The following is a 144,179-nucleotide window of genomic DNA, read 5'->3' as shown; positions in this document are numbered from 1 at the left end:
AGAACCACGTACAGTAATCTAAACAAGGTATTGCTGCCCTAGACCAAGGAACTGTTAACAGATAAGACACAGTTATATGATTAGAATATAGGTTCTATGTGTGCAATTGAACCAGTCAAAAGTACATTGACAATGTAGATTGATTTTAGTTTATTTAATTTACTTTGTAAAAGTATGCTTGACAGAGTAATATAGGTCATTGTTGATACAAACGAGTGTACTCAATCACAATTTGCTCTTTTAAAATATTGAACAAGAGATTTCTCATATATGTATTAACTCAAATATTTCATCACATATTCCGAAAGGTGGAAAAGAAAATCTTATGTGCACATTGCGCCATCACATATTCTGGTACCGTATGCATTCTCTTCAATTCTAGACAAAATAATAGAATAGTGCAAACATTAGAAAAACAAACGAGCAACAGTAGTTTCTGTAAAGCCATTTCTCAGGTGTTGAGATTTGTACTTGATTATCAGAGCAAACAGTGAAATGGGAGAATTTTTATGACTGAAAAGTTTCAATATATATATATATATATATATATATATATATATATATATATATATATTGTTTCACCTGCAATGTCTAATTGGACATTCTACTAATGTCGGCAGTTAGAATGAAGATTCTCATTTTTGGAGCTAAAGAAAATGCAGTTATGACAAAAGGAACTTTTTTTTTATTGCCTCAAGGTCATCCCCAGTGTTAGGCTGGAATGTTTCAAGGTCATCAATCTGGAAAGTTGTTGCATTTCACATGAATAAATAAAACAGTATTAACAACCCCAGCTGTGTTATTACAGACAGACACATGCAAATCTAGAGCACCAACAACATGGAAAGCTGGATCAAATTGCACTCCTCCAGGGAGGGCTGTTTATCTGATCATGAGGTGTGATTGTGCTCAATGTACTGTCACCACCATTGACTTCATATCATAATTTCCTGGTAGCTACTGCAGGAAACTTCATCTGGGCAAAGGCACCTCTTCCCTCCTGTCCAGACTGGTAGCCATCGTTTTGGGACTGCGTGGTCGATTCAGGCCAATCGCGGTCAGCCCTCTGGCTTTGAACAGTTGGTCTGATCCCCAGTGGAGGCAGAGGGGGCAGGGGCAAGTGGCAGGATTGTGCATCACATTGGAATGGGGGTAGAGAGCTGTTGGGGGTAGACCACCCGGCCTGGGGTAGGGGGAGTGAGAGAGTCGCAGGGGATCCAGTGGTCTGAGGGGTGCAGCGAAGGGGCTGGGAATGGAGGGGGCACCTGCCCCCACCCCGAGGTGAGAGTAGAGGTGCAGGGGGAGGTGGGGGAGAAAGGGGTAAGGTAGGCCTGCTGCAGCCTGGCTCACCATAAGGGCACACAGGTTGGGGTCCAGGGGGTGTGGCCAGCTGAGAGAGTGCCGCTGCCTCTTGTCCTTCATTCGCCTGTTTTGGAACCATACCTGGGGTTGGGGAGGAGAGAAAGGATGAGAGGGGAAGGAAGGAGGGACCAACCGAAATGCCCACCTAACCTGGGCTGCTTCACATTTCTCAATGACAAATTACAGTAGACCCACACTATAATACATCACAAATGTGCTTTGTTTAGGTTACATTTAGGTAAGGTTAGACCATCACTGTTAAACTGGTAGTTCGGGAGCCTGAACTGACACTCCCTACTTGGAGCACTCCCAACAGAAGCTGTTGCTAAACTCCCTCATTTATGAAGTCATGCCTTGCATTCCTTGTCATTCATAAAAAAATCCTCAAATAGTTTAGATAAATGTTGTTTATATGCATATTATCACTCTAGTGTTAATCTGCAAAAATATAATTATTCACCTACCTCCTCATGCCTTTTGCACACAATGTATATAGACTATTTTTTTCTCTTATTTTTTTTTCTACTGTGTTATTGACTTGTTAATTGTTTACTCCATGTGTAACTCTGTGTTGTCTGTTCACACTGCTATGCTTTATCTTGGTCAGGTCGCAGTTGTAAATGAGAACTTGTTCTCAACTAGCCTACCTGGTTTAAATAAAGGTGAAATAAAATAAAATTAAAGTGATTAAGTTGGTCAGGGCCCCTGCATAAGGCAGGCTGCGTCGCTGTCAGTATGCCAAGTGTAGGCTTAACTCTAAAAATGAACAAGAAAGAAAGGTAAAAACTCATTTGACATTTAATTAGAATTGCTATGTGTGCAGTAGGGTAAGCTACCTTGATTGTGGTCTCGGGGAGGTTCAGTGCTGTCGCCAGTTCGCATCTCCTCGGTCGAGAAACATAGCTCTCCTTGAGGTATTCTTGCTCCAGGCGGGACAGTTGTTCCCGGGTAAAGGCTGTTCGGTGTCGTCGACTGTGGTCAATCAAATTGACTGAGCTGCGCGGGCATGGCTCATCTCCATGTCCACTGTTTCTATCAACCACTATGGCGACCGGGGTTTCCCTGCCCTCTGCAACTGAAAATACAAACATTGAGAATGAAGTTAAATGAAAAAGAGCAGTTTTGATTTCTTTTTAGAAATTCACGTGCATGTCTGTTGCGAACTGTTTCAATCCAAACTTCCCAATAGAATAGGATAGGCCTATAATCCGAAAAGAATACCAAACAGATGCTATCACGGTCGTTGTTGTCTAGTCGAGATATAACTCCCGTAGCATAATATTTGGCAATGTATTGTCCATGCTTAATTACGCGTACGTTACTAAAGTAGCACGGGCCTAAAAGGGAATAGCCTAAGAACACTTTATCGGTTGGCTTCCACCGCATGTGCAAGCCAAGGCTACAGACAACTAAGATTTGAGAATACTTTAGGGCTACTTACGCATATTGCCGTTTCTTTTCTGATATATGTGTCCTGGCTTCAAGTTTAAACCAAGTTTACTCCTTTATAATTGTTGGCCTAAAATTTAAAAATGTCCCAATGCGTGCGCCACTGTATCATCCAAAATTAATAAAGCTAAAATTGGTGTCTCTCTCCTTGCCTTGTTGACGCACTGTCTGCAGACTCGAGCCAAGTTCGTTTACAGAGAAGGGATGAGTTGTTTTTGTCGCCCGGTTTGAACCCCCCTCCTTTCTCTCCTTCTTTCTGTCTTTTATATCTCCCTGGTCGAGACATCTTTTGCTAATGAGAGACACGGTCTATCCGCCAAGGCGCCGCCTGGGCGCAAGGAGGGAATGAGGTGTTCAATTGTCTTTGGTCTCCGACCAGTCTTTGTACTTTTGTTATGGAGAATTAAGATCGACCTCCCTTTCCTTACTGTCACAGAAGCTTCCCTGTCGAAATAGACCAACCCTCATTGTTCTGTGGCGTTTGATGTTTGTATGTCGGGAAGTCAATCATTAGAACCCTAATGTTCGTAAATTGCGTAAATGTGAGGTACAACCTGCACAAAGGCAGAAAACCCGGCATTTAACATTTTCTCAGATATTGTTGACCGACTTGATACATTTTAGACATATAGTTAGGCATAAATAGTATTTAAAACACCAAGTCATACACTGGTATAATTACACCTATGTAAAGACATGTGGCGATGATGATGTTAATGATTATTGAAACAGAGACATGCTTAAAAACATATTATTGATAGGCTACAGAGTCAAACAGAAATATTAACGTAGCTACATGCATGTAACACATTTGAAAAGAAATATGGTTCCTAAATGTATCAGAGTCCCCCGTTGAAATAGGAGTTGGTACCTATAAAATCAGAGGAAATAGCCTACCATAAGTGCTTACTAATGTGTCAATACAGTTGCACCTAGTGCGCACTTGTAAATGGGGTGCTAGCTGACTGATCAATGGGATCATTGGATTATGTTCCATCAGAACACTTTTACAATGCTTAATCCAGTCCTGATCCCATCGATGATTAAAGAGTGTTAATTCAACTGGCTAGGCCAAGCGTCAAACACTGAGGGGATCGATTATTTATTCCATTGAGCAGATTTGTTAATCATAGACCTAAACGAAATCTAATGTATAGCCGCCTAACTCTCTCATTAATTTGTCACTGTGAGAAGTGAATTGCAGAGATGGCTGAATCGATGCGTCGCCCTCATTCTGGATAGACGATCTAAAATGGAAAAGCATGGGAACGTAATTTTTGTGTAATTGGTGAATAGGAAGTGTTAGTTGTCACACGCTCGCCTCCGGGTAGGCTATAAGACTGGTGGAAGAGCCTCTGCATCTCTTTGTCCCGCTCCCCAACGTATAAACCTTTCCTTGCCCCAATAAACGTTGCCTTGCCCCAGCGGAGTGGTCATGGAAATCGAGACCAGCGGGAGAGTGGAGAGGGGTGGCAGCCTGGGTGCGCAGTAGTCCACCAATCTATCCTATTCCAGACGTAGACAGACGTGCACGTAGTTAGATCGGCGGACATGGCGCTGAAGGATGGCTTAGGCTACTGCTATCACCCAAGTGGATGTTTGTATTGTTATACATAGACTCTTTGATCACAAATGGCCGAGTGGCTCCAAGTTGATTGACAGTTGTCTTCTGTCTAGAGGCAAACCGGGTCAAACCAGGTCCAATGGCGCTTGGAATACAGGGTTAGTATTATGAGGAATCATCGACATGATTGATATCAGCCACTAAACGTCTGCAAAGTGGGAAGTTTGCACATCATCTCTCTACCTAAATATATATATACAATTAACTGACAATCATCCAGGACATTCTGATGGAGCAAATAACCAGAAATCAATCAAAATACTTTACAGAAATGTACTTCACAAAAACTTGGATGTAATTCGAGGTGTGAAACATCGATGTTCTGGACATCTGTATCTTCTCTACCCCAAAATAGACGTTAACCACACACGTCTATCGAGTATTATACAGAGAGACTAACAAATTAAAAACAAAACAGTTTACGCTAAAATGACCTATCTCTGATTTCAATTCAATAGGTCACATGAATGCATTCTACTATTACAGTATATTGGGTAAATATAGGCCTAACCTCTGAACTTCCCATAGTGTATACCCTCCCATGTTTTGGGGGCAGAAAAGGGGTCGTGGGTTTAGGCACTGAGCGCCCCCTTATGATCAGACCACTAACTGCTCACTTTCGGAAGCTTTCATTGAACGAGTGTGCAGAGTACCACCTGTGGGCGCGTCACCGAGTTGAAAATGAACATTTGGATGGAGGAGCATATATACAGCTCTGGGTAAATTAAGACACCACTGCAATATTAACAGTTTCTCTGGTTTTACTATTTATAGGTATGTGTTTGGGTAAAATTAACGTTTTTGTTTTATTCTATAAACTACTGGTAACATTTCTACCACATTCCAAATACAAATATTGTCATTTAGAGTATTTATTTGCAGAAAGTTACATAATAACTAAAAAGATGCCGTGTTGTCAGACCTCGAATAATGCAAAGAAAATAAGTTAATATTCATTTTTAAACCACACAGTAGCAATGTTTTAACTTAGGAAGAGTTCAGAAATCAATATTTGGTGGAATAACTCTGATTTTTAATCATAGCTTTCATGCGTCTTGGCATGCTCTCCACCAGTCTTTCACATTGATGTTGGGTGACTTTGTGCCACTCCTGGCGCAAACATTCAAGCAGCAAATTCAAGCATCATTGTTTGATGGCTTGTGACCATCCATCTTCCTCTTGATCACATTCCAGAGGTTTTCAATCGGGTTCAGGTCTGGAGATTCGGCTGGCCATGACAGGTGTGGCATGGAGCATTGTCCTGGAAGAAAACTTGTCCTGGAAGAAAACTTGCTTCCTTCTCGTCTGACAATGTTCCCCAACTCTGAAGATTTATTTTTCCAGCAGGACAATGCTCCATGCCACACAGCCAGGCCAATCGAGGTGTGGATGGAGGACCACCAGATCAAGTTAAAACATTAGTATTGTGTTGTTTAAAAATGAATATGAACTTATTTTATTTGCATTATTCGAGGTCTGACAACACTGCATCTTTTTTTGTTATTTTGACCAGTTGTCGTTTTCTGCAAATAAATGCTCTAAATGACATTATTTTTATTTGAAATTTGGGAGAAATGTTGCCAGTAGTTTATAAAATAAAACAAAAACGCTAATTTTACCCAAACACATACTTATACATAGTAAAACCAGAGAAACTGTTAATGTTGCAGTGGTCTCTGATTTTTTTCCAGAGATTTCTATAGAGGATGGAGCAATAGGCTAATTCGTAAGGAGGACTGAAATATTAATTTTCCGTTACCAGTTAAAACAATGATAGCTGACCTTTCGTTTCGTAGCGCTCCGATCATTGTTAGAACCTTCTATCTCTAGTAGCGTACGTTTTCATGGTGTGTGCCAACGTGTGGGCAATGATGTGCCCCATATGTGATTTGGAACATTATTATTGGGTAAGCATAATAAGCCGCAGCAATAGGTGGTAGTAATCTCTCTGGGATCTGATCCGTCGTCAGTATTGTGGAATAATTTGAATGGAGAAAGCTGATCCGAGAGCAGCGCTGCTTTTCTTTCTTATCGAACATTCTCTCGACGTGCTTGTTGACCCATAAATAAAGATGCATCTGGTACGATCATATCATAATGCTTAATAGAGGCAGTGTGCACTCCTTGTGACGTGTGTGCATCACGCATGTTTTCACCACGATTAGCCTATCCGCACCTCGTCTTCACTGTAGGTAAGCGTCAAACCATTGGGTGAGGGGGACAAAACACCTGTTATTGAATATTTTGACAAGAAAACACTCAATTGATTTACCCAACATAATTTCAACTTCACTATGTTACATAATGTAGAGGAAAATAAACCTTTGCGCAAAACCATTAACGTCGATAAGATGTACGCCCATTTGGACGCAAAGCGCTCTGTATGTCATCGACTGAAAAATATACAATTTGACAATTGCAGTATAGGCTACCTTATCTATGTGTTTACAAAACCATTTTTTAATATTGATGATGTCATTAGTAACATTAGTACCTTCATTAGTAACAGTGAAATGTGTTTGACATATCGACTCTTGATAACACAGATGCTAAAACCGACCTGTCAGAGATGAAGCAAAAATAAGTAAATAAAAATAACCGATGAATCAGTGGCAGACAAATGGAACCACCGAGGCCTATATTCTGTGCGTGTGAAGCTTATATTTGTTTCTCCAACATAAACAGTACCAGTGTGGGTCCCTCTTGACTGTACACAGACCACATCTGCTTCGGTCTTGACAAAGAGGGCACGGGCCTTTGCCAAACGTCGTTAAATTAACAAACTCCAGTTTCAGTCAAGGGAGAAGAATTGGCATCGGCTCAAGAATTTTGTTCGACTCCCACCGATCTCTACAGGGGTGGATTGGTTTATTTTGGTCTCAAAAAAGAATAGGCGTCGCGTTGAGGCATAATGAAACGCACAGAACAGCTTCAAATGGCAGAGTGGTTCGCTCTCTGGACCAAGATGGCAAACCGAATGTTAACGACTGCAATATGTAAGAAACATGAATACCATCATGGGGTTCCTCAACATGCACGAACGTTTATTTAATTGTTTTATTCTTGGGTGGTGACATGGCTGGTTGGTCCATCATCATTTTAATAAATTACACTTGAAAAACGTAGGCTGACTTAAATGTTCTAAAACGTTAATGAACACAATAAGCCTAGCACTAGTGCTAATAGCCATTTTTGCCTAGACAACAAATGTGCAAATGCATAGTTCTAGCATAACTCACTTGATTCCTGAACTGAAAGAATGTACGTTGAATCATAACCATTTCTTCCATAATATCACATTTCGTGAAATAGTCCCACACACATTATTTAGGCCTACATTTAGGACAGCAAGAGAGGCGGCTACAAAGTTATTTTGTAAATTGGCCTAATTATGAAATTAAATAAATGGTACTGGAATTAGTTTGGTAGGGGAAATCTATCATATAAATCTTCCATCAAATGTTGCAAAAATGAATCAGCTATAGGTCACCTATGCCATATGACTAATTCCATACAACTGTATGATAAGACAGTCACGCACCTTTGTCACTAATATGTAGGCTAATATTAATTTCTGCAACCCATTCCGATTATTTCTAAATTTAGGACATGTTTTGTTTGCTAAAACTAACGAAAACTGTGGCATTAGCCATCATGGGTGGAAAACATTCTGAGAAAGGAGAACTAGAATGAAAAAAAATCAGAAGAAATGACAACTAGATATTTGTTTAAGCCTTATCGTTCACGGGCAGCAATTCAATTGTGATTTTGATCCTCTGACCTGAGACCTGAAACTAAAATTGACAATAAAGGTCGGAGGATCATTCCTTCAACGAATATCGGCCAGGACCTCATTTCCCAGTTGGTTTGTACCTTAACACAATCATGTTATTACAATACATGCCTAATGATAGTAATTTCAACATTTATTAGTAAGCGTAGGCCTATAATTTGACCAAGCATTTTGTTTCTTGTGAGGGGACAAAAGAACCGTGCGTAAATGTTGACGATGAGATTTCTTATGGATAGTGTACTTGTCATCTTAAACGTTCACCTCGTTTTTGATTGATCGAATACGTCGTTCCAGAAATGTTTCCTGTTATATATGCTCCACATTAGTCTACATTGTAACAACCGCCTTGGATTTGAATGTTTAGTTATTGCCCTACCACCGTATCATTGTCAAACCAACCCAGCGCAATCAAACGAATATAGGCTCCTTTTCCCCACTGCTATTAGACAAAGCAGAAGCATAATATTTTACGATTAAAAGTAGAGTATGCATAAATATTATTAAAACATGAAGACTGGAGCATGTACATGCAGTATTCGTTTTCATTGATGGACATTATTGAAGTTCACAAAACTATTAAAAGTGGGCCTACTTGGAAATGCATTCTCTTCATAATAGGGAAACAATTGCTTTTCCCTCGCCAAGATGCTACGTCAGAACACCATTATTGGTCTGCCAAACCCAAAACGTATTTTCTGTGTCACGACCATAGATATTTGGTTATAGTAAAGTTTTGTTCTAGGCACTTTTCGTAACAAATTGCCAAGATGTTCTAGCAACTGAATTTGAGCCTTCCAACTGATAACGTGAACAAATAGGCTACGCCGACACTAAATATCTTCAGCTCAGAGGAGACAGAATGGCTGGTGCGTAACTTGTGCGTAATGGCGCTCATGTAGGCCAATATCGTTTTCAGGTAAGGATCTTGTTACCTTCCTTGGCTCTCGTCTCTGCATCCATTAACTCAGGTTGGTTGAACGACGGCACAGACCGCCATTATAAAACGAAGATGAAAGTGTGTAATGATTCGAGCCGGGGTATTTACTGTGCCCAAGCTGAAACAGAACGCAAGGCACTGCCTGGAACTGCGTGGGAATTCTCCGCCATAAACGCTTTTATTCCTCTAAGTTAATTATCTGGACTGAACTCTAAACGCCAGTCATAATTATCCGACTAGGCTGCCAGTGTCTCGTGCAGCTCGGTCATAATGTTTGTGGTCATTATACATATATATGTCTGTCCGTTACTCAAAACAACATTGAGTTGATTATTCTGTACTTTTACAGGTCAAGCTTAAACTTGGGTTGTGTCGGTGGTGAATCTGTTAGAAATGGGAAACGGAACCACTGAAACGTCCTTATTGATTTCCTAAATAACATATGATCCAGCCTATCCTAATTTAGAACAGCCACCCACGTTTTGGCTTAGTGTTTTAATTTATTTTGCCGTTATGTTGTAGATGACAGAGTAAACGAAGTTACTCACTCATTGCCAAGTAATAACATTCCGTATTCATATTTGTGTCCGTTTCCATCATCATTCTTGAACATGTAAATGCATGAGCCTATATGTAGGTCTACAAAAGGCAGGTCAGGTGCATGGAGGCCTATTTTATATATATATATACATTAATTTTTAAACTTCGATCGATTTCAGAATACTAGTAGATCTATTGTTGAGAATGTCCTGTCGACTTTCAGTTCGAATGGTTTGTTTTTACATTGTCCTTCTCTCGAAATATAAAAAATACGTGATTTAAATTGGCTAGAGGGATAGTCTATATGCGATTGTGTCTTATTTTGCCCAATTTAATCTTTTCGGGGGGATTTATTTTCGGGGATTTATTTTCTAATACACTACTCTGGCTCACCTTTTACTTTTCTGTCTGCAATATCCAGTTATTTTTTTTTATGATTTACTGATGAAGTAATATTTTCATTCTCACTTCATCTGATTTATGCTATTCACAATCTAATTATGTAGGTTGCTATCTGTAATGGTCCATATTTGCCAGTATTTTAGATAAATATCTTCTAAATGAGGGATATTCATGATACAGAAAATGTTAATTGCTATTTGTATTTTTCTGAGAAGTTATCCGAAGTTGCCTTCTGTCTTAAACTATGTACTTAAATATGTTTTATTTCAGTCGTGGCTCAACAGTGCCTGCCTTGTTGCTAGTTGGCTGCAAAATGCCATTATGGTGTCTTATAATTTATGATTGTATCATGTTAGAACAATAGTTGACAGTATATGTAGGCTAAAAGTAAATCCATCAATGTTGTCAATAACTACTGGTCCTTCTGTGGCACAGTTGGTAGAGCATGGCGCTTGTAACGCCAGGGTAGTGGGTTCGATTCCCGCGACCACCCATACGTAGAATGTATGCACACATGACTGTAAGTCTCTTTGGATAAAAGCGTCTGCTAAATGCCATATACAAAGGGCAATTTTGACCACATTACATATCCCGTTGTCATGTTTTCATCCTACCTATATGTCCAGTTTGATGAGACATCATCGCAATAGGTACATTTTTGCCCTTTAAAATGATCAAACTGATGTTTCACTGTGGTGCTACCCTAAAAATGTACAAACTGCAAGGGTACAATTATCTACCTACAACTAATGAAACAAAGGACGTACCTTACAGGGTAAGGGAAAGGGGGATGCCTAGTCAGTTGTACAACTGAATGCATTCAACTGAAATGTGTCTTCCACGTTTAACCCAACCCCTCTGAATCAGAGAGGGCTGCCATAATCGACATCCACTTCTTCACAGATTTTTACCTTGTCGGCTTGGGGATTCAACCCAGCAAACTTTCGGTTACTGGCCCCACTACAGTGATAAGAATTTGTACCCCTTTAAGTACAATTCGGTACCTTTTTTTCTGAGAGTGTAGGGCTCTAATAAATCTGACCCAAATCAGTGAATCCCAATGCCAGCCTCTGATGGAGTACCTATTGTATTTGCCTATACCACTAAGGGGCTAATGGATGGATGCTCACTATGCTTGTGAACCATGTCTTATATCCTCAACATAGTTTATTAAAACATTGTTCGCTCCTACAGACAGTGAGTCACGTGGCTGTGGCTTACTATATAAAGCAGGCAGACAGTCATCGAGACATTCAGTTACTGTTCGATTGAACGTTAGAATAGGCAACATGAGTTACCTAAGTGACTTTGAGCGTCGTATGCTTGGCAATGCCAGGCGCGCCAGTTCCAGTATCACAGAAACAGCCAGCCTCCTGGGCTTTTCACGCATGACAGTGTCTAGGGATTACAGAGAATGGTGCGACAATCAAAAAACACCCAGTCAGCAGCAGTCCTGTGGGCGAAAACAGATTGTTGATGAGAGAAGTTGAAGGAGAATAATGGCAAGAATCCTGCCTAGTGTCAATGGTACAGGCTCGTGTCGGTGGTGTAAGGATGTGGGAAATCTTTTCCCGGCACAACGTTAGGTCCCTTGATACCAACTGAGCAACATTTGAACGCCACACCTTGTAGAATCCATTCCCATAAGAATTTGGGATGTTGTGGTTTCAAAGCGGGGTCCACCCCGGTACAAGATGGGTGTATCTAATAACCTGACCACTGAGTGTACATGTTATTAAGGCCCTAAACCATGGCAAGGAAGGTGCCCAACAAGGCCAATGCAGGCATCCCAGTAAAAACAGTGAATGGTGTACAGTAGAGTAGTGTCGGCTATATTCAGAGACTGCTTACTAAACATCACATGAAAAGGCAACGAACCGTGTCAACATTATGGCCCATCTCCATGACAATCTGTGGGACCCAAGTTATGAATCAGCCGGGTTTTGTGGTTAAGATAATTTACTTTTGTGGATATTCAAGTATTATGTGAAATGTTGTACTGGGAACTAAAGCCTTGGGTGTAACTTACCCAGATAATACTGTGCAGTACATAGATTGTTGAAATGAGCCCCAGCCTCCTGAAAGTCGCCAGATTGCCAGGTCTGTTTTTTGTGGGTTGTGCTTCATGGGCCCACATGGTTTTAGGTGATGCCTTGCACGGACACACACGGACACACGAACAGACACACACGGACACACACGGACACACACACACACATGGACACACACACACACACACACACACACACACACGGACGGACACATGGACGGACACGGGGACACACACACACACACACACACACACACACACACACACACACACACGCACACGATCTAAGGTCAGAGTCCTAACTTTAGATGTGTAACTCTAATTTCCTCCCAACTCTCCCACAGACATCACTGCTGTATAATTTAAATGAGAGACCTAGTTACACATGCATGTTTGTTGGGTTAGGATTCCCTGACAGAGTAAAGGACATCCACTCATATTGAGGGGTCTATCTATGCCTTATCTTAATTCTAAACATGTGCTTTTAGGGTTGTGTCCTGTTCTGTAGTTATGCTTCTTCCTGTACGATCAAAGCTTTTCTGCAAGAAGTTATACTGTGTATTGTCTTTGTTGCAACCATTTCCAGTTAGAATGAGTCTATCTTCTTTAGTGGACAGTTTTTCATCTAGTGGTTTGTTCTTACAGAATGCCATACTAATTACACACCTACTACCATACATCGTATGTTTCCAGTCATAAGTTAACTATATCCACGTGTTATAACAGTTCCATTATAAATAGCAAAGAAGCACTTACATTGGTATGGAACAAGGCCCACGCTGAAATGAACTGACACCACGCTGCAATAACACTCCAGTCAACAGTGATAACCGGACATTCAAATGATCTCTGTTGTGTGTTTATGATTGTCAGAGTTATAAGGTTGGTGCTAATGATCCGTTATGGTTCCCTTCGAAGGAGTAGGATCATTTTCATAACATCTTTATGTGAATACAATGACAGGCTGCCTGTGTGTGATGCATCACATGACCCTTGTTGTTTTCATCATTGTTGATTATGTATCTGAGACAGGGACCATCATTGAGAATACTTTTTTTTGCCTCTGTAACTATTTTTTAAAGTTCTTCACATAGTTCCATATGGTAAAACAATTGGTAAGGGATCTGAAGATTATTCAAACTTTGTATCTAGGGCTAAAGATCAAGAAAGCATGCACTCGTTCACCATCATTCCAACCATTTAATGGCGGCGCATTTGGAAGCAGTTAGAGGCATTTATGTAACCACATAATAGCCACTCTATCTTACTAAGTGTTGTAACACTCCACACTCTTTTCTTTGGTGCTGGCGGACATAAAGGACATTTTGAATAAATAGCCATCATTCTACTTCAATTTCTTATATTTCACGACTTGATTTCATGTTAAACACTGCTAATGTTTACTCACCCAGTTTAACAAGCTCAGTAACAGTAATTAAGTCATTTAGATTTTGTGTTATCATTGTGGCTATGATGATGATGATGAATATGTAGAGTTCTGGTTATTTAGGTTATTAGTAAGTAGCACCAATAATCGTTTTACTTCAGTGCTGATGCATGGATATATTTCTTCAATCTTTTCCCTCAATTTATTCTAGCTACAATTTGGTGATGATACTTGGTTAATACCTTTAGTGGTTTAAAACCTAATCTAGCTACATTAATTACTACAAGAGGCTGCAGTTATAATAGTTCCCATTGTTCTGAGCCTGAAATATAGCCTGACTTCATGTTCATTGAAATGACCTTGGTCTGGTCTGTCAATTGGATCTTTTGACGACTGTTTTGTATTATTAACCACATGCTGCTTAACATTGTGTCAGAAATGAGAGAAACATGGTTGAAGGGTGTTGATTCCAATTAACAGCAAGCGTCAAATGTGATAATATTTTCGATATTATTATTATTTTCGAGTAGTTAATTATGCCACAGATCAAATAAGATTAAACATGCGTTTTTTTGCCTTGCCTAAAACTCAAGATTCGATTTTAAGGATTAAGTATTGACGTTAATGGCAGTTAAGCGTGAACATGAAAGTCACACTTCTCCATGTAGTTCAAGTGAGGATTATGCCAAATCTTTAAACAAACAAATAAAAACATGTATTTTTTTTCACGCATGTCAGACTGTTTAAACCAGCTCTTTGAAATGTAATTTAAAAATTCAACCAAAATCTACTTTCAAAAATATAGATTATTCTACTAATTTACTACACAGGAAAATGTATGTTTGCCTCCCTATTATATTCATTCCTCTATAATGGTCCTTCTGTAGCTCAGTTGGTAGAGCATGGCGCTTGTAACGCCAGGGTAGTGGGTTCGATTCCCGGGACCACCCATACGTAGAATGTATGCACACATGCTTTGGATAAAAGCGTCTGCTAAATGGCATATATTATTATAATGGTGACACAGCATGCAATGTCCATAACTAGACAATGTTTCATGGGCAGAAAAGATCCATATGGTGAAGATATATTTACACGGAAAATAGAAAACAAGGTGAAAATGCCTCGTGTCCAAGAAGTGTAGGATATTACAATACTGCAACCATGTCTGCTGTAAATTTAAAGCATGTTGCGCAAATATTCAGTTCACAAAATGTAGGCCTAGAACACCTTTACAACAATGGACTAGGTTACTTTGATTAGCATGTACTGTGCTCCACGAATCCACTTTAGAAAACATAAATAGCCTACTATTAGGCCATTGAATGTTGTTTTTCAGAAGAAAAATGTATCCGAACGTCTCATTGAGGACTTCTCATTGCGAAGAGTGGCCCCTCTAATAAAACTGTGACTTGACGTGAAACGCCCAACCTGTCCCCTGCACCAAATGGTGGTACTTTAGAGATTGCAAATACTGTACAAGGCAGCTTTAACGTCTGGTTCATATTTGAAGAAACTTAGTATATGGAGAGTATTCGTCGATAATTCACCCAATGAATCGTTAGTGTCTTGTTTTCAGAATGCTGATGCTATATTTATGTCCATTGTTTATGTCCAAAGTGTCGGTATCCAGCATTTTCATCAGGAAGAAAGGCTATAGGCTACGTATCTTCTCAGGGTTGGAAATATTTTAGAATCAAGCCAAACACACAAGGAGGTAAATGTGAGGCCATGGCAACACGCCATCTCTGCCAAGTGCTCAGGGAACAATAGGAAATTACATGACATTTGCAAAGAGTTAGTATGCTGAATAATTGGCATTTATTTGTGTATTAGGAATTATTTGTAGTTTTTAAAATAGTTGTAGCATACATGATCAGACAGTTCTTGGGTGTAAATAAATAAATAGCGGCATGTGTACGCACACAACCATATTGTGTTGGGCTGTTGGCTACTCCTTTCATCACACTTTTAAGTCCTTATCATTCTCAAATGTTGAATATAGAACTCTTAAATTCCAGAGAGCTCTTATATTCCATGATATGTTTTTGGTTTTAATAAATAAATATACATCGGTACACTTTCAAACGCCCAGGGTTGTTACCTTAATATTCATACGCATGTCTGGTATCCACACACAGAAGACAAAAAAAAATGTTACTGAGACCTAATCATGTTTGGTGATGCATTATAACTACGCACGACACGTTCTCCTCAATAACTTTAGTACCTGCATGATATCATACTTATTCCACATTGAAGCCTAATAGTCAAATGTATTATTTCCAAACGGTATAGCCTACTGTATTCACAAGTAACTCATACCAAATAAAGCTAGTTATTGTAAAAACTTTTGTGTTGAATATGTTTTATGGACAAGTCGTTTGAAATGGAATATATTATCGTTTTCAAAGCATTGCTTATACATTTTCTTTTTCCCCCTAGGAAATATTTCACCTGAGTTTATTTGCACGTGTACACCACTATTTCTATTGGTGTCTGTCCCGCGAGGCACTCCCTTTGTCAGTTGCACAATTATGCATAGTTAATATTACTTACAAATCAGTTTTGAAACTTACCATTCCTTATTCCTGGATTTGGGTATAGGAAAATGCCTTTTATTTTCGTGGAGAGCGAGAGAACCGTGAAATGCACCGACCCTTTTGTGAAGTCATTATGAGCCTCGACAACTGGGCAGGAAGTTTGACAATAAGGCTTATTAAGGCATTTCCTGCGTACAGTAGCTCTGTGCGCAAGTACAGCGTGTGCCATTAGGCGAAGGCTTTTTACACCTCAAGGAGCCAAGGCGCGTGGCATCGACGCGGTACGCATGAGACATGACACAGCATAACATAGTGCACAATTATTCAAGAGGAGTCTTATTATACGTTTGGAAACCGTAGCGCCACGATTACATTATTAATACATGATCTTAGAAATCATGTATTAATTGAGCATATATAGGCTAGCCTAGTCACTTGCCCTGTGGTTTGTAGGTCTATCTTTGATTGAAATGAAAGAAAGGTGCTGCTTACAAACGTTATATGCTATTTGTGCGCCTTGTGTGTCTGTGATGATGGCACACAGACAGAGGCAGCCTTGAACTTGAGCATTTGCTCAGGCATGGTCGTTTTGGTCTGGTCGGTGGCGGCCTAAACAGAGCCTTCAGGGAGGGCCAGACTCACTTTAAACTTGGCCTTGACCTTGAGGGCCTATTCTGATCCCTATGTAAAGACTACTGTCTGGGGGTTGTGTGCGTGCGGGGGTGTGTGTGTGTGTGTGGTGAGGGTTGGAATGAGTGAGGGGAGGGGGCTATTGCATTTAAATAATCTGGGTAGAGGCTAAAGATGATAGTCTTTCTACCTATCCCATTTAAACACAATGTACAAATCCTGACTAATGAGAATAATCATACACTAGTTTAGACTATTTTTATTGCTAGAAACATTTTCATTATGGTTATATTGTTTGAAACATTTTCCATATCGCTGGACCTTTTGCGTCTCTCGCTGACGCAGGTCAACTATTAGATGCATAACTGCGCCATTGAGCTGAAATGTACATTTCGATACCTGATAGCAATTCCAGAAGCAGATTCACATGTGTTTTCATAAAACTAGATAACATCAGTCCTACCTTCAAAATGGCAGAGTCGGAGAGGTCAAGGATTTTCCATTGCAGCATAAGGATACATTTCAGATAGAACACCACTTTTACGCACACGCGCATGAGCATTTGCCCACTTATTCAATCTCGCTCAACACATTTGTGAACATGCGATATCTTTGAAAGAGCTATACGAGCAACCAGTAACCATTTACTTATTCATTGTGTTTTCCATGTCGTTCTCTAAAAACTATGTGTAGTACAGATTTTCCGAACATGGCAGAATGAAAGCGTACTTTTCAACCACTTCATTTCAGGTTTGACACGTTTGTGATATAACATGTATTTATTTAGAACCTTTATTTAACTATGCAAGTCAGGTAAGGACAAATTAGTATTTACAATGACTGCCTTCCCCGGCCAAACCCTACCGCGGACAGCGCTGGACCAATTGTGCACCGCCCTATGGGAATCCCAATCACGGCCGGTTGTGATACAGCCTAGAACCGAACCAGGGTCTGTAGTGACGCCTCTAGCACTGAGATGCAGTGACTTAGTCCGCTGCGCCACTCGGGAGCCCCAACACACATACAACATTTACTTTAGACACGTTTAGCTATATCTCGAATAATGACAATAGGCCTGTGCATTTCAGTATAAAATACTTAAATTCATAACTACAGTCATAACCACAGAAATAATGATTTCACAAAGAATATTACTCTGAAGTGCCTCAAAACCCCAATAAATATATTTGAACTTCAGCCGTATTTTAGAAATCTTAAGACCTCCAATCCCGTTCATAAATGATCTTTACGATTCCTTCAATAATATGTTTTTAGCCATGAAACATTGATCATGATATATTAAAAAAGCGCACATAATTTACTATTAAACGTACAAAGAAGTTATTTTATGACCTCCTCCCCCGCCCCACAAAAAAATGTGAAAGGTATGTAATGTTATGTTATGCTTAGAGAATACTTTTATGACAACGATAAACTTTCTTCATGCATTTGGCAAGGACGATTATAAGTCTTTAAATATGTCCATAAAAATTGGGAAATATTCAGCATTTTACATTTAGCTAATTAAATCCGAACCAAAAAGGCAAACGGTGTAACATAATCTGGGTTTTGTGGTAAAATCGACATTAATAGTAATTTTGTGAGAAAGTAAAAAAAAAAAAAAAACATGTCTTAGCAGTGTTCATTTTGAATGACCATTTCTCTATGTGATGCCTATATTATTTTTATGCAATTATTTAAAGAAAAAAAAGAAAACAGTATTTTTCAAAGTAGGTTCCATTATTACTGGACTTTTGATGGAGTGATTGCCAAAGTGATTCATTCCCAGATTATCTGCGCATTCAATAGATGTCATAGGTGACACGTGATGTATGTAACATAGGTAGTAGCCCTTTTCACAGCATTTGATTTAGAATTGCGATAATTGTGATGGCTACATGCTCGTTGGTCTGCTTCCATTGGCCTTTGGAGAGGTAGACGCATGGAGCTCTGGGAAGCTTTATTCACCCTACACATCCAGTACGAAATGCATGTAGAAAGGCTTTTGTACACCCTGTTTATTGTTATGCTGTGCTTCAGAATTGTAGTCAGAGGTTGAATTGTGTTATTCGAGACAGTGTGTGTATGGAAACCGCAGAAAACACAACAATTGGGGAATAGAAAATGACAAAACAATACGCTGAAGAGAATCTCGTGACATTTCTCCAGAGCAATAAAAAATAATGAATTTGACTGACATCCCCAACAAGGGTTTGTTTTATTTATCACGTGGTAAACTTTTCTTCCAATGGCGATGCGCCATTCCATGCCTTGGTCCGTTGCGTCAATACAGCTGTGGATGTAACCTGGTGTCCTACTCTGGACTTTGGTCTTTGAAACAGAATTCTCCGTCCGAATGGTGAGCGTGATATGACCACCTCCTTGGTCCTGAATCCTCGCTGGGCGGACACGGTTATGTTTGTGTATGAAAACAACTTGGATGAGTTAAACAAGAACATGGAGGGTCTGGTTGGTAGCGGCAATTTCGCGGCCAACCAATGCAGGAATCTGATGGCCCACTCCGCTCTGGGGGGCCACCCCTCTAGCTTGGTGCACAGCTCCGGCTACTCCGCGTTGGATGTATCGGGCTCAAGCTCCGGGGAACCAGGCAAACAGTGCACACCATGCCCCGCGGTCCCTCAAGGCTCCTCCACAGGTCCCTTACCCTATGGGTACTTTGGCAACGGCTATTATCCATGCAGAATGGGGCGGGGTTCGCTCAAGTCCTGCACCCAGCCCAGTGCGCTCAGCTACTCTGCGGAAAAATACATGGACACCCCGGTCACGTCTGAAGAATACCCGAGCCGGGCTAAAGAATTCGCGTTTTACCACGGGTACCCAAGCCCCTACCAGTCCATGGCGAGCTACCTGGACGTGTCGGTGGTGCAGACTCTCGGGTCAGGAGAGCCCCGTCACGACACGCTGCTTCCAATGGACAGCTATCAGCCGTGGGCACTGACGAATGGCTGGGGCGGCCAGATGTACTGCTCAAAGGAGCAGAGTCAAGCCGGACACCTTTGGAAATCTGCATTGGCAGGTAAAAACATATGCTCTGAACACTGTCTTAGTACATTATTAGATTACTGTAATGGGACACATTGTGACATTAGTTGGATAGCCTATATAAGGCACATTTCATTCGCGCTTTTTCTAATGCATGATTTCGCAATATAATCACCCTTCATGTTATGCATTATTCGCAAGCCATCGAATATATGATGGTTTTCAATCCCTCATTCTATCACATGTTTGGGCTGAATATTGGATGTTAATAATGTGTCTCTGTATAGGCACGCACGTTTATATGAGCGACCATTTTGGTCGTTGTAGTCTTCCTGGTTTTCTGAGTTTCTGAATACCTCATTGTAGTGTTAATTCATCAATATGTAGGCAGTTATACACTTCCGTTTCCCCCCCAAAAACGCAACGTGGGTTATCCCTTTCAATGAGAAAGACTGAATTATAGAATTAAATGCACATTTTCCAGACTCCAGTTTCTCTTTGTTGTCCATTACAGATGTAGTGGCCCACCAACACGATGGCAACTCCTTTCGTCGTGGTAGAAAGAAAAGAATACCGTACACCAAGATGCAGCTAAAGGAACTGGAAAAAGAGTATGCCGCCAACAAATTCATCACGAAGGATAAGAGGAGAAAGATTTCAACAGGAACCAACTTGTCGGAAAGGCAGATTACGATCTGGTTTCAAAACAGGAGAGTTAAAGAGAAGAAGTTCGTGGCCAAAGTCAAGACCAGTGCGCCGTAGCCAGCCAGGCTTGAGTTAGACGATTTGGATGAGGGACATTGTTTTTGGTGTATGAACAAAAAATGAAGGAAAGAAAACGTCGACGTGGTACTTTTTTTTGGATTGGGATTTGTTTTGCTATTTTGCCTGCGCAATTGCATCTCCAATTCGTCTTTTGAAAATAATAAATAAAACAAGAACCAAGCGCTCTAAAGACAATATTTTAGAGGCCTGTAAATACAGCACTTGCCTGCTTTAATGTAACACTTAAATCTGCTTAACTGTTTAACTCGTGCTATACATGAAGGTATATATAGGCTATATGTTAGGTATGTCAATGTTGTTACTGCTGTAGACTAGGAAACGTATTATGCAATCATATTCCCAATATTTACTGTTTATAACGCTTGTAAAACAGTACTTATAAAAAATATAGCGTAATGCTTAATAAATTGTTTTAATCCCAGTATGTTGTATAAATTAAATGTTACTTCGTGGAATATATGTGTTATATATGTGAATCTGTTTGCAAACCCTGTTTATAGAGGGATAGTTAAAGATAAAAATAGAATAATGACTGGTAGAAGTACACATTGAAATATGGATGGTCTAAGACCAAGAAATGGAGTTCAGAGATTCCAGTGTAATGTAAAGTTATATTCAAACCGTTTATAATATATTTTAAATATGAGTTTTACGCATTAAGTCAGTGATGCATTTGACATATTATGCTCCATCATGAAAGCTGCATCAAAACGTATTTTTTTAAATTCCAACTTTTAAAGTGTCCATACCCTCTACAAATAATCTCGTGCTTTTCATGCCAAAATAAGTATTTCCGGGGTCATGATTTTGGTGATGGGCAAAAGCTACTGTGCCGTTTGTGCCAAATATATTATTTATTAAAAACTGGATGGTGAATGCTGATTGGCTGACAGCCGTGGTATATCAGACTGTATACCACGGGTATGACAACATGTATTTTTACTGTTCTAATTACTTTGGTAACCAGATTATAATAGCAATATGGCACCGCTGGGGTTTATGGTATATGGTCAATATACCACGGCTAAGGACTGTGTCCAGACACTCAGCATTGTGTCGTGCGTAAAAACAGCCCTTAGCCGTGGTATATTGGCCATATACCACACCCGATCGGGCCTTATTGCTTAAATATATTTTGAAAGTTGAAGGCCTGCAAACACAGCCATATTTGAAATGGCTAGCTATGATGTGTTGTATGTTATTACTTAGCCTTACTTGTATCAGCTATTGATGCTCTTTTTACTGCTTCATTTATACTCTTGGAACCTTTGGGCGTTTACGCAGGCCTAGGCCAATAGGCTACTTCAAAATATATATGAATAGTTTAGTTTGTTCATTTGGTAGGCCTATTTAAAATGAGCATAATTACTAGCCGATTCAATACGAAATCAGTCAAATACGGATACAAAGGTTAAACTGACTTCAGATATAGGCCTTTATATGCAAACTAAAACAAATTAAATTAACTTCAAGCGTCAAGAAATTAGTTGCATATTCAATATTGGTTGTTAGTATATATGTCCTGTTCTAGGCGGATACGAGAAATGTTTTGATGTTCAAGAAGAAAACAGAGCATGAGCCAACTGCAGACTTCCTTAATCCGGCCTTGACCTTAAATGTCACTTGGTCCACTTCAGTTGTTCATTTCTCGGATATACAGTAAATCTCACAACGTTAATAATATTTTGTGTCAATATTGTTTGGGGTGGCAGGTAGCCTAGTTGTTAGAGCGTTGTACTAGTAACCGAAAGATCATATCCCCGAGCTGACAAGGTACACATTTGTCGTTATGTCCCTGTTCCTAGGCCTTCATTGAAAATAAGAATTTGTTCTTAACTGACTTGCCTAGTTAAATAAAGGAAGACCTTTTTTTTATGGAAAATACTCTTAAAGTAGCTTCTAGCCTTGGTTCCCCACACATGCTTCCATTCGTGTTGAGAGGACCCCATAGTGGCTATCCTCCTGCGTAACTATGAAATAATATTCGCCAAATGTTCGCTCGTTTGGAAAATACATTTTACGCACTATAATCTGTTTTACAGTCTTTTGAGACGCGATTTACGTATCTGTCCGGTTCCGAACAGTTTAATTGTTGAATAGTGAGCATAGCTAAGGCGCGCTCTGGCTGCACATCATCACCTTTGCATCGTCCTGTTGCTTTCATTTTGCTGGGCTCTGTTTTAAAGTCAGTTGACACACCACATAGGCATGTATTTCTCTCATTGGTGAAATATAGACACTTTTGGGGAATGTTGCCCATGGAAAAATTTAGCAGACTGAAATTTCGGATTAAAGCATATACTACCGACGCATTGATGAAGACCATATACCACAATACCATATTATGTATCATAATATGTGCCATATGGAGCCTTGGCAACGCTGCATAAAGTAATGTAATAATAATACACTACTACTAGCCACATAGTCAGAACAGTGTTCATTTTCAAAATGTAGGTTATTTCAGTTTTTTCACTGTAAAGACGAGCTGAAGCACTAGTCTTACGGTCCAACCTGGATTGGGGACTTTTGTGCTTTGGTATGGATTCTGACAGAATTCGAGAGCAACGACATCAAAGCCCATTCAACACTGTAGATAATGATGCCAGCGCTTCAGGTCGTACATTTCCTTCTGCGGCTTTACTCATAGCGAGAGACGTTTGGAAATCCATCTGAGTTTTTTGGTATTCCAACCCAAACCCACAAATGTTATTATATTATCTTGGTGCTACTCTCAGAACCAGACATCACTTGACGTACGAGACCAAAATAAGAAGATTAAAAACACGTGGAGCTATTAGACCTCATAGGCCCATTTGAACACAGCCTAAGTAAGGCGCTTGTTGTATCACTTTTTTTTTTGCTGACAGAAACAAATGAGCCATAGTGTTCAGCTGTATGTGCCCCGTAGCATTTCTATTCAGGTAAGCCTCAGTAAATAGCAATGCCTGCCATTTGAAACCTTCTTTGTAATGTTGTTATTTCAGTTCCATTGTGTTAAATACAATTTCAAGATGTATTTTCCCCCAGTATATCTAATTAAGTTCGGGCGTTATACTAAATGATTTATAAACATGGCCTATAGCCAATTCATGGCGATTTTGAATGGACCGGTCATTTCTCAGTCCAAGATTTCACGGCATGTGCAGTGCTGCTTTTCAGACCAACACAGCTTAGGCTAGACGTGTCTTGCACCGAACTGTGCTAGGCAATAAATGCAGAACACCATTCCGTCAACCGTTGGTTAACATTGAACTTGACAAAAGCATTCTAACAAACGGCGCGTCTGCTTTGTGTTTACGTTGTGGTTTAATGGGAGTTCCTTCTCCTCCTTTAGAAAACGCACAATGTGAGAGCATCAAGCACGGAAGTAGCTTTCCACCAGCAATACAATAAAGCTGCAATTTTCCCTTAGTTGAAATACCAGACCCTATCATTCATTGTTTTACTCTTGAATAGTACATTGTAATGGGTCGATATTTTATCAATGTATAGGAATATAGCCATTTTCCCATTTCGTATGACCTGCATCCACTTCAAGGACTTTAACGTGCATCTGGGCCTATACCACTCTGGAGTGACGGATGATTGATGCTGTAGTGCCGCAGTACTGACGCAATAGTGTGGTTTTTGTTGTCTTCGCTGTTATCATCATTTTGCTTTTGTCAATTTAAGATCTTCTCATAACTCAAACGCTCCGAGACTTGAGTGTGCTGTATACCCAAATACCAATACAATATTACGGTTTAGGAGTATAGCCTACATTTTTGCTCAAGATTCACCGAGGTGTAAACTTTAAACATAACCATAAAGAATAGCATGTCGTAGCTTTTTGAAGTAGGCGACAGATCTTATCATCACACAACATTCCAACTCTGAAGAAAGTGCCATTTCAAATTGTGACGAATTCTAAACGAATGTATTTTATTACTGCTCCATTAATACTCTTGGAACCCTTGGAAGTTTACGCAGGCCTACGGCCAATAGGCTACTTCAAGATATATATGAATGGTTTAGACAGGATTTTGTTAATTGGTTGACCTATTTAATTTTAAAATTAAAATCTGTCAAATACGGCTACGAAGGTTCAACTGACTTCAGATATAGGCCTTTATATGCAAACTAAAACAATTGAAATTCACCTCAAGCGTCAAGAAGTGAGTTGCAGATTCAATATTGGTTGTTAGAAATGTATGTCCTGCTCTGGGTGGATACGAGGAATGTTTTGATGTTCAAGAAGAAAACGGAGCATGAGGCAAATGCAGACTTCCTTAATCCGTCCTTGACCTTGAGTGTCACGTGCTCACCAGATCAGCAATACCGTTTGTCTCACGCTAATCATTAATATTTATACGGGGAACGGGAGTTTCTATGTCCCTATGAATAGCCTATAGCCACCGTTATGCTAGATCTGATTATCTTCAGTTGTCCATATCTCGGATATACAATGAATCTCACAACGTAAACAATATTATCTGTCAATCTTGTCATGGAAAAGGTTCTCAAAGTAGCTTCTAACCTTGGTTCCCCACACATACTTCCATTCGTGTTGAGAGGACCTAATAGTGGCTATCCTCCTGCGTAACTATGAAATAATATTCTCCGAATGTTCACTCGTTTGGATAAGCAATTTTACGCACTATAATCTGTTTTTACAGTATTTTGAGACGCGATGTACGTATCTGTCCAGTTCCGAACAGTTTAATTGTTGGATAGTGAGCATAGCTAAGGCGCGCTCCGGCTGTATACTACTCTTAACGCCGGTCTAGGTTAGTCAGGGTGTAAAAGGTGCGCCGTTATTCAAAGGCTGTACATCATCACCTTTGCATCGTCCTGTTGCTTTCTTTTTGCTGTGCTCTGTTTTAAGGTCAGTTGACACACCACATAGGCATGTATTTCTCTCGTTGGTGAAATATAGACAATTTTAGGGAATTCTCATAATATAATATATATAATATAATATTAAGTGTGCTTTATATCCAAATACCAATACTATATTAATGTTAGGAGTATAGCCTATATCTTTGCTCAAGATTCAGCGAGGTGTAACAAACCTCATACCTTTAAACATAACCATAAAGAATAGCATGTCGTGGCTTTTTGAAGTAGGCAACCGATCTTATCATCATCACACAGCATTCCAACTCTGGAGAAAGTGCCATTTCAAAGTGTGGCGCTCAAAATGAATTTATGGATAGGACAGGCTATGTCACATATTGGCTATTCATGTATGCTTTAATATCATAGTTAGGTCTACTTTACTTTATTCGATTTATTTGACAGGGACAATGTTTATGTCTGTGAAAATTGACGGGTATTTGGAAGCAAATGTAAAATATATATTTTAATACGCCTATTTTCCAGTTGAGTATTTTTTCTGATAATATGAAATATTGCGATAGGAAAGTTACACAAAGTTAAAAGGAGAACAGCCGTTTAATAATTGTTAACCTATTGAAACGACTTAATTCTATTAAATGTTTTTGGACATGGTAACGTCAGGCCTATTTTAGATTTTAGACATTCGGCCACTCAGGCTAATCTTTTAACCTCCTGAGTGTGCTTTAAAATACTTTTTTTTTTAAACAAGGCAGATTACAAATTATTATGTCAATCTGTCGATGTTAAAATATGAATGTTTTGACAGTGCTTTTGGTGGCTGGCTTGAAGACAAGAAGGAGAGTCCAAGCTACGACCCGAGATGACTTCCATGTCAATATCCCTCCAACTGGTCGTCCCAAGAGCATGCTTCATTTCTAGAATGCCAGACTCTTCTCTCTCAAGTTCACGTCCAGGCCCCCCCAGTTTACTACACTCTCACTTTGCAGACTCCTCCTCCCCCTAGTCTGCATTGCGGACAGTCTTTTGTCACACGGTGGACTTTGCAGTTGAACTTGAGACATCTTGTAAACAATAAGTAGTCTGGCCCTTGTCTGGACAGAGGTGGTCAATGGACCTGAGGCTCAAAAGGTGTCCGCTGCATGCAGGAGGAAGAGGAAATGACTCTACACACCAGGCCTCCAACAATGCACCTAGAAATCGTGATCAGCTCAGTCTGAGCTCCCTGAGCTGCAAGGTGACACATATTCCTACATGGTTTAATAAATTGAGGATAGGACCTGCATTCCCATATAGGAAAAAACGGGGACAATATCAAAATCACTGACGATATTTATATATTTGGGGCGGCAGGTAGCCTAGTGGTTAGAGCCAGTAAGTGAAAGGTTGCTGGGTTGAATCCCCGAGCTGACAAGGTAAAACATCTGTCGTTCTGCCCGTGAACAATTCTGTTAACCCACTGTTCCCCGGCAGGCCGTCATTGTAAATAAGAATTAGTTCTTAACTGACTTGCCTAGTTAAATAAAGGTTAAATAAATAAATATAGAATATTTACAAAGATAAACATTATATATATATATATGTAAGAAGATCATGGATGAAAATCACCACCTAACGACCCGTTTAAAACGGCACAACACGAATAGTCTAGCTAAACTGTAGCTGAGCTAGAATTTACCCAAATGTGTGCTTTAATAAAGAGCCTATAGATTGTACAAACAAGTGATGTTTCTTACAACCACATCAGCTGGTGCCAACACCAGTCCAATAGGGTATGAACTCAACTGCAAATATTTTCTGGCGGTGCACGTGCTAAAGTTTACTGCCCTTACAAGTGGTCAAATGTGCTATTTTGAACAGCTCACAAGAATATGTCTACACCAACTTTTAGGATTGGAATGTCTTCTTTTGTTGCTGAGCAAAATAAATGGTTGGCCTAGCGCTGTGTAGATGCTCAAAAGTTACATACGCCTATCGTTTTCAACAATGTATCTGTTTACCCTATATGTTGCCAACATAGTAGTATTATTATTATTAGGCATGTTAGCTCTGTAATAATTATTTACAAATAAAAACCTAAAAAGCGTAGGGCTATTCTAATGTTTATTGTAGGTCTGTATCTCGAATGAATTATATGAAAGTAACAGTGATTATTGCAACCAATACTATTTAATGTATTTGTTTTATGTACGCCCCCCACATATTCACATGAAGATACTAAACTCCTAGCCAAAGCTGGATACTTACTTACATTACATTTGGAAAGGAGAGTCATTAAGATTCATTGATAAGCCTCTCGTCGTGTTAGGTATGCCATTATTTACCTTCCTTGCATAGTGTCATGCCAAAGGTTGTTGATAGGCCCATACGCCAGCAAAGGTACTTTTTGGATAGACGCATTCAACCAGGCCTAGACTATTATATCTTCAGCTACCGGATATGGCTGAATAAATGGGGCTCTGGGAGACAAAGCTAGGCTACTTACAGGGAAAGAAATGTACAATATTTAAGATGAATAAAGACTATACTGAAAATAATTTGACAGGTAATTATACTAAAGTGTGACAGCATGTACTTGGCCTGCCTTTTGTCCATGCGCTCGGCTACTCAGTGTATATCTTGAATATGGTTAGGGTTGTGCTTTCTTTTCTTATGTCGCCAGGGGATCTGGGAGCAGCGGGAGAGGTGTTGGTGTTGACAAACAGGAACACGAGTTGGAACTCTCGAGCGCGCTAATGATCACCAGCCCACCCCCGCGCAATGGAACCACATCATAGCATCGTTCGGATTGAGAAGAAAAGCTCGCTTACTTAAACCGAGATCAACATAACTTTAAGACTACGCAGTAAAATAACCAATTGTATTGGCATGCAACACACAACTCATCTGTGAGATTTTACAGGGCACTACAATTATGTGGACCTTATAAATCGTTGGTTTAGGAAGAAAGTGTGGCAACGTTTTTCATTGTACTGGGCTAATATTGGTTCCATTATTTTCCCTGTCATTTAAATAATTTACGTACTGACCTCCAGTTTTAGAACCGAGTTATTATGTTATAACTGTTAGCTACATTTGGATGTATTTAGCCCACCAATAATTAATTTCAATAACATTATGCCAATAATGTCAATAATCACATATGGCTTTACAGGTTAACTCATGGCCTACAATTGCAAAAATATTTTTTAACATTTCGTGTATCGGAACCGAATAACACAAATATAGCTATATCTACCATGTTAATTAGGTAATTGTAAGCAACAACCTCCATCTTTCACCTTGACCTGTTGTGTGGAGATTTCCTTAAAGGAACAGTTCACCCAAATTACAAAATTACACGTTGGTTTCCTTACAATTTGACAGCAATCCATGCTTTAGTTTAGTTTCCCTTTCCGGGTGCGAATATTTTAGCATTTGTGGCACAAATCCCATTCAAGTCATGGGACTGATATTAGCATTTAGTTCAAAACGTCTAAAGGTGACTTTGTTGAGCTTCACGAATAATTTGAGATACTTAGGATGATTTGGACATGATATGCAAGAAATGCTCATATCGGTCCCATGACTTGAATGGGATTTGTGCCACGAATTCAAAAACATTAGCATGTGGAAACAGTGCCCAAAAGGGAAACTAAACCGAAGCATGGATTGCTCTCATATACCTTGCCCATTGATTGCTTACAGGGTAAGGAAACCAATGTGTAATTTTGTAATTCGGATAAACTATCCCTTTAACCTTGCTCCATACCTTCCACACGTATTCAAATCTGACTCGGTACATCTGGATGAGTTGTGTAACTAGAATCGTAATGAAAGGCGTGGATGTTTTTAGCAGCCCAGTGCTCTAGCCCGCTGGCATCGCGTGGATGTGGTCCAGATGTGTTGGGCCGCACCAGAGTGCAGAGGTGCCCTACGCGAATCAGCAGCGTGTTAGAGGCCGAGGCCAAATTGACCCTACTCGCATTTTCTGGTTGCCGATTCCATATTTCGATGGCCAGTAAAATGGGAATTTTGTATCATGACGTGGGTGGTTTGTCAACACCTCACGCCAGACTTTGCTCTCCGGGGCGGTGGTGTAGGCATAGCCTATAATGGACAAGTGTCGATGCCAGGTGTTGGAGTGTATCAGCGAAACCGCAGTTCACAAAATATATATATTTATCGTGGTTTTTGAAGGACGTTGTGTATTTTAACGTTTTTCCAAAACAATAACACACAAAATCGTCAATAACCTGTAATTCTGTTAATTCATTCTCTACAGCCATAATTGATCACATTTTTTTTTCGGCAGACAGTAGCTACCAGGGTTATAAACCCTTAAATTAGCCTAAATTGGGATACCAATTGTTGTACAACTTCAGAATTGTGCAGGTTTAAGATATATAGACAACGTTATATTAATGTTGTAACCTGTATGGGTACATATAGCCTAAGTAACAGCTGGTGAACAAAGTAATCGAATGCAATATTTTTGATCCGAATTGTTACATGTTTGATCGACTAATCTATTGCATTCCCATTTGGAGATATGAATCAGGCCTGCTGTGTTTGACCTCTGATACTATTCAAAACGTTTAGTGGTTCTGTGATATAAATTCTAAACGTAATATGCTACAAATGTCTTTATTTCGATAAGTGCGTAAACAAAGAGAGAGAGAGAGAGAGACAGAGAGAGACAGACAGACAGAGAGAGAGAGAGAGAGAGAGAGAGAGAGAGAGAGACTCGCAAATGCAGGCTTCAATATGACCAATCGATTACAATTGGGAGTTGGTGAACTGTTAATACACCTAGCCTGAATGTAGAAAGCGATAGGCCACAGTGAGCAGTAAAATGATAAATGATCAATACCTACTGCACACACAATTCTTATAATGAAACATCTAAGCTACTGAAAGAGCTACTGCCTAAATACTGCAATGCGGGATCTTATGCATCCGTCGGATTGTGCAATTTTCTTTGTCATGCATTAGCATATGCTGTCATGTCAAATACCTCAGATTTAGCTGGAAAACATTTAAATACTGGGCTGTAATTTTGCATTGTAAAAAAAGATTTGCTCTTATTGTCGTATGAAGTATCTCTAGAGGCTTTGATAGCGGTTCAAAGACAATAAGCTGTTTGTTTATGCTATTGCTTTTTAACCAAAACAATAATATGTATTGTATTCCATTCCGATTTTGAGTTTTGCTATTCATCTATGCCTTATCTTTTCAAATCTTGATTAAAATGTATTTGATCCTACGTAAACTATTCGGAACAATTACAAGAGGATCAGATGAAAATGGTAAAAACGTATTTATGTTTGGTCCAAGTTGTTCTTGAGTCGACCTGCCTCGAGCTGAATTTCTCTCTTCCCTGTTCACCTTGTAAAAAGTAATTTCCAACAATAATATCTATCGAAAAAAGTTTACAGCAGGAGCTTTCTTATTTTATGGATGTTTGATTGTCCTTTTATGAAATAGGATTTTGCAATTGAATACTCAAATCATATGGCACATTTTGTGCTCCCAGACACAGAGCTGAGGCCTATATTCTCTGACATTCAACAAGTTATCATTAGCTTCTCGCACGTACCGATTAATCTTCATGAATCACGAATACTTGTTTTGGGACTTCAGTGGTTTCTCTTTTTTTCAGTATGTAAAATTGCAATTTTGTGCTAGCCTTGTTATGAGTTATGATAAAGAAAATAATGTATTGAAATTGTATTCCTATTTGATTAATAGCCTATTTCCCAGTCCCAATTGTTTATACACTTCGAGGCTGCACTATAAACTTGTAGAATATAGTTGTGTTAAAATATGATTGGTACATTTGATATGAATTCGTATGCATAGTCAAAGAGACAGACACTTTTGTGCAACATCCTTCTCTTCAGTAAGTCGGCTCTCTTCTGCCATCTTGCGTCGTTTTGAGTGACATGCAACCAGATAGTTGCATTAAACGTCCACTAGTAGGCGACCCATGAGGTCGGTGGAAGAATTTTCCTTCAATGGAATTGTGCACAGACCGCACTCACAAACCAAATATACAAATCTTTAGATCGGGATTTGACATCAAGTAGAATAAGGAGAGTTACAGAAATGAAACTTTACACAGACAGAAGAGAATTTCTTGGTTTTGTCAGCTTTCACGGTCACTCAAGGTCAAACGAGATCTTGAAGCGAGAGCCTCTGATTAGAGAACGGCCTAGTGTTTTACGATTTCTTTCCAGTGACGACATAGGCAGCTCGTTTTACAGGAAGGCTCTTTATTGAATTGTTCTCGCTCTGATAGGCACCCGGGATATTGAGCGTGTGTTCCCCCATCTTAATTGTCTGTCGGAGGCAACAGAGTCACTGAAATACACAACTATAAAATACTTCACCCTTGTCCAATGATCTAGATTGGCTGTCACCAAATATATATGAATGAAAAATACAACTCAGGAGTTATTGGAAAATACTTCTTCGCATTGTGCAGTTTTGCTTCCATTTTGAGAAGTATGACCTATATGCCTACATGCGTTTTGCATGCTTTTGAATTAATCAACTGGCTTAGTGGTTTAGTCAGTCCTAGAAGTTGGGTATTTATCCATGAATAGATCACGGGTTGCCTATCATCATCTTTACATGTCGATGTTTGATTGCTTACCACTGGTACTGGTAGAGCCTACTGTAGGCCATGTACAGTATACTATACATTATGTAATTCTTCATAATGTTTCATTGATGTTTAAGTGTGATGTACATTTGATGCACAGCGACAACAATCTGCCCAACAGGCTAAACACAGTTTCCATTCAGAATGCAGTTTATTAGATATTGGGCCTTTGTTAAAATGAATACCATGTACATGTAATATACTGCATGCATAACAAGTAGGCAGAGTGGAAACCAAGGGAAATACTTTATGAATATGCTCTTACCCTTGTAAAATGGACTATCCTACCGATCCTTGACTTTGGTGATGTCATTTACAAAATAGCCCCCCAACACTCTACTCAGCAAACTGGATGTAGTCTATCACAGTGCCATCAGTTTTATCACCAAAGCCCCATATACTACCCACCACTGTGACCTCTATGCTGTCACTGGCTGGCCCTCACTACATATCTGTCGCCAAACCCACTGGCTCCAGGTCATCTATAAGTCTTTGCTAGGTAAAGCCACACCTTATCTCAGCTCACTGGTCAAATACATCAGTGCCAACACTTCCTTTGGCCGCCTTTCCTTCCAGTTCTCTGCTGCCAATGACTGGAACGAATTGCAAGAATCTCTGAAGCTGGAGTCTTTTATCTCCCTCTCTAACTTTAAGCATCAGCTGTCAGAGCAGCTTACCGATCACTGTACATGTACACAGCCAAATAGCACACCCAACTGCCTCATCCCCATATTATTACTTACCCTCTTGCTCTTTTGCACCCCAGTATCTCTACTTGCACAACATAATCTGCACAAATATCACTCCAGTATTAATGCTAAGTTGTAATTATTTTTGCCTCAATGGCCTATTTATTTCCTACATCCCTACTCTTCTACATTTGCACACGCTGTACATAGATTCTTTCTATTATTATTTTATTTTGTGTTATTGACTGTACGTTTCTTTATGTGTAACACTGTGTTGTTGTTTTCGTCGCACTGGTATGCTTTATCTTGGCCAGGTCGCAGTTGTAAATGAGAACTTGTTCTCAACTGGCCTAGCTGGTTAAATAAAGGTGAAATATATATTTTTTTATCAGCATGTTTATTTCATCACAGGCTTTTTCAGGCTGAAGTAATTACCAATCAATGTCTCCGTCCTCCTGGATTCCAGAGCGATTGTGAATGATGGTTCATAGTGGAACCATCATTGCATCTTTCTCTCCCAGTGCAGAGGGGCAGACCAGAACAGTACATCTAAGGGCTGTGGACTGATAGAGAGAATGGAACAATGATGGAAAGAGGAAGATTTTTGGATGACATTGAAAGTGCCCTTGATATAATTATGGGTTGAATTGAAAAGCACGTCTATTGTGGTCTGATATATCAACATGTTGGAAGAGAGTCTCTGCACAGGGTGTCATTGTTAAGCAAGATTTTGTCCATATGAATTGGATTAATATGCTAATTGCAAGCAGACCATCCAAATCATAAATGTTTGGGCCAAAAGTGTGCAAACTAGTCAGATCGAAATTTGGTTGTGCATCGGCAGTTTTTGTCTTGATTTCTGAGTCACTGACAGTCACTCAATTAGCCATGTCAGCTTCCAATTTTTACATTGGTAAGTTAGTCTAGCCAGTTATCTAAACTTAATTATAGTACACACCGGGCATGCAGGGCACGTGCCCAAGGGCCCGGACCTCCAGGGTGCCCCATTGATTTTCTAAGTCACTCTCACGCATGGGATAAGTCATGGCAAAATGTGTAGAATTGCAGGAAATTAACTTCAAAACATACATCTTTTCTCTTCTTTCACAGAAAATGTTGCCCGCTTGGAAGGGGGACCCCCCAACCAAATATTGCTTAGGGCCCCAAAAGGCTAGAGCCGGCCCTGGATTGAAGTAGACAAACACATCTGTGATGAGTCTGCTTTTCACATTTGTTCTTGTGTAAAACAATGTTTGGTTGTTAATCTCCATGGACAGTCTGTTTCCTGTGTCCGTCACAGGCCTCATTTATATACAAATGCTGCAGTGAAACTTAAATATCTATATCTGGGCATTTGTGATTAAAGCTAGTATCCTTAGTTGCTACATCCATTTTAGGACTTATAAATTGACAATATATACCCATTGATTCTTGAAGAATACAACTTAAATGCCTCATGAGCTTATTTCAATGGTTGTATCCCATCAGAACCCAAAATGTAAGCTTGTTTTACTCCAATGTTTGTAAACAATATAGATTTAAATAAACACCGTATAGCTTTAAAGCATGTTTAAAACGACCATTTTGATATCATGGATGGTCAGTCCCTTGCATCCATACCTCTGTCTATGAATTTGATAGTGGATACATTTCTCCATGCCTCTATTTATTTCAAAATAGAGGCAGTGTGTTGGCTTTGTTATTGTTTCAATTAAGGATTCTAGCTTTAAAGGGTGCAAAATATATCAGTAATGTCGAATGAAAAGAGAGTAGATTTTCACTGCCCTATTGTTTTCGGGCAGACACCAGTACTTTCCACTGCAAACCTTTGCATACATAAATCAGCTTTTAGTGTTCTTGCACCTTATTTGTGGAAGAATCTTCAAAATGTTCGGACATGTGATGTTCTGGTGCCTCTAGGGCAATTCAGAAAGCTGATTTGAGGACCTTATTACTGAAGAATGTGTTTGTTTTTTATGACCTTGTTTTTCGTTCTGCTTGCATTTTTGTATTTACATTGATTTGTGTATTTTCTGTCATTTCTGTAATTCAGGGCTCATCTGTAAAAGAAACCTTGGTCTCAGTATGACTCCTTGATAAAAATGAAGAGTAAATTCAAATAAATACAGGAGTCAAAGTTAGGCAACACTGTCACCTTCTGGTCATAGTATAGTATTGCACACCGAAGGCAGACGTTATCTCCAACAGTCAACTCAAAGTATTAATGCAAAAGCATAGCTCTTTGCAGATTTTTTTGTCCATATATTCGTGGGATAAATAAGATGGTTTCTACAAAATCTAAAATACTGAGCAATTTTGAAATACATAGCATATTAATTAACGGGAAATACAGAATGAATCCATTGACATTTGAAGGGATAACACATCCCGCAATACAAATTATTTAAAGCATGCTGTTCTGATATCTATTTATAAACATGCAATTACAAAAACATACACAATGAACACCCCACTAATAATAAATGAATAACAATAACAAATAACAATCAATTTACTTGTCTTCTTCTCTCGCCTCTCCTCGTTTTCGAGTTATGATAATAGTAATAATGATAATAATAGTAATACTAATGATAACAATAATAACGATGATCCTTAAAATAACAGACAACAATACTATTATTGTTGTTTTTAAATTGTAATATTTACCACAACAATACAAGTATTAACAATACTAATGTGTAAAGATTGGTGAAATGTAAAAGTAGGCTTACACGCCTGCAGGATATTGAAATATCTGTTTGAAAATAATTAAATGCATAGCACTGTAGTATACAACATAATGTTTTTAATGTGTGAAACGCCCTGCATTACGTACAAGACAATCTGTTCCGTGTTGTTTAGTTCACCCTCTTATTTCAGCTTTTTAAATATAAAATTAGGATTTCATATTGAACGACTCCTCTGCACTTCCAATCATGCGTTAGATGCCAAAATTGTAATCTGCCAGATTGGATTTGTTAAAGTTAACATGTGCCATTCTATTTCTGGTTTACGGCACAGGAAACGTGTAATTGTTAGCAGAACTTGCATGTGGGTTTGTCCATGGCCTTATGTCCCAAAGTCAACCACTTACTGTAGTTCACACTGCGCACAGACGTCCGTTTAACGGGTAATTTTCATTTACATTTGGTTGAGTTGTTAACTAACTCGAATTTATCGTGAAATCAACAAAACATGTTACCATGTCATTGGATTTAGGTTAAAAGTTGGGTGGAAAAAAATGTACATTCCCTTCCATTGATGACTTTTTACAAATCCAATCAGTTTTCCACGTTGATCCAACGTCATCACATTGTTTTAGTTTTTTTTTAAATGACGTGAAACAACGTTGATTCTACCAGTTTTTGCCTAGTGGGTTGTTTCTCTTGTCTTTTTGCAGAGGATGCTAGATCTATTTCCAGATAGTTTCTCAAAAGTGTGCACGGCTGAAGATTTTTACATTATTGAACGTAAACTTTCAGTTCCAATAGCCTCTTTTTTTGTATCAATTGCGCAACTAGTCGTAAATGAAGAAATACCGAGGAGATTCCGAATTTGGAAAAATTGTGAGGTAGGTAAGCACACTGGAAAATATTTTAAACTCCTATTGTCATTATTTGCCATAGCCTGGTCATGGGCCTAGCCTACTAACGTTATGCTATTCGAATTGTTTTCAACCCTAGACGACGAATAGGCTACTGATTTCGTCAACACCAGACAAACAGGTATGTCAATACCTGTGTCGGTAATTTGGCAAAGGCTGGAAAACATTGACTCGTTTTCTATTGAGGAATTTAGATAAAAGCCATGTGAATAGTACATAGCCTATGAATAGCCATTTCTAGTAATGTAGCCCATGCACTCAACTCTATTTGAGGTGCTCGACCTTCCAACCTCAAGGTTAGACTTTCGCGTTGTGCTGATTATTAGATATGCAAAACAGCTCGTTATAATATGGTTTAATTCTACTAATGCACTATTCTACTATTCTCAGCAAGTAATGCACTCACAATTATATTTTAATAAAAAAAACTAGTTTTTATATAGATAATGACTCATGCATGGATTTGTCTTAAAAAAAACAGCATTTGAGAGGAAATATCTGCATAAGATCGATTCCATTACCTTCCAGAGCAGTGGCATAGTATTTAGAGCCTTTCTCAGTTGTAAAACTTTATAGCAATCTGGGGGCTCCTTAGTCATGGATACAGTTAAAGGAGTTTCACCGATTTTCCTCTCAGCAGTTGGAGAGCAATTCTTTGTGATTATGAAAAAGGAATGTTGGGCATATGTAAATTGTCGTGCCTTCGTTGCACAAAACAAGTTGGGGCTTAAATCGTGCTTTGCCTGTAGGATAGTCTTCTATCTGGGCTACATGGCCGTCATTCCAAGTTCCCCAACAAATGTTTAGCCCGCCAGACAAAAAGTAAACAGCCGGGTTAGACTGGTGTTGTCAACGTCAAAACTGTAGTGTCTGGGAAACTATTGGTTTATCTTTTGTAAAGGAAGACACAAATTCGTTTGGTTTAGCATCAAGAGACCTATAGCTTCAATACAATACTGTTTGTCATACGTCAACATCCTCGAAGTCTAGTAAGCCTAGGTTACTTTTTTGAGTGTCGTTTTACTGTAGACTAATACGCCTTTCCATAGCTTATTGTTGTTATTGACTACGTAACTTGCACCATGCCATATGCATCAACGTCCATCCCGCAATGCTACGTGTGCAGTGCAAGTTTAAGCTACATTGAATGATGCAGCGTAGGCCTACTGTAGAGTAGTTAAATGATATAGAATATAAACCATTTAAACATAGGTCTGTCTATACAACTGTAAAAGCATCACATATGTTTGAGGACACATTTTGCAGGCCTATGCAATGCGAACGCGGTAGCAGTAGCAATGGTCGTTCTGCGGCCATTGCAAACGTTTTATACAACCGTTTACATATTTCTCAGTTTAACGTTTTTTCTTTCTTCTAATATAGGACATATTCTCCCCTCAGACACGGTTCTTATGTATTCTTCTGTCGAAGTATTGATCTTAACATGTGTCGGCTAATAGCCTAATATTTATGATAACCTATATAAGTTTGCAATAGTGCTTTTGTTGACCAATGTGCTTTTTTTTTTAGCAAAACGATTACCTCCAACGAATCTATAATGTCTATCAAATGGACAGCCGCAAGGGCCTGTTGGTTGACGAGAAAGAAAACGAGGTGTTACTCGATTGGCTAGTTAGGCTAGTTATGTTTCTTAGCGTGTTTCATGCGTACGAAATATGGTTATCGCACATGGACCTTTTAGTTTTGATCAGTTGTAATCTATACCATTTAGTGAACTGTTTAAGAATTAGGCTACATATTTATGTATTAGTTGCACTTTGTTGCCTGTCCAAAGCTAACATATTGTATTAGTTAGCCTGTAAACGCAGATAATCAAGAGGGTTGTATAAACCTTTAGGCCCTACAAATTCACAATATTATATCTGTATCCAATATACAACGTTTGCATTCAACGTGGCATGAGTCCTTCGATTGATTCAACTGTACAGCGACATCTGGAGGACACAAAGGATTTTTGCTCGGGGAGATTTCCAAACCTTTCTAACTTCCCTTTGTTTTTAGCAACCTCGGTTTGAACTATAACCGTTATATGCATTCAGAAGTATCTGTATTCTCTGTCAATTTTCAGCATGCACAGTTTCCCTCAACTCTTTTTATTTTCATCAAACCTTTCACGTCATTGCTGTAGACTACTCCATTGAGTGGGCCTTGTTGAATGAACACTAGGCATGCCTATTTTAGGATACCTATTTTGCGCATACTTGGGCACCAAAGAGCAGGTATAAGAGACGTACAGATGTTTTTACTTGTTTCTAAATTCAGAATTTACGCACTTGTTTCGAAATGAAACATACCTGCTATGCCAGCTGTTTTCTTTGGCCATATTGCCTAATGCATTACAATTTTGCAGCTCAAAAAAAAAAAAAAAAAAAAAAAAAAAAATATATATATATATATATATATATTATTACAATGTGAGGCTTAATTGCAACCCTGATTATGGGCCATGACATTTACTTTCTTGTAATTTCAAACATGTAATGCTAGATAGCCTATATCGAAAATTATACAGTTCGTTTAAACTTCAGCTCGTTCGTGTGACCACAATAGGCCGATCCTCTACCTAAATATGAAAGACAGTCCTGCGTTAAATTATTGTTTTCATTCCAAATTGAAGTGTCTATAGGTGTGACTGAAATAATACTTTACATAAATAAAGAAAACAATGTCATCATTTTTTAGGAATGTGTGTGACGGGTACTCTTCATTTATTTTTAAAAAATGACAACAATTGTAGATTTCCAATGTGCTGCTAAGAAGGTAAGAACATTATGACTATTTATCTTGTAACTATAGGCCTTAGTTGTTACTATTGTTATCATTATTGTATTATTACTAAACAATACAGCGTTAAAAATACATTTACAAGATGAATGCAGAGTTCATATATATTTTATCCAGAGTTGGAAAAATTCAAGATTGTCTTTAAAGCTGGGGGGTTTATAATTACAAATAATTAACAACGTTTACAGAATATAAATAATCAACAGCAATGACTCATTAGGTTATAAGGAGCCATGGCTAAGGTACTGTATATAACCTGTACTAAAACACAAATAAGTGTGTGATTGTACAAAGTGTGAAGTAATCATCCATTTAAAATAAGATATGTGGTCATAATATTTGTGCGTAAAGTTGTCATATCTGTGCGCAGTGATGTAAGTAGGCTATTGCTAGGCGTGAATTTCAGCTAATAACTATTGTAATGTGTATGACATTGCTGCACATTTCGTCGAATTTATAGGCATAAATCAGACTGATAATTTTGCCATTTTAACAAGGAATTGTAGCCGACACGAAACGCTGCTTAATTTTGACAACAGGTTTGAAGGCTTCAATTCTATAAACTCATTAGTTGAATATGAATATGATCATACAGCTTGGAATAGAGTCAAGCCAGGTGTATATATATTATTAAACCGAGTGAGTGAATTACACATCTGTGTCCAAAATATAATTTAATGCAGATGTTCCATCTAGCAGTGAATAACATGTCAATCTCTGCCATTTTGAAGCCATTTTGAAAAAAACTCCGCTACTTGCATTGACACATTGGCGATATTCATTTCATTTAATTAAAGATGGATAAGATAAGAAATGGATACGAAATCAATTAAACAGGGAGTTCTGGGAATAGGATATTTAGGCACTTGAATCAACCAGCGCCGCAAGGGGAGGAGCCTGCCGGTGAACCCCAGGCTCTATTGGGTCCCCTGCAGGAAGCTGCTCGCCAGACTTTTCGTCAAAATATGTCCTAGCAATGTCATGCTCTGAGAGATTCGTTTTCACGGCGTCCTTGGTTAACTCTTTCGTGGACTGCCGTCCAAAGGAGCCCCCCTCTGTTGACCACCCTCACCAGCACGCAGCCCGCTCTGACCCGGACTGCAGTGTCCAAAATAACTGTGGTTCCGTGCCAAACACGGCCATACCCGAGACAATGAACCAGCACCAGCAGTTGCAGCCGCAAGAAGCAATGGCTCAGCCTCGATACCAATACCACCAGGGAATACTGAACTGGGACGTGCCACATTTGAGCCCGGTCCTGGTGCCGCAGGTCAGTGCGTGCCCTTACAGCGCGTCAAACAGAAAAGACAACTCCTCCTATTTGCTTCTGGAACCTGACAACCACTCAAAACCGACACCGGACGTGTCTGCCTTCACCAGACTAATGTCAGAGATGGGCTCCATGACGGGCGGTTCTGGTCCAATTCAGGGCTACTTCCGCCCGGAGCAGTCATACTCGGGGATCAAAGTCCAGGAGTACAACAACAGCGTGCACAGCTTGCCCACGACCAATCCACCGCGCTCTCCCCACTCAGACTCGCGCCATTTGTGCAACTTGAGCTTCCCGGTGCTGCCATATCCAGACTCTGACTTCAAGCGCGTTATTGATGACTTAGCGCTGGGCAGCAGTGAGTGTCAAGCCCAGAGAAGCGATAGCAGCATCACCCTGGCCAGTCAGACCAACACGGAAGACTTGGTCATAGGTTTACGGCGAGACAAGCCCTCATCAGTCTTACCCGAGGGCGATAAAAGTCCCAGACAGGAGACGCAAGGTGGGTAAATGGAATGAAAAGGAAAAAAGCTCTGAAAGATAGAACGCGACCATGGCAATTGCCACAGGAAAGCGTGATCCGGTCAATCGAGACATGGTGATTTTTACTAAGGCTGTTAAAGGGAAGAGAGAGTAGAGGACAAAGGGAGCCATTCCTCGAAATGTATTTATTGCACGGAACTACCCTCGCCAGACTAAATTGCACTCAATTTTACTGTGCGCTCTTTTGAACATCAAAACAGCGGAAGTCTCCTTTGTGTTTAGGGACAGTTAGCTAGGCGTAGCATACAATTGATTGTGGGCCCAGGTTTATGTGAGAGTTGGCTATAACCGACTGACTCAGTCTCACAATAAAATGTAGGCTAAAGCTAATGCTAGCTTCTATTTGCCTGTTGCGATGCTAGATGCTATAGCTAACATGAATATAGTTTCGTAAAATGAGCACTGAGAGATGCCATAAAATCTCTAATTTAAAAAAGGCATGATATAACACGACCGTTGATCCAAATATTGACATATTTCAACTCAGGTTGTAAAGTCATCACGCATGCCAATATTTGACATTGAGTGTTCAAATATTACGCCATTTTGTTCCAAATAATATTTTTTATGTACAACTATACCATGCTTGCCACTAGTAAATATCGAAATAAGTTGTCCAACGGCATTTGGCATATTATAAATAAATTGTCATTATAGGCCTAGTACAACAGATTAATGGATCAACAATAACCCATTTATTTTATGTGAAATCTTCTGATTTCTATAGCCTAATCAGAATAGAGCTTTGTCACATAATGATTTATTGTGTAGGCTAGCATCATTTATCTTAACAATAGCCAATGCCTCGCTGTTAGGCGACACACTATTCACATCATCTGCTACATTCAGATAGACTACTACTTTTCTTTTTGTCCATTTACAATTTAAACATAGGAAAATATTTAGATTCGTAAAATATTTGATCCAAACATGGGGCCGAGCTTCGTTTTTTGTTTTGACGTATGGGTTTCTAGACAAATGGATTAAACTCCAGTAGGCACGACAATCGTTCAATTCAACACCAGAATTGTGAGACCTATTCCTATACCTCTCCTATGCACGTGTAGTCCTACATATTTCACTTTGTCCTTTTGGTAATAACCTATTCACGCCCAAGTAGAATGTACGTCGTTTTAGCTAAGGCCTACATGATAACAAACCTTGCATTTCAGAGAACTACCAGAGAACTAGCAAACAGTGAATTAGAGGAGAAAATAGAACACAAAACAATAGTACTATCACACACACACGGGAGAGATGCATGTCACGTGACATTATATCCCGTCATAAACTGAAATTATATCAGGTGGGGTAATGCCCGCGAGAGCATTTTAGAAATGTGCACATCCTAAAACAAATAATTCGCGCTCTGCCAGTCTATCACGAAATAAATGTTTTGTCTTGTTTTGACAGAGGACGCAACATTCAAAAAGGATGCGTGCTGTGGATGGCTGTGGGCGAAGGCGGGGAGGAAGAAGCGCTGTCCTTACACCAAATACCAAACCCTGGAGCTGGAAAAGGAGTTCCTCTTCAACATGTATTTGACTCGCGATCGCCGCCTGGAGATCGCTCGCAGTGTCAACCTCACTGACCGTCAAGTCAAAATCTGGTTCCAGAACCGCCGCATGAAGATGAAGAAGATGACACGGGAACACAGAACCAGGGACACGGTCACACATTTCCCCATCTGATTCCCCACAAACATGGTGCGCAGAGACAGGCCTACATGGACATGACTGAGTGCAGGAGCATGGGATGATGCAAAGTCAACAATAGGATGGACCATATACTGAAGGATGTGGAGATAGTGGTTCTGATCGGAAGGATGGGCTGGATGAAAGTGCAAGGATGGGCTGGATGAAAGGGCCATCTATGTCCTATACACTTTGCATGAGGATATGGTGGCTCTTACCGTTACACTTGAGTTTTTCCATGATGGAGAAATGTCGGGAAACGTTTGCTTTCTCCATACCCCTGTCCCGCAACACCCTTCATAAAAGCACTTTATTTGATCATTATTTAAACAACTGTCTTGTCGTTGTTTCTTGATGGCTCAATAGAATGATTGCAACGTTGCTTACTTGGTCTTTTTGCCAGACATAGGCTACGGTCTTGAATCGAAAACTATTGTTTACAGTTCATGCTAGGCTATGGGAAGCCAATTTAAAAGGATTACTTTATTTATGACGTGAGCACTATTTAATTTATTTTCGGACGCAATTGTATTTGTAAGCGCTGAAAAATGTGCACCAATAAGCACAATATTTTGAACTTCAATTTTGTAAAATAGGAAGGATTTAAAACATGATTTATTGTCTATACGGAGTCCTTTTTCAGCTTGACTTGAAACAAAGGATGTGTTTATTACAATAATGAATGATTTGATTATAAAAAAAATACATATTTGTTTCCTAAATGAGAGCATTTGAAATAAAGGTTACGGTTTCGGTGATATAGGGAAACATGCTCCTACTACGCACACGAGCCCTTGACCTTCCAAAAGGCAAGCCTGGGATATAATATATATTTTTGTCTTGTATTATCAATTTCTAAGCTAATATTTGTTTTGATATAGTTTCGCCTATCACTTCTGCTTGAATAAATATTCCCCTGTTCCCATATTTCTTCATTTGCAACTTCGATATGGATAGATAGATGGAGAAAAACATACAGAATATCTTGTTTTGGGAACATCCCATTGCAACAACTTCTAGTTCTAGACACCTATTACCACCTTTAGCCCATTCCTCTTCCGAGGAGCCTACTCCTACCAGGTCATATGAGCTCCAGTAATGTGATTACTCTTCCTGTAGTGATGATTGTAGTTGCTGTAACTATGATTATCAGGCTAGTATTTGTGGTTTGCAGTAGCATAGTTGTATGTTGTAATGTCCTTATCATAACAAGCAATGCCAATGCATACATTAGTTTTATACAAGGTCTATTTTATAACAATTTAATCTGATTTAGGAGTTTAACGTATATAATATACTTTGTCAAGGTTAGCCATCGTGTCCCTTTAACTTCATGTCCATTGTTCACTAGCTGCGTTCAGTGGACACATTTTTTTTGTAGCCTACCTTCTGAATTCAAAATATTATTATAATAATTTTTTTCTTCCAAAAGTCAAGATGCAGATGCCAGAGTTTCCGCTGCTGATTTGCGGGTTGTTAGCCAACAAACAGGACCGTCTTTAACGTCCTCTGGGAACAGTGTAGGCTTACATGCATTCCACATAGAATTCCCTCTTTTTTTTCTTCCAGATTGTTAGAGATTGGTCGAGCTGGAATTATGATCTGGTCTGTGACATTTATAGCCTTTTACCAGATCATCATGATAACCACTGCACGTTTAAAAAAAAAAAAAGTAATAACGTGCGTGTATTTAGTGTGTGCATATGATTATTTAGTCCCCATTGATCCCCTTTGTATCTAGATTTATGGATTCATTCGACGTTTATTGACGTTATCTATCGTTTAATTTTGCATGGACTTTCTCTGATATTGTTTGAATATGAAGATTTGATGGAAAACACATGCCGCAACTTCCCCACACTGGATACTGGCCTTTTGTCTGTTTGCCTTTTGTCTTAAAAGGAAACTGTGTAGCGTCTCCTGCTAGCATCGCCATATTGAAGAGCGCCCGATTTTTACTGACGCCTGTCTGGGGCATCCATTTTTTTATCAGGGGCAATTGACAGGGCATTTATTGTAGACTCAGGAAGTCAGGGTAGCGGATGTGTCACAGGGATTACACTACTGTACTTTTCACTACAATAGTATTGCCTGCTATTGTGGCGAACAAAGAGGTCTTAACGTGCGTTATAGGCCTTTATGTGCATGATTGAAATGGCATGGGCATGCTACTTCCTCTCATATTCTCCATTCCTGCTGTATTGCAGTTTGTATCTTGTCTCGTTTTATAACTGCTGATCACTTTAGCTAGTAGACATGGAATAAAGGCTACATTTAAAAACAAATGCTATCCATATGGCGGAACCAAGAACAACGTTTATGGATTGTCACCCAGGTTTTTACGGTATGGGAACTTGTCCAGTGGCTCAATCAGGTTATCTGAAGGTCTTTGAAGAGAATATGAGACAAAGCTGTTGTGTGATTTAGGTAGTTTCAAGTTGTTGGGCTGGACGCTTATCACAGGAACCTGAAACTACCTGAATTACTCCAGTACTGCACATCAACGCTGGTGCGTAATGGACGAATGCAACAACAACGAGAATGAGCCGTTTCCACATGTCTGCGTACTACCCTCCATTTTGTAAATGCACACTAAAAATGTTTTCAATATTATCTAGAAAAGTTGTTATTGTTGACATGTATTTCACTCCCGAGAGTCAACTTATTGCACATGGGCTTGTGGAGAGTTAAACGGCTAATTTAACCCTTCCCCAAAATACCTGTGCACACTTGGGTGTAATGAACGCTTCTTCTAATATATTAAATACATTGTATGAAGTACAGCACGCCCAGACGCCGTAAATCATCTACATTAAAAACACCAGCACCGGCTCTACCTCATATTCACACCAGCTTGTTTTTACTTTTGCAGGCAATTTAATAGCACATTAACATTTACCGTCTACGAAACATTTTCTCACTTCTATCATGTTTCAACTTTGTAAAACAAGACAAAAATCATTCACAATTTGATTGTTCTAAGTTTCTGCATTGTGATCACGAACTTTTCAATAAACTTCAATGAACAAAAACAAACTCAGAAGCCATACATGCTTTTGATAAATGTGTTTATTTCTTACAGATAAATGTTACAGCATTTCCGTTGAAACCTTCACAAAGTATTCATTACCCTTTTTTATTTATTTATTTATTTCACCTTTATTTAAACCAGGTAGGCAAGTTGAGAACAAGTTCTCATTTACAATTGCGACCTGGCCAAGATAAAGCAAAGCAGTTCGACACATACAACGACACAAAGTTACACATGGAGTAAAACAAACATACAGTCAATAATACAGTATAAACAAGTATATATATACGATGTGAGCAAATGAGGTGAGATAAGGGAGGTAAAGGCAAAAAAAACACATTTTGTTGAATTCAAAATGAATATTTTTTTTATTTTCACCCATCTACACACAATGCCCCATAATCACAAAGTAAAATCATGCTTTTCAAAATTTAAGGCGAATTTATTGAAAATGAAATACAGAAATATCTCATTTACATGACTATTCACACTCCTGAGTCAATATATGTTTAAGATTACAGCTGTGAGTCTGTCTGGGTAAGTCTCTAAGAGTTTTGCACACCTGGATTGTACAATATTTGCACATTATTTATTATTATTATTATTTATTTTTTATTTTTTTTTATTCCTAAAGCTCCATAAAGTTGGTTGTTGATCATTGCTAGACATGTCTTGCCATAGATTTTCAAGGCAATTTAAGTCAAGCCTTGTGTTATAGGTTATTGTCCTGCTGAAAGGTGAATTTGTCTCCCAGTGTTTGTTGGAAAGCAGACTGAACCAGGTTATCCTCTAGGATTTTTCATGTGCTTAGCTCTATTCCATTTATTTTTATTTTGAAAAATTCCCTAGTCTTTGTCGATGATAAGCATACCCATAACATGATGCAGCCACCACTGTGCTTGAAAATATGGAGTGGTACTCAGGACATAAAGTAAATTTTTAGCCACATTTTTCACAGTTTGACTTTAGTCCCTTATTACAAAACGGATGCATGTTTTGGAATATTTGTAATCTGTCATTTAGGTTATTATTGTAGAGTAACTACAATGTTGATCCATCCTTAGTTTTCTCCTATCCTTAAGTGGTTTCCTTCCTCTCCGGCAACTGAATTGGGAACGACGCCTGTATCTTTGTAGTGACTGGGTGTATTGATACACCATCCAAAGTGTAATTAATAATATTCAATGTTTGCTTTTTCTTTTTTAACAAGGTGCCTTTGTTTGTGAGGCATTGGACAGGGTAGCCTAGTGGTTAGAGCATTGGACTAGTAACCGAAAGGTTGCAAGTTCAAACCCCTGAGCTGACAAGGTACAAAATCTGTCGTTCTGCCCTTGAACAGGCAGTGAACCCACTGTTCCTAGGCCGTCATTGAAAATAAGAATTTGTTCTTAACTGACTTGCCTAGTAAAATAAAGGTAAAAAATAAATAAAAAAAACCTCCCTGGTCTTTGTGGTTGAATCTGAGAGACCTTACAGAAAATTGTATGTGTGGGGTACAGAGATGAGGTAGTCATTAAAAAATCATGTTAAACACTATTATTGCCCACAGTGAGTCCATGCAACTTATTATGTGACGTGTTAAGGAAATGTTTACTCCTGAACTTATTTAGGCTTGTCGTAACAAAGGGGTTGAATACTTATTCACTCAAGACATTTCAGCTTTTCATTTAATATTAACTTGTAAACATTTCTAAAAACATAATTCCACTTTGACATTATAGGTTATTGTGTGTAGGCAGGTGACACAACATCTCAATGTAACCATTTTAAATTCAGACTGTAACACAACAAAATGTGTAAAAAGTAAAGGGGTGTGAATACATTCTGAAGGCACTGTACATCTTCATATATAACCCCAGGGTTACCATGAATTTTACCACAGGGATGTCTCTATTGGGAAAATGACAGTAACACGCAAATGGCTGACACACTTTCTCTTGTTTGTTTTGATGATTTCATGTGAAAGAGTACAGACTTTTTGGACTGGTATGAAGAGCGAGGCCCTTAGAGGTGTGTGTGTGAGTTGTGTGTTGTGTGTGTGTTTGAGAGAGAGATCTGTCATCGTGAAACCTAACAACGTAATTAACTTGGTCTGAAGGTTGATTCTTACACGTTCAATGGCAATCAATTTAAAACAGGTTCGCCCCGATCCGCCATTGCATTCTGCATTTCAGTTGGCAAAGAAGCCTATTATTTGCTTCCCCAGAGTTAGATAAACTCATGGATACTATTTTCATTTCTCTGCATCCATTATGAAGGAAGTTAGAGGTAGTTTCGCGAGCCAATGCTAACTAGCGTTAGCGCAATAACTGAAAGTCTATGGTATCGAGTAGCATGCTAGCAGTTACCACATACTTCCAGTCATTGCGCTATTTCGGCTAGTATGCTAGCCGTTACCATAGACTTCCAGTCATTGTGCTAATGCTAGTTAGCAATTGCACTAACACTACTTAGCAACTTCCTTCAGACTGTAAGCAGAGACTCTGGGGAAGTAGATAAAGGGTTTCATTGCCAAAATCCTGAAGTATCCCTTTAAGGCTTATCCAGAGGGGGCTCACAGAAAGATGACAGAGTGTAACACATATTCATGTCAGAACGGTAATTAACAGACATAGTACGTTTGTATGCAGTCATGTCAAACTTCAATGTCTGTAATATTATTTCAGCAGTGTTCACGAAAACATGACCCTTATTTAGACGCTAGCCGAAAAAGCTAAAGGTCAATTCATTTGCATTTCAGCTACAACTTCATGGCACTGTGTTAGATATGTATATATATATATATATATTATCATTATATTTTATCTGATCAGGATAGATAATTCAATGCATACGAATAGCATATGTTATATAGTTTACAGAGAGCAAGCATATGTGTTAACTATTTCCCACATACAATCATGTCTTGATTATTAATATCTTAAAGGCAAAGCACTTGTACTCAACATTCCACAGAAATGTAAGGCTGATTTATTGTGACCAGTTATTGCTCAAATGTGTAGGTTACTGTTTACTGCTTTAGGCTAGCAGCAACCATCACCGAAAGAACTGCAGACTGCATACTATTTAGCATATAGGCTAATATTAGCTGCATGCTATTCTAATGCTGAAGATTCTACTACTTCTACTACTAACATATACAGGCCTGCTGCTGCTACTACTACTACTACTACTTTCTTACAACGCACTGTTATGTAAAATGCATTGTGTTATATTGTGTTATATTTAGTAAATAGCCTATTATAGTTATGTAGTCCCAAGTGCAAGCAGGCTGTCAACAAATAAATTAGGCCTACTTGGAGATGGGGTTGGTAACATAATCATAGTTGACATGAGTTTCCTAATATCCTCATCACTTAAGGAATTAGACTGAGCCCATTATATAGTGGTATTTACAAACTAATATTATTCACATAAGACAGGAGAGCAACAAAATATAATTCATATTATACATCAATATCCCTTCCCTCTTTTTTTGCGGACAAATTAAGCTACATAGCATATAAAGGCATATAGCCAAAGTTAATTAACAACATTTAGGATCAAAAGTTTCTGGATAGAACCAAAAATGATTATATGCTTGCTTCATATATGGCACCCCGTAAGGTTCGATATAGAACCGAAATTGGTTTCATATAGAACCCTTTATGGGATGGAGCCCAATGGTTCTATATGGAAGCTTACGGGGTTCTACATATAATCTTTAGGGGTGCCATATATGAAGCAAGCAATAGAACCCTTTTTGGTTCTATCCGGAACCTTTTTTCTACGAGTGTAGGCTACTTATTGTATTAGCTCTCTTGGACAGAAATCCACCTAAGAGACTTTCTGACTGTCTTTAAACAGTTCTAAAGAACCTGAGCATAATCATAAGATATTTCATTTTTCACGTCACTAGTGTTGCCCATAGCTTTGGAGAGGCGATAGGATAGTTATTGTAACTCTTGGCAATATTAGGTTTCTTATTGAAAAGTGGAGGCCCTTTGTAGTGGGAAGAAATATCCGATGATGAATTACAAGTATAGATGCATGTGTTTGTTTCATGGTTTGTTTTAAATTGATTTAACAATGATGTGTTATCAAACCCTTATTATTGTAACTTTTAGGCCTATCTCCTTACCAATGATTACATTTTGTTACGATAGTTAAGATACAATAGTCTACAACATGTAATTAAACGTTGCTCTTGACATTTAAAAAAAAAACATTTCGTGCGGTTTGCAGATAATGTTTTCAATGTTTACTACTCCAGTGTATCTAATTAAGTTGTTAGCACTTTGCACGGCGGGTATTGGGTGGAGTTCATTAAATTATCAACGCAACATTCAAGCCAGTGGAAGGCTACACGCAATGTTATATAGTGAAAAACATTCAAATCACCTTACAGATTAATCTCATCTACCCAATTCCCTTTCGCATGTTATCGTGCTTTGGAATTAGCCTATATATTTGTTTAACATAACAGCTGCTAGGCTATTTAGTGCTCAATAACTCTGCAGAGTGCAAACACAGCGCAAAGTTTTATCCGCCGTAGGTAATCCTATGTTGCTGTTCTTTTTGCACTTGATATGAGTTGTTCTGAAGCTGAAATGCATTAGTTGCTAGCACGAGTACCAGTGGAAGGCAGAGAGAGAATTGAAGGCCGAGGCCAAAGCTTTGACCCGCTTGAATGTGACAAGTCATGCACAATACCTGGAAAGCTGCCAGAAATACATATGAACCGTTAACTTATGAGTCTTCTTCACTTCCCCCTGTATCAGTAAAATGGTTATCATCCTCTGGGTTTTGGGTTTTAGAATATACTGGTGTAGTCTCACTTCTGCGGTGTTTACTTTTTGTGTCTGAGTGTGAAGTGAACGTTTTTGTCAGTGGCAGGAATGCTACAGCAGAGTCGTTTACGGTCCCCGCCACAGGCGATATATCAAGTCTATAAAAATCAAAGCTGCCTGATGTAGTATTTTATTATAGTATTAAACGACCAAAAAAGTTCAAGTAGTTCCTTCCATAAAGACAGGGGATTGGCACGCAGTAGTGTTTAATGCGCTCGTTAAGAAAAATTACTCTTAATCTTCCAATAAAGCATGAACATAGACATTTCCTACACCAGAGGAAACTCAGACGCAAGTTTAAAGAAAACAAACCAATACAGGTCTAAAAACCTGAAGATTTGAAACATAAAGCGTTATCCGTGATAGACATCTAGAGGCGAACGTGATAGAGAAATAATGGCGCCATAATAGTATTCCGACGTTAGTTTGATTCTGATGATGTATTCATAGGCGTAATATATTGGATAATGCTTATTGTATTCAATGGCCTTGTTCCATGAGACGCGTGCATCAGTTTGATAAAGAAAATAATGTGGTCGCTTATTTTGTCGTCCATTGTTTCCAATATGCATGTATAATGTCGTTGTAATGCATGATTCAACTGGATATTTCTACGACAGCCTACAGATACCCACATATATATGGATGCACTCACATTTAGCATATTGCATAAACAAGACAATTTATTTAGAGAGGAAAATATGTACAGTGCTAGGAGAGGTGCAGCCCCTTGGCGGATTGATTTACGCCCCATTGACGCTTTATCAGGCTCGTGAAAAAAGTCTGACCAATCATTTCGCTCCGAGCGCACAGCCCCAGCAACCTTGCTCTACTTTGTTCGTAGGCTAGTAGAAGGCTAGTAAAAAAGACTTCTGTCCTACATGTTTTCAATTCAATGAACCGTGAATTGTATAATGTCCGAGAATGTCAATTTCTGGAACGCTGAGCAACTATTATGTGGACTCTATAATAAGTCACGAGAGCGAAGATCCGACTTCAGTCAGGTTTTCCAATGTACAGTATTCCAACTCCAGGCAACCGGGGGGACATGGCGAGCATCCCGAATTCCCCTCTTGTAGCTTCCAGCCTAAACCTCCAGTTTTTAGCTCGTCCTGGAGCCCGTTCAGCCCCCATGCCTCCAATGGCTTACCAGCGGTTTACCATCCATACATCCCGACTCAGCCCGTGCCTTCCACGGACACCCGATACATACGCACTTGGCTCGACTGCGCTCCGCGCTCGGAGTCCCTCCCCGGGCAGGGGCAGGTCAAGATGGAGCCGCTACTGGGACACCTCGGGGAACCCCCCAAAATCGGTGGACACGAGTACATTTTGGAATCCTCTTCGGCAAGAGAGATGAATTCCAGCCAGGGCTCCGGATTCGAGGACAATAAGGATATCTGTGAAGGTAGCGAAGACAAAGACGGGCCAGATCAAAGTGAGTTATAAAACGAGGAAGTGAACAGTCTGTAAAGCTTTTAATGCTGTCATAAAACAGGAACAAAGAGATAGCGAGCCATAGAGGCTCACTACCAAATCTGGTCCGTAGTGTGCGTGTAATGTACTATGTATGTTTACGTTATAATTATTATCATACATTTATACATACATTAGGTCAAGGTATGGATGGTGCTCTGTTTTGGAGCTTGCGACATTTCACGTGGGCGGTTTTCTGCGCTGTCCTGCCTTAGTTTTGGGGACCAACTGGTATTGAATATAATTTTACTGCAGTAAGTTTTGGCACACAGTCTCTGAGAACAGGTTATCTGCGCTCAGTTGCACTTTAGTGCAGTTCATATTGTCAGCAGCTTGTTTTATTCCTGTAATAACTGAACAGCACCTCAAGAAAGACGTCCCTCTATTGAACTATGTGCCAAGAGCCTCTCCAGTGCAAAATTAGGGTTTACCAGGGCAAGGACCTCTTAACTCTTGTCAATATTTTAGTGTAAATATCCCCTCTAAAAAACGAGCCTTTGTTTCATTCAAGTCTGATGACAGTAGTCTATTTATAGACATGTAATGTCATTTAGAAGGTGGAGTGTGGGGGATTGGGCTATATGTTCGTTTCTGCAATAATTATTATTTTGGCAAAGAAACCGCATTGACGACATTTTCTGGAAATACAGTTTGATTAATGCCTTTAGGGCTGTTGAGTGGGCAAGAGTCTCTTTTTAACACCAGAAAATACATCTGAAATATTTTCCAAGTGAGACTCACAGTTGTTGTTTTTTACGAGCAGACTCATCTGTCTGAGCTAAATGACATTATGTGGAGGATGTTGGTCACTGCACTCTCGCTTTTCTAGCCATGCCTATGGTTGCCTTGACAGAATCAAATTAATTTTCTCTCCTTTACCAACACGGCCTCATTAGATCAGGCTGGCTATTAATCAGACCTGAAGCCGAGCCGGAGTGGAAACCTATATATTTGTGTTGCTCCACACAGCACAATCTTGTTGAAATAGGCTGTGGGTGCTCGCCCGGTAACGTTTTGGTGCGCCGGGAAACTGAGAAATATATCATACATATGATGCCTAACCTAGATTGGATGGGTCAAGGTTCTGACAGATTGTCATTTTCTAGTAGCATGGACTGGCGGTGGAGACCAACGTTGATTTTAATCCACGAAATGGGTTCACGCACTACGTGAACTCTCTAATGGATGGTGCGCAACATAATTCCCCTTTGTGTTGCCCTGGGCGGCATTCCAGAATAAACTACGGGCAAAGGCAACGAAGTTGGGAATTACACGTCCCTCTTTGTGCTAGCAACGGCTTGTGAGTCAAAAAAAGTGATTTCCACTGAAGTTTATTAAGTTATAAGACCAGCCAACATCACTATTAATTATTGTATGTTGGCTCCCTGGGACAGTTGGGGAAAAACATATAAAATACGATGCAGTCTTAATGTAGAGAAATGCAATAACGAATATCTCTAGGCATATACGAACGGTCAATTTCTCAGACTATTAAGGCAAAATTGCAAAGAGACATGATGGTATAATAACGGTCTGTAGCCATTATGTGTTTCCATCCCAACGTTCGTCACAAAACAGACCATGATCATCCAACGACAATTCCCTCTTAAACGTGCATTGTTGCAGATCATGTCTCGGAGCTCATAAGTATTTAGATGGCACATCTCTATCTCCGAGGTGTATGCCGGCAACGGATAGCTTTACAGGGTTATCAATCATCCCCGAGGAATTATTTCCTTTCATGATAACAATAGGATTGCGTCATAAGATTTAGGACATTGGAGACAGTTGATGTGGTATGAAAGTGCGTGTCTAGGGGCATGGGCCGATTGGATTTCTCTACGTTGGTTACATGTATGTAGCCTAAGAGAAATGGCCATGAGTTTCAATGAGCCCAGATTTTTTTCATCTGTAGGATCCATTGGCCAAAGCTATGACCTTTCACATAGCCGTACGCGTTATGGGATAGCACTGGATGGTTTGTCATGCAGTGACAGGAAAAGCCCCGACTTTGCACGGGATGAATGACACTAGGTGATTATGTACTTGGAGAATGCGAAGCACCACTTTGCGTGTCACAAAGCCCACTTCTACCTCCAGTGCCTCGGAACAGGCATTTGTGTCCACTTGCAGATGCAATCGATCCGATGCCATGCGTGGGATATTTATATCCCCACGGCCTTTTGAGTAATCAAGGTATTCTCAGTTTAAGCTTTTCAAGGCCGTTTGAATGCCATGGTAGCCCAACATGCAGGCTCTACACAGTGATGTTATACCAAAAGCAACTGTGAGGAAATGTAGATGGGCCTACATGAAAATACATAGCATGCATTCCCGAGAAAGCCACCAGAGAGGAAAGGCGTCTCCACGGAGACAGCAAGAATTATTTCCCCTGGAACATTTCCCATAAAAAGGAGATAATCCACTTTCCAAAGCAACCGCATTTCAGGGGGACTGCATTTTTGTTTGGGTTAGGCTCTGTTGCTCACTATAGGTCTCTCATAGTTCCAATGCTTTTGGCTCTGTTGGGGGAGGATAGCTTCTCCTCATAACCATGCTGCGCTTTCTTCACTAATTGCATTCGGCTGAGGCCTGCTAACCAAGCTGAAGGGTGGAGTGCATTGCCATGATTGGAGGTTCTGTCAAAAAAATAAGGAGAATCGTAGTTTACGAGATAACATCACATCCAAGTGTTCCACCCATTTAGAGTGTACTTCTCACAAACAGGGTGATTTTCAAGGTCTAGTGGGGTGAAGGACACGAGTACTTTTTCCATTACCTTTGTGTTTCCCATTTATGACATTGTTATGGTAACATGAAAAGACACCTTATGGTCCAGGAAGTACTTTCATGGTAAACATGTACAGTGAAGGAGAATTGCCTGTCCTCTAAACCCATTTACATTACCAACCAAGGTCACCTTCGGCCTGAGGGGCGGTGAGGAACTACTTTCCTCTCTCCTCTACTCCATTACATTACCGAACACGGTTCCATTTGGAGCAATATGAGCCTTGGCTTTTGATATCACTTTAAACTCAATTATATAACGCATGGGCATGGAAATCTTGTTATTACGCACGCATGTTTGTATTTAGCTATGTTATGAGGCTTGCTAGTCTAGGGCCTATTCTGGTCTGTGTTTGTTAGCCCTTTACTAAAGGTGTCTGTCTGACTTTCCCTTGTAGATGACCCCTCTGCCAACTGGTTGCATGCCCGGTCTTCCCGGAAGAAGCGGTGCCCTTACACGAAATACCAAACCCTCGAGCTCGAGAAAGAGTTCCTCTTCAACATGTACCTCACCCGGGACAGAAGGCACGAGGTAGCGCGCTCCCTGAACTTGACGGAGAGACAAGTCAAAATATGGTTCCAAAACCGACGGATGAAAATGAAGAAAATGAATAAGGACCAACCCAAGGATTAAGAAAAAAAGGGGAGTGCTATTAAAAACACCACCATCACAAAGAATCTGCGTTCTCGTTATTTTTCCCGTAAATAGGCATACATGGACTGTAAATGGTTAAAGTGGGGGTACAGGAAGTTTGTTTTTATTATTTTCCATATCGATGTGAAATATCTTCTGACATTATAGAAGCGCAGACCAATAGAGAAAACCCTTATGGCCCGTTGGTACAGCATGGCGCTTGTGACGCCAGGGTAGATGGTTTGTTTCCCGGGATCACCTGTACATAAAATGTATGCACGCATGACTGTAAGTCGCTTTGGATAAAAGCGTCTGCTAAAATGGCATATATTATACTATACAGTAGAAAGGAGGGTGGATTCACGCAGCTCTTTCTCAAGCACTACTTCGATCACTTCTTTATTGCTTTACGCATGAGACCACCGTTCATCAGGAGAGGCATGGAGGTGCCTAAACGTTGGTTTCATGCGGTCATTAATACATAAGAGAAACGGTTGTAGTCAAAGGTTTTTTTTTGCTCCATTCCTCTGTTCAACTCCACAGATGCGTCTTACGTAATGATGGTGCTGATCTTTCACGAAAAATACATTATTTTTATTTTCCGAGCAGCAGTTCCCCAATTCAGTTCCCCAATGATGTTATATTTTAACTGGATTAATAACCTCGTGTGGCGTCACATCCCCCAGAGCCTCTTTGACTGCGTCGCATTTACCAAAATATCAGGGTTCCAGGTATTTGTTGTAATCCCTTTAAATACTAACTCAACAGGTATATGCACACTCTTATATGTATATCTTTTTTCTACATAATAATTTTACATTCAAGTTCCTTGTACGTAAAAAGTGCGTAATAACCTAATAAGGGTTTCATATGGAAAGGTCTATGACAGGGCTCTCCAACCCTGTTCCTGGAGAGCTTCTCTCCTGTAGGTTTTCACTCCAACCCCAGTTGTAAACTAACCTGATTCAACCAGACATATATTAGAATCAAGTACGCTAGATTAGGGTTGGAGTGAAAAGCTACATGACAGTAGCTTTCCAGGAACAGGGTTGGAGAACCCTGGTCTACGGGGTATTTATCCGTTAACATTTCCTTGAGACCAATGTTACTATTTCGTTGTGTAATTGCTATAAAAAAAGTATTTTAGACTACTTGACGTGGAAATTAATCAGGAATACGTGTTTTCGGGTAGATAGCGCGACATGGTATATTTCATTGAAGTATCTATCATATGCAACAATCTTAGATCACATGCAAGATGGAACCTTGTTCGCGACTGGGATTAATCCTAGTTTTATATAGTTTGGTCTGTCAATATAAGGTCAATATATCCAATGGCCTTGAGCCTACTTGCTTTGATCTAATGACTGTGCAGTCTAACAGTGGGACGTTTTTGAACATTTACGTGGAAATAAAAGGGCCTACAATAACCCGCCCTTTTACGCTCTCTCTCATTTTGATATTTGCCATAAAAAGATGTACTCCCATGCGCTTAAATACAGGATATAACATATGTCGAAGAAAAACAAGCCTACATTTTTCTAAGAATAAAATGTTTACATTGTTAGCGCATGCCTAATTATCATAATGAAATGTAATTTATTTCTTTATGTTTGTGTGTTTTGGAAATGAAAATCTATCTGAAGAAAATGCGCCATGCTATAGCAGTTTTTGGATGATAATATTTCTAATTAATTGTAAATAGGCCTAGGTGAATAACGTCGATTGTTTTTATTGGAATGAGTTGAATATGTTCAAAATTGGTGTTTTGGGAAATGACATCGGAGTTGAATGAGCAGACGTCGTTTTTCCAGTTTTAGATATTGTTTACATGTTCTTGTCCAGAATGTATTGAGCATTAACTGATTTAACCGTGTTGTCAATACAATAAGGAATGATGTACTTATTTGGTGTACATGTATTTTTGTTTGTTTGTTTGTGTGAGTACTTACAACCGTACTGGGAAACTCGTATGATGCATTTTCAGTGAGATATGAAATGGGTGGCGTTTCTGGAGTCACGAGCATGGCTGTCCTTCATTCTGAATATTAAGGAGCAATCAGACCCCATTGTGTCTCCATTAGGCTCGAGTCTCGCATATCCACTGCAGCTTTCATTGCAGACGCCTTCAGGTCATCTCAGTTGAACTCTTAGTTTTTAATAACAACGCTGTAAGGACCGACTCCAGAAACTACTAACCCCCTCTCAGTCTTTTTTTTATATCACATTAATCTCTTGTGTCCCTCATGTAAATTGTATTCAGTCCTGTGTTGTTTATCTGTGAGATAGCACTGCTGATGCTGGATTCGTATTAAAAAAAATAGTTTACATTAGAACAACGTCTCTGCACTTTTTACTGCTGTTGATAACTTTATGGAATTGATATGAGATTAAAATGAAAATAAAACAGTTGTATTTATGACAGCCAATTCATTTTGGACAGTGGGAACGTCTCAAGAGCGCGCGTAATATGGCGCATATGCGCCTTCTCTGCGTGTGAGTGACGACAAAAACAAGTTGGAGGCTTTTCATATTTCCAACTTCACTTCATCTTTTAGGAGGAGCATGTGTTCAAAATATGTCTCGTGCGCAGGAGCATTTGTCTTGAATTGTACTTCAAGGAACGGAGTCAATTTGACCAAGTATGCACATGGTTCCCTGAAGAAGATAGCCCGTGACCCTAATATTCATTAAGATGACTCAATGGCGATGTTTATTTTGACGTTTTCATTTAATAACGTTTATGACAATAAAAGTTTGGGTTATGTGTATTTAAAATGTCCCACTCTGTGTAGAACCTGAGAAGGCGATAGAGAAGGACGTGGAATGAAACCAATCTGCTGTGCTGTACTGTGCGTGGAAAATACCATTCATGGGGCTGCTGTACTGTGCGTGGAAAATACCATTCATGGGGCCTGTGGCACATGACTAGTGAGGTAGGTTATGATTCTAAGGCCCATGTTCGCTTTTTTCCAAAGATGAACGCAAAGAAAACTGTATGATTTTTTTTTTATGGGTCTTTCCAAAAATGGCACGCCCAGCAAATGCTCACCCCTTTGCATAATGAGTCCATATATTATATTGAACTAAAAAGCAGTCTATTCATGAACTTGGATTAAATAGTTTTCTTGCCGTATTTTGGTACAATGTGGTGCATAATGGTACAATTCATACCCTATATCCTCCTGTAACATCCCATAATAAAGAATTATGCTAATGTTTCATCGATTTATTTTTCAGAAATGGAAAATAACAACATGGGCGTGGAACTCTGGAGACTGAATATGGGCTACATGAGGTTGAATGTACAATAACATTGTTGGGTTTTATTCTCTGAATCCCGGCAGCCTATAGTAATTAAAATATGTCTTGAAGTTCGGGCCAACCAGAACTACTGGCTTGCAGATGTGCAACTGAGATATTTAAGTTTTTTTGCGTCGCCAAGCATGTGAATAAAATGCCTATTTCTTGTTAAGTAGCCTAGGGGGTCAGTATTGGTTATTATGGCTCTGTACCACCCAATCCTGGGCCTGTTATGGTATTTTTCAGGAGGAAACAAACAGCTAAAACGATGTGGGCTTTCGTTTGGGGAAGAGGAGATGGGAAAGCCGACTGTCATAAAAGAGAGAAAGAAAATTCAATGCGGTGTGCCGCAATAAAATAATATGACTGCAATAAAACTTAATAGGGTATACCTTTCTGAAGGTTAAGAACTAAACGGCTGTAAAGCAAACACGGGGAGAAGGAAAAGTTTCAAGTCCTCCTTGATAACTGTTTCGAGGTGTCGTGTGGTAGGCCTAATCCACGTTCCTAGACCGGGGATTTACGTTGTTCCTTTGCGATTTTGTCGTTTATTGTTCGCTGCGTTTGTTGTTTTCGGATTCCACTAGGAGTGGGGGGCTTGCGTGGCGAGGTCTGGACTTCCAGATGAACCGCCGGAGTCCAGTGTTCGCGAAGCCTCCCTTTGTTTCATATCCGAGCGCATCCTGGCCGCTCTATAGCAGTGCCATAAAACGCCACAAAAAGATTCTGGCGAGACGTCTGACATAGGGGAACCTTAATCTGTTAACAACCTCGCCCCCAGGCTGGCCATTTTGTGGCAGAACCTTCGATTGTTAGGTCATGGAATAGGTTATAATAGGTGGTCAGAGTGCATCTCTTTCTTTTAAAAACTCTGTTTTCCCATGCTCTCATTTTCAGTTTGCAATTATGTTGTATGAGTGTGCTGGGATTTTGCATACATTCATTGAGTAAAAAGACAAACTCCTAGACAGAGTAAATTCAATTTATCATGGCAATTTTATCAAACACCAGTTTATCAAACCAAATCTGAATTTTACAATAAACATTGCAACCTATTTTTGACAATCATTACCACTCTTGTCAGTACTTGCTACCACTATGAGGCACACCATTAGGGTTCTACTACGACCCTTTTCAGAAGAAATTACCATAATTAAAGGCTACAATTAGGCCCCACAACAGTAACCAGAGATGAACGAATAGTAATTAGCGAAATGTATATTATACTGCCTCTAAGTTGTTTTAACATTTAAACCTCTGCAAGCTACACTTGCAGAGTCATTGAGTGTCTATTCACATTGTTTTATTTTTGTGATCAAGTTTTTATTATTTTGGGGGGGTTATCAGGACAAACAATAAACACAAGCCAACAGAAATTACACAAATACAAATACAAATCCCCCCCCCCTTTATACTACCAAGTGTTGTAGTCCATAAATTAATATTCCCTAATGTTGCACCATGTAGTCCAGAGATCATATGAGTAACTGTGCCAGGAGCACTCTGGGTGCAGAGCATACGGACAGGGGTTGAGTTTATGTTCACCTGGAAAGCTCTTTTGGAGTCGCATAACTCAAATGGGCAAAATGAATAAATAGCTTTGATTTCTAAATCTCTGCAAGCTAGACTTCTCAAATATGTGCACAGAAAATTAATGTTTCTACTAATTTTTGTTGATTATGTTTTTCCATCAACGTTGGCAAAAGTTACGTAAATGATAATTTCCTAACATGAGCTTGACTCCAAGTTCTTAAAATAAATCTTCGGATCATTCTTATTTTCGTTTGAACCATGCACGAGAGAGGTCGTCGAATAGGGTTGAAGCACAATTTTCCCTCGTGTTAACATGTCATTCGTTTTTAGAAATAATTAAAAACTTCACTTGCCATATGATTACAACGTTTCATAAATATTTTAACAATTTCGTGTTTTTTAATTAAAAAACAAACATTATTCAGGTTATTAATTTTATATGATTCATTCAAATTACATGTTTAATTTGTTGTCTGCAAATAATCAAACACAATAACGTATGCCTTCTATTTGGTAGGCAGCTGTTAGAGTAACAACTCAAATGAAACAAATATGTATTATATTCTTTCCAACTATATGTAGGCCCATGTACGCAGCTAATTATTCTTACAAAAATATGTTTTTAGGCTACATATAGAAATGACTCGATTGATAATATGTTATCAATTAAATAGGCCTAGATAACGACACATTTTTTAGCAATATTAATTGAACTAGACGGCATTAGGACTAAGTATAGACAAACATGTCTTCAGAAGAGGAACAGAAGAGGAACAGGTCTTGTGGCCAATATGTTTTCTTATTTCGAAATAAGGCCTATACTTTCACGGTTTAGTTGCGAAATACCGTCATTATGTTGGTTTATGTGTGGTGTTTCTAGAATCATGAACTGGTATCAACTTGAAATCGCTGCGTCACACCTAAAAACGGCCTCTTGGTGGCGATGTTGGTCCACGAAAGAAAGCCTCCGCTGTGTTGTCTGCCTATCCGGAAGTCCTTAGAAAACTCAGACAGGCCACTTTACACCATCTAAACTTGGGCGAAGAGAACCTCTTGCTTTACGTAAGATATTTTGAAGGGCGGCAAGAAGATTAATATAGGCCTATATGTTTCTCCCGTATTAGGGTAAGATTTCAATTTAGGGCTATATATTTGAATAGTCAAACAGAAGCATATTGACAATGATTTGGCTATTTGTTTGCTTCTTCAGAAACGCTATTAGCCTGCAAATAATGTTTTGACCCTAAAGCACATATATAGAGGGCACAGCTCTTCTGAGAGGATTATATAGGCTACTAATCTGTAATAATTGATCTTCTGTTGGTTTAAAGTTGTTGTCCATGACTTTGGGAATAATTAGTAAAATCAACTGAATGTTTTGAAGGTTTTTATGATTTATTGTTATTCGATTACAATATGTTTAACTTTGTAGTACAACTATTATATTCATTGTTCGGATCGAAAAACGCTGTTCATATTTAGGTTTTTTACAATGTAACGAAATATGGAAATAAATGACTCTTGCTGTAAACCGTCATACTAGAAGTAAAATGTCGCTAAATTGGGTAACACTCTACATTGGGAACGCTTTTAGCGCTGTGAAATGTTTGAATTTGCATTAGAACTCCCTGATATGTAAAGGACAACAGTTAATTCAGTGTAGCTAATTCGAAAGTTTGTTATAATTCCAATAGATATCAAATTTATTTGGGTTAGAACCTTTATTATATTATTGTAGTACAATCCTTAACGTCATGAATGCACAAGCTAAGAAGTATGAAAAAAAATGGCAGACAAATTGTCCTACTGTAAGTTGGACATTCACATGACATATGTTTTAAAATTTTCCAAAAACACGGTTAATAATATGTTTTAAAAAATTGCAACTGTTACATTTGACAGTAGCCTAGCAGGGCTAATGCGTGCGTACGCACAATGGGAATCAACAATCTTGAACATATAGACCTATATCTTACATAATATCGGACAACTGCATAAAACAAGAATAACAAAGAGTTATAATTCGTTTGGCTCCTATACTACAATGTCATTGGCCAAAAGTCATACATTGGCCAATACAACCTAACTAAGACGTTATCATAATCTTAATTATCTAGGCTAGTTGTCCTAATATTAGAATTCTGAATAAATGCTTGGCGACACTCCTCCTTGGCTTCATTTTGTAAATGCAAACTACGCTCAGCCTATTTCTCAAACCAATCACGTATAGATAGGCCTATATTCTCTTTAAAACGTATTTTAGTCCCAATCCTAACAATAGTTTCGTTTTTATGAGGTCATTAACGAACACAACCTTCCCTCAAGTTATCCCCTCATTAAGTTATTCCAGAAAATACGTCTTGTGGTTCAAATATCAGCTTCTATAATGACAGTCCGTATGGAAAACACAACTGAAATGACAATTAAATACTTGAATATTTCTGTATCGGTGAAATTGCTCCAAGTGAAGCATTTATGGCTTTGGTCGTGGAACCTCATAAAATCTTAACAGCTTTTTTGATGCTAGGTGTAAACAACAAACAGCCTCAGCGTTTATTGCATTTTATAGTTTGTTAAACCATTTACAACCACTTTCTCCATTATACCACGAGTGTCGCTCCTTTCAGACATCTTCTTTATGAATATCATATTTATAAAAATACTATAATCAAAATGTTAAATCTGACTACCTCGTTTGTTCTCAACATGCCTCAGACGCTGGGTGCCGGGACTTTGACAAGTTGTTTTAGAACTGCAATTACATTTATAGGACTTGTTAAAACTGATACCAATTACATCGTGTACTTTCAGGGCGACTCTGACATTTTCGAAAAAGAGGATCCCACCTCATTATAATTTAGAAATGAATGAGTAGGCTATATGTGCATCCCTTTAGGTTGACTATTAGCTAGGCTAATGCTAAAAATCCATCTCTCCAAGAGAGGTTTTTAGAGTGGGTAAGTTGTGGTGGGTGGGGGGCGCTCTCTATTTGATCTGATGCAAAGCGGCAGATTTCTCATTAACTTACCCGCTTGAATATATTAATGCGCATATTCTCTCCTCCTCTCTCCCTCGACCCCCCTCTCTTCCCCCTAGTCCATTGCTCCCTCTCCCTTTCTCTTTTTCTCTCTTTTTCATTCTCTCACTCCTTCCATATCAGAAGCCCGCAGAGTAGAGCAGTGTCCGTGTGGGATGCGAGAAGCCAATGAGATGAGGACCCGATAATAGATGCAAATTATCGTGAAAAGACACCGCAAAATATGAAACAACTCATTTGCAGCGGAGTAAATCACAGAAAACTGTTTGTAAACTGGCACCTCATACCAGAATTGTGATGCAGGAGCACTTCAGTGGAGACGATTTTATGGAATCGGCATGATTGTGGCTTCGGCTATTTAGATTGGGTGTTTTGAAATACAACATCAGTCCATATATTGCGAACCAGCTTGGGTTCTTTCTTTTTTTTCACCCAATAACTCTTCAATTGCCTTCCTCTCGAGCGCTTGAGTCTTTATAATCACAAACAACAACAAAACCAACAACAACAAAAGATGAGTTCATATTTTGTCAACTCTCTCTTCTCCAAATACAAGAGTGGAGACTCTTTACGTCCCAATTATTACGAGTGCGGGTTCGCGCAGGACCTTGGGAGTAGACCCACAGTAGTGTATGGACCAGGCTCTGGAGCAACTTTCCAACATCCCCCTCAAATCCAGGAATTTTACCACCACGGAGCGTCCACGCTCTCCAGTGCCCCTTACCAACAGAGTCCCTGCGCCGTAACATGCCATGGAGAGCCGGGCAACTTCTACGGGTACGACGCTCTCCAGAGGCAAACCCTTTTTGGACCCCAGGACCCAGATTTGGTCCAGTACAACGACTGCAAGCTAGCCGCTGGTGGTATCGGGGATGAGACGGAGAGCACGGAACAGAGCCCCTCTCCAACGCAGTTATTCCCATGGATGCGACCGCAATGTAAGTCCGAGCTAAAACTGAAACACTGCGCGTGGGTATGCATGAATAGCGGGAAAGGGGTAGAATATTAAACCTCAAACCATTCGCAATTAGGGCCGAGGTGCGTTTCCTGTGTTCAAAAGGAGAGACAACGTGCTTTTATTGTTTTATGGTGTCCAAAACTTTACAGTTTAATGACCCCCGCCATATACAAGGGAGAGGGGTATAAAGAAGAGAGCAAATCTTTTCTCTCCATGTGCGAGCTGGCCCGCAGCTGATTCTCTTACTTCTCACCCAGGTTAAAGTTTTACTACTCTCTTTTACGACTTAAAGTGGTCTCGGGGATTATTTCGCTACAAGGTGGCCATTTCCCACAGGTTAGGCGCTTTATGGCTTCACCCAATGCGTTGAGTAGCCTATGTGTGGTCGTCAGACATGATTTGCTTTGGATTTTATTGAATATCCTATGAATGTGTGGACATTGAACATCCAATCGTTTGAATTGCATTGCAATGCTGATAAATCACTTGGAAGTCAATCTAGGTTTAAGTAACCTCGGATATATATATAAAAAAATGAGTGGATTATATAATTGTCTGTAGGCCTAGACAATAATAATTGCTTATGGGGATATTGGGGATGGAGATAAGGGGATTGCATTTGTGAAATTGTATAGGCTATTCGTTATGTTTTCCTCAAATATGTCCTCTCATTTTGTCAGTAGCTGCCGGACGGAGGCGAGGACGACAGACCTACAGCCGTTACCAGACACTGGAGCTGGAGAAAGAGTTCCTATTCAACCCCTACCTGACCCGCAAGCGGCGAATTGAGGTATCGCACGCCCTGGGACTGACCGAGAGACAGGTCAAAATCTGGTTTCAGAACAGGAGGATGAAATGGAAAAAGGAAAACAACAAGGACAAATTCCCCAGCAGTAAGACAGAGCAGGAAGAGATCGAGAAGGAGAAACGACAGAAGGAGCAGGGCGCGGGGACACACTCGTCCGAGGAAGACTGCGACAAAGCTAAGCAAATGTAAGCTATAGGGAGACTGGGGGGTCGAAATCAGCACCGCGAAAAAGGCAGCGAGCAAGATAAGGGAAGTGGGGCCAGCATGCGGTTTTGTGTCGGAACATGGCAGTCTTTGGCTAGTCATTCCAGGTTTGATTAATTCGAAGGGAAAGTCTCCTGACGGTGACAAAGGACAGGACCATTCACATTGTGGTTGTTTGGAGACAAAACGAAACATTTGAACGGGAAATGAAGCATTTGTACTTTTTATCTGATGTTGGAAATTATTATTGTGTTAAAAATAGAGTCCTTTCATTGTGGAACAATTATCGTGAAAGAAAAACAACATTTATATTGTTAGAATTTTGTCATTAACAATTATCTCGGCAGCTGTATAGTTTTTAAGTTAAATGGTGCACTTTTTACTGTTCTCACTTCTATGTTATGACGACGTGGCGAATAATGAATTCCAACAACATGAAACTGCCTATTTATGCTGTATAGGCTTTCCTATTTTTACACTTGTTCTTCCTTAGTTCGTTTTGATTGATGGTAATTTTGTTGTCTTCCTTATTTGGGTAAGCATGCGCACAGTGCAAAAATGGAGAAGAAAAAAATGAATAAAAATGCAATGGAAATAAAAAAGGATGTCATGTGACCCCTCGTTTAAACAGAATGTGTACTGTAGGCTACTCGTGAATTAGTTTATGGGGACTTGATGATATGCTTTATTGTTCTTCATCACTTTTGTTCTATTGTCTAAACCTGGAAGCGGCGGAAGACAGAGGACACAATAAAGTTTACAAGCGAGAATCTGTGACATCACTGCCGCTTCATTTCCTCTCAAGGTGTGAATCCCAATAGTGCCGGTCACCACACAGACTGACTCAACCAATTAGTAATCTTACCAAAGTACACAAGTGCATTAAAACCTTCAACAAACCAATGAGTATTTATGGCTACTGGGTGCACACTTCTAAAAATGTAGGGATTGACGCATGGTCAGAATTGTGTCGCCCATGTTTATCTCCACGCAAACTTGACATAGATAAGTCCATGGCATGTGGAACCACACTGTAAGGTCTGGCTAAATCATGTCTATTGGCAGTAACAACACCCCCCCCCCTTCAGAAAAAAACGGGATGATATCTGACTTCCCATAACAATCACATTCGTGTTGAGTCTTATTCGAGAGGGGGAAATAAAAAAGGTGCATAAAAGCACCTGTGCGCCAGGTAAATCTTGTCAAACGCTGGGAGAGCGTGGCACTAGGCGACTCGAGACAGCGACTGACCTCCCTGTTCCGTAAAAACAAATGTGCTCGTGTTGTCAAGAGCTTCTCTGTCGTGCTGGAGATGGAAGCTGTGAAAAGAGGGATGCTCTGAAGCAGAAATTCTCCCAGAGAGGGCCGGAGTGGGCTCCACTGGTCCCTGGACATAGTACAGGCATCGTGCGCAGAGACCACAATAACATAGAGAGGAACTTGCTGAGAGATCCCACCACTGACAAGGATAAGTACAATCGATATGGAAACTAATAGGTTTTTCTTATTTGTGTGGTGTCCAACGAGAAGTCGAGGACAATTTAAGATCTGTCTGTATACATTCAGTTGGATATTTGTAAGCATCAGCCCTTTTAATCACTGTGCAACGCGCCGGGTGATTACATAATATATTCTATTGACCATCGATTTGTTTGTGTTCTAGTTAGTTCCTTGATTGGAGGTAGGCCTACCTTTTGGCTTCGAGTGAATAGACTGAAGTATTTTATGTGTATGGTCAGCGGTGCACTATTTTCCACATTAGCTGGGCTTGTAGGAAGCCCTGCTGTTATTGGACGAGTTTGTGTCACATGGCCCTCGTCACGTGGCCCCTGAGGAAAAAGGGGTGATTTTTGGTGTAAATCTAGACTGTAATTCTGTAATATATCACAGTACCTCGTAAAACCGACAGTAAAACCTCCCGGCCTACAAATCACCGGTCAAATTATGAGTTCATTGTATTATGCGAACGCTTTGTTTTCCAAATATCAAGCTGCAAGTTCGGTTATTCCAAGTGGGGTCTTTCCCGAGCAAACTTCTTGCGCCTTTGCGTCCAGTTCACCGGGAGCCAGCAGCTATGTCTCGGGCTCCGGCGGCGCAGGCTTCTCTTCCTCTTCCTCCACACTGTCCGGACTGTACAATAACGCAGGGAACATGCCCACCCAAACCCGCAGCATGTATCCCTCTGCGTACGGGCTGGGCACCGGCTCTCTGAACATGCACTGCTCCCACTTTGAACACCCCAACCTCTCCATGATTTGCTCCGGTGGTGACCCGTCCAAGGTGTCCAGCTGCGGTAAGGCGGAGCAGAGACAGAACGAGGACAGTTTACGGATCTACCCATGGATGAGAACCTCAGGTATGTGAGCTTAAAATGTATGTTTTCAAATGAAGAGGAGGGGAGAAAGGAATGGGGCTTTGCGCCGACCTAATAATTCTCGTAAACGGTCTTATAACAGTGCGGTTGCGAAGTGGCCAGGACTACTTCCTCAACTATGCTTTACGCCGCTTCGCCTGTGCATCTTTTATTGCTATATGACCTCAATAAAACTGTAATTTAAGATATCTGAATATTCATTAGGCGGTATTGTGTTAAAACAGAAACAGAAAGGGCGTTGGATTATTTTACTCCGTTCTCGGGTAGAAAGAAATAGCCTAAACAGGCTAATCCATCGCTTTCTGTTGTTTATGCTGCTTCGATAGGATCTCGTGGTAAGCGCACTACAACACAGCATGATTTCCAGATGCCTGGTCTCTGCCCCGTGCTCGCTGGCTTATAATTATTATCGCATAAATGCCTCCGAGTGTTGCAAACACTAAAAACACTGTGATGCTAATAGTTGGTTAGCTTTTGGTTTGCGATGTTAGGCTGTGTTGTTTTGTTATAGAAACGCCTTTGTCTGACATTCTGAACTGGCTTGTTGAATAGTTTCAGTGGGCCTTACAGCTGCCTACAGCCCACACAACAAACAAGTATGTCTAGTCTGAGAAAATGATGCTTACAAAATAGCAATTCATGTTACGCCAGTGTTTGATTCAGTGTACTGTCAAATAATGTCATGCGTAAAACGTGTGTGTAGATGTGTAAGTGGCTGTGTAGCTGTGGTATGTGTCTCTGCGCGCGCCTGCCTGTGTTTGTGTGGTGTGCGTTGTATGCACTTTAGGAGGCTGAACAACTACACACCATCAACGAACAACCACTTTTAGTGCGCGCGGCTCATGTGAAATAGTGGCTGACAACAATTTTGTCGAATCATTTTCAGTAACCTCTCAAGGCCTTGGCTACTATTACCACAAAATTCCTATCAGTCAATTGTCAATTTAGTGCTCCCTCCTCTTGTTAGCCTCTGGCGTAAAACGTACAACATCATAAATAGTTTTGAAACATACGTCCTCATTAGCAGGGATTTTGACATCTTCTTGCAGACATTCGTTTCCACGCGTTTTCTCATACATTTACGCTCGTCGTGTACGTTGTGTGTAGGCTATGTATGTCCTTGTGTGAAATATGCATACTTAAAAATAAAAAAATCCTAATGGAAGCGTGCTCATGCATGGCTTGTCTGTCTCTCTTTAATTTGGTTATAGGAGCCACCAACTGACTTTGAAAACCTAATTTAGATTTGCAGGTGTCATTTTCTGAGGCTAAGACTATTCATACACAAATAAATATCAAATCAAGACATTGCTCAAATTGACTAGTAGACACACAGTGATGGACCAGCAGGCAGGCAGTCTGTCTCCCTCTCTCTCTCTCACACACACACACACACACACACAGTCTTGTACAGCAGACATTGGGGACACACAATTCACTCCCATTCAAAATCCTATTTTCTCTAATCCCTAACCCTACACCTAACTCTAACCCTAAGCCTAACCTTAACCCTAACTCCTAACCCTTAACATATTTCTAACCTTAACCCTAAGCCACCTAGAAATAGCATTTGACCGCGTGGGGACTAACAAAATGTCCCCAGTTGGTAAATTTTTTGTTTGTTTACTAGTCTTGTGTCGACTAAGATCCTCACAAGAATAGTTACACACACACACTAACACACTCACTCACTCACTCAACATGTTTTTTACTGACATGCTCACCAGCATGGCATGGCCTAGCAATTCACTTATTTAATTTAGATGAAAGGACATAAATAGTTGTTTAACTAGACTATTTGAGTGTGATGTTTGAGCCTACAAAGCATATTTTTCAATGTGAAAGGAAATATATGCTCTGGAAATACACCCACTTCTCCATAACAAATGTAACTTCATAAATAATATCCTCATCAAATGTAGTTTGTAGATAGTCACACGCACGCGCACGCACGCACGCACACACACACACACACACACACACACACACAAACACACATAACACATAACACATACACATACACACACACACAGAGAACCCTCTCTCACACAGACATTAACTTTCAATGTGTTGTAGACTATGCGCGAGCGTACTAGAGGGTCTCTGAGAGCACAATGCTCTCTCTTGTTAAAATTCCTGACAAAACTGCGTTTCACGGAGAATAATTCCAGCCAAGCCGTTTCTCTCTGCTGAAACACAAATCACCATGGGAGAGAAAAATATAATCCATAAGAATATACCCCCTTTCTCTCTCTCTCTCGCTCTCACTCCCTACTTCTCGCTCCCCCCTTCGGCTGGCTCCCTAGACCTCCAAACCTCCTCCTGTCTCATGTCGAGCCAGTTTCAGCCAGAATTGTGACACGTCGCCAGAGAGGAAATGAGAACCAAACCAGTGACCACGGCGTGCAATAAAACCCCACAGTGCTGCAGCTCAGACTCCATTCGATGTCTGCCTTGAGCGGAAACGGGAGGAGACCCGTCCCATTCGCAACGTATGCGGGACTTTTGGAAGTAAACTTGTGTATGTAAACAGGGAGTGATCTTGTTTTGCTCCTCGCCTGTATGCCATCGACGTTTATTCGAGAAGGCCCTTACGTCCAATTACGATAGTGGTCCTGTTGTGTGGGGAAGGGTTGTGTTGTTGTGCACACGAAAACTCCCATTTTATGTTCCAAGGAAATGGAATGTTAGGTATTTTGTGCAAAAGGAAAATGCATGAATATACAGCTGAGCATTTTCAGCTGGATTTTATGGTTTTGTAGCCTACTTCTATTGTATAAGCTAGGCTACCTGTTATGGAATGAACTTGCGTGCCATTTGCTACTATTGGTTTGAATCCTTGCCAAGTGAATGATACTGGGTATCAGTCTATATATTTTTACAGGTAGATGCTATTTCTATTAACTGCATCATTAATGTCAATGAAAAGTAAGTGGCGCTAAGTATAAAGCGATTTGAGATACTTTACAAAAATACAATGTATTATGCACATGATGGAATAGGAAACCTATAGATTACCTAAGCTTGTAATACAAGCATTTAAAGGCCTATAGTATCTCATTACAAATATTCCTTATTTATTCCTATTATTTTATTTTTATTTTCATGAAACGTTGCTGGATTCGAGGCCAAAATGGCACTAAAGATTTGTGGTGGGCCTACAGTCAACGCTATCTGAATGTATCACTTATCAGAAATATAAATAAATTGCAGTGTTTTTTTTACTGATGAAAAAAAACACTGCAATTTATTTATATTTCTGATAAGTGATACTTTTTTAAAACTAGAATTCCATCACAAAATAACAGTGTGGAAATGACTCTCACTTCCTTTCAGGCCTATACATCCGCTTCCCTCTTACTACCCCACGGCTATACCTGCGGGGATTATGAAACTATTTACTGTACACTTAAAATTAGTAGTGGAAACAGCTCGTAAAATGTAACTTTTATGTGTTTATATTTGCTCCGCAAGGCGTGTTTACAACATAGGCCACTATTGAGGTAGCACAACAGATGCAGTACATTTGGCCCAGCTAGATTCAGAAATGTAATTATTTCCAAACTATGACAAAGATTTCCCCCGTTGCTTTTTAACCTCCGAGAAGATAGTAAATAATAACAATATCCTCTCCACAACTAATTCCTCGAATCATATAATCTTCAGAAATATAACATAATTGTTGCATTTATTTCAACGCATATCACAACATTTCCCTCCACAGGACTTTTGCTTTCTATGCACTTTTATCAAAGCTTTGTTATTTAAGTTTTTTTTTTAAACCACAAGGTATAGCCTATAGGCCTACACGTTCAAAAGAACAAACAAACAAAGTCCATCTAGAGCATTCGATGATATTACATTTTTTTTTACTACTTCAGTTTGTTGAGAAAAATTAAATGGGGTTTCCTCTCGATTTCTGTCTGTTCAGTGTTTTCACACAAGCTCTTGCCTCTGTTATTTACAGGTGCAGACAGGAAGCGAGGTCGACAGACGTACACACGTTACCAGACGCTGGAGCTTGAGAAGGAGTTCCACTTCAATCGCTACCTGACTCGCCGAAGACGCATAGAGATCGCTCACGCGCTGTGTCTCACCGAGAGGCAGATCAAAATCTGGTTCCAGAACCGGAGGATGAAGTGGAAGAAGGAGAACAAGACGCCCGGACGGAGCTCCCCTGCAGCCGAACCGCCGGGGGGCGAGGAGGACGAAGATGAAGACGAGTAGCGACGGCGAAAGGACGGTGAAAAGACTAATGGGCACTACATGAGACTGATATTATATTAAAACCGTAGGGGGAAACTGTGTCTCCCCTATTCTTACACTGAGTTAAACATACAATACTACCTACAAGATTAATGATTTATTCATGTAGTCTAAAGCCACGTCTTGTTTTGTTAAAAGTACAGTGAAATTGTATAGATAAAAAAATGACATTGATTTCTAAGCGATACTAAATAAGCTATTGTTGCTTACATGTTGATTTAAATAAATATTATCCCGTTTTCTTTGGCATAGATCTGTAATATTGCAAAACCCTGGTTGGGAAAACTAGCCTGTTTGCGAGAAAAGGGATCGGCTTTGCAGCAGTTATGCAACTCTACGATCAGCCTTGCTATTCTATGTTCATTCTCATCTTGTGATCTTCTGGGTGTATATTTTATGACTTGTTGTAAAGGGCTTTTACCCCTATGTCAATTGATTTGACGTATTTTGTTTTTATTCTCGACATGTAGGCCTACAGTGGACCACGAGATGTAGGAATTTGTATATTTTCGTGTTGTGAGGAACTATTTGTTATTCAATTGCACAAGTGTTCTTTCTGTTCATGCCAATAAAACAAAAAGTAATCAATTGCAAATGATTTTGTTTTGGATTTCTCTTGGGTATGTGCTACATTCCTAAATGCTTGGGCACTATATGTTTGTAGTACATAGACCTATGTGATGGGCGATGGCCTATCGATGAGGCTTAGGCTATTTGTTGAATCAAAAATAATATTCTTATCGAAGATTAAAAAATAAAAAGACAAACGCTAACATGTATGATGGTTCAATTACTCGGTCTACAGGCTACATGTACAGTTGTAGGTGATATATCTTCATTTCATTTCACCAAATAAGCCTGCATTAAGGCTTTTGTTTAACAATTCTTAACATAATTATTTTCGCTAATTATCACATTTTGTTGATAGTAGGCTAGCTTTCCACTGACAGGCTAGTCTGGTCAAACAAATAAATAGGTCCATTCATTTGTAGGCCTTATAGCAAAGTGTTCCAATTTTCATGTAATATTATTTTGATATTATTTTGAATCTGTGTTTATAAAGTCAAGATAGTCTAACCTGTTTTCATTTCTAACGCAGCCCAATGTTTAATATAGATAATAACAGGGATACTTGTATTGCTAAAAACAGCCTATCAGTATCACGATTTCATCATCCTGTTTAGTTGATTGATGCAAGTGTTTGGGTTATTTTGAATATTCCGTTTATTTATATATCTTTTAAGCTAAACTATGAAAGTTAAATCTACCCGTTTGTAGAATTGTTTGCTATAGTCTCTGCCTTGTTTCTGTGCATACAACACTGACCAAAAGAAGGCTTATATTGGGGGTTGTAACTAATGCGTTTATTGCATCAATGAAAGACCGGAAACCACCATCAAAGTAACAAAAAAATCAACACAATGGGAAACAGGCGCTTACGAAAACGTCTGCTCATGTGACAGGATTGCAGGCCCAGCAACAATACCCGTCTTCAGAGTTTAGTCTTTCCTTTTTCATTTTCGTTAATAATCAACATATTTCATTTGCTTATAGGAAGCATCAAATTGCATCGTTTAGCTATTGTATGTTAGACGAAAAAGAAACCTGGATGCAAATCCATTTCATTCTCTTAAGGACCTTCTTAGAAGACATCTTTATGATTTGGGCCTTGGCCACAATGCGTCTTTTTTTATGCCGCAGTGCGAAACATTTTACGCACGCCTTTTTGTAAGCATAGATATTCAGTTGAATGTTGATATTTGAATATTTCCATGGTTGTGTTGTTCCACACGATTCGATTAAACCTTCTTATCAAAGTATCTCCTATTGGACATTTTGGTAGACCGGAATGCTTTGTTTTTTAACTTCAAAGTCTGTTTTTAATGCTATATCGTAGCCGTGCAAGACTTTCTGTTCTGAAAATGGTTTTATTCTGAACATGCACCACCAATACACAGTCAATACATAAAGCTGGTCTCATACAAGCAATATTAAGGCAAATAATATATAACATCTGAACAAAGGCCTCGATAATGCAAAGATCAGCCAACGTAAATGGCTAACATTTATGTGATATGAGTATGCAACGATTCAAGTAAGTAATTGTTTTTGATGTGTTTTTTAAATGTATTTTACGTTTCAACAATGGTCAACGTAAGCCTAGTCTTGTCCTCCCAAGTTCTTGCTATCCATAATATTTACGCATTGTGCCAATAGCACACTGAGACATCCCCTTTCAAACATCTTTGGACAAAATACTAGATATGAAATATCTGAGCAATATCGTTGTATTAATTGCTTATAAGCGCACAAAAACACCCTCATAAGAAACGTTTTATGTCCCACCGATCGGCCTACAACCTCTTTCATGTAAAACGCAAGAGAAATCCTCCCTTTGCTTTTCCTTTTTGAGAGAAAAAAGATGGCGATGGAGGAACCACTACTGCCAAAGCAGTCGTGAAGAAATGCAATAAATTCCTTGTTGTTTTATGAAAATGTACAACTTTGTGATAGAACTTTATGAGTGCCTGGGTCCTGGGATTGGCCGAGGATGGTCATGTGGATGGGTAACCGTGAACATGAACTTTTTATGATTTCCCAAGTGGTTATATTGCAGCAATCCTTTGGACACCGCACCTTTTGTAGCAACACTGTGCTCCTTCAAGGTTCTAGGCTCTTTAATCGCAAGTTTTAAAAAAATAACCTTGTCCCGCGCAGTGTTTACAGAGAAACTGAAAGACCTGCCTCCTCATCCTGCGCTATGCAAATGTGGCCGACTGTGATTGTGATTTCCGCTGCGATGGAGAGAGTGACTGACTGTGAGAGATCTGGACACACCGGAGGTTCTCGTCTCATTTTTCATAACGGGATGCTTCATTCCTGTTGACTAATGTAAATTAAACGGTATGGAGGCGGCCTGTAAAGCCACAGTGGTGACTTCGCGCGCTAATGGCGGTACGGAGCTGGGGCAACAGGAATGCTGTATGGCGAGCTGCGAGACTCGCGGATGCTATCCAAGGATTTAGTGACGGATTATCAACAAAGGTAAGGCGTGCTTGTCTGTCATTACACTCACGCTGTTTCGTTTCACAGAAAGTTTGAAAACAATTATGCAAAACGCAATCATAGCTGCTCTCGCCAATGAAAATATTAACATTTTGAGTGTGCATAAACCTTTAGTAAATATTCAATTATATGATGACTTTGTATAAGATGTCGTCATTCGAAAGTGCTTGTAAATGTTTACCTTGTTATGTGTGCATGACGAATTTGTATTTGGTTCGGAGTCATATTAGAGAAATACATATCGATTTCGATATGCTCATTTGTGGTTGGCTGAGGGTGTTTGTGGTATAAGGATACCCGTGTCCGGGCTGCGAGGGCGAGGTTTGATAGAGCGGCTCATATGCAAATATCATTTCTGATGTACAGTCTTGGGCCACCTCTTACGAGGAATCCTTCATCAAAAAGCACGAGGCTATACAACATTCCTTCGCTCTCATACGACTCCCTAAACCGTGGAAACAAACAAGACGAGGCAAACAACATGCCGTTTTGAGATAGCAGATTATCTTTTGAATGTAGCATTGAGACTGGCCGTCTTTTTTTTTCTAAATCCTCCATTACGCAAGGGCTTGTCAAGTAGTGGTGTAGTGTATCACTTCCAGATCATCGACGCGACGCTTCCAGGTTACTGGACAGTTGGTGCGTCTGTGCGGTGGAGAATGTTATTTTGTATGTGTCTGCGGGGTGATCTCGCCCACTTTTATTGCTTCATTTCCCCTTTCATTCCTCCTTCTGTGCCATCATCTGGTATTTTTTTTGACGCTAGACCCTTAGGTGTCCATTTGTTGTCTCCTCGTCAGTAAAAGTTCCCCCACACCCACCATAAAGGCTGCTTCCGCAGTGCACTTATGATATATGTTTCAGTCTGTCTGTGCCTTAAAACCAAATGTAGCCTACTATAAAAGTGATTTTTAATGTACCACTATAATCATGATCACATAATAGGGCACCACTACTACAACTACCACTAATATATTATACTGACACAAATCATGCAAACCAATCCTCATCCAACGTTATTTTTCCCAATGTATAATCAATGGTGGTATTATTGTTATTATTCGTATATAATGCGTAATTGTGAGTGATTATATTCACTTCTAGCTGTGTATCAAGGGTCTGGCAGTCTGTCTACCTATATATCTATCTGTGTGTCCGTTTGTCTCTGTCTGTCTGTCTGTCTGTCTGCCTACAGTTTATCACAATACTTCTAATATCAAAAGTAATGTTCTTTATCATCTCACTTGAGTATTTGACATCCCAACAAACAACAGAGCAATTCCTTATTCAGAGTTTATTCAGCAGTACTGCAAAATACAAACTAAAATCCAAGAAAACAAATTACATGATAAAAACAAAGAACCACTGAATGATATGGTATTTAATTACAACATGTTATAATATGCATTTACTATGTAAGTATACTTTGTATTGTATGGCATATTGTCAGCAAAATAGGGAGCCGATCTTATAAGTTCGTCCATGCAGATACAATAACTATCAGGAAATAAAGGATAGCAGCCTGGTGCATAAACAGATATCCTATTCCACTTAACGATGATAGAGGCTTTGTTTTGGATTTAATTTCCAAATGTGATAAGCCGCCTTGGCAGTCTTGTAGCTTTGCAGTAATTCCAGTTGATTTGATCTTGCAGTGACGCAGGTCGCTGCAGACTCTGCTCGTTCCTAACTCTTTGGTGCCATCTAGCGTCCATTTTTCCATAATGCCCAAAAGCCTCCGAAATCATGGCCTTCTGTCTGGTGTGTGTGTGTGTGTGTGTGTGTGTGTGTGTGTGTGTGTGTGTGTGTATACAGTTGAAACGTACGTATTTTGCTCCTATGATTGTGCGGAAATGTGTTTGTCGCTAAGTGCGTGAACTGTTGACAAACCGATATGTGATCTTTCCAGTGTTGTTGGTCCCTCTTCTGAACTATTGCGTGTAACAAAGCGGTGAGGCCCTGGCTGGGGCAGGAGATAACAGGAAAGCTGTAAGGGGCGGGTTGGGCTCGGTGGCAGTGAAACGTAAAAGAATGCAGAGGTTGTAAATTCTCGAGCTGCTGTTGCCGCGCTTTGATGTGCCTGGGTTTGGGAGAGATTTGTGGCACACACGCAGAAGCCCAAGCCTTAAGGCTCGATTTCGTGCATCCCCCCCATTTCTCCCACTTGTAAAAAGCCCTTCTCCAAGACGTAAGCGGATGACCGCTTCAAGGTTATTACATTGTGTAGTGAATGGAGCGTGTAGTGGCGGCCGGGTGTTAGAGACAACCTGGATTCACTCAGTGTAACTTTCACTGTTATTACGCGGCTGACTTTAGTTGGTCATTTGGTGTATTAAATTATGTTCTGGTGCTGTGTGCTCTCTCCCCAAGGAAACAACCGTGCTATAAATGTCATCTGGCAATCTGAGGGTCGATACAGTGAGACAGGTTGTGGATAAAGGGTAGGGTGTGTGTGTGTGTGTGTGTGTGTGTGTGTGTGTGTGTGTGTGTGTGTGTGTGTTGGAAGCATACTGGATTTGTCCTTGGTCACTGTTTTCATTTGGTTTAGTGGGGTCGCACACTCAAGGCAGTCATTTGTAAACACCGCAAGACATGTTTTCACACCGTGTGTTTGTGTGTGTGTGGGTACATTAATGCGTTTGCTTGTTGGTGGGTGCATATGCGTGCGCGTGTGTGTGCGCTACATTGAACAGGCTAATTTAGTTTTAATGTCAAATGTAATTTTACAGGTTTATTTACCATCGACTGTTGTATAGCCCGTGATACAACAAACAACACAATAATTTCCATTTGAAAATGAAGTGTGTATTTTACACTAACATACTACAGTAATGACTAATTAGGTCTACAGTAACCCTATATGCAATTCTATGAGACTAACGCTGTGAACTATTTAATGAGTAACCTGCGTTCTAAGCTTTTGGCGGAAGGCTGATCAGGTAAACGGTCTAGTGACTTCACAAGAGTTGAAAGTCCGTGAAGGACTAGTCACTTTCTAGAGAACAATAATACATATGTAAGGAAGGGTCTGCCTTGTATCTCATTAACCAGCACAAGTTATTCACTTGATAGAACACTGTTGTAACAACGCGATTTAAAACCACACCATGCTGCATGGGCCTATATAGGCAACGGTAACAATATTTGCCAATGTTGATATAATAAGTTTGCTCATATTTGATTATAGATCTAAACGTTAAACTATGCATTTCCAAGCTAAACTGTGCGGAAAAGCTTGGTTGTTATAGTCTCCTTTAACTTGTGCCTTATTCACATAGGCAAATCTACTTCCGTTGAATTCGATATTTCCACGCACTTTCATCCATGTAAAGACTTGCAGAATGCCTTGTACAGAACTGGAGTTTCTTCAGAATTCAAGAGTTGTTGTGTATGCAATGACAATTCACAAGACTGGTATATCCTTGGTTGAATATAGTACAATTGACTAAAACGTTGAATATTTAAATCACAGTAATCACTTTCAATAGTTAAAAAGGTTAAAACTAGGATTACTGTTTACGACAACTTTAGCAGAATGGGGCGAACAAGTGTCAAAAGCTTTTCGATAACCGAATAGATTAGGCTACTAGCGTGCGCACTAAACCGTCTGGAAAAGTCTAATTGTTCTACATAATTCTGAATTGTTTATTGTATTATGGTTAGGCTAAGTGCACGTATATAATAAACACTTAAAACAAAATTACAGTCAAGTAAGAGCTTAGCCAGGGGCTTATAACTTCTGTTGAACACCACTTGTTTTCAATTCCAATCGTGTCTGTGAATTTACAAGCCCCGATAAAATCATAAAACACTAAAACACTTTTCCCAGTGAAATAAAACAAGCAACTACAAAACACAGGACACCACAACTCGTTTACAACTTTCTTATATTTTTATGAAAGGCCTACAACATCACCAAGATTACAGATAGGCCAATGAAAAGCTAGAATCAACAAAATAGGCATTTTTACATTATACGCAGTTATTAACTTAGTAGAACACATTAGTGATATGTTTAATCGTGCAAAATATACTTGTGAGTCAATTATCGCCATCAAAAAGCTGCGCGTGAAATACATTTTATTCACAATAGCAAATATAACACACATACTCATATGCATACTAATATACAAATATACAGAACAATGCAGGAAAAGAGCACATACTTACAAATATGCGTATGTCATGCGGAACTCGGGGGGGTCTATGAGGTAGTTCCGTGACACATGACAAAAAGTGACAGGCTTGTGTTTCCTCCCTGGTCTGTATAAACAAATCATCACTTTTTCTCCATACAGTCAGACTCATCTTCGCTGGGATTTCCGGTCATAGTCCATAGATATTGTGTGATTTTAACTGAATTGGTATCCAGTGTGTTGCTTCCCATGCAATTTGTGGACAACTTTTCTGCAGTGCAGTTTTGTCCACAAAGGTTACCAAGTCAGAGAACTTCAGCCGGCTTTACCTTGCTGTTCGTAAAGTTGTCAGGAGACCTGCAACGAGACAAAAAGCTAAATGAGAATTGGTTCAGACATTAAAGTTCGTTTGTACACAACAATAGCCCCATATCATCAGATCATTATGTTAAATTTGCTTAGTTGAGACTGAATGAAATTGACTTATGGTAGTTATTATTCATGAATTATTAACCGAGACTTAGACTGGCACATTTCTCTGTGTACTTTATTAAGAAATGGTCACACAATGGACGTTTTCCGTTCACACAAAACTAAGCCAAACCAAAGGAAGCTCTGTGTCCTGGTTTGAAAGGGAACCAAACTGAAAGTAAAAATACACAGACTGCCGGCGCTTCTAGACAGACAACACTTGTGTGAGGACCGGACTTATTTATGGGACTGGCTAATTTATGATTTTGTAAATGCCATTTGTAAATGAAAAACAGATCCAGACCTGACTTGACTCGTGGTAGAAAAGTCAGTGAAACATTTAAAGCCTTACAACGCGTAATGACCTTCCCAGTCAATAATTCTGAAATAAAAACCGGTGCATGAAATGTGGTCAGGGCAGCATGCATGTAAACACACACTCAGACTAGACAAATGCGGTAATAAGGAACGTGTATGATATCGCAACGTCGGCCTGAGCCGTTCAACAAACATTTATAAAAGCCAGGGCTTTCAAAATATTGTATCATGTTCAACTAATATAGGAGTATTGTTCAGTGAAGGCAACTGTTGTAATACTGAATATTCCAATATATTCCAATAAATCTAATAAACACGTGCATGTTGAAATATACATGAGGTATATTGTCAAATACCCGGATGGAAATCGCTATGAAAATAATGGGGATGATAATGTGCTGTAAGAGGGGAGAAGACATATCTCATCACATATCTACTGTACTGAGCGAATAAATCAGACCTCTAAAAATATAAACACAAAATATTTCAAATGCAAACCCAAACCCCCATTGGTGCGTTTCTATTTGATTTACGTTTTGAAGTCCTTTTTAATGTGGTGATTATTTGAAGGGTTATATTTGTTGTCTTGAGTGAATAGGGTCTTCACTGTATATGGGCTCGCCAAATAACAAATAGAAGGGGGAGAAGTGTCGATGTATTCAATTTACCACTTTAAAATTCCAGTGTGATTCGTATTGTGCAATCTCATTGGAAGGAGAGAAAGGCGAAAGAGAAGCGAGAGAAAAAAAACGCCTGCTCTCTAGTTTGCGCTGGGGTCCCCCGACGCATGCAATCACAGCCCCCCCTCCAGGGTGCTATTTTGCAGGCACTGACGCACGCTATTGGTCAGCGCCTGGTCAGATGGTACGGTTTCCCTCTGTCCCGCACTGGCACATCGCCACCCAGCGCCCCCCCCCCTCAACTAAAACCCAATCTCCGATAAACTACTAATAGCTAAACCACTTGGACTATAAAACACAACAAATCATAAACCAAGGAAAAGAACCTGTACCCTCCCAATGAGTTCCTATTTTGTAAACTCAACTTTTCCAGTGACTCTGCCTGGAGGACAAGAGTCTTTCTTGGGACAGATACCGTTATACTCCTCCGGATACACTGATCCTTTAAGACACTATCCCGGTGCTGCCTATGGCGCTACCAGCGTTCAAGACAAGGCGTACCCATCCTCATATTACCAGCAGGCGAGCGGTGCCTATGGCCGGGCCAGCGCCGCCGGTGCATGCGACTACGCAGCAGCCACCTTTTACAGGGAAAAGGACCCCGCCTGCACCCTCGCCAGTATAGAGGAACATTCGCTCGTCCTGAGCCAAGACCATCGCAAGACGGACTGCTCGGGGCAAAATAAAAGCATATTCGGGGACAGCGAGGACCAGAAGCCCTCGACGCCCGTTTATCCGTGGATGCAGAGGATGAACTCGTGTAACGGTGAGTCCACATTGTCATGTCATTTTTTTTTCTTACGGTTTGTTTTGGTTTTTGCCTGTCTAGGCTGATACATAGAGCTTGCCTATTACATGTGACCTGCAGCTGCACTGTACAGCGCCGGAAGAGCATACCGTGGGGAATATTGTCTCTCTGGTTGTGTCTGAAAGTAGAGGAAGCAAAATATGCTATAAAAAAATAAAATTTGACACTTTTGCGTTAAAATCGCACGCCACACGAACACATCCTTGGCAACAATGGAGCAGCAGTTCCAACAAAGATGGGTTCTTATCACAAAATGGCTCGCATTGTTATTCTGACAGGGTTCCTGCTATTAGTGCTCAGTTCGTCACCACAACAAGACTCTCACTATCACAAAAGTTCAAAATGTATCACAAGGCAAATACATGTCTGTGCTATGGGTTACAGTTAGAAATGATGTCCGAGACATGAAATATGATAGGGAAGCACACTACACACACAACAATAGAGGAATAAATTAGCGCCCCATAAATTCCATTCGAGGAATTCCGTTTCGACAACAAAAAATTGCTAAAATAAGTCTTAATAGACAGTGAGAGAGAGCTACACTTCATTGACTGTTGGATATCCTAATATTTGAATTACGATCACTTTAAGTACACCCTCCATAATCCGAACGTTGATTGTCTTCTTCTATATAGGCTTTTTATTGTTTTGCGTCTCTAAGCGGAAGCTGTGTGTGACTTGCTAGAAGCAGTGTGGGTAAATTAGTGAATGCTTAGAATTATGATGGTCAATATAGAGCTTTTTGTGCTTTAATGTTAGGATGCGCCATGGTTTGCCCCCTACTGCGGGCTAGAATGTGTTTATGAAGATAAAATGCGTTGTTATTAAACTTGCCAAAACTAACATACCCTCTCTGAATAGCTTATCTTTTTGTATGTGTGGGGGAAAAAACAACAGGAAATAGACATGATATTTCAGTTGCTTATTTGTAAGGCTGGCGCTCATTGTTTGACGCAAAGAAAAACACACATGCACGATTCAAATATCGTGCATATTATAAAAGTATTACATAACCCTATGCCATATGATGTAAACAACACTTTTACGAACTAATTTAAGGGCAGCTTCCAGGACTATATTAAATAATATAATTTTTTGCTACTCTACACGACACGTCTACTACCAGTAATGCGTAAATCCTCAGCAAAAGCTCACGAGTTCCAGTCATGCTATTCGCCCTAAGCTCTTTCTCCTCGGACATAGCCTTATTATATCAGTCCTATAAACACAAAATGTTTGACTCTCTCTTCCCTTTCTTTTGACAGGGACCTTCGGTAACCCTGGTCGAAGGGGTCGTCAGACGTACACCCGCTACCAGACGCTCGAGCTGGAGAAAGAGTTTCATTTTAACAGGTACCTTACCCGTAGGCGCCGTATCGAGATCGCGCACGCACTGTGCCTAACAGAACGCCAGATCAAAATTTGGTTCCAGAACCGAAGGATGAAGTGGAAAAAAGAGAATAAACTGATCAACTCTTCTCAGACCAGCGCAGAGGAGGAGGAAGAGAAGAGGTCAGAGTAAAGAAAAGAAGAAGACAAAAAAAACGCATAAAATGGCTTATGGCACCATCTTCGACCATATGAAGATACTACTTTCATATGCCCAAAGTTCCCGCCGGTGAAGTTGTGTTTGTTAAATTTGTTGTAGCATTCCAGAAGTTCACTTAACTGTCTATTTTTTTATTGTAATTTTATGTTTCTTTAAAAAAAAAGATCATAATTCGGGTACCCGAATGGCAGATTTTTTTTGTGCACTTGCCTCTTGATTTAGGATACCCCCCACACACACACACAAATGGCCATGTATAACGGAACTATTTGAAATATATGTCATATTCGTGTTCATATTTAAACTGTATAGAAATAAAATGAAATTCTCATTGTATGGTGAATGAATGTATTTCTTTTGTAAGTTAAATACCCAGCCTTTATCTAGTTGTTTTGTTGACTTGTATAGTTTCATGGGGAGAACAAACTGATCTACTGATAATTCAAAACTACCAAAAGACTGAGTCAAAAGTTTATATTTTATGGATTTTATACGTGGTTTATGTTTGTGGTTTTGTCACAAATAGGTATCTACTTACGAAATCCTTCAATAAAATGTAATAATTATTCAACCTGTATTGCACGGTCTGCGCGAGCATACTTTATAGGTCTTTGTGATTTTGTCACCTGCTTTGAACGCCATTTACAGTAAGTCGGCTAGAACACATTTGGCTCAGGAAGTGAAATAGGCCTAGGCCTATCTATATAATTCACAATTATGTCCAGAACAAAACTTGTGGATAAGTATTTGAAAGAGCAAATCACAGGAAAGCTGCCATTTCTCTCTTTGAAAACGTATTTTAATGAACTGTCTACCATTTGGCCCTGCATTAAAAAAAGCGAGCACCGTACGTACATCTGTTGCAGTTATAAAGGTATGAGCAAACACTGACTTGGTCATAAACCAAGGTTTGCTATTTCACAGGTGTATGAAACACACGAATTTAAATGTATCCAAGGCTAGTGAAATACTTACGGCCCAAACAGTGACAGCAAACTTTGCGAGGCTGATTGAATTAATGAGTGGGAGGGAAAGTTGACCTGTCCGCCCAGAGACTCACCCAAACACTCAAGTGTCCAATCCACGACCCCATGTCTCTCAATGGTCACGTTCCCTTTCCAGGTACCATCAGTGTGACATTTCATATGCAATAGAACCCTCGGGCCTGGTATTCCCTGGTAGATAATTACACACAAATTATCTGGAAATTGTCAACCGACAACCTCATGACACATAAAGTAGCCAAGACATCACAGTGTTGTCGTTTGGAGCTAAACCGCACAAATACATATGGGGATACTTGTTTTATTTAATGTAAAAATTATTCAACTAGGCAAGTCAGTTTAGAACAAATTCTTATTTACAATGACGACCTACACCGGTCAAACCCGGACGACGATAGGCCAATTGTGCGCCGCCCTATGGGACTCCCAATCACGGCTGGATGTGATACAGCCTGGAATCGAACCAGGGTGTCTGTAGCGATGCAGTGCCTTAGACCGCTGCGCCACTCGGGAGCCCCATACATACTTGTGAACTACAGCTAAATGTATAGAAGTGTTTATTGCTTGGAGTAGACTGATATTCTCCAGGCTTCATGTTACAGAAGTAGCACACACACACAGAGAATAGCGTCATGTGTGATATGTGGATACGTAGAATGCATACGTATCAATCTGTCTCCCCTTGGAGATCATCATTTTCCGGTCTATATGTAAGCACACATGTATGTTCTGTATAGGGGGGTACATATCATGGTACACATAGCCTATAGCATAGGCATAGGCACATAGCCATGAAATAACTTGCGCCTTTCAATCAACAAACCATAAATCAATCGTTACCGTAGATCATGACTTCGCATTCCTCTTGTGAACAGCAACACGTTTCCAGTCAATGACTTTGCATGAATGGTGCCTCAGAAAAGAGCGTAAAATACAAAGAGAAATTGTGTGACGTCGAAACAACACGTTGATTTCCTTTTACGGCTCGGCCTACTCCCCGACGACATTTTACTTACGTGTAAGACACACCAGCAGGTGTGCCATGACTGAGGGTTTACTATTCGCGTTCGAGTCGAGAACTATTGTACGCTATATTCTACATACAAACCTTTCAGACTTCCTAAAAATAGTCTCGTAACCTCATATTAATAATACAAAAAAAGAATTAGAAATGAATATGACTAATGTCATAGTGTTCAATATCTACCAGGTATTATCATTAATATAATTATTATGATGATATATGACGGAGAGCCAGTGTGACTAAAATCTTACGAGAAACTTCCCCTGGGCATGGTAGAACGAACAGTACTCGGCATCATAGCTATTAACGTTATTAGCTGTAGTATGTGTGTTTCTCTACTGTATCAATATTCAGTTATTAATGGTGCATTTATTGCCATGAGTCCACTTTTTCTCCCACAGAAAAGACGCAAAAGACGCAAAATTATACTGCAATCCCAACATCCAACAAAAGAAGGTTATGGGGGAACAAATCATTTTTATTATTTCCGAAAAGAAACCTAATCCTAACTAAAACTCATTCTCCTAAGTCCTTCTTTACTGCATTAAATTAAATTCCCAGTAGGTGACGCTCTCTGCCAACACCGAGCACAACCCTGCAATGGGGAGGCACACGTTGACTTGAGTCTAACGACTCCAATCTCGTCATCATTTGTAACCATAGAGCATGAATTACCTCTTGAAGTCATCAGTGAGAATTTACGACTGGTCAACAAGAGCACGTGATTCTCAAACGCACCCCCACCCCCATATTTGGCCGCATACATAGCAAAAACGAAGTACAGTGCATTGCTATAATTCATTAATACATCATAAATCGTGAAGCACAGCGTTATAACGACCAAGATCTACAAATCAAGCCCTCTAAAACAACCTAAATGAGCTCTTACTTTGTAAACTCGTTCTCAGGGCGCTACCCAAATGGCCCCGACTATCAGTTACTAAATTATGGAACTAGCAGCAGCGCTATGAACGCCTCGTACAGGGACTCCAGCACCATGCATTCGGGCTCTTACGGCTACAACTACAATGGCATGGACCTGACCGTCAATCGTTCATCCAATACTGGCCACTTTGGGGCTGTTGGGGATAACTCCCGGGGTTTCCAGTCTCCCGCTCCGGAGACGCGGTTCAGGCAGCCGTCAAGCTGCTCGCTTGCGTCCCCGGAGCCGCTGCCGTGCTCCAACAGCGAGAGCCTGGGACCCAAATGCTCCTCGCCCCTTTCCGACCAGAACGCCTGCACGACGGGAAGTAACCTCACCAACACCACACATTTCACTGAAATAGACGAGGCGAGCGCTTCCTCCGAGACCGAGGAGGGCACCCATAGAGCCAGCAGCAACACCGCCGCCCGGACGCAGCAGAAGCAAGAGTCCACAGCTACCTCCACCACCACGGCATCGAGCGATGGCCAAGCACCACAGATATTCCCTTGGATGCGGAAACTGCACATTAGCCATGGTATATAGCCTTACGTGATGTCTATCTTGACTTATTTTGATATCAGAAAGGTTGTGTTTTGTCTGTTCGCTTTATTCGTTAGCGTTTCCTCTGTTGCTCCCGATGGTGCCTTTATTTGAGTAAATTCCACAAAAGCGCCATAAATCTGTCAAGAGGGTAAGCCTCGCAAACCGAGGTCTGGAGAATGGAACGGGGTGAGCGAGAGAGAGAGAGGGCAAAACGGCAGGAAGACTTAAAAGTTGTTGTTCCTTTGAAAAGTTAAGTTTTATTACGTGTGGGAACTTTATTACTGCAGGGTGGGAGAAAAACGGCAATAAAATGTGGAGAACGGAGAAAGCTAGTGGAGTAAAGAAGAGTGCAATAAGTTGGGGGATGTGTTGTGGACAGTGGCTATTCAGGAAAATAAATTACTAATGTTTTAACCAAGCATGTTCTTTGTAGTGGGGAATACATGCCCAGTGAAAGGAATGCATTGATAGCCTAAAAAAAGACACAAAAATACCCCAATTACAGCCCGATGATGCGTATAACAGCATTTGGCGTAGTTTTATGTGCATTGATAGCCGTAGCCTATATCGTTGGTCTTGGTCGTGTGTTGTGTGTTGTGTTTACAAACGCGTGCTGGCCAAAGTTATTCAGTATTTTGCTTCTGTAATGCTTTTGGTGGTCATTTCTAGCTAATGTTTATCCCCTTGCGTTTTGTCCATGCTATTCAGATATGACTGGACCAGACGGCAAAAGGGCCCGAACAGCATACACTCGCTATCAGACGCTAGAGCTGGAAAAGGAGTTCCATTTCAATAGGTACCTTACCCGGAGGAGGAGAATAGAGATAGCCCACGCGCTGTGCCTCTCAGAACGGCAAATTAAGATCTGGTTCCAAAACCGAAGAATGAAATGGAAAAAGGACAATAAACTGAAGAGCATGAGTCTGGCTACTGCAGGTAACGCTTTCCAGCCATAGACGTCACGCAAGTAAATAATACACTACGTTGGGTGAAAAGAATACACACATTCAAAATAGTTTTTAAAAACACTATAACTGAGTACTGTACAACGCGGCATCTTTTGGCATGTTGTTGATGTTTTAGGGCAACTTAACTTCTACTGTTGTACTGCTTCTATAAAAAACAGTTCATGTTCATATGTTGTTGTCTTTTTAATACAACAGTGATTATTGTTTGGAGGGAGAAAAAAAAGAAAAATAGCTATCAATGCCGCCCGTTGTTATTGTTATAAATATCGTTTACTTGTCAAGTGCTATGTTACTGCTTTCTTGAAAGCTGGCATGTGAGCTCTTAAATGTTATAACTTATTAACAAACTATAACGAATATACTTTTGAGTTTACAGCTTTAGAGACTCCTCTGCCCAAATATGAAGTTAAGCTATATTAAACAGGCCCCTGTAATTGCTTTAGCAGAAGTCTCGGTGTGTTATATATGGTGATCTTCATGTTTTCATACCATTGTTTGAATCATATCTTTGGATTTTGTCATGTGTTTAAATTACTCATTTATTTTTTGAAAAAAAGGAAACCTGTATAAAAAAATCTGGACTAGAATTCCTGTATCCGTTTGTATAGTTATATTCCAAATGTAATTGTATATTATTGGATCATGCTTATGTTCCAGAAAGGATGTATATATTAGACATTTTTAATGTGACCAATTGGCTATTTGTATTGGGCAGAGTGAATGACAAGTGCATGGGGGAAAATGACAATTGTCATGTCGGACTGCCTGTAAGCATTTTGCCAATAAGCTTTTTGTATTTGTTTGTAGCTTACCTTGGAGTACAAAATAAAGTTCCTCATACTCAGACCAAACCCCTCGAGCACACTGCTTGTAATTCTGTACCCCCTGCCCCTACCCCACAAACGACCCACCTGGGGTCAAACACGCATCAAACTCCCAGAACCTCGTGGACCCACTGTCCAAACCTGGTAGACGTATATCCTTCTTTGTACGACATCAGCTGTCAATTCGTCTCAAAACCGCCTCAAAATACTTCGGGAATATGTCTAAGTCTTCCACAAATGCATTCGGACAAATGATAGGCCCTAGTTAAATCTTAAATGGAACAATCGCAGTCACGCATTACGCACAAGGACATAGCCACTACTGCAGTCATTTCAATGTTTTACTGCAACCAAAGGGACATGTGACAATCAAAGCGGCAAAACTACTGAAACTAAATACACACCGAGCACACACTCGTGGCCCATCCCTTGTTGACAAACTTTGACATCCAAAACATTAACGAATTGGGCACTTTTCTGTAATGATTTCCTCACTGTTAAACGGTGCCCCTCCTGTACAAATTAGTTTATGTCTCACTTTCAGTAAACAAGCACTGCACTTTCAAACTTACCGGCGGGTCCTCAACTGTTCTTTCTGGTCCTACGCTACTTTTTTAGAGCCGAGTAAAGGTCCTGCCAAAAATCCCCATCTGCCCGACGCTGCCTGGCCAAATTGCGTTTTGAAAATTTGCTTTCCCCTTTGGCCAAACTATACAAAAAGAAGCTATGACATTTACATGTCAAACGGATGAGGGTTTTATCTTGAAGTTAGACCGTAAAAATCGCCCAGGCCACGGACAGATACCCCTTACTGGCTCTCAAAAGTCACGTGGGGTCCATAAAGTTAGTTTTATGGTTTTGGGGAGTTGACAATATATATTTCACATTCTAGAATGCAAGTGGCGGTTTAACTGCTTCGGAGGGATTCTAAAGGGTCAGTAGTTAGACAAGAGCTATGTAGTAGGCCACTGCCATGCACTTGTCTGGTACACACAATGTCTGCGCTCCAGTTCGAACCATTTCAAGGCATACATGTAATCCGTGGACTGTAATGACTGCACCAACTGCACAGTAAGTCCAGTTTTAAGGCTTATTTGGCTGGTGGCTAGGCCTAGGGGCAAGGGAGGACGGAGAGGGGAGGCTTCGTTTGTACTTACTGTGTCATTTATTTGACTCTCAACAGTGGTATTAATATGATACTGAGTCTCTGGACCTTCCTATATTTCGTGTATTTTAGTTAGGCCTATCTGCTATGTGTGGGGACATGTGATACAGGCGTCGTAGATGCATGTGTTTATGTGTGCTTGTTTATATGCTTTAATTGTGTATTTGTGGATGTAACTACACAAACCGTGACCTCCGCCTCCGAGGGAATTCATTGTTGAGGGAAGTTACTTAGACATATAGCCTGTCGTTTTCTATTGTCATTTTGCATCTATGAAATAAAGTTTTGTTGTAGTACACACTTTTGACATCTTGATTTGGAAGTATTGTGATTAGATATTCGAAATGATTGAACATTTCTTGTCAATATTCTCATAATGTATATATATATATATTTGTTTTATGCTAAAGCGTTAAGGTGCTTGGTAACCTGGAGTGGAGTTGCTTCAGCCACAAACAGATTGCAGCAAAGGCTACTCGACGGTGATGGCGATGGGATAGAGCTGTATAGAGCTGTGATCAGAAAATAAACAAGTTCAAAGTGATTATGAATATGAGCGTGGTATGCGTGATTTTGGTTGTACATTGTTTCCACCTGTCTGATTTGAGAATCAGATACGCTATTGTGATTATCCAGTGGGCAATAGATTACCTTTACCCACACTGGTTTAGTGTATGGAATGGATATCAACACCAACAATCAGAAAATGTCACCAAAGTGCGCTATGCCAAATGCTAAATTCCATGATTTTTCATAGAAAGACCACACACACGATCTCACACACACACTATAATGATATGCGTCCTAGAGGTAGGTACAAGCAAATCTTTGTTTGTACCCTGCCCAAGTATTTTCAAGCAGGGATGGTGTGAATAACAAAACTGGATACGAACATTCACATTCGAACCCTGTATCAAAATCTCCATGTAGTCAGGACAATTTCGAGGAACAAAGCCTTGAATTAAAATCATTGAGATATATCCAATACCATGGAAATGGCACCTCTGTATGACGTGTGATTAAATCCCTCATGTAAATTGTTTAATAGTTGTGTCAACGCGACACTTACATTTGAGACCAAATGTAGTTGAACTCAGTTGTAAACTTTAAACTCTAAATCATTACATGTCCTTGTGTAAAGATCTTTATCGTGGAATCTCTGGCAGTTACTGTCGATCAAAAAACAGAGGATACAGACGTCATTATTTTAACAATTAATAACTATGTAGCGAATAAACGGCTGCTAAAAGGGAGGGGTTTTTATTTCGGAAGTTCCTCAGAACTCGTCTCCAGATATCCAACTGTCATTAATTATTTTCTCTCAGATCTATCCCAATGTATTTTCAATATGGGGACGACTGGCCCTCTTTCTTTTCTAGTATTTTCAACCGTTTGAACAGTTCGTGTTTGTAAGGAGAGTTGTAAGTATTATAATGCCACATATTAGGAAAAAACTACTTTACACACTGGAATATTTAACATAAAAGTTATTCAGAATCAACAGGTTTGTTTAGCATTGTTCATATTTATGACAGGCCAAAATGAATTAACAAGGATACGAGTTTTAATATTTCTAATGGCAACTTTTGCATTTGATATTCGGAAAATGGAAAATCCACTACGGGCTTCTTCATGAGGCCTATTTAAACTTCTATTCATAGGACGAATATGAGCAAGACAGATGTAAACACGTTATTAATGTTTAGTTTCACAATAATAACTATATCACAATAACAATTTCCAATGAGGTTAACGTTTTATGCGCAAATATCAGATTATTTCCCACTGAGACTACATTTAATTGCACGTTTGCTTTTCCAAAATATTATCAAATCAACAACACAATAGAATTATTCAAATCATATGTTCAGCTGATGGGAAGCGTCCCATACGGTAGACAATTTGAGAATCCATTATTGTCCAGTGGGATTTTAGGCCTAATACATGTGGTTTTTTTTTTACATTGAAACCTACAGCGTCCTATTTATTTAAAAAAATGAATATTGAGTTTCCGGTATGATTTACTCTTGGCTCGTTCCAGTGTGTGTGTGTGTGTGTGTGTGTGTGTGTGTGTGTGTGTGTGTGTGTGTGTGTGTGTGTGTGTGTGTGTGTGTGTGTGTGTGTGTGTGTGTGTGTGTGTGTGTGTGTGTGTGTGTGTGTGTGTGTGTGTGTGTGTGTGTGTGTGTGTGTGTGTGTGTGTGTGTGAGAGAGAGAGCGCGTAACAGAGTGAGGAAGTTCCAGCCAGTAAACAGGAAGGCGAAACTCTGGTTGGGAGGCGAGGTTAGGGCTTCCATTTCATTTTTCATCGGCTGCCTTTTGATAATGATAGCCTACATTCGGAAGGGCTCTGGCCAGAGGCCTCAGCCCGTCACCGAAGTAGTGCGCGACATGAATTTTTACCTCTTCAAAGTTGTCCAACGGGTTCACCGACCTAGACCCCCACGAAGTCGACCACTTTGTTTTTTCATCATCTGTTTCCCGTTTATGTAGGCTACATGTACTTTTTGACAGTCAGAGGCTTAGCACGAGCATACAAGTTTGTAGATGTGTTGGGTGAGTAACTAGGCGACAGCTTTTTCATTGCAAAGTGTGTGTGCTTTTACGTGTGGGTGTGGGGTGTGTTTTGGTGATGTGTTGGCACAACACGAGAGAGCAGAGAGAAGCGTATCCATAAATGGGTCTGAAAACTGTATGGTGGTTTTAACAGAAATTATAAGATGTGTGTCACAAGTCTTGGTCTTATACAGTGCTTTCAATTTGAGACGTGTATATAGCCAATTTAATTTGAGTTTGAAGATAACATGACTGACCTAAATCATCTTATGACAAACTTGTTAATGCAATTTGGAGTTGCTGTTGCTTGTGTACAATATGAACACGACTTTCCCTTTTGTCTGGGTCTCTACGGTTATTTTGTATCACAAAAACCTCTAAATCTTTCCGGTCTTTTCGATGGAGGACCTGGAACATTCGAACGCCACAATTTCGAACGTTTAAATTGCCATTTCAAAAGCGTAATGTGTTTTGCATATTGATAGGGGTAATCTGGGCGCATATCTCATCCATAATGCATAGGGTGTCACCGCGAGGTCAGCAGACGAGCGATGCAAAGCGAGCTCTATCTGAGTGCGCAGGCGCAACCACAAAACAGCAAGCCCATCAAGCGCAGCCACGTGCAGTGTTTACCCACCGACAGGGGGAAAATGAATTAACAAAGTTGTTTTTATATACCTATTGTTTACCAGCTTCTGTATCCGATTCTCGATGTGAAGGGGGGGTAAAGGCAACGAAAATATCCTAAATGTGTCCTGCACGTGGCCCATCTCGTGTCCACGTTTGAGAGAGGATTCCAACGGAAACGCGCTGAATACTACAACAAATCTGATATTCCTTGCGTTGAGATAAGAACTTGATTAATGCCAATTCCTTGTTAAAATTCGCTAAGGTTTATGATAAGGGGATCACCCTCCTGCAAGTATTTGAAGTTGTATATCACCTATATTAGATGTGTATTCCATGCATGTTTAAGTTTAGTGATTACTGGAGGAAAGGGAATCTGTACATAATTTCATTACTTCAACATATTCCCTTCGAAGGGCTATTAATTCATTCCAGAAAAAGCTATTTATATTTTTGCAACTTTTCAAATTATTATGTAGGCCTATGTATGTGATTTATTTTTCATATTGCAGATTCTTAACATTTCCTACACTTCTAAACTAGTTGTTAATAGTTTTCGTCTTTCAATTCTATCTACACAATAATAATAATAACAATAGTTTAACAATGAAACTGGGCCATTGCTGATCAAGATGTCATGTGTGAAAGAAGCTGACTGTTTCATGTGAATACATATCGAATCTCACACTTACCAATTGATGTCAGCATTACAAAGCATTTTTATTTCCCCAAAAAAGTTTAGTTAACTTTGATGATCTTATTCATCCTCAAAAACCACTTTAACATAATCCAACCATACACCACTAAGTAGGCCTACCTATTTTCACAAATATCTATACAACGAAATATGTTTTGTGTCCTATTTCTCTCTCAATTCTACTCATGGTGCAAACACAAAAAGCTGAACGTCTTCCCATGTAGTTATGTTTACACAATTAGATATGTGCAAAGAAATATTCCCTTTAAATGCAACTCTCTACCGTCGCCAGCAGAGCCCGCTTTAGACCAAGTTCATAGCCACAAGAGAGAGTTGTAGCCCGCTTATCTTCCACCCACCCAGCGCTTCGACCATTTGAAACATAACAGTCGATAACCTAAACACTGTTCTTGACTAAAATAGCCCTCTCAACTACGTAAAATCGTAAAATTTTACTTTTATTCCACAAAGTGGAGACCACGAGTCGAAACAACCTTACTAAAATACAGCCAGGCGCACATGACAAACAATTCACATTGGACTGTCTATCCCTGTTTTTCGTTGCTTTTTTAACTACACGAAAGGCAACCAGAGAATAACCCAGCAGCGTCTGCTAAAAGCAGTTCTGAGATAAGAGAGTTAGCATCGTACACTCCCGGTCTTTCTCTTCCCCACTGAAGCTAATAAAGGAAGGTGAATCCAGTATTGGTCGATTAGTTGTATAGCTGCATGAGGTCAAACAGTTGAGGGGTCAAAAGTTTACGTCGTGCGTGACTCTGCCGTTGGCTGTCGACTCTGTATTCTAGACCAATTGCTGGGTGTCAATGGCAAAGTGGGAGAGGAGAGGGAGGGAAAAGAGAGAAGGGGCGCGAGGGAGGGGGCTACAGAGATGAGAGAAATGATAGGGAGAGGGAGAGGTGAGGGGCTGACCTTCGTGGTAACAAAGCAACCCACAGCGCGCGATGGAGAGAAAAATGGACGCTTAAATTGAGGGAAGAAACGGAAAGATTTGGTGACATTGGGGGTCTCTCACGCACATTACAGGTGTTAGCTCTCCCCAAATGTCCTGTCACAGGGACAGCGGGAAATATCTGATGGCTCGTGCAATAAAATTGTATTTATTTTAAACAGAAGCATTACGAAGAGAACGAGAGTAAACTGCCCATACATAAAATGCACGATGAGGAATTTTGATAATTTACTCTAAAATAGCTCACGTCTCTTCATCATATTGCAATTAAATGTTACGCTACATGCGTGCTTCAATCTTAGTGGTGTGTGTGTGTTTAAAAACCTCAAAATATAGGCCTATAATTATATAGTTTTGACCCTTTCCAGCATTGGATAATCAAAATAATGATAGACCTATCAATTAAGCACTATTCGTTGACACTAGCCTATATATTTCCGTTTTTGTAGCGTTATTTTAGTGTCAGACATTTAGCGAATTGGCCTGTATGAGGACACTTCTTGTCTGTTTAAATAACATGGGAGAGGACAAACTAAAATGAATGATTTGCTTTATTGTTATTAATTATACTCTTCCACGACTACAACAACTACAACTATTATTGTTTTATTATTACAATTATTATTAGCAGCCGGCAGTAGTGATGTGCAGTAATGAATGATGGTGCTAGTGTTACTGCCACTGCGGAGATTAAACTATAAAGGCAATAGTCTATAGTATAGGCTTAATAATACAAGTTGTGTTAAACTCGAATGTATTGAAATATCTGAAATCCTGTATGCTACCTGCGGTGGTGAACCCCAGAGACATCCCTCCCTCGCCGTCAAAAAAAAAAAACATCTTTATCTTGCTTACCATCTTCAAAATGACTCACCTTATCTGATTTTCCGCTTAAAAATAATGTGCACGGAGACAGAACCAACATCTTGAAACATTAGTCTTTGAGGCATCCTAAATAAGGTTAAGCGGATACACTCAAGCTATATACTACACTTATACTGGGATGTAAAAAAAAAAAAAACAGTTAAAAAAAATGTCTGTTTATTCCTATCCTTCGCCAATTGTCTCCAGACTAACTCTAAGCATATTCAAATGTTGTTACGGCTGGAATCATTATGGAGCAGGTTCATTCTATTTCTAGACGCTACAATTGCATATGATGGTTTTCCCCTCACAAATGTGTTGGCTTGTTTTTGTTTACGTCTATTTTATGAGAATGTATTTTGTAAACCCTGTAACATTTTTTTTAAACACAACAAAGTCTGTAGGCTACTAAAGGCGTATTGCAATGCACATCATTTCAATACTCAAAAGAAGGAAATCACCCTCTGTTGAAAATGCCAATTTGACACTTCCACAAAGCACTGCAGTAAACAGTGAAAATACAAGGAAAACATCCCGTGCCCCCACCCTGAGGAGAACAACAGTTTTCATTTCACTGTGAAAGGGATGGGTAAAGGATAGTGGTTGGCAGAAAAGGGATGTTTAGACAACGTTTTGTCCACATGGTGACAACTTTCCCAAGTAAGAATATCAAAGCTGCATACCTGGCTATATCATGCAATCTGGTTGCCATTTGGAACACTAAAACACCACCCTTCAGCAAATTCATCAACAAATAGGCCTCCATTTTTCTTTACGTAAACCTCTTTATCAACGTCGAGAAGTTGAATTGGTGACTTTTGGACGTACATTATTGAGATATGCTTCATGTTCGGTGGAGAAAAGAGAGGGGACAAACGAGAAAATGGATAATTCAGTAAATAAATAATTTCGTTATTGACAGAAACATTTGGCCTAATGGTAGAGTTTAACATGATATAATTCTGGTTGTTCGGTATTTTGTCAAACAAATAAGTGCATAAGTGGTGAATAATTGTATTAGAGAACATGTCCCTATTGGAGTTCATCCGGAGTTCACTGAATTAATTTCAATTCCATTCAAGCTTGTGCGGTTGCCTGGCAGGGTATTGCCGTGAATTTTAATATCTGCAGTTTGCACACGGCTAGAGGAAGACAAGAATGAATATATCTATCGTAGCTTTACACTTTTCAGTACGTCAAAGGAATTAGCATCGAATGATAGCAACGATTATTTCATTTACTTTGAGCCCACACACGATGCGTGCATCCCTAAAATGTTCAATGTAGGCTTATTATGCATTTAGATGAAAATAAGACAAAAAGCGAGCACACATGTTAGATCCACAAAACACAATAAATCTATTGTAAGGAAAAGGATATCGAATATCCTCAACTGCATTTACTTGATACCCTTAAATCGACAAGGAGCCTAGTGCCTTTGTGGTGAACTAACAATCAATTGAACAATTTATAAAATGTTAAACAAAACATATATATATGTATTTTTTCAAACAAGATAGATTTCTAAATTTCATTCTACATCAACAATATCGTGTAGCACGGTTTGTTAACTGCACATTTGGTTCCCCTCATTGTGCATTTTATATATGCAACAAAGAAAATGAAAATCACTATGCTTGAGTTGTTTTTCGGGCTTGGAAAGCCTTTTTGAATGAGCCCCCTTCCTAGTCCATTTTTCTTCAAAGTAATGACCTGGGCACAATTCAATATGACCGAGCAAGCTATGCATACATTACTATAGAAGTTGCGAGTGGGAGAGACCCAAAGAAGGGGTGAAACGCAGGTCAGCACGTCTAACAAATATTAAAATGTCCTCGGACTCTTGACACGCCTTGCTGTTTAACAAAGACTGCCAAACTGCGAGATTAATACGAAAACTTGAGTCCATAACAAAAAATGCATTAAAGCACCCGGTGGTTTGTCGCGTTCACAACAGTAGAGGGGTAATGTGCATTTTATTTTTTAGATGTATTAGGTGGCATACGGTGGTGTTGAGCGGGGGATAGACTAGCCATCTCTTTTCGCTCACCGCAAGGTTAAAGCGAATATGTCGCATTCGTTCGACTGATGAAGTTGGTCTCCTGCTGTTTTATCGTATTATTTTCTTCCTCTTATAGTGTGTGTAGTCTACTCGTCGGAGATCGGCTTTCGCCCTTTGGATAGTTTAATGTCCGCCCGCCCATTGTTGCCCTATGCTACCGGAGTGAAGTTTAGGGGAACATCGCAGAAATGAGAGGGAGTTTCACGAAGAAAAGGTATCACGGAGAGGTCACGGGCTAAACCTGTGGCGTTAGAGAAAGGTAAGGGGGCTTCAGGGCTCACCGTACGGCGAAAGAGAAAGAAAGGCTTGGAGAATCGACATTACCGGAGCAAGAGCGGGTCCTGTGTGCAGCAGGAGAGATGGGGAAAGAGGGAATCGAATACGAGATGAAATGTGCCAAGGAGCGAAGTAAAGTAAGAAATTGGCGCTTAATTTACATATTGCGGTGTTCTCTATTGAGCAGGTGCTTGCCTGGGCGGACCACGTGCTTTGCACTGCGGTGAGTGACACTGTTCCCCCTCCTTTCATATTTGGAGTAGTTATTACTTTAATTCAGCTCATTGAGGCGCAGTACCCTGAGCACCGTGTGGGGTTTTGGGGTGAATATTTACCTTGGCTATAGTTTTGTGGGTGCTCTCCTTGAATGCCTGTTGGTGTACACATTAACCCCGAAGGGGCAGATGGCTCAGGGGTCCCTATGCCGTTCAGAGGGGATAGTTAAGGGGGTGAAGGCGAGGTCGTGGACTCCAGGGGGTGAAAGGGCTAGAGTGGACACTAGGGCTGGACTTTCTCCCTTATGCTATGAAAACATATTGGTCCTATTTTTGTGCGTTAGAATTTAGTCGCGTGACATATGTTTTTTATACAGGCATGATTAGGACTAGCTGGATTCATTTATTCATATTGTCCACATTGTATAGTGATTAATTCAGCCCTGATATAAAGAATGCCAGTTGTTTTGAGGAGAAAGATAGAAGAATAGAAGAATAGTCAGACAATGCAAGGAATGGACGATTTGAGTGTTCAGGACATTGTTAAGGCCTATTTGTGAATTAACGAATATGTAAACGCTAGGGGTGCTAAAGATTTCGTAATATAGATTTGGTTTGTTGTTTTCCTCATTACAAAGTATGAAACGAACAAAGAGAATTCTGGTATAGAGGTTCACTTCGATGCCATCTCCATTTTTTTGTTTTTCTGAAATGACTTGGCTTTTGCTCAGTAATTGTTTCTTTAATTGAATTTGGTCCCAAATTCCATTAAAAAAAGAACCGTTACGATTTCTAAACAAAGACCCATCCAAAGAAACACCTATACCCATTGATATAGGAACACTTTGAGATAAATATATTTAGACTAAAATGGACACATGGGGATTAATACATATCAATAGGCCTACTTTTTGCTTGTTTTACTACTCTAATTTATTGGTAGCCTATTAAATAATGGCACAATATAAGATATTTCAAAATATTTTAATTCTCCATCATAGGGGTAACCTATCACAGGTATCATGTTAGATTATTAAATAATATTTCCTCATGAAATAAATAGCCTATTTGAATATGGAAAAATATATTTTCCTAGTCAATATTTCAATTGATTTAAAACAAAAAAAATGTGTATAATAATCGAATTTCAAATGTCTCTTATAGAGGATGGTTTGAGAAACATGCCTTAATGTTGATTAGAGGTGAAGGTCTTTGTTGAATGTGTTTGTGCATTATTTTATTTTTGGAAAGTAAAAGCTGTACTCAGAGACTATACACACATTTTATCCTAAATAATTCGACGTAGTTTGATATGCATTTTAGTATACATATATACAGATATAAAATGCCAACGCAACCTATTCCTATTAGGTATTGTTCACAACACATTTAACATTTAGCTCTCACAATGAAGTCGATATCAAATGGTCTATCTACTCTGAAGAAGATTATTGTGGTTCTAAATGCTGTCGTACACAGGTCTTACCTCGATAGTATGGATGATAATTTTAGCCTGTTGTATATGGTCAATATGCTTGCTTGCTTCGTAAGGTTGGAGTCTTGAGTAGCCAGAATGAGTATATGTGTTTTTTCCCAGGACGTTTAAAGTCGAAATGAGAGACTCTGTGCTTGTTGTGAGGGGGAAACTTGTTTAAAAGGTCGTAAATTCTGCTGTGCTGCTTTAAGGATGTGAGAGTAGTTGGCTTTTCTTGCTTCGTGCATATTTTATTGTTTTATATACCCTACCTCCGGATATCGCCGTTTGAGTGGTGTTTGCCGGCGACTTGTAAACAAAAATGACCTGCCATAAAAAACAAATGTTTTATTACAGCCTGGGCTCGAGCTTCGGTTGACCTTTCTGTAGTTTGACTCACTTGATCTTTCTTACTATGTATATCGTTGCTTGTCAATATTGTGTACAGTAGTCGATAAGGAGCTGGCTATCTTATCATCCCGTAGACCCTCAAGTTTATTCACTTGGCGTTTGTTCGCTCTGTATTGTCAGATAGATTGGTGGCTTCGGTTATAAACGAGCTACTCCCTCTCATTTAATTGTAGAAGTGTGAGCTAAGCTTCAGTCTCCCCTGAAAAGTAATATTTTTGAAACCCAATTATTTACACTGATTTGCTCTTACTGTTCTTTTGTGGTTACCGAAAACCACTGTGCCATTCACCTATTGTGCAATATATTTTGGTGAGTCATGCTGTCTTTTTCAAAGCATAAATGCATGGCAGAATCAAATGTGAATTTGTAAAGTTGGTCTCTACACATCACGAGCTATGTTTGCGAGGAAAGCACCTTTCATTATGTAGTGCTGTAGCACAATGCTGACACACTTGAAGGAAGCCTGCTTTGGGCGTAGCACCTTGATACCTCACAATGACGCAGTCAAGGTGAGCAGCCCCTTTCAATACCTGTCTGGAGAAAACCTGTCATCTATATATACCCTGTAGATCCGGATTTGTGTGAACAGACTCACGGTCACAAATTCGTGTCTAAGGGAGTATGTAGTTGATGTATACACTACAAGCCATCGATGGATACAGACGACTGCCAGATGATGTTTATTGTCATTTTGTTGTACCATTAGGCTATATTATCCCAATGTAGGCTAATGGGGTGAGATATTTTGATATTGTTTTTCAATGTTGACAATTTCTATAGAAAAGTTAACGGAAAGTTATAATGGGTTTTATTTGCCATGATAATCTGTCAAGTGCTGTGATATGCTTGTCTTCAACTGAAAAGCGTATTCACGGTGTCACCATTTCGATTGAGAAACAGTCAATTTGGACAACAAAGGAGTTTTATCGCATGATCACTCACCATGCATGGAGCCTTATTCCAACGATAACATTGCATGGGTTAGGATAATGCTATCCTGATAAGGACCAAAACTATTATTCGGTTAGTAATGCAAGGGAGCATGGTCTCAATTACTATGCAAGGTAGGTGTGTAAATTGGTGTGCAGGATAAACGTGGTCTTTAGGGGGACTGACGGCGACTCGCTTTAACGCAAAGGTCTAGCTGTGATTTAGGAGGCTTTGTAACCTGAATTAGTTGATGAATTTTCTATCGATCCTAAACAAGCCTAGATTCATCTCTGACAGGCTTCTGCTGCACGCCAGGGCATTCTCTCACCATTATTAGCGAGTGCATTTAAAAGCCTGGCAAGAACGAGCACACGGCATCACTTTCCCAGCCCTTGTTTTGAAAAGCTCCAGTATAAAGAAGAAAAAAATCGTTCAAAGGAATCTAGCTTGACTATCAAGTTTGGGACGCAACACTTTTCTTGTTTATGTACTGTATGGGGAATTGGGCAGGTGAGGGGGTTGGCTAGTTGATCTGCTCTATAGACCGTGTGTAAACTCCGGTGTTATGTATTTCTGGCGTGTCTGCTTCGGGTTGTTATTGTTTTGATTCGTGCTTTTCGTAGAGCGTGCCAGTGTGTAAAAAAGTATGCAACATTCGAATGCCACATACTATGCCAGGATGATGTGCGGGTTCTGCTATGCCTAATCCTATTTCCTTATCCGGGAATCGTCAGGATCCACGCCATTGGCTCTCGCTGTCACATGGATTCTTAACTTTGTTCACTTGACAGAAAGTAGGAGGGTTCTACGAAACAGGAAAACGAGTAAAGCGATAGATATACATTTTAGTATATTTTGTGTGCAATTCAAAGAAATTAATGGCCATGAGTTCCTATTTGATCAACTCCAACTATGTGGACCCCAAGTTTCCACCCTGCGAGGAATATTCACAGAATGACTACCTCCCCAGTCACTCTCCGGACTACTACAGCGCCCAGAGGCGAGAGCCTGCGTTTCAGAATGAGTCGATCTACCACCAGCGGTCGGGCTGCGCCGACCCGCCTTACACAACGTGCCAGGGTCCGGGGCAGCCCGCGTTGGTGATGTCTCCACGGGGTCACGTCCTCCCCCCAGCTGGACTCTCAACCCCTCTCCCGGAGCCTAGCCACCATTGCGACTCCCTAACTCCAAGCCCTCCACCCGCGTGTGGCCAGAATCCCCTCAACCATAGCCCTTCCACCGCCAGCTCTCGCAAGGATCCGGTGGTTTACCCCTGGATGAAAAAAGTCCACGTAAACATCGGTAAGTGCTGCTAACTTCTCCCTACTCTGCGTATTTGTGAGCCTGTATCAGTTTACCTAAGGTGGGAAGCTTAGTGTTCGGTGCTAAATCTATCTCCCACGTGAAGTAGCCCTTGGTCTAGATTTACGATCGGCTGTTTGCAGGGCAATATAATTACATCCTCCATAAATTTTTATTGCACTTGTTCGCCAAGTACCTTTGAAGTCTATGTAACCTAGCCCTTCTCATTTCTTCCTAAGATTGGTTTTATGACGACTCGACTGTCCCATAAGTTCAGTTTTATGCTTTGGTAATTTGATTTTAAGTGGTTGGATGTACAAACGTGCACCTTCCTCTGTCGCCTCTCTATTGTTCATGGAAAAGTTTTATGGAAGCTAAAATATTCATATTTATGGAGACTACAATAAAACACTAATGGTGAGGCAAATAGTTGAACTCTATTATAGACCCACACAACTATTCAGCAATGATTAGAGTGTGTGCTTTGAGAACTAGAGCATGCATTCAGACAACGACAAAATGCGACTATTATAAAGTCGTCGTTTAAATACATTGCCCTGTGGATAATGCCAGCGCCATTCGCCAGAAATTAAGTTAGGGCCTTACTTTTAGATAAGTTATTAGGTTTGTATTTTATTTGGGTTTTTGTGGATACTATTCACTGTGTTTTGTCTAGTTTTGAATGAGTTGAATCATTATCCAGCACCCATTCAGGCTCTAATAACACCCTCATGCGCCCCTCATTCACAGTGAACGTATATAAAATACTATCAGCATCCATGGACGTAGGCTTACTTGTAGAATTTTGCATAACATGATCCAGCATGGTTATGTCTATATAGGCCTACTTTGTGTCACGTTCTGAGGCAGATTTCATATAATATTCAAATGTTTTGATCTGTATATTAATATGTTAAGGCCTACAAATGCAATACACGTGTGTTTTGGGGATGGCCTGTAATATGTTGCTCTCTGTCACACAGTGAATCCAAATTACACAGGGGTGGGTGAGCCCAAACGCTCGCGGACAGCCTACACGCGACAGCAAGTCTTGGAGCTGGAGAAGGAGTTCCACTACAACCGCTATCTGACCCGGAGACGCAGAGTGGAGATCGCCCACACCTTGGTTCTGTCCGAACGCCAGATCAAAATCTGGTTCCAGAACCGGCGGATGAAATGGAAGAAGGACCACAAGCTGCCCAACACCAAGATTCGCTCCAACAGTAACTCCAACAACACAAACTCGCAAAGCAGCGGGCTCGCGCTGGGGAGCTCTCAGAACCGAACCAGCGGGCCTCCACCGAGCCTATAGCCTCCCTCCTTTTCCTACCCATCCACCACCCACCCAACATGCACTTTGAAACCTCCGTTTCTGGAGTTAGATACATGGATTCCACCATGTTTTTACCTCTCCCATCAATTCAATTACAGGGTTATAACACGTGGGGGGAGTAAAAACGAAGAGAAAATGTGTCTCTTAAAAAATGTAAAAGGGGAGAAGATTCAAACACAAACACTTCCAATGATGTGTTCACAACCTGATCCATTTCCTTTTTTTATCCCGTGCCCCTCTCATTCTCTCTCTCCTTCTCTCTCGCCCCCCCCCGCTCCATTAGGACAGAAGGCGGCAGATACTTTTCAGATTTGGTGAAGATGGATCCGTGTTTCATCTTTAATCATGCCAAACTCGGCCCCATTTGTCATGTTTACTCTGCAGTACAAAGGGTGAACGGTGGGGCCTGCACATTACCTCAACGTCCAAAGTTCTGTTTTTTTTGTAGTTGTATTCTATGTTTATCAAATGCAATTAAATGAAGACTGACAACGATTGTGAGGTCCGTTGCTAGTTCATTTTTACAGGGACTCCTTTCGCTTCTTTCTTTCAAGCAGAGACATGGTGCATTTGAAAAAAGATGGTAAATCACGGTATTAACATAGGATAGTCGTCGCAGTGGAAGGATAAAGCTGGACTTCTAGAAACATATATGAACCAAAAGCTGGTACAAACCTACCTAAGTAAAATAAAAACAGCACTGCAATGTACTACCTTGCTATTATAATTACCTCAGTTGTACTCATGTACATTATTTTCTTGCCTTGTGTTATGAAGTGACAGGTTAAGCTCATTTGAATTTTGTGGCAAGTATCTGCAATACGAACGTACTCATTTATTGTAAGTGAAATATAATTTAAGCAATTTTGTTGGCCAGGGTTGTAAAGAGAAAAATGGTGCGTATATTGCATGACTGAATACACGTTAATTTGATATTTTATCTTTCTCTATCTGGTATCCTTTCTTGGCACATAAACATGCGCCCCCCTCCCTCTTTCTTTCGCTCTTTCCCTCTCTCACGCTTTCTTCTCACCATGTGCCATTTTTGGTATTTTATTTGTATGTGTTCCTTTTATTTACATTCCAAAGATGTTATCGTTTTTTTCTTCCTCCATATTTGAATGTTGCTATTTTTCTGCGTATTCTCCTCAGTGTCTGTCTACCTTTTATTTGTAAATAGCTCTAGAAATGTAATAAATGCTTGAAAAGGAGTCCATCTATCCTCTGTCTGTCCTCCTTTCCCTCTGCCGCTGTTTCCCCAATGCTATGGCTCCAAAAGATACTGAGATATGTCGCTCTCTTTCAGACCAGCTCCTTTAATAGCAAGGGATGTGTAAAAAAAAAAAAATGATTCAATTTAATTTCGCCCTCCCATGGTGGGTTTTCGTTTGCCTTTCTATGTAGCCTGTCTTTTAAAAAATCACTGAATATCTCCGTGGTTGATTTATATCTTGTGGTCATGAGTGATCCTGGTACATTATGCCTTGTAATCTCGTTTTAAATCACAAACCCCTTCGTTTCACTCTCTTCTCTCGTTAATTTAACGGTGCTCACACACCCGCTGCTCGCTGGTGCTGAAAATATGGATCCTCGTTTTGAGAAAAAAATGTTAAATAGGTTCTCGGCTCGTGGGCTTTTAATGCTTTAATGAGTCTAATTTTTGCACAACAGTTTCTCTGTGTTTGCTGGCTCGCTGTGGGTTTTTTTTATATTACAAAGGAGCGGGCCGGTGCCATAGCTCAAACCTTGACAACCAAATAGATAATCAAGAAGACAAATGGCTTCTTTTGTAAGGCGCGGCTCTTGTATTAATTTTCATTTTCTTCTCTTAGAGCAGGTATCGAAAATATAGTGCAGGAGAAAATAGCATTCTGTTTGGGTGTTGAACTTTAAACATAAGTGTGGGCTCAAATTGGTCTTCTAGCGTTCCGTGGAACAGAGAAGATTTTCTATTACTTGTTGGTTGATGTAAGCCCTTATGCCATATAGCCTCCTCCAATCCATTTATATGATTTTTTTCTCACCATATATTTCTGAAATGCCTTTTCAAAACCTCCAGCTTCCTACAGGCCTATGCTATGCCTCAAGACGTTGAAGCAAGTCCAGTCAAATATACACACACAGTACCATTGAAATACATACAATGTGATAGGCCTACTATCGAATTAGTTCACAGTATTCTTGAATGTGCTCCTTTTTTAAGTCTATAGCTCACACACATTGGGCCCTTAGGCAGTGTCTATACTTTTCAGATTGCAAGTGATATTATGTCCAAATGTTGTGATATTCACAACAGTTCAAACGTCGTTTATTTGAATAGATACATTGGTCCCCACGCATATGTGTCTTCACAAAAAAGCCCCCAAGCACTTGCATAGTAAAATAAATGAATTTCCGTGTGACATCACATACAATATGCACCTTAGAATTCTATTCTTATCCTTTATAAAAAAAGAAGAAGAAGAAGCCTTCTGCCTTCGGAGGGTGAATAGGAGCGAACAGATTTCCAAGGGGCCCCAAAAGTTCACCGCCATTATTTGCGGACAGAGCCAAGAAAAATGTGAGAATTATACAGAAAAATCATTAATCACTTCTTCTCTTTAAACACTTCTTCTCCTCTATTGTCATTCAGCAGCACAACTGCACGGACCTTCTGCTAGGAGGGGAGAGGAGTCTTGGAAGACACTTGAAGATACACGCCCCCCCTTCTCAACCCACTACCTTCTTTTTGACCAAGAAAACTTTTTTTCTGGAAGAAAATCCTCATAGAATTCCAACGACATTGAGAATCTTCGCATTACCGAGGATGGCAGCGACGAAGGTAATGACTTTTGTTTCGTTGGTTTGCTTGGGTTAGAGTTTTATTGCTTCTTAGCCCTTGCTTTCACAGCCGGGTAGCAGGCGCGCATTTGTTGCGGTCGGGGGGAAGGATAGGTAGGTTTTATGGTCGCTTTGATATAGCGTGGGGACTTCTGGATCCCTGCTGCTGTGTATCCATGATCGGTGTGGAGGGTAGAAATGAAGTTGCGTTTTCCTGAGAATTTGTGTAACTGTTTACTTCTCTTGGGCTTCAAGCGTCACCCCTGAAATGGTGTTAACATGTCAGATGTCTCTCTCGCTCACCCTCTTCCTCTCTCGCTCTCTCTATTTGTGGCTCAATAGGCCTATGTTTTTAGCACATTATATATATATATGAATATGGGTGTATAGGCTTTTGTAATAGGCCTACACACCCATGCGTAATGTTGCCTTTTGGAGTGGACAGCGTCCTTGTCTTCAACGCTTGACTGTATGCACTGCATTCTTACGGGATTAGGATATTTACATTCTTAGAATAGTGTACTCTAATTGGCCAATTTATATTTTTCTTATTGAAGATACTTGTTTAGTGCTACTGCCAGTTAGATTTGAATTTGAATATGAAGCCTAAAGTCCTATCGTTTTTATACAGTAATTCGATGGTCAATTGGTCAAACCAAAATGAAAAGAACGAATCGCTAAAAAACAATTGACCTCGAAATAAACGACTGGTAGCACATCTCTGCGACGCAATTACATTTAGTAGTTTGCTTACATGAGCACGAATGACTCAGAAGTGCATTCACTGCTGCTTGACCCCTCCAGATCAATCTCTGCGGGTATATAAAAAAAGACCAGAGGTTCTGCGCCATGGCTTCTGCTCCCTCTGCGGGCCTGTGTGGCACGATGCGTGTTAAAGTAACAGAAACACATTGTAAAAATATAGGGACTGTTATCGAAGGGAGAGGCAGAGAGAGAGAAAAAAATCGATGGGTGGAATTGACAACAGAATGGCCTGGCCAAGCGCGAGTTCAACCAGGGGACACGTTTTCTGACCGATTCGGTCCGTTGCGAAGTCACAGACTGACCCTTGGTACCCCTTGACCTCTCGCAGACTGCACAGTGCTCCATATTACATTTCCAGCAAAGACCCCGGGCGAGTTAGTCATAACACCGCGGCCAGGTGACTGTAACCTCGGGGCACGGTGCTATCTCGTCTCAGACAACCACGTAAACCAAACAGGGCCTTAAGAAAACAGACAGCCGTGCCCTTCTCCAGAGCTATCTAGCTGCATGGATTCTTTTTTTCTCTCTCGTTCCCTTCAGATTCACAAATATACAGGCTAAATCACTGGTTGCTATAGGAGACGTTTGGGTTGTGTCCCACATCTCGTTGATAGGCCTCGCTATGAGTGAGACTGTACATTTCAGCAGCTTCAGCATAACACAGGAAGTCATGGGGCTTTTGCCCCCCCCCAGATATGACTACTATATGGTATGCCAACGCTTTGCATTGTATCATGCTCCCTCAGTCCCCCTCCAGCCTCGTTCCCTCCCTCCCTGGACCTAAAAGCCCTCCAAGATTTGTTGGAAGCCTCTGCCGCTTGTCCCGGAGAGCTGCGGTGGTGCGGTGCCTGTTTTAGATCACCCCGCTAATTGCAAAACAAATAGCCTCCGCGCATTGATGAATCATTTTTGTGGAAAGCCACTGAGCGGAGGTCAGCGCCATGTAGTCACAGAGATATATAGCGAACGCACGCGCACGTTGTGTGCAAAAGCTGGAAGCGTTTCTTCTTTTTTTTCTCTTTTTTTAAAGGAGACATTAAGTAAAGCAAAGCACCGTTGTTACTGCTGCCAGCACCCCCCCACACACACATTCTAACCCACTGTCCACTAATACATAGTACAGTACACCATTTTACTGTATTGACTGTGTAAGGTGTTGTTTTTGTGTACACGAATGCCTCCGAAATAGCTTACATTCACTGTGCATAAATGTCTGCACGCAATAACTTGCACAAGCTGCCTAGAAAAGTGATGGTTCTCTTTGGAGTCTTTTGCCTTTTCTTTGTGGACCCATGGGCTATGTCTGAATGTGTGGCTCAGTATGATGCTGTTTCACCAAATAATCACCAAATGCGGCATGTGAAAATAAACAAAAAGTTATATGTTACTATTTTAGCGAATAAGTTTCGCGTTTCAAGGGTAGTAATGCATGATAACTAATGGATAACGCAATGAACAATAGCACTGTTCCTATCTATAGCGTACTTCTAGCTGGCCTCTTTTACTACTCTTTATTACTTAGTCTACTTATTGTTATAGCCTACTACTACTACAATTACTACTACTAGTACTTTAATGATACTACTATTATTATTATAGCCTACTACTACTACAATTACTACTATTATTACTATAGCCTACTACTACTACAATTACTACTACTAGTACTTTAATGATACTACTATTATTATTATAGCCTACTACTACTAGCTACTACTACTAGTACTTTAATGATACTACTACTATTATTATAGCCTACTACTACTAGCTACTACTACTACTAGTACTTTAATGATACTACTATTATTATTATAGCCTACTACTACTAGCTACTACTACTACTAGTACTTTAATGATACTACTATTATAATTATAGCCTACTACTACTAGCTACAACTACTTTAATTATACTACTAATGATAATAGCACAAATATTCAGACAAACAGTACATACATACATACATTCAGACAAACAGTACATACATACATACATACATACATACATACATACATACATACATACATACATACATAAGATATATAATACATAAATGCATATCAAAGGCTACAGTACATACACTAACAGCATCCATAATTCATCTTTATCATTATTATCGCAACGCCAATAGCTTGATTCCGTTCATCATGTAGGCCTACCTACATGTTTTATCATATTTCAGACTGTCTTCCATAGATTTAGATTTTTTTTTCAGAAGCTTACAGTATTGATTGAAACATATCTAAAATAACTAAAGTATAATGTCAGGTTATGTTACATGCTGGCTGGATGCTGAATACTGTCCTATGGAGTCCATGTCCTTCGCAGAATATATATATTTGTTTAAAGGCTGTGTGTGTGTCCTGCCGGCTCTGACAGATTTACGATCCCCAATAAAGTCCGGGATGTTGGACTTCGTAAATCAATCTCTGCTACCCCATATAAACCTATCCTTTAGCATAACGTTGTGTTTACATAGCCAAACTCCAGCTTTGATTTTCATGGGCTGCTATTTGATTTTTGTTTCTGATGAGAGTATTGATTGTTATTGACCATTTATTACTATTATGATGATGATGATGATGATGACTAGTGTTATTGTTATTATTATGTCTTCTGTAAACAACAGTAAGCCACAGGTAGGCTATTCTTTATTTACACAGTATTTCAATATTTTTTTTAATGTACACTTCAGTTTTAAGTGCAGTTTTATTCAATTCTAGAGTGATTAGGTTAATAATTTACAAGGATAAGGCTTTTGGGTGTTCCCATCGATCACGGATTTTTCTTAGACCTTTTCTTGCAATGTATTTCGTCCAAATAAAATTATTTATATTTATATATGCAATCATCACTATTATTCTCATTCAGTTATTGGTGTTGTTGGTGGTGTTAATATTACTATTATAATTAGCCTACACAATATGGTGTCATTATTTTGTGAGCAGTATTCGTTTGTTGTTCTTATTGTGGTCATCTATTGTCGCGTTTATATGGGCCTACTGTGATTAGTGTACTTTATAGCCATCATTAATAGTGCTATCACCCCTGCAAATATTTGATTTCAATTATGGGTGAAATATTTTGCAACTCCTTGAAATGTGTTGTTAGTTTTGGACTTCAGTGTTTCCCAGTCGTCCCTTTGCGTCTCCCCTATGCTTTATCGAAGAAAGTAAAGCTACAATAATGATACAACGATTTTATCTGACACGCACAAATGTATTGTTCTACTCTGCCATCCGCATGTAAGGCCTATCTTGCGTGTATTGTTCACATTTTCCCCCGACCGCAAATATTTCCAAAGAACCTGCTGGGCAAAGTTAAAGCCGGAAAATAGATTTTCTACACAGCGTTGATTTCTTTCCTAAATTCCTCGGGGTAATTACATTTGATATCAAACCCCTTTGTGCCGTTTTCCCTTCAAGCTGTCTAATTTCTTGTGTACGATATTCCTGGGGAAAAGGGAAGCAGCTTCAGTGTTGTGTTGTTCTCTGCTTACTCGCAGGCACAGCACCGAGTCCTGCCATTGTTTGACCTTCAGGATTCTCCTTTAGACATAGCTGCATGGGTTTGTTGGACACAGACCCAGGTCTATTGTTCCGAGAGAGTGCAATGGCAGAGCACACCAAAGGATTGGTACCATTGTTGCCAAGTGCTTGCGGCAGGGTGTCGCCCCATACAACTCTCTCCTCCTATCTGCCGCGTGCTACCTGTCTTTTATTCGCTCCACAACCGTCCCTGCAAAAATGAATCACCCCTCGTGCCACGGGCTTCCACCAAATGTGTTAATAATTAGATGGTTGCCATTTAGAGATCTCGTCGGCACAGCTATGTGTGATATCACTTCGCAACTCCTGTCGAAGTAGTTCGAAAGTAAGGATACCACAAAAGGTCGTTGTTTTCTTTGATCTTTTAGAAATTGTGTCATATTGAATCACCATCAGTAACGATAGTGTTATTATGAAATTGACTGTGGGTGAAAGAGTGTATGCATCGTTTTCATTTCTTCCAGAATGGTCAAAAATGTATTTAATTATTGTGTCAACAAAAGATTTGTGCAAACCAACAAGGACTTCAACGAATAATAGGACATAAATAATCTCAACAATAGACCAATCAAACAAGTTTAGCTATGACAAAAGTGGCTTTTAGTCTACGCCTTCTGTGCATAAATCTATATCTAAATAAGGATTTCTTGTTTTCAAGCGAAAGAAAAACACCCTTATCTCGAAATACATAAACAGAGATGGTAAGGAATAAAGACAAAAAGAACGCACCCAAGAGTTTCACTATCCTCTATTCGTATCATGTCATCTCTCTCGTATTGCCACTTAACATAACTTATTTCAGTAGACTACATAGCACACACGTAGCCTAAGACGTATTTCTCCCATTCACAAAGAGCTTTAGAGTAAACGGTGTATGCCTATAGGCTCGTCTTTGTTTTATATTTCTGTAAAAGATTTAAGTTGGAACGTGGGCTCTGGAGTGTTGGGTCAGAGTGGTCCCGCGAGCGTGCAGGGAGAGGTACCCCATCCCCCTCCTGGTCACGTGATTCATTAAATAATTAATGCAGAGGTTGCAGAATAGATATGTATTCGTCAGGAATATCGCAGACATGGTCTCCCTGTGTCTGACGTGAAATTCAACTGTCCTTTTAAAAACAAGACCTATAGCGGAGAAAAAAAGAGAGGGGAGAGACACACAGAGGCTGCAATAAAACAAATTTGGACGGGAGCCTCTCGTGGTGTGGACATTGTGAGTATAGCGGAAACGGGAACGCCACTTCCACGCAAGTGCATTGCTGCGCTGTTGGCTTACCCGAGTCAATGAATTATATGCTGTTTGTTATATTGTGGTAAATATGTCAAGAATACTCATCTTGCCGTACTTTGACATCATGTATGTGTTTGCAACCATCATCCCATCGTTTGACTTCAGCATTGGTTACATGAACGATGCTAGCCGTTACTTATCATAGTACTGCACTGTATTGCAATGCAATGATAGCGATGTATATATTTTAAAAGCAGTCGTATTACTATTCTCATCCGCCCCCATCCCACCTCGGTCTTCTTCATGTCTGCATGTCTCTCTCTCTCCCTCTCTCTTCTTTTCAGCCAGCTTCTTCGCTTGATTTATTGTGATATGTGTGTCAGCGGCAGCGGGCTGCCATTGTGTGTTTGTGAGGGAGTTGTGTTGTTTATGGCGGTCTCCGCGATAAATCATTTCTCGGGGAAAATGATTGGCGAGTGATGATACGCGGGAATGAGGAAGAGATTCCTGGATCCTCGTTTCTCACTCTGGCTTTTTCGGTGCTTCTTGTCTCTCGTCGGTCGAGAAAAGCTTTTGCCTTTTTCACACTCCTCTCTCCCCCCGCAGTTGATTATCTCGGGCGATTTACGGCAATGGATCAGCAACTAATATGAAGGCTAAGTAGCTCGAGGTCTTGAGTTACTGCACATGCGATTACCAATTAAGGGAAGATTTGTTTAAATTTGGCAAAACGGGAACGCCTCGTCGCAATTTGAATCTCATAAAAGCGCCGGAGCTCGCCAGCATAGGCCTATTCACAGCCAGAGGTGTAATACCTGAGCTTCAGACGTTTTTTTGGACAGGATAGACAACTTAATTGGAATACAAAATTAGGAGAAGGGTAGGCTATAATTCAGCTAGGTGGGAAGTGTTGTATAGAGGGGTGGCGTGAAGAGCATAGTATCGACTCACTGTAGCTAAAGGGACTGGAGGATTTCTTTTAGAATATTTTTTGACAGATGTTTTCGTTGACATTTCTGTGGATTTTCTTCGACCTTGAAATGATGCAACATTCGATTACTTATGTCAGTAGCTTATATTTCTGAATTACACCACATTTCACCATGTTTAGTAAACAGCAGATAGTATTGTTTATTATTTGGTATACTGTACTATTGTGTGTTATAGCACAGTCACCATTTTTATTGGTTGTGGTGGCATTGGGGGGGTGGGGGGGGGGTTCTTTTCTGGGCTAACGGTAGTAAATGTTGTATATGACGCGTTATAACGTTGTTTTGGTGTGGATATAACACATGTATGGTGCATTGATGCCATTGAAAGAGCAAACTACAAAGACAGACAAAGACTGCAACATTTTCCCACTTGAAAATGTTTTACTCACATTTTGGTGTGAAAAAGGATGACAATACAGTCAATGAAATCAGTATTTTGTAGGATAATAATAATAATAGGCATAATAATAATAATACATATTTATTATACAGTGCTTCCTTGTATTCATGAATACAAAACAGCTTAAATGTCATTACCATGGCTGGCTCCTTCCACAATCCTCCCCTTCGCCTCGCTAGTGTAAACCTTTGTGTAACAAAATTAGAACAACTCGGTGGCTCCCATCAAATATTAATGGGCCTAGCAGCGAGGGGCAGCACTTTTCAAAATGTCTATTCCAGCGGCGCTCCTTGATGTCGGGCGCTGTGTCAAAAACAATATTCCAGCTCATTTCGGTGGACGCTCAGGGGGCAATGAGAAGGGGGACATTGTGCGCGTAAGAGATCACCGTTGTTCACTGAAACCGCCTCATGTCTGATTTCAATGACAGCCCAGCGTTGGAAAAATTATTCCAAATGCCAGTCAGATGGGTAGCTAGGCTGGGTGCTCAGATTATGTTGGAAACAACTGTGCATCATAATCATGGTGCCAAGACAAATGCTAATAGCATATAGTAAAAACCGAACTATTAGCATTACGCACAGGTCTAATACACGTAAATAGCCTACAAATAGATTATTAGTAATACTTGTAATTAGCATATAATGGTAGCAACAGTGGGACATGAGGCTTCTATAATAGCATCCGTATAATACTATTACAAATGGTCTATATTCCCCTCCCTGCCATAACTAGAGGTTGAAAGCTGAATGTGGGCCCTTTGTTTGAATGGCTCTGCTCTTTGGTTCGATTCTATAGCGATTCTATAGCTATAGCTATTGCACTTCAAAAACCTTTTCAGCAACCTGCAACTGATTCACGGCGTCCAGATTCTATATGTATATCTCTATATGGCTCTATGTATGTGTGCGTAAGTGTGTCTGATTATTGTTTATCATGTTTTGTGTCCCAGACAAGGTCGTTAGAATCCCACGCATAAGAGACAAGGCAGCACGAGCGCATCTTCCCGCTCAACAGCAGTGGGAACAATACAAATATATGGCAGCCATATTGAGCCCTTCTCTCACAAAAAGGCGCGACCCTGCAAGAATACACCATAGCCCCTTTTCTCCAGAATATTCTCTTGCTTACCTCAAAGTATTCGTTTTGTTGTGCTACAGCAAACATATCGAGGTAAATGTATTTCCATCCGTTTTTTTTAATGCAATTTGTTTGCACAAAGAACATGGTGGCTCTATAACACTAGTATTTTGGAGGTAGCTTAAATTCGATTGTTGCACTTCCTTTTTACAATTATAGATAGACTACGAGACTGCTTTACTTCACTCATTGTAGTATAAAAACAATAACGGAACCTTTACATAAAATAGCATGCATGGTACATAACACTGCAGGGCGACAAAAGATTCACTAGAACACAATACTTTTCCTGTGGACAAAACAAAAAAACAAAAGACGTACCATTAATCATTAATTTACGCGTAAATAAGTAGCACATGTATCTACCAAATAATAACATGGACAAGAGTTCCACAAAAAGCAATGGGATTGTTTTAATATATCCAAGCAAGAGAGAACTGTTCATTCTAAAGCCTGTCCTAACCTCGATCTAACTTAGCTCCATAATTGCAATATTTGCCCATTGTAAAACAAATATCGAAAGCTTTAGTTTAAGTTTTACGCAATGGAAATATAACCATCTAACATATCTTGCATTTATCCACTTAAACATAAGCGTAATATGTATCCCCGTTATTTCAGTCACATTGGCCACCCTTAGCCATAATATTAAGCAGAAATTTGACATAATAGATGCTCAATGACTTGCCCAAAAGCGACACAATAATATAGCTCCCCAAACCATCTATTAAAAGCAGGTGAAAATACAGCTAAAATATCAATCTAGTGGTCATATTAGTCTTAAACTTGAATCTTCAACTTGAAAATAATAGCTGTTATTTCCCCTCAGTTATATTACCAGTATTATTATTATCCTTGTGAGTAGTCTATTTTAATCTCCTAATTCTTTTCAGGGGGCCATGTAGATATTGGTTGGCCAGGTAGGTATTTCCCCGGCCTTCAGTAATGCAGGAATGATTACCCCTTCGGAAATAAATCAATATGAAGCCCCGCGCTAATTTATAATGATCTACACGAGCAGCAATTCAAAAGCGCATGAAAAATGACCGGTGAAACCGTATCCAGAGGCTGCAAGGAGAATTTTCACCCGGTTGAAGAGCATGCAGGGGAGCGATAAGAGTACCAAGCCGGAAATGTTCAGAAGAAAGGCAAGGTTTTTCATGCAGGACTCAAAATAACTCGGATACTATCGTGTACATTTGCATCAGTGTAATTGAACTTCCCACTATTCGTGTGGGTGTCTCTACCACCCTCTCCATACCCTGTATCTCTTGTGTGTGTGTGTGTGTGTGTGTGTGTGTGTGTGTGTGTGTGTGTGTGTGTGTGTTGTCTGAGCGTAGGCAGATAACACTCAGACGCAAAAAAAGGATCAGCCAAGAAACAAAGCCAAGTGCATCCGACTTAGTCACAAATTCTAAAACGTAATAATCTTTACAAAATGTACAAACGTTAGTGCGACAAAAAACAATCACAGGCTGAGAGCTTTACTTACAGCACATCAAGATAGAGGTAATTTATTGTTATATCCCCTGCTATGATGCAAGCCTATTTAATTCGTGAAGAACATACTACCCGTTACCCGCCAACCACCCCCAGCCTAAAAATGAATTTAACTCTGGCAAGAAAATGGCAGTATCGGAATGAGGTTGACCACGTTCACCCCTGCAGAAGCCCGCAGGTTGTAATCGCCATATGGCCCGCGTGTCGGCCTCGCAGCCGTGCAGTCAGATCCCTATTGGACAGACGAACCCCTTTGCCTTCTCCACCCTGTGTGTCCTGTAAATCCACTGGTTCAGTAGTTCACCGTGTCAATCCACCCTGCTCCACGCAAGCAGTTATAGGCGGAAAAAAAGAGGTAGAGGGTAGAGGTGGACTCTGTCGCCTGGTGCTGACTGCTAAGCCCGAAGGAATCGCATGCAGGGTTCGAAGAGTTCGGAAGTGCAAAGGGTGCTCCATGTTCGGGAGCACTCGGGCTCGGAAGACCCCGTCGTGTTGATGGGTGCGCGCGCGCATGTGTTGTGAGCAGTCCGTCCTGCTCGCGGTTGAGGATTTATAGCTTTCCAAAGCTGCCATGTAAACTATCTTATTTTGTTTTGTTTAGTGGAAAGATACCATTACCAAATTACGCAAAACGCATCCAAGGTCACCAACAAGCAAAACACTATATATTCCAGGCGCGTTTACAGTAGATAATCCTGATCAAGCTTGGCTCATGAGACCCAGAGAAGTGCTGTAAGTCAGGTAAGGTTTTCAGGCATCGACTGACGCCGGATGCTTGGGCTCTTCCCAGTGTTCTATGCTCCTCTGTAGACAAGTCATTAATTATCCGTTGTGTGACCCATCTTTGGGTGTGCCTGAGCTCGCAAACTTTTGTGTTTTCGAATAGCCGAAGACAGATGCCTTCGAATAGGTAACCGAGGAGGGCTAAAGGGCGACTCGCTCCCCTCTCTCTCTTTTCCCTCACCCGCTCTCCATTCTCTCCCTCTCAGTGCATTTTGTTGTACCTCTCCCTGCCTGTCCCCCTTCTTCTTCTTTCTACTTCTCTGTCAAGCATTAATATCTGGGCTCCCACACCCCCATTTAAAAGTTTACTCATTGCGTAAAGTGCGGTGCATCTAATGTTTAGAGAGTGGAGTGGGGGAGTCGCGGTGAATGGATCTGATGGCTAGGTGTAAAAAGAAGATGCATGTGCTCCTGATTTATGACCGTGTGAAAGGATTGCTTACTCTAGCTGCTCCCAATCTAGCCTCGGCTTTTCTGTCTCCCTGGGAATCCAAATGTACTATCAAGCCCATCACGGCGTGCTCTCTTTGTTATTATTGTCATTATTGCTGTTTGTGGAACAACCTGTGCGCCACACAAACCTACAAATGGCGTTTTAGACTATGTGAAGTAATGTAGATTAGCGCTATTAATTCTAACACGACCTGGAGGTTCATGGGAAAGATATTGTCAAATAGGTGTCAAAATAGGTGTTCTAGTAAAATAGAACATGTTGACTTCAGAGGACCTCGAGAGCTGACTGATAATAGTAAGATAGGCATTTTTAGAGGCCCTCTGTGAGCCTTTACCGTAATTGATCATTTTGCTTCCCATGCGTCTCGGTCTGTACATCTGCAAACTCCAAATAGAGAACTTAGTACAGCAAGAGATGCAGTAAATTAAATCATGCTATTACATGCAATGTCAACTTTGCACAATGTAAAACCATTGTGAACCGATTATCTGCAACTGCCATTTTACAAGTGCACATTGTAAACACATTATCTATGCAATCATGATCTAGACTACCCTCGAGATAAACACGAGCAAGACGTCAGTGAAAGAAAGACATCTACAAGGCACGTGGACTTGTAACTATATAGGAACCAACACGAACATCATGCCAACTCTAGCTTCTTCAACGTACAAGTTGCGCGTAAAGGAAAAACAAACAATAGACACCCACATACGTGGGACACCTGTGCTGTTGTTGTTGTTGTTGTTTCTGGGTTTTTAACATTTTATTTCATTATTTGTGTACCTGTTTGACACTTTACTGCATTGCTGGGAGCTAATAACATACGCAATTCGCTGCACCCGCTATAACGTCTGCTAAACTGTGTACGCGACCAATACACTTTGATTTGAATCTGGTCCATTGGTTATCTCAGTACATGAGGACCATGTTTTGACATTACCACTATACTTCTATAAAACTCATTTACTCCCATAGACTCACTTTGTCTATAGGTTGTACTGCATATCAACCATTAGCTGGATAGCTCCGTGGAAATCATGACCTGGTAGTTTGTGCGTCATGTGATGGAAAACTGAATGAAACCACACAAGTCTAAGTGGCCATGATTTAATTGATTTTATCATACATCACTGACAATATAGGCATTCTCCAATGGAAAAGGGGAAAGTAAAACTACTGTGTGTCAGTATATAATATCTGACAGCTGCGGATAGCGTCCATATGACCTTTATGCAAGTTATTTCCTATAGTGGCATCTGCTTAAGACGCCTTGGATCACTCCGCAACACAACCATCATTAGCATAATCTCTGAAGCATATTAAATGTCAAAAAGGTACTATGAAAATCTAAAAGTTCAATTTAAGTAGTTTTATATTGAAAGTAGCTCCAGGTTCCAGTAAAACCTTGTAGGGCTAAATCTAACCATTCATTCACTAAAAGCCCGGTCACACCACCCCATCCTCACATATTGGTGAGGTGGACACTTTTTTAGTTCCCTGGAACAGAAAGGGTCCTGTGACCTATAAGGCCCCTCTACCCCAGCCGTCTCCAAGTCAGTGCCCTCTTTGAATTCCCGGTTAAAGATTACCACCTAGAGCCCTTCTCTCATAAAGATTAACCCTGATCTCTCAATGAAACTAGCTGATGGAAGTGGATTCCTTGTTGAGAATGTAGAACATGAAGATGTTCTATGTTCTGCAACCAAAAGCCAATAAGCTAAAGTCCATCATATGCAGAGAAGTCAGCGGCACTGATGCCATATCAAGGCATCCATTTCTTCCCTCTTCACTGGCACCTTTCCCTCTCCATTCGCACCTCCAACAAATGAGGTGAACAAATGAAATGAACACTTGGTACATTTAGCTATAACGCCACCATAAGAATGTGACCTAATGACATTCGCCTCTAAAAGCACAACGAGCTAATCTTGCATAAACACATTTGCCCATGTTTCTTATTCAAACACTAGCACACCACTTCTGAACTTGCGTAGGTTCTCTTGCGTAATCACAACTATCTCCACAGGATACAGACATAACGCTCAGGTCACCGGGCCTCAAATGGGAGTTGAATTGTAATCCGGAGATCTTTAGTAGAGGCTATCTGCGTGGGTGTAAAACCATGCCCCCTTGCTCCACCAGTCGCCCAGTGAGCAGTGCAGAAAACCCTTTTATCACCCAAAGATTGGAGGCAGAGGCCTCGCATCCCCACCGGTCTCTCTCACTAAGTCCATGGTGTTGAAAGTCTCATGTCATCCGGCAGAATGGGAGAGAAAATAAGATGTATCATGTCTCTCGTCGTTTAGAACAATTTGTCATTTGCCATTTGGGAAGCCAGTCGTTAGACCTCATTGCATTTCAAGGTGGCGGAATTCGGCGAATGGACCCGATGAAAACTACACCCTCCCAGAGATTGGGGGAAAAAAATATAATTTTGGGGGTGGGTGGTGCCTTGCAAAGTGGGGCAAAAGTCAGAGAAGCAACCAATCCGGAAAATGTGAAGGAAAATATATTTCTCCGTCGTTTTGGAGGCACCAAACAAGGGATGAAGAATAGCCAGAATTATATCAAAACCAGAGTATGTTGAGCTACGCGCATCACGTGAGCGCATGATACTGGGGCATTATTTTGGATTTGGAAAGGACCTTATTGTTGCTTGCTGGCTATGTTTTCACCCAGTCACTAACTCTGCTGTTAACAACTGCCTGGTAATTACACAACAAATGGGATGTCGGCGTTTCGCTGACTTCCAGAAGCCCACGCAGGCCCTTTGAAAGCCTTGGACAGCAAGGCCCGGATTAATACATAAATATAATACATTAAGAGAGGACTCCAAAGTAGACTTCTTCCGTTGATTGATCATTAATCTGGTGAGTTATTGCTCTTCAACGCAAAGGTCACTTGGAAAACCGAACGCCAATCCGTCACATCGAGATGTAGCCCCGCTGCATGCCTGTTAATTTCGGTTGTTTTGCACCCAGCTCGTGTTCATTAACATGGTGCACGTAGAAGTTGTGATGGTGGAGAACCGTTTTTCGGTTAACGAATGGCCACGGAGGGTGTGAGGGAAACATGGCCAGACAATTGCTGGTGAAAGAACCGCTAACGGAGTGTTGAGAGAGAGAGGAGGGGGGAGTGAAAAAAATACTTGATAATAAAGTTGGAGAGAAACTATTTGTGTACTGGGGCTCTAGTGTGGAGCTACAGGGCTTTGGGATTTGATCATTGGCGTAGATTTGATAGAAAATGACCAAGTAGGCAAGCATTCCCCATTCCCCTAATGCCTGTGCATCCACTTAATATGCATTTTGATAAATTATGCAGGAGCCCTTTGTTGCAACCCGTGCAGAAACGAACCAGCCAAATCCCTATGTTGTTTGTCTACGTTATTCGGATAGCCCTTAGCACATGCCAGGCTTTTTGGATGATTTTCGTTGAATTAGTGCTTGGTTAGTCGTCATTTCTTCTGAATTTCCTCGCCCCGTGGCTTCTTTCAACCTTTTTCCACAAAAAAATTGGCTCATCAGCTCTTCTGCTTGTCGCTGCCTCCTCCCTTTGTTCTGAGCGTGCAGCGTTGCTGGCTGCGGGGGCTGTAGCACCCTGCACTTTGTAGGTAACTTTAGGTTAGTCCAGTACGGCTCCGGGTCGAGCGAGCTATCGATGCTGAAAATCTTCAAAACTACCAGGGTAGCAGTGGAGTAAAAACCGGGGCAACGGGAATGGAAGCGAGCCAATGCTGTGCGTGAGTGCGGGGATGCAATAAATAACTTTATATCGCTATAGGCCGCAAAAGTCGGGGAGGTCGGGGAATCCTCGTTTTGATTTATGTGTTTGGGGTAGCTGTCAGGAGCCGGCGAACGAGAGCGTCCAACGTTTTTATTCCACTTTTAATAAGAGCTACTATGCAGACCATCATGGCCATTTGATTTCATTTCTGCTCCGGCCCTGTCTCTGGATAAAGCCATTTTCTGTCTACTTTTACTCTGAAACTGGATATAGTGCTACATTTACCTAGACTTTGGGATAATTTTCCCAGAATGGTGGGGCTTTTATTTACGGCGTTTCTCAATGGGCGCTACACTTTCGTTTATTTTCGATTTCATTCGTTGAACTGTTTCGTTTATTGGGACTTTGTAAGCTATTTCTCATCTTTATAGCTGTCTTTATTATAATAATTATAACTTTTCCCCCCTATTATTATTGTGTTCATTATTTTCCTTATTATTAGCCTATGGATATTATTGTTATTGTTGTTGTTATTAGGCTATTAGAATATGATTGTCAGTAGAACATACTTTGATCCCTATATTGCCTTGATTGGTAGACTATTTTTTAATTGCTTCATTTATAATAAATTAGTATTTGTCAACATAGCAACAACTAGCCTACTTATTATGGATGATTTTTGATGTATTCTTCATTCATGCTTGCTACACGAGCAACCTTGAAGGAAAATAACATCGCATCAATATCCACACACTTGCTTTTCCGTATATTAACATAGCGGGAACATGTTTTGTTTATTTATTCAACATGAACCTCACTGTCGTGTGGATTGATTGACTTGCTCCATATGTAGACCTACTGCGCGAGATGACAGAATCTCCAAAATAAATCATGGGAGATATGTTATGTAGTCTGATAGTTAATTGAAATCAATAAATTGGGCTCCTGAGAACACTCTGGATTATTTCCTTTGGTTTTGCATTTATTCCGTGGTTCCACGGGAATAATTTAAGGTTAACGATATCTGTCACCTGTGGTAAACTCTCAGGATGCCCGTGTGTTTCGATTTGTAGACAAGAGGTCATATGCACTGTATTGGATTTTTTACGACCTGCTTTGATTGCATCTTTCTCCCCCCACCCCCCCACCCCCTCTGCAGTTCCCTCAAGCCTTCAGGAAGCAATATTCTTGCATACAATTCAGTTATAAGAAACAACATCATCCCGGTAAGTCACCCTATTACAAGTATATAAGCATTGCACATGATTATTTGTTCGCTTTTATGAATAGGAGTGAAAAACGGATGTGCTATTGAATGTGACCTATTCGATGAATATTTTCATTATCCCATTGAAATAATAATATATTTTTTTACATGAGAAAACGTACTCTGAAATATTTGAAAGTAAATATGTTTTATTGGAATGGAGTATGCATTCATTGCATACAGTCAACAGTGATGATTGAGTCTGCATATGACATTCACACAATCGGTAAACATTTCCTAGGCCAAGAGTGTGTATCATAATGTTCTCTAATATGGCACACATGCAGCCCGTGATAATGGCCTGTGGTATATTTTTGAGGCATTGGAATATAAGTATGAGCTTTTCAATTGAGCTTTTACATAATAATAATAATAATAAACATAAACAGATTAATCAAAATCATTGTCAAAATGGTGGTGCCTGTGTGTGTGTTTGTCCTTGTGTGTGCTTGTGCTCTCTTCTTTCGATGATGCAATGAATGCCGTAGTGTAATATCTCTGTGTGTGTGTGGGGGGGAATATTATGGATGATGAATGTATGGGTGTAGCGTTATGTAGATGAGCCATGCAGAAGCATTATTCTTACAACATGTGTGACAGAAGAATCATAGGATAACTCACATAGGCAAAGAGGTGGCAATGTCTTTCAATATATATACATAGATAGGCTATGTCTTTCAGTGTAAGGGGTCAGTCATATGAATACAGTAGACAACGCTCATTACATTTTAAATTAAATATATTCACACTCGATGGCGTATTCACCACACAATCACAAGCATTTACCCTTGAAAAGACAATACACCACATTTAAAACACTTTCCACCTAAAAAGCTATCCTCCTCATGAACAAAACAGGAAATACCAACGAAATGTATCACTGAGTTTGTAGTCTCTTTAATATGTTGGTTGCAATGTTCACCGCAGGAAAAAGGAAAACCTTGCATCCCAACATCTGTCCACATATTCCACCGTTGAAATAGTATATCAATGACTCAGCCAACTCCAAAGTATTCAGGAAGGCGACGCATCTCTTGTCATCCTATGGAAATAACGAAAATACTCTCCCTCAATCTTCTAACAAGCACCGGCATGTTGTAATCCCCAAAATCATGTTGGTATAGACTCTTCTCTTGCCGTAACTCAGAAATAATAACGTGTCTTCCCCCGGTATGTGCTTAGTCGTGAAAAAGGATACCAGTTTTAAATACAAAATATTGGAGCGTTTGGGTTTTTAGCTAATTAGTAATCTTTTAAGTGGGTTGCATTTGTCCATTTAGCAGTAGTTGCAAATCCAGAACAATGTCAGGCAGATAAAAGTTGCAGACACCTACATTTTTGTCTCCTACCTTCTTCCTACACCGTTGGTGATCCTCTCTATTCAAGTTCCCACGCGAAATGCATCTTTTTAAAGTGGCTGTTTACAGCTAGTCCTGTGTGGTAGAAGTCATAAATCTTACGTAGCCATAAACGAAGGGGGTAGTGTCCTGAATAATAAAAATAGAGAGAGAGAGAGGGAGAGAAGATACTGAAAAATTGAGAGAGTGAGAGAAAGAGGGAGGGGGGAGAGATGGTGAGAGGTAGTGAAGAGAGAATATAATAACCTGTAAAACACCTTTGGCTGCGTGTTTTCATTTCCATGTTGATCTCTCCTCGTTTCCCTCTCAGTTTTCCTTCTTGCTGATTTACTTTTCTCTTCCCGTTGGGTGTTAAAGTCCTACATAGCCTACAGTAAAAACACCAGGAAGCCCTTTCTTCTATTTTTAACATGGACTCGCTATCGAAGTTTTTCTAAGTTTGTGTAGCACCGGCTCGTCCTAGCTGTTAAATATCACAGATTTTCTATTATTTCCCCCCCTTTACTGATTTGTTTTTACACCCCTCCCTCGTTTTTTAAGTGCGCCTGTTGTCTGTTCCCTGAGCCCCCCACCAGCCTCTATTTTTCGCATTAGTTATTACACTAGTTGGGTGTGTTGGGAGAGATGTGTTGAAACATTAACAATACAGGCAGAATTCGGTTTCTGCCGGCAGCCAAGCGAGAGCCGGCTGTGGAAACCCACTTCCTGGTCATTTAATATAGGCTGCACCAGTGGAGTAAAAAACAGAGGCTCCGCTCATATACTTAACAATATTACCTTGGCTTGACACCTAACCAGAAAACACGTGAATCAAAAAGTACTGGCGCTGTCTCTCCGCTTGTATGCCCCTGTCCTGTCCAGCACGTCTGCAATTAGCATAATTTTTTACTGGTGATGCTGCTTGATGGGGATTAACAGCCGCGACTAGCGCTCTAAATCAACCCCGCTATATACAAATAGCTGCACCAAGGCCTTGTGTTGACAATACAATAACCCACCGAAAGAGCTACGAAGAGCGAGAATAACCGCCGAGAGAAACACACGCATTGGGGGAAATGCAATGGAGGAAATTTCGCGGCGAGCCGCGGCTCTGGTCGGATTATGATGTTAAGGTTTGCGCTGTGAGAGAAAGGGAAATCTGAGGCCATTGTTATCAGCGAGCAGGGCGTACCAGTCGACAGGGCAGCCAGGCGCTTGCTGCCTGTCCATTCGCAGCCCCCCTAGCATTCCTCAGATCTTTCATGCCAGACCGTTTCCCCCCCTTCCCAAGCCGAGGGGATCCGTGCAGGAGCGCCCGGACTCAGGCTCGGGGCAGCAGTCCTCGAGATACCGGCGGATTTACATTCACTACGAGTTTTTGAAGGGAAGGGGAGAGCTCCCGTTTTATTGATTGCACCGGGGCCGAATGTGAAAAATATATGATGCCTGCCCGTGCTTCCTTCGTCAGAGGCTAAGGTAAGCTGGTTTGAAATAGGCTATCAGTTTGTGAATGGCGGAGAGTGTGTCCCGGTGATTTATGACCATATGACTCCAATCGCGGTTCAAGAAGAGTTCACAATGCTTTATGCTTCCTTCCACGACGCCCCCCTTTTTTCTTTTAGAATCTCTCTCCAACGGATTCATTTTCCCCTCTTATATTTATTTACAAAGCAACGAGGGAATCATTTTTGGGCTATCCGTTTTCGTGGGCTTTGCTGTTCAGACATGGGTACGCGTTTATTTTCAGCTAGTACCGAGGCATGGATCCCCATGTTATTGGACTGCCGTGCTAAAATAATCTCAAATTGCTTTCTATCTGGTCATATTTTTAAATGGTTTGATAAAGTGATTTTCGTATGACGTGCCATTCAGACGTATAAAGGCCTATTGTTTTTAATTGAAGCAAGGCAATGGGCGAATGACGATGGCTTTACATGAGACCATTGCACTACTCATGTGTTGTTTTGACGCAATAATTGCCATTTTTCAATCTGTAAATGAGCTAACACATGTCTCGATGCATAATGTCTTTATGTGTGTGTATTACTGGCGCCATTTGTAATTTTATCCATGCTAAAATACAAAATTGGACACCCAAACTGACTCTAACTCGTCTTCATGTTGTTGTTGTTGACGTCCTTGTATGGGATCGCTTTTTATCCAGCCACCATTCGCTCTGGACCCCATAATTTTATTAGAGCGAATCTATAGGAAAGTTCGTTATTGTGTTAAGTGTTACAAGCAGGCCAGGACATTACGTGTTCCATTTAATGGCATTGCGATATGATTTAATATCTATTATTCCTGTAGCCACCCCCCCCCCTTCTTTCTCTCTGTCTCTCCCTCGAACAATTCCTTAGAGAAAATAATTAGGATTCCAGCCGTCTACTGGAAAGATAAATGAGCGACATGTGTGACGTGGTGAGAGTTGGTGTCCTAAAGCTGTAGCCCAGGATCCCCTTCCTTCTCTCAGACATGGCACTGCTCTCATCTCATTTAGCCTATTCCTTACCTCTTACACATATTTTTTTAAATTCAAATTGGTGTCTCCATATTCCATTTTGTTTGTCCTTTTAGTGGGTAGGCCTATATTATTAGGATGAGCTATACGTCTCACAAAGGATATACATACATTAAGACTCATTATTTCTTTATGAAAACAAGCTTTGTATTTTCTTGGAATAGCATGTAAGCATTATCTTGTTTTTTTTTATGGGTAATTGATTTTACCCTTAAAAATGTGTATAATGGTTATTATGTGGATTATTCAGATGGTGTTTTTTATGTTTAGGCAATAGTATTGTTTTATTGTTGTCCAGGGATTTTCTAGTGATTATATCATTTCAATGTTCGTCGTCTGTTTACCATTTTTGTAATTGTAGGCTATTGGGTAATTTATAACAGATGTTAATAGGTGATAACATAAAATATGTCCATATTATTATGACAAAATCCTAATAATAGAACAATTCCATTGATATAACTACATTAACTTTTGACTGTGTTTATTTGGGGGAATTTGCCATTATAATACCAAGTGTAACCACAAACACAAAGCGTGTGTTTTTTTTAAAAACTTATATGTAAGTGAACCTGCTAGTTGGCTTTCTAACTGAAGGCTGCCTGCTACAAAAAAAAAAAAATCCTCAAAGCTTCCATGGTCCTTTCAAACCTATTTTCCAACGTTTTATCTCTGTCTTCAAGCGTCCAAACGAAATTAATCCCAGGTGCGTTATGGTGCTTGGCAGGGGCCACGCACACTGCCCTTTTGACCACCCCAGCAGTTAGCACATATAAGGTCTGGAGCTTTTTTTAAGGGCTTATATATAGTCCTCTTTGGCCGAGCTACGGTTATGAATCAAACTCGCCTGAAGCTTCCGGGGACCCTATCTCATTCTTCTTCTATTGGGACGCGCAGCAACGCTCACAACAGAGTCTCAAGTGCCGGTTTTTCTGGGTTTTAATGGTTGCCCAAATACAATATTGTGTAACCTGAGAAAAACTGACAGGAAATTGAACTAAGAGCGACATGCACTGATTTCCCTCCAACAACAAGGCAAAGGCCCATTCATAGCTTTCTACACAGGCTAGATAGCATTTTACAGACAGCATTTTAAGACAATTCTTTTAAAAAACATCCCTAATTGTATATTGCTCGTTTTCATTCAGAATTAAGGCAAACGAGAATAAAAGCCATTATTTGGCCTAGTTTGTTTTTGACACCGAAATGCACCTTCTTTACGCAGAAGGTTTCTGTCTTTATCTTTCAATTGTGAAAATAAATAGGACTTTTCTATTACAACCATATAGTATTGTAATACAAACAACCTTGCAACCTGCGTATGAAAACGAACACATCACTCTATAGCAATCCAATCGACTTTCAATTAATGAAAAAAACAATTATAACGAAAACATTATAACGGAGTTTTATTATCGTAGAAATAACAAAGGCCAATGCTGAAACATTATTCAAAATGTTCTAATTTGAACATCCGGACAATATGCACAAATAATGGGGTCATACCTACCTAAACAATGCAATCACCACATATTTGTGAGGTTATATTCGTTATTTATTCAAGGACAACATCTTGAAGACAATGTCCTTGCTCCCAGGTGCGAGTAAAGAGTGACTGGCTGGATGCTGTTTGTGTTCCTCTGCAGTTGTGTGTATGTGTGTGAGAGAGAGGGAGAAAGAGAGGGAGAGAGAGTTAGGAGAGGGTGAGTTCTGCTCACAGTGAGATAGAGGAGGCCCAGTGCACCGTGGCCTGACATGGCATCTGCAAGCAGTGTTGTGGGAAAGCGCTATTCATGTCATGGCGCCTTTCAGCGGTAGAAGATGGATTTATTTTGCGCCTTTCTTATTATGTGCTTCTTATAACCTTTCAGGTCAGATTCCAAGAGGCCTTTGGAAAGAGACCGTCACGTGACATCTGGTGCCAATGTTCTTCCAGAAGGTCGTCAGGACCCTGGTAGCCGGTAACTCCACTTTTGGAAATGCAGAAAACGACCTACTACGACAACTCGACGCTTTTCGGAGGTTACTCGTACCAAGGGGCCAACGGCTTCGGCTATGATGCTCCTCAACCGGCCTTCCAGTCCGCGGCTCACCTCGAAGGCGACTACCAGAGGTCCGCCTGCTCGCTGCAGTCCCTCGGTGGCAACAGCGCTCCTCCCCAGCAGCATGCCAAGACGAAAGAGCTGAATGGCAGCTGCATGCGGCCCAGCCTGCCACCTGAACACCAACCTCCCCCCCAGGTGTCCCCTCCAGTCATCCCCGCCAACGCCACCAGCAGCAGTGCCACCGCCACCAGCAGCAGTGCCACCGCGCAGCAGCCGGGAGGCAGCGGTGGGGCCGCTAAATCAGCGCCCAAGACGTACACGCTGTCCACCAACCCCACCCTCAACAAGCAGATCTTCCCCTGGATGAAAGAGTCGAGGCAGAATACTAAGCAAAAAACCAGCTCGCCAAGTGCAAGTTCAGCTAACGGTGTGTGCCCCCCTCCCCAATGCCCCTTACCTTGTTCATGCCCCTTTAATACACATTCTGGATAGCTGGATAGTTGGATAGCTGGATAGCTGGATAGCTGGATAGTTTAATTACAATAGAGTTACAAAACATAATCATGGATTTGTATCTAATGACCTAACTTATTATTTATATATTTAAAGCCTGTGCTTTTTTCCTAGTCAGGTTGTTAGGAAAATCCCTGTAGTCATAAGCATATTAATTTGGTAACTGAGACCTCTATTAAAGCAGTAAATCCCTTTATTGATGAGCATTTGAAACAATTACATGAAAACATGGCAGTGTTTGGCATATACTGTGTATCTTTTCATCAGACTGGAATCCAAATGTGCTTGTTTATTTGCAGCTAAGAGCAATGCTTAAATCTAAACTGTAGGTTGTCAAAGATGATTGATTTGAAGATATTGACAGACAAACACGCACACACAAACACACCAATGTATGTACATTAATTGAACCTCGAATACGTGTGACACAATTGAAGTGAAAACAGTTCATGTCCACCACCTTCAAATATAGAAGGCTACAGTTCTGGCTGTGGGCTTTGTCTATGATGCAATTTACGTACACGGTCAATGTAGGGTCTCGAATCTCTTAATAAATGCCAAAGTTATGAAGTGTTGACAACTAATATCAAGGGGATACGTTTCGTTTCCTGGCCTCTGCTTTATTAGGAAATGATGCATTCAATTTCCGCATGTAGTAATTATGTTTTATTTCATTCCCACCCCAGCGGAGAGCAGCGGAGGTGAAAAAAGCCCCCCGGGTTCCGCAGCCTCAAAGAGAGCGCGCACCGCGTACACGAGCGCGCAGCTGGTGGAGCTAGAAAAGGAGTTCCATTTCAACCGTTACCTGTGTAGGCCTCGCCGCGTGGAAATGGCCAACTTGCTCAACCTCAGCGAGCGCCAGATCAAGATTTGGTTCCAGAACCGGCGTATGAAGTACAAAAAGGATCAGAAATGTAAAGGGCTGGGCTCTTCATCAGGGGGCCCCTCTCCAACCGGAAGCCCACCCCTACCCATGCAGTCCTCAGCTGGCTTCATGAACTCCATGCATTCCATGGCAGGCAACTACGACGCCCCCTCCCCGCCATCTTTTAACAAGTCCCATCAAAACGCCTATGCCATGTCCTCAGCCTACCAAAACCCCATGAAAAGCTGCCCCTCCCAACAGAAGTATGCCAACACAGCACCAGAATACGACCCGCACGGGCTACAGGGTAACAGTGGCAACTATGGAACTCCCAACATGCAGGGCAGCCCCGTGTATGTGGGAGGAAACTACGTGGAGTCGATGCCCACCTCTGGGCCGTCCATGTACGGCCTCAATCATCTACCACACCACCAGGCTGGGAACATGGACTACAACGGTGCCACACAGATGTCAGCAAGCCAACACCATGGACCGTGCGACCCCCACCCGACATACACAGAGCTGGCAGCCCACCATCCTTCTCAGGGTAGAATCCAGGAAGCTCCCAAGTTAACTCATCTGTAGTAGGAGGTTTGGGGGAAAAAAACTAAATTACAACTACAAATAACTAACCCATGGGACGCTGCAATGGGGTTGAAAAAAAACATGATCCAGTGGTTTCTTGCCATGGCCAAAAAAGTATTGTCTGTTGTCTTTATCATTGTGCGTATTAGTAACATTCACTTGAATTGCGTTTTGATTAACGGTTTATTTCCTTGAATATGGAGCTCTCCCTCGAAAACAAGTCATGAAATAGTAATAGTTGGGCTTAATGGACAGCTAACAAGGTGGGGGGGGGGGTTTATTAATGTCAGACCTTTTTGACTCGGTGAAACACATGTTATGTCAACGTGGATTTATGTTTAGCCTGCGTCCTTGCAGTCAGCACAAATGGCTAAGCTTGACTGACGTCAATATGCATTTTTCAATTGGTGCAAGCAAACCACTGGATTGTTTTCGATTACTTCCCTTATTCATATTACCTCTCTTTGGAAATGTCTCACTAACCCACTGTGCAGTGACATTTTTTTTTTTGTACATGTCCTCGCCAAACATTGTGGCTTCAATGGAAGAGCTCCTTCAGCATCACGCAGATGCATCGTAGGCCTACACCCCCACTGGGTTTATGGTGTTTGGGTTCACATTGCTATGCTATGCTATGCTAGCTAACGTCCATAAACAATCACAAACACACACGCGAGGACGTAAAATTGATATTTGTTATGCTGTTATATCATCATCACAGGGTAAAAAGGAGTTGAGAACTCTTTTGACAACTATGATAGGCTCATTGCCCCCTCCCTTCTCTCCCCCCTCACCACTCTCTCTCCGTTCTCCCTATCACTCCCTACTCTCACTCTTCCAACTCTCTATCACTCTCTCGTTCAATCTATAGGGTTCACTTACATTAGCCAAGACTAATGCGAAAGGCTCACAATTTCTCATGTCTTGACTTAACGTGGAAACAGGGTATATTTGAACAAAATGCATGTCCGGGAACCAAGCTGAAGTGTAGGTTTACACTAATGCTTTCTCGTCTGGGCATCATTGTTGCACTTAGAGTTTACATTTTGATGGTTAAGGGAAAAATACATCTTATTTTGGAAACGGAAGACCTCCAATCAGCGTCTTTCTCAATGTATGTTCAAGTGAACATTCATAAATATATATATTTATTTGTTATAGCCAGTTTAAATACTTTCTTTTTGTATTATTTATCCCCCATGTATTTATATCAAGAAAAAATGTAATTTTTTAGTATTTACCTGTTATAAAGACGTTGTGTTCTTGTCATTGTAACGAATACATTTTAGTTATTGTATTTTAGAAATAAATAGTTTATGTTACCCTTGTACGTAAATAATGTCTTGACTTGTACAGGGGTCAGCGAGGACGGAATCAGACCGTTCCTGCATAGTCGAGAATTAGACGAAATATAGCTAAACACTTTTGGAGAACTTCCTTTGTCCTTTGTAGCTCCTTTTATTTCATTGTTAAGAGTTGTCTGTTGAACAATTCTTTAATAAAATGTTATGTTATTCAGTTCTATGTGGTCATTTAAAGTTTTCTGAGACAAAAGGAGGGCCATACTTTTACATTTGCTAAAAAACGCAGAGATATTCATCAGTATAGTAGACACGTGCACAAACTATATTGCTCCCTCCCTGGCTCTATTCCCCTCTCTCTCTTTCAGCCACACACACACACACACACACACACACACACACACACACACACACACACAGCTTCTTGGGAGCATCTTTCCTCGTGCTAGTGCCAGACGACTGAAAGAGCCCTCGGGTATGCGCTTGGGTTGGTCACGTGGTCCAAGGCAACACACTCTTTGCCAAAAAGCTAAATGGTTTTGTACATAATTTACACATAGATTGCCTCATATACTGAATCAAATTTTAACGAGAGTAGGCCTACTGTATGAAGACAATCAACGTATAGAAAATAACATTTATTTTCATAGAAATCTTAATTTATTGGCAAATAAGCAATCACAGATTTTGGAATATGCCTAAATGCAAGAACATATAGTTTAATAGCTTGCATTGCTACCGAAAATACTCATTATCATTGACGTTTCAGGGCAATTATGTTCCCCTTCAGATGCTGTTGAATATTGAAAGGCAACCATCAAGACTAATACTCTTGCTAAAACTAACTGCAACTGAGGAAGTTGATTAATACAGCAGTACTAACATAAATAACACAAGTGGCGCTAACAACAGAATAGTAATAATAATAATAATAGTAATAAAACACACTGTTTATTCTATGCTTCAAAACACATTTGGCTTGTCATAAAATGATCAAATCAACTTACACCTAATTGTAAATGTGTGAAAACACTAATCACCCACCATGAATAATAAAAAGACAACACATAGCCTAGCTAATAGTCTGTTAAACAGTAGTTAAGTCTGTTAATCGTTTTTCGAATGGTTCGCTTAGCTGTAAAAAGGCAGTAAAAAGAGCACACTCCCACCACACTCCAAATATGAAAGAGCACATTCCCAAAAAATAAATATATAAATAAACAAATAACGTTGCAAGTCCATGTTCTGGCAAGCGTAAAGATTTTTGTGGCACAAACAAACCACATTCAAAATTCTAAACAAATAGTCGTAAAAAAATGGAAATGAAATTCCTGATGATGAGAAATACTCCTAAATTGTCCCAGTTTTTGCACAGTCAGCTCCAATATAAGCAAAGAGAGCCCGTGCTTCTGACCTCCTTTCCATAGTCTACATCGTGCATATTAGGGAGAAACGCGGCCTACTCGCTGCTTTGCATTTAGCTTTAAATGGGCCAAACACCCACGCACATTTCTCCCGTCTTTGTTTTTAAAACCTAGAGTCAAGTCAAATGGAGTCGAATAGTGCCCGGCAATCTTGGTCCTTTTCTTCTATTTTGAGATAATGCTGATGCCTATTTCAGCACCAGGGTTTTATGCGCAATGGAAAACAATTATAAGGCCTGCGTTTGGGTTGTTAGACTACTGGCTTTTTCGTAAAAATCAGTAGGTCTAGATTCTGGGGGATAGAGAGAGTGTTTCTTTGTTGCGATCTTGAAGGAAAGAGAATAATTCTTGAGGCTGGTTGCTGTCAAGCGCTTTGCCTGGGAAAAGATTGATCACCGCAGTTCTTTTTTTCACTAATTCAACTTTTCCAAAAATATCCTAGCAGCTAGGCTACTTACTATCCGCTTTAAACTTCTACAATATCCTTCAATATCAATACATGTAACCTAGACCTATACGCAGTATACTATGGCATTGCTTATCAATAAACACAAATTCGTATAGGGCATTAGTGTTAACACGGCCTAAGTTTTTAGTTTTTAAGAAGCTAGGATTCGCAGTTGTACACGCGACCTCGCTGTGAACTTTAGTCAGTCGGCTCAGTAAACAAGCCGTCCATTTTTTACACCGTGAGAGAAAACTCCGAGCTAGCAGTCAGTGGAAGGCCTTGCTGGGCTGCATATTTTTACACACACACACACACACACACACACACACACACACACACACACACACACACACACACACACACACACACACACACACACACACACACACACACACACACACACACACACACACACACACACACACACACACACACACACATATAATTTAGTAGCATATCTCTCCGCAAGGTGATAAAGAGGTAGGCTAGTAGTTATATAGAGATAACATAATATAATTATACACTTACACACACCGAGCTTTCTCTTCACTCTGTAGCTTCCATTTATGAAAACAAAAATATAGCAGTCTACCATTACACCATGCAGGCTGCTAACCTGCACCATGCTAGGCTCTAGGAAACCGTTCTTCAGTATTTTACCAAGCGAATCTCAGCCTCCTGTTGAGACATCACCCATCTAGGTTGGGTGGAGTTATTTTTTTTACCTTAAGTCTGCTCCTCCTGTCAAACTTTTAAGATTAATGGGCCTCTTTTGTATAAACACCCCGTTTGCCATATTGTAAATGTGCTCTTAACAATAACCACGTTTTACTGGATTACATCACCAGGGCCCAGGCAGAATATCTGCATGCAGATCTCCATTGTTTGACATGAAGGGCCTCACATAACCTCCCACTCGAAACATCGAGGTGAGACAGTTGGCAACCGAACACTTTTTTCTCTCTCGAATATAATACCCCCTGCAAACACAAACCAATATCTTATGGTATTTTTGAGCATTTGCTGAAAATAATGCTTTCTTTAGCCACCAGGCCCCGGCTTTCCATTGGTTGAATCTGGTCATGTGACCAGGAATTGGCTGCAATTTCGCCCATAGTCTTCAGTTTAGTAGACCAAGGTCCCCATACGCTAGTAATATCACCAATATACACAATTATTAAAGCCCGCAAATACGGGACAGCGGGGAGCTAATAATCACGCGTTTTTGTTTTTATTTTGCTCGTTTTGATCTCGCCGTCCGCCTGTGGACTAGGATAAACTATGAATTTTGAATTTGAGAGGGAGATTGGGTTCATAAACAGCCAGCCTTCCCTTGCAGAGTGCCTGACGTCTTTTCCCGCTGTCCTGGAGTCATTTCAAACTTCATCAATCAAGGACTCGACAGTAATTCCTCCTCCTTTCGAGCACACCATCCCCAGCCTGAGTCCCTGCACAAGCAGCCAGGCGCGACCGAGGAGCCAAAAGCGAACCTCCAATGGCCTCCAGCTTCGGACGCCACAGCCGCAACAGGGCCCAGCCCCGCCGGCAAGTACGGCTGGCCCGCTGGCACACGAGTTCCCCTGGATGAAAGAGAAGAAATCCTCGAAAAAGGGACCCAAATCTGGGAATGCCACCGTAGCCTCCTCTTCTCCCTCTCCTGCATCCTCCGGGTACGCCACTGCAGGACTTGAATCACCGACAGGTCGGTACATGATGTAAAAGACAAGGCTATTCATTTTTTCTGGTGTTTCTTTTCTTTTCCCTTCCATTTTCTTTATTTGCATGGTTCCACTGCATGTTGGTCTATACTGCACCTCATAGAAACAGCTACGGAAGCCTCATCTTTCGCAATCGTTGTTGCAAGGCTTTTGTCTCATGTTGATGTTAATAAAAGGACAAGAAGCATGCATTTATTTCTGAAATGTGAGTGCCCTTCTGCTCTGTGTCGTGTGTATGGAGGAGTCACAGAGACCTGCATTATGCTGCAGTGTTGCTTTGAATGGACTATTTCCCGTCATAATCCTTAATGTTACTAATCTATTACACCATTTTCGATTGCATTTCACTAACATATCAATTTCTTGCATTGCGTGATTTGATGTCAGGCATATAAACATTGATATAGCCTACACATAATCTGCTATATGTTAGCTATATTGCAAAGTATTTGTAACGCCTGTATGTGTCAGATATTCAATGCATAATGCGGATGTGTGTGTGTGTATTCTTGCTGATCAAGTTGCCTTTCTCAAGATACAGATTGCAAAACTTGTCCTGGAATAACGATTTCAGTGTCAGTGCTGTCTTAATGATATATATTCATAACCATGTCTCGAGGTTTGGGGTAGTCATGTTGGATGTCAGTATATAATGTGGAGGCAATGGGACAAAACAAAATATGGGGTTTAGAGGAATAACGCGTGTTCTCTGCAAACCTGATACACTGACATCAGAGAAGCACTGCAGTCATTTGAAAACAATGCACGTGGGGCAGGCCTATTGATATTTTGTTACGCCTCGTTCATTTTTATGGTTTTCAGTAGCTACGTGCCAAATGTCCAGGCTCAACCCTATTAGCTTGCTATTTTGGACTTATTTATGTTCTATGTCTGGGCTTTTGCAGAGGCGCAGGGTGGACTGGACAACGGCAGCGGATCCCGGAGGCTGAGGACTGCCTACACCAACACGCAGCTACTGGAGCTGGAGAAGGAGTTCCACTTCAACAAATATCTCTGTCGGCCCCGGCGGGTGGAAATAGCTGCCCTTCTGGATCTAACCGAGAGACAGGTCAAAGTGTGGTTCCAGAACCGGAGGATGAAGCACAAGCGGCAAACGACACACCACAGGGAAGGCCAAGAGGGCGACCCCGGCGGGTTCGAGCCCCTGGAAGGTGCCGATGCTTCCTCGCCTTACTCGAGCCAGCCACTGGAAGCCTCGGGCTCGGCTGCGTCTGAGGGGGAGACGTGTAACTCGGCAGCCTCCTACACGAACAGCAGTGACAATAAGCAGCCCACGCCTGAGGAGGGCCAGCTGAGCTGCCAGGAGCCCACATCAGTCTCTGACACAACTGTGCGGTCGACCCGGTTCCCAACGCCCACTGCAGATAACCCCGCAACAATGGGCGACGGTGGCGCATCTGGCCCGGATCATTCGTTTTCAGAGCAGCAGGACGCCTCCTCCCTGTCCGATTTGAATTTCTTTTCTGCTGATTCCTGCCTCCAGATTTCTGACGCTTTATCGCCCAGCTTGCAGAGCTCGCTCGACAGCCCGGTAGATTTCTCCGAGGCGGACTTTGACTTATTTACAAGCACACTTTGTACAATAGATTTACAACATTTACAGTTCTAACGACAACAACAACAACAACAATACAGAACAATCGAATTAAGGAGAATGTCCCACCGTATTACAATGGTATGAATGCTTCTCGGCAACATTCCTGAAACACATTTATGAAAAAGATTCCTGGGTTTAATTTGAAGATGACATAGAACCTGAGATAGCAAAGGAGCGATTATGTCCTTTCCTGGCATTATAATTTTGGTTTACTCCATCGAAATCACATACGGATTTCCCCTTGTTCAAATTTCAGGTATTTATTGCCTTCTTGTTTTCTGACAGTATTAATTGGCAGTTACAGTAAAATACTATACTGTCTCCTTAATGTTTCAAAACTGTTCAGTGCAGCTCAATCGCTTAATTCTCAGGAAATGAAGGCCTATCAGATATATGGGCCTAAAGGATAGTTGAACTGCTTTTAGAAATTCTCTCGAGACGGGCGGTGATCCCGTTGATGAGTTTTAGAACTAGTTTATTTATTGAGATTCTTTAATAGTAAATTTCAAATTATTTATTGTACATTATTTTCATAGTTGAAATAAAAACAAACTTTTATAATGTGGCCTAAGTGTTTTTGATTGTGTAGTTACTAATAAATGAAAAGTGCAATTCTTTTTGATAGATGATAATTCAAAGAGTTATTTCAGATAAGAAAAATACAGAAATATTGCAAACTGGGATTGTTTGAGATGTATTGGTCTACCAAATATCTTTTACTGGTCTTGGCAAATGCATATTTTGCTATTGCAGAGTTGATATGTTCAAAATGCAGCGTGTTATAATAATAATAAGTAATATTATTATTGTCGTTCATATTATTTCCACACAATTATGTTGTGATGGTTTCATCAATTGTAGGGCAACACATGACATCTCCAAAGGTTGTATAACCCGTTGGTTTCAGATTTTGGGGTACAAAACGAATCATTTGCGATTTTAAATATTATTGAAATGTTTTCATTATATTCCAATAAGCTATTGCTGGGGCAAATGCATTCTTATTGTGAATTAATTATGTGCAAAAAATAAACCCAACACAAATTATAAAACTTTTTGAGTAAAGACGTTTGCCTACATAAATCGTCATAATCAAGAGCTGATAAAGAACACAATGTGTTGACCAAGTTATTGTTTTTGTCTAGCCTAGCTTGGTGGGAATTTGGTTTATGGTAGGCTAGCCGACCTATCTTAGCTTACTTTAGCTAGCATTGTAGCATGAGGGAATGACTGAGGTAACGGCGCTCATGGCTGCTGTCATGCTGATGCAAAATGGCGCTGAGAACACAATGGGCGATATGAACAATAATGCGGCAGCCATTGTAGGACATTTGGTCTATGTGGCTTCACAGCCCAGCATCCTGCAACACGTTCAATGGTAATTGGATAATACATAGGGCTATAGCCAAATTGATAAAAAAGAAACCAGTTGTGTAATTGAACCATACCTTTTGTTCATGAGACTGGCCTGGAGTGTAGGACTATTGACCATTTAAACCTTTTTTTGGTTGCTACTCCCTCAGTTATTAACATGGTCAGAACCAAAACAATAACGTAAGAAGAAGAAGAATGATTATAATACAAATAATTCTAATAATATTTATTATGTGCAGTGTTGCATTGTTTTATGGTGGGCCTAATAGTCATGTGTTATAGCAGGCCTAAAATTCACAAGGAATAGTGTGTATTCCTAAGACATAAATTAAGCTCTTCTCTAAGCTCACCCTGTCTACTGTACCCATCTATCTGAAATGCATCTCCTGGATCTGTGTTCCAATAAGCCCTATTCCTCCTTGTCACCTTTTACCACTGCCTGTCTACCCACCTCTCCATAATCACATAGTCTATGCACATACATGTTATCTTATCAAGCAGTATTACTACGCCATCACTACATAACGCACTAGCTAGTCCAATATTCCCTTCTATTATTTCACTTAGAGGGAGTTATTTTATTAAAGACATTGATATTAACTTCCTATATCAAACATGAATATTATTATTTCATACTGCAATTACTTAGCCTACCGTGTCTCTGCCAAAGTAATGGCATTTACATTGTACTCCTGGTGGGGAAACCAAATGTATAGTGTGCACCAGCTAGACCCAGAATGGCTTCCTAGTGTGCATGGAATCAAGTTTAAGGAGAGGAAACTGAGAACTAGAACCGGGTCACAGACCTCTGGAATCACCAGACTCAGGGGGGCTTGAGGAAAAACAGTGGAGTGGTCCAGACAGGGTTCAGCCAAGACGAGTGTGTGTGGCTGTGGCAAGAATCGTCGCTTGCCTATCAGCAGTCAGCCTCCACTACACCCCCGCCCCATGGAAAACAAAGACACCTGATCGATCCCAACTTCAGAGGTCCCTATCTGCCTGGTCAATGGCAGAGCACGCTCACAACCCTGGGACCCTAGCAGTGACAGGTATGAATCAATTGAACATTCAAATAACCACCGGAATGAATGGGGTCAGTTCAGTTCACTGGTGTACCTTGGTGTGTGTGTATGTGTGTATGTGGCGGAGATAGAGGAGAGTGGGATGAGGGGTGTGGGGGTCGAGGTGGTGTGCGTTCATATTTGACGAGGGTGAGAGTCACTTGATCCTTTCTATGATATATCAGCTGATCAACGTACATTGTGAAGGCCATTGAAACACGGGTTGTGACAAAGTGAGATGTTAACAAAAGGAGCACGAGTAAACTTAACATTAGCATTAGTGGAAGGCCAAGAATTACGATTAATGTCAAGTTTAAGGTTGAAAAAGGCAACTGGGGTGTCTTATCGACCAAAAGAAAGACCATCTCAACTGTCCAAACTTATATCCTCAGTGCTGCATCTCACCAGAGAGTCACTTCTTGGCTCAAGTTCAGCTAGCTCAAGCTAGCACTCCCCAACCTCCTGAAGTGAGTCGCTATGGGAATGGACATATTAATTCAGCTTCTCATCTGAAACATCAGTTGGTACTTCCAGTCCACTCTACCTGGGACCAGACCATAACACAGACATGAGCACAAGGAAGACGCCAGCCATTGTTTAGACAACAGAAGTCATGCCCTGAAGCCCTTGCTAGATCAGTAAACACAGGAGCAGGAAGTAATGGCCGACTGTTGTGGTTTATGTGCTTGATAATTTGAGGTGTGGTGCCTGTGTCTATGCTTTTCCATCTGTATTTGCTTTCTTTGGACGCCTGCCACTGCTAAGAGAGAGAGTTTATCAGTCGGGTCTCCTCACAATCAGCGAGAATCAAGATGTTTGTTTATTTCCCTCTTAGAGAGTGGCCATTGCTGTGAAGTTTTTGCGAGGTGTTTCTCTTGGACGGTGCAGGCTAGTAAGGTGGAGCAAGGCAGATATTTATTTCATGAAGAGGAATGTCACTGCCCAAGATTTTCCAGTATGATATGAACATAGTTATGTTTACACATAAAAGTGGGATGTGTAAGTGTTCGCTATAGCCAATCACATTTGAATGAGCCTAATGAGTGTTGGCTATACATGTTCTTATTGGCTATAAGGCCTCACATGACTGTGTAGGAGAGGAGATAGGCCAGGAAAAGCAGCAGCTGCATGCACAAACTGCATTGGAAACCTGACTAGGTTGACCTGTATGTACAGTGCCTTCAGAAAGTATTCATACCCCTTGACATATTCCACATTTTGTTGTGTTACAGCCTGAATTCAAAATTGATTAAATATATTTTCTCTCCCCCATCTACACACAATACCCTATAATGACAAAGTGAAAAATACATATTTTTATTTGTGCAAATGTATTGAAAATGAAATACATAAATATTTAATTTACAGAAGTATTCACACCCCTGAGTCAATATGTTAGAATCACCTCTGGCAGAGATTACATATGTGAGTCTTTCTGGGTAAGTCTCTAATAAGAGATTTGCACACCTGGATTGAAAGATATTTTCACATTATTGTTTTCAAATTCTTCAAGCTCTGTCAAGTTGATTGTCGATCATTGCTAGACAGCTATTTTCAAGTCTTACCATAGATTTTCAATTTAAGTCAAAACTGTAACTAGGCCACTCAGAAACATTCAGTGTCATCTTGGTAAGCAACTCCATTGGATATGTGGCCTTGTGTTTTAGTTTATTGTCCTGCTGAAAGGTGACTTTCTCTCCCAGTGTCTGTTGAAAGCAAACTGAACCATGTTTTGGATTTTTCCTGTGCTTAGCTCTATTCCGTTCCTTTTTATTCTAATAAAAACTCCCTAGTCCTTGCCGATGACAAGCATACCCATAACAGGATGCAGCCACCTCCATGCTTGAAAATAGGAGGAGTGGTACTCAGTGATGTGTTGTGTTAGATTTGCCCCAAACATAACACTTTGTATTCAGGACATGAAGTTCAGTTCTTTGACACATTTCTCCAGTTTTGGAATATGTTTCATTCTGTACAGGCTTTCTTCTTTTCACTCTGTCATTTAGGTTAGTATTGTGGAGTAACTACGGTGTTGTTGATCCATCCTCAGTTTTCTCCTATCACAGCCATTAAACTATAACTGTTTTAATGTCACCATTGGCCTCATGGTGAAATCCCTGAGCGGTTTCCTTCCTCTCTGGCAACTGAGTTAGGAAGGATACCTTTACTTTGTAGTGACAGGGTGTATTGATTCACCATCAAAAGTGTAATTAATAACTTCACCATGCTCAAAGGGGTATTCAAAGTCTGCTTTTTTTTACCCATCTACCAATAGGTGCCCTTCTTATCAAGGCATTGGAAAAACCTCCCGGGTCTTTGTTTGAAATTCACTGCTCGCCTGAAGGACCTTAAAGATAATTGTATGTGTGGGGGATAGACATGAGGTTGTCATTAAAAAATCATGTTAAACACTTATTGCACACAGTCATGCAGCTTATTAAGCACATTTTTAGTACTGAACGTATTTAGGCTTGCCGTAACAAAGACTCAAGACACTTCAGCTTTCATTTGAATTCATTTGTAAAAATTCATAAAAACATAATTCTACTTTGACATTGTGGGGTATTGTGTGTAGACCAGCGACACAAAATCTACATTTAATCCATTTTAAATTCAGGCTTTAACAACAAAATGTGGAAAAAGTCAAGGGGTGTGAATGCTTCCTGGGAGGCACTGTAGCTAAAGACAACAGTGTGAGGTATCAAACTCTGACCCTATTCATCAATTTGTTCTTTGATTCGCATGGATCCTTGTGACCACAAAATTGTTGTTATTGTAGATATGCAGTTGAAATATCATATTAGGATCATAGGAACACAGATTTCATATTTGACATGAAAGTATGATGTAGGGTTTGACATAATCTCATACAAGGATGGAATAAAGAGTCACTGAAAAGTGGGAGAACTCATCACATTTCTTCTTCGTATTGTCTGAATTCAACAAAGGGATTGCTGATTGGAAATGAGCGACTCCAAGACTTTGGCTGGTACTTTCACGGTTTGATCGTAGAAGCCGCAACATCAAAGAGCTATATTTCCAGGATGGAACAAGACAATTTCCTGTGAGTTGCTCCTGACACATCCGAGAGAGAGAAATGGTAGGCAACAGCCTCAAGTGATGCCGGAGAGTCACGTCATGTCACATCTGCATGGTGTACACTTTGTGGAATTACACCGAGACTCTTCCTCGACACAGTAGGACAGGTAACGCTTCACATGCAGTTCTCCTTCCATTGTGCATCTTTCGATAGACAGAATTACGATCACTCAGATCTCTGCTAAGAAAGTAGGCCTAACGTGTAGAAATACGCCATCATTAGGCCTACACACGTTACACTCCACTCCATATGACTACTCCATGTATAACTATGTTGTAGTATAGTAGGTATTTTCACAATTATTACCAAATAAATTGAAATGATATGTGATGTTTGGGCAGCTTTCTAATAAGAAGTGACCTAGGTTATAATGGTATGGAACATTTTTTTATTTTTTATTTATTTCACCTTTATTTAACCAGGTAGGCTAGTTGAGAACAAGTTCAACTACATAAAGTCTAACCTTATAAAAGTACACTGTATATGAACATGATGTCGCCATTCGCTCCTCCTGGAATTCCCCTGTGTTTTCCCAGGAGGCAATCTGAGGCGATAACATTGGTTGACAGCCAGATAACTTTTGAGCCTTATCATCGATGGTTTCACACAGATAAGACAAATCCAATGTGGCAGTGAACCAATATGGCTGCGGACACATGGTCTCAGCCCACGACTGCCGATGTCCTTCAAACGCAACTGGGGCAATCCGTATAGAAAGAGGCGCAAAAGCAAAGAAACAAACAAGCTGTGTTGGAGAGCCATGCAAACACGGCTATGAATTATGACACATGTTTTGACTGGCTAGAGACAATACTGATTCAGTAGTTCTCCATTGTTCAGTAACAGTCTTCGTGTCTCATCATTCCGTAGCGTCACCACTGTGTTAGACTCCCACACACATACACATTCACTCACTCACGTGTATCAGGTCAGAGTTCAGAGGATATCAGAAACGGAGGTTTCTGCCACCGTTTAAATAGGAATCTCTCAATGTACAGTAAAGACGGTGAAAAACAGTGGTAAACACTTGACACCATACTTTACATTACCCTCAGTTACTCTATAACCACTACGGTAACCTCTGATCTGTAGCTTCTCAGCATTACACACACGTTAACGGAAGAGAAGTAACAGGCAACAAGACTTGACAACTTGGCATTTGATTTGGTGACCGACCCGATTTGGTTACTACCAGCATCGTTTCCATGTAGTTTATGTGGAAAAAAAGCATGTTACAACTAATAAGCATGCATATATCTATATCCTGCAAGTGTCACCCCACCCCCATCTCACACACACAAATTGACTGTGTTGGAATTGTACTGTAGATTCCTCACATTTAGCCTTTCTCAACATATCGAGTTGAGAACTTCAACAGCCTACAGCTGAGTGCATTGTGGCCAAATGAAATATGTCTGACTTTACCATAACCCGCCTGGAGGGGCCTATAGAAAAGGGGGGTTGTGGGAGAGGGATTTGGGGAGGGTCATATCCTGTGGTCTAGAACATGGGCGGAGAACCGTGCTGCTGGTGAGCCAGGATAGTCCCCTCCGTCAGCACCTCATTCAGAACCTGAGCAGCCATACGAGATGACCTCATCCAAACTAAGGCTTCCATATGGCCATCCACATCATCTGAGGGAGAAAACTAACCAATCAAGGTTGTTTTTGTGTCATACTTTGACGTGATTGTGGAACACACAAAAGTCAATGGAGAGTTTCAACCAAAAATCTGTGACACTTGAGAATATCACTATATACCAACCCCTTTTCCTCTCCTCTAGTCTTGTTTGTTTCCTGGTTCCTGGTGGAGAGTGGTTCTACATTCTACATTGCGGCAGTGTTAACGTAATAGGCTGCCTACTCAGCAGTCGAGAGGGAAATCTCCTCATCCAGTTGCTTATCACATTCCACGCTTTTCGGGAAAGACGGGGCCTGCTTCCAGGAATGCTGTAATGGGCCCGGAGGGTCATGTGACTGTCTAAAAGCCCAGAGTGGTTCTCAGACCGCCCTCTGTATAACGGAAGGATCCGATAACACAGCGCTTAGGGAATAGGTCGGCGACAAGCCGCACACTTCAGCAGTATGGCCATTCGGTATAGGGGCATTGTTTATCAAAATCAGTAGGTCTAGGTGTCATGATATGGCCCATACACTGTCAGAAAGTAGAATGACTCACACTCACAGAAGCTGACAGGCTCTTTGAGGAGTGCGTCTCACACAAAGTGGGTTTAGTAAAATGACGGAGCTCTAACCAGGTCAAAGGTCATGGGGTCCTTATCGAATCAAACTGTTCATATTTACAATGAAGAGAAGATGGCATAGCAGGTTATTGCACTGAAGACACTGACTTGCAATAAAGCAGTAGATCAACAAATATTTTTTACCTGATATTGCACAAATTAAATCTGCTAATTTGACACATATGTTTGTTATATTCAATATTAAAATTTGGAAAATATAGAACTAAATATATAAATGGTATTTTCAGAGCCATATACACTGAGTGTACAAACATAAGGAACACCTTCTCTTTCCATGACATACACTGACCAGGTGACAGCTATGATTCCTTATTAACGTCACTGGTTAAATCCACATCAAATCAGTGT

The 144,179-nt window shown here is 40.4% G+C and overlaps 11 protein-coding genes across 21 annotated transcripts; 10 read left to right on the top strand and 1 right to left on the bottom strand.

The window, feature by feature from the left end:
• Positions 1-588: 588 nt before the first annotated feature.
• LOC118365760 (homeobox protein XHOX-3) lies at positions 589-2,807 on the bottom strand. Its single transcript, XM_035748117.2, has 3 exons — positions 2,804-2,807; positions 2,199-2,437; positions 589-1,443 (listed from the first exon to the last, which is right to left on the bottom strand). The coding sequence occupies exons 1-3, from the start codon at positions 2,805-2,807 to the stop codon at positions 973-975; spliced, it is 714 nt and encodes a 237-aa protein (XP_035604010.1). The 3' UTR covers positions 589-972.
• Positions 2,808-19,021: 16,214 nt separating this feature from the next.
• LOC118364731 (homeobox protein Hox-B13a-like) lies at positions 19,022-20,853 on the top strand. Its single transcript, XM_035746429.2, has 2 exons — positions 19,022-19,754; positions 20,235-20,853. The coding sequence occupies exons 1-2, from the start codon at positions 19,088-19,090 to the stop codon at positions 20,480-20,482; spliced, it is 915 nt and encodes a 304-aa protein (XP_035602322.1). The 5' UTR covers positions 19,022-19,087; the 3' UTR covers positions 20,483-20,853.
• Positions 20,854-40,059: 19,206 nt separating this feature from the next.
• LOC118365202 (homeobox protein Hox-B10a-like) lies at positions 40,060-46,580 on the top strand. Its single transcript, XM_035747207.2, has 2 exons — positions 40,060-40,861; positions 42,316-46,580. The coding sequence occupies exons 1-2, from the start codon at positions 40,066-40,068 to the stop codon at positions 42,591-42,593; spliced, it is 1,074 nt and encodes a 357-aa protein (XP_035603100.1). The 5' UTR covers positions 40,060-40,065; the 3' UTR covers positions 42,594-46,580.
• A 4,659-nt stretch (positions 46,581-51,239) lies between these two features.
• Positions 51,240-57,995, top strand: LOC118365201 (homeobox protein Hox-B9a). Its single transcript, XM_035747206.2, has 2 exons — positions 51,240-51,894; positions 55,118-57,995. The coding sequence occupies exons 1-2, from the start codon at positions 51,381-51,383 to the stop codon at positions 55,351-55,353; spliced, it is 750 nt and encodes a 249-aa protein (XP_035603099.2). The 5' UTR covers positions 51,240-51,380; the 3' UTR covers positions 55,354-57,995.
• A 5,199-nt stretch (positions 57,996-63,194) lies between these two features.
• Positions 63,195-65,966, top strand: LOC118365199 (homeobox protein Hox-B8a-like). Of its 2 annotated transcripts, none has more exons than XM_035747204.2 (2): positions 63,195-64,164; positions 64,865-65,966. In XM_035747204.2, the coding sequence occupies exons 1-2, from the start codon at positions 63,741-63,743 to the stop codon at positions 65,179-65,181; spliced, it is 741 nt and encodes a 246-aa protein (XP_035603097.2). In that variant the 5' UTR covers positions 63,195-63,740; the 3' UTR covers positions 65,182-65,966. The 2 variants fall into 2 exon arrangements, with proteins under 2 accessions (XP_035603097.2, XP_035603098.2); XM_035747205.2 differs by having other exon boundaries at positions 63,202-64,164; positions 64,868-65,966.
• Positions 65,967-66,987: 1,021 nt separating this feature from the next.
• Positions 66,988-72,431, top strand: LOC127914475 (homeobox protein Hox-B7a-like). The gene is made up of 2 exons (XM_052490723.1): positions 66,988-67,552; positions 71,538-72,431. Exons 1-2 carry the CDS (start codon positions 67,141-67,143, stop codon positions 71,795-71,797), a joined length of 672 nt encoding a protein of 223 aa, XP_052346683.1. The 5' UTR covers positions 66,988-67,140; the 3' UTR covers positions 71,798-72,431.
• Positions 72,432-74,468: 2,037 nt separating this feature from the next.
• On the top strand, positions 74,469-131,042 carry LOC118365195 (homeobox protein Hox-B3a). Of its 10 annotated transcripts, none has more exons than XM_035747191.2 (5): positions 74,469-74,881; positions 105,667-105,855; positions 121,551-121,617; positions 127,388-127,988; positions 128,761-131,042. In XM_035747191.2, the coding sequence occupies exons 4-5, from the start codon at positions 127,496-127,498 to the stop codon at positions 129,522-129,524; spliced, it is 1,257 nt and encodes a 418-aa protein (XP_035603084.2). In that variant the 5' UTR covers positions 74,469-74,881; positions 105,667-105,855; positions 121,551-121,617; positions 127,388-127,495; the 3' UTR covers positions 129,525-131,042. The 10 variants fall into 10 exon arrangements, with proteins under 10 accessions (XP_035603084.2, XP_052346682.1, XP_035603085.2 ...); XM_052490722.1 differs by lacking the exon at positions 74,469-74,881 and adding an exon at positions 91,642-91,873; XM_035747192.2 differs by lacking the exon at positions 74,469-74,881 and adding an exon at positions 97,068-97,506.
• On the top strand, positions 80,573-83,444 carry LOC118365198 (homeobox protein Hox-B6a). Its single transcript, XM_035747203.2, has 2 exons — positions 80,573-81,273; positions 82,584-83,444. The coding sequence occupies exons 1-2, from the start codon at positions 80,847-80,849 to the stop codon at positions 82,838-82,840; spliced, it is 684 nt and encodes a 227-aa protein (XP_035603096.2). The 5' UTR covers positions 80,573-80,846; the 3' UTR covers positions 82,841-83,444.
• On the top strand, positions 85,309-89,828 carry LOC118384431 (homeobox protein Hox-B5a). The gene is made up of 2 exons (XM_035770973.2): positions 85,309-86,355; positions 87,072-89,828. The coding sequence occupies exons 1-2, from the start codon at positions 85,773-85,775 to the stop codon at positions 87,317-87,319; spliced, it is 831 nt and encodes a 276-aa protein (XP_035626866.1). The 5' UTR covers positions 85,309-85,772; the 3' UTR covers positions 87,320-89,828.
• LOC118365197 (homeobox protein Hox-B4a) lies at positions 100,107-103,467 on the top strand. The gene is made up of 2 exons (XM_035747202.2): positions 100,107-101,701; positions 102,685-103,467. Exons 1-2 carry the CDS (start codon positions 101,278-101,280, stop codon positions 103,011-103,013), a joined length of 753 nt encoding a protein of 250 aa, XP_035603095.1. The 5' UTR covers positions 100,107-101,277; the 3' UTR covers positions 103,014-103,467.
• A 2,100-nt stretch (positions 131,043-133,142) lies between the features above and the next one.
• Positions 133,143-136,598, top strand: LOC118365194 (homeobox protein Hox-B2a). Its single transcript, XM_035747189.2, has 2 exons — positions 133,143-134,399; positions 135,321-136,598. Exons 1-2 carry the CDS (start codon positions 133,979-133,981, stop codon positions 136,043-136,045), a joined length of 1,146 nt encoding a protein of 381 aa, XP_035603082.2. The 5' UTR covers positions 133,143-133,978; the 3' UTR covers positions 136,046-136,598.
• The last annotated feature ends 7,581 nt before the right edge of the window (positions 136,599-144,179 follow it).

This window comes from Oncorhynchus keta, chromosome 32 (genome assembly GCF_023373465.1).
Source record: "Oncorhynchus keta strain PuntledgeMale-10-30-2019 chromosome 32, Oket_V2, whole genome shotgun sequence".
Lineage (NCBI taxonomy): Eukaryota > Metazoa > Chordata > Actinopteri > Salmoniformes > Salmonidae > Oncorhynchus > Oncorhynchus keta.
The sequence above is the reverse complement of the archived record's forward strand: the minus strand, read 5'-3'. Positions and strand labels throughout refer to the sequence as shown.

Bases quoted from the DNA above. Each gene is read 5' to 3' on its own strand.
- LOC118365760 (XM_035748117.2), bottom strand. The intron at 1,444-2,198 runs GTAGCTTACCCT...CCCCAACCCCAG, and splicing joins TCCCCGAGACCACAATCAAG to GTATGGTTCCAAAACAGGCG.
- LOC118364731 (XM_035746429.2), top strand. From the start codon at position 19,088: ATGACCACCTCCTTGGTCCTGAATCCTCGCTGGGCGGACACGGTTATG. The intron at 19,755-20,234 runs GTAAAAACATAT...TGTCCATTACAG, and splicing joins TTGGAAATCTGCATTGGCAG to ATGTAGTGGCCCACCAACAC.
- LOC118365202 (XM_035747207.2), top strand. From the start codon at position 40,066: ATGTCATGCTCTGAGAGATTCGTTTTCACGGCGTCCTTGGTTAACTCT. The intron at 40,862-42,315 runs GTGGGTAAATGG...TTGTTTTGACAG, and splicing joins TCCCAGACAGGAGACGCAAG to AGGACGCAACATTCAAAAAG.
- LOC118365201 (XM_035747206.2), top strand. From the start codon at position 51,381: ATGTCAATTTCTGGAACGCTGAGCAACTATTATGTGGACTCTATAATA. The intron at 51,895-55,117 runs GTGAGTTATAAA...TTTCCCTTGTAG, and splicing joins CAAAGACGGGCCAGATCAAA to ATGACCCCTCTGCCAACTGG.
- LOC118365199 (XM_035747204.2), top strand. From the start codon at position 63,741: ATGAGTTCATATTTTGTCAACTCTCTCTTCTCCAAATACAAGAGTGGA. The intron at 64,165-64,864 runs GTAAGTCCGAGC...TCATTTTGTCAG, and splicing joins CCCATGGATGCGACCGCAAT to TAGCTGCCGGACGGAGGCGA.
- LOC127914475 (XM_052490723.1), top strand. From the start codon at position 67,141: ATGAGTTCATTGTATTATGCGAACGCTTTGTTTTCCAAATATCAAGCT. The intron at 67,553-71,537 runs GTATGTGAGCTT...TGTTATTTACAG, and splicing joins CCCATGGATGAGAACCTCAG to GTGCAGACAGGAAGCGAGGT.
- LOC118365198 (XM_035747203.2), top strand. From the start codon at position 80,847: ATGAGTTCCTATTTTGTAAACTCAACTTTTCCAGTGACTCTGCCTGGA. The intron at 81,274-82,583 runs GTGAGTCCACAT...TTCTTTTGACAG, and splicing joins GAGGATGAACTCGTGTAACG to GGACCTTCGGTAACCCTGGT.
- LOC118384431 (XM_035770973.2), top strand. From the start codon at position 85,773: ATGAGCTCTTACTTTGTAAACTCGTTCTCAGGGCGCTACCCAAATGGC. The intron at 86,356-87,071 runs GTATATAGCCTT...CATGCTATTCAG, and splicing joins GAAACTGCACATTAGCCATG to ATATGACTGGACCAGACGGC.
- LOC118365197 (XM_035747202.2), top strand. From the start codon at position 101,278: ATGGCCATGAGTTCCTATTTGATCAACTCCAACTATGTGGACCCCAAG. The intron at 101,702-102,684 runs GTAAGTGCTGCT...TCTGTCACACAG, and splicing joins AAAAGTCCACGTAAACATCG to TGAATCCAAATTACACAGGG.
- LOC118365195 (XM_035747191.2), top strand. From the start codon at position 127,496: ATGCAGAAAACGACCTACTACGACAACTCGACGCTTTTCGGAGGTTAC. The intron at 127,989-128,760 runs GTGTGTGCCCCC...TTCCCACCCCAG, and splicing joins AAGTGCAAGTTCAGCTAACG to CGGAGAGCAGCGGAGGTGAA.
- LOC118365194 (XM_035747189.2), top strand. From the start codon at position 133,979: ATGAATTTTGAATTTGAGAGGGAGATTGGGTTCATAAACAGCCAGCCT. The intron at 134,400-135,320 runs GTCGGTACATGA...GGGCTTTTGCAG, and splicing joins AGGACTTGAATCACCGACAG to AGGCGCAGGGTGGACTGGAC.